This window comes from Zingiber officinale, chromosome 9B (assembly GCF_018446385.1).
Source record: "Zingiber officinale cultivar Zhangliang chromosome 9B, Zo_v1.1, whole genome shotgun sequence".
NCBI classification, from domain to species: domain Eukaryota; kingdom Viridiplantae; phylum Streptophyta; class Magnoliopsida; order Zingiberales; family Zingiberaceae; genus Zingiber; species Zingiber officinale.
In genome coordinates this window covers 2,483,356-2,609,010 of record NC_056003.1, presented here as the reverse complement: position 1 = coordinate 2,609,010, position 125,655 = coordinate 2,483,356, and the positions used below count along the sequence as shown (strand labels likewise).

Below are 125,655 nucleotides of genomic sequence, written 5' to 3'. Positions count from 1 at the left end.
GGTGTCGACTAGCGGCAGACCACGACTCGCCAATTCCTCGATAGCAGTCGCCTCAATCGCGCTATCCGAGAGCTTCTCCTTACCGGCCATCCGCGCATGCATCATGATTTCGGTTGCAAGATAAAAGGAAAAATCAATTAGCATCAAAGGAGTATGTAAATGAGTATCTTACCTAGGCTGGTCGGCAGCCGTGTGCGGATCGGACTCAGGCCGAAGATGTAGAGGACATCCTCAAGAAGCAACTTGTCGATGTTGTACTTCTGACCAGCTAGCATGACCGCAGCGTCCAGATAGTCCGATCGGCTTTTGTAACTCTTCAGCGGGGGTTTAGGTGCCACTTTAAGCTACCAATGGGTCGAGAATTCCGACCGCTCGGGGAAGACGTAAGAAAAAGTACTCCGTCCAATGTTTATTGGAGGTTGACATTTTATCAAAAAAACACTAAGCCGACCCTAGACTAGAAAAGGATGGTCCCCGGCTTAGACAACTTTGGGTAATAGAAATAGTGGAAGATTCGAGGGACAAGGGGGATGCCGTGCAGCCGGAATAAGACGACTACACCGCACAGAAGACGAAAGAAGTTCGACACAAGTTGAAGGAGGGAGATATGAAAGTATTTGCAGACAGCTATAATGAAGGGATGAATGGGGAACCGCATACCAGCGGTGAAATGATCCCCGAATAGACAAATGCATCCGTTCGGCGGGTTGTTTAGCCGATCGGACGAGGAAGGCAAAACAATCTCGTGGTCGGACGAAATTTCGAAGACATTCCTAAGGCCCTTCGCGTCGCCCTCGTCGAACCGAGACTCCATGGTGGTATACCAGAGTCCCGGGACAGAGGCCGACGGCTGGGAAGAGCTGGCCATCGCTAAAAACATACGCAAAAGAAAGACGATCGAAAAAGATGCGAAATGTTTCACCGGAAGGATGTCAGAACAACAGACAGAGAAGGCCCGAAGGAAAAAGGGACGGGGAGAGAGCTTACTAGAAAGGAGTGGAGGTCGCCGGAGAGAGGGAACGAAGGATCGACGGAGGGCAGGACGCAAGGAGTCGCCGGAGGACACCACAGAAGCACGAGGTCAGGACTAGACTTGAAGGAGAGGCTTGTGTGATGCGGTGATAAGGAGGGGCCCCGCTCCACTGCCACGATGGAGGTCAACGAAAGTCAGAGTCAAGATAGTCGACGGACAGAGGGTCTTTGCCAGTCGGGTGGGACATAGCCCGACCGGGAGTTAAGCGTGTTGGGTTTGTAGGGTTGCAAACATAGTCCCACATTGTAAAACACATGGGAAAGATCATGGGTTTTAAAGAGAAAATATATCTCCATTAGCATGAGGCCTTTTGGGGAGAACCCAAGAGCAAAACCATGAGGGCTTAAGCCCAAAGTGGACAATATCATGCAAATGTGGAGATATCCAAATTCTTTTCGATCCTACAAGTGGTATCAGAGCCCGGATTGCCAGAAGGTTTAACCACCAACTGTGCACAACAATCATGGTCTGATTAAGTCATGTGGTTACAATATTACCTCGAACAAAGAAAATGGGGGCTCCTATGTTCGAATTAAGAGGACCAGACACCAGATAAGGAAATCCTAGTAGGTCGGGTGGACCGAAGGGAATCCTAGTAGGTTGGGTGGACCGAAGGGCAGGAAGACCTGGTGGGTCGAAGGATCAGACTTGGAAAGCATGTGGTCCTTTGTTTGAGGGGGGGGGGGGTTGTTGGGTTTATAGAGTTGCAAACATAGTCCCACATTGAAAACACATGGGAAATATCATGGGTTTATAAAGAGAAAATATATCTCCATTAGTATGAGGTCTTTTGGGGAGAGCCCAAGAGCAAAACCATGAGGGTTTAAGCCCAAGTGGACAATACAAACGTAGAGATATCTAAATTATTTTCGATCCTACAAAGCGTTGACCCGCCATCCTTGGCATGGAGGAAAACCGACGCTCAAGGGACACATAGAAGCCGAGCCGAGCGGCTCTTCTGCTCAGCACAACGACGGACGACATGGATCAAGGCCAATTAGCAGAGCGGCTCTCCCGCTCGGTGCGACAGAGGGCTTCCTGCCAAGCGACCATCTCGCTCGACCCGTAATGAACGACACCACGAGGGACTCTTAGCCGAGCGACCATTGCATTCAGCCAAGCAACATATGCAACGGGATATCCTTCGACATCCTTTTGGGAGTTAGTGTCGCCGATAGACGGCATTGTCAGACAAAAGATTGTACGACGGAAGCTTCGACTGTCACTTCAGATATATGCTCGGCTCGTTAAAGTACTGTATCAGGGACACTTTACTAATATGCCCCCTCAGGGAAAGCTCGGGACAACGTGTCCGCTTTAAGAAGCGTGTACATACGCTACAGGAGCCCTATATAAAGGGAGGTCCAGGCATCGGCAGAGGTATACTTTTCTCACGATCTTTACAGTTGCGTTACAGTTACCTTTGCTCTTGCTTCGTCGGAGACTAACTTGAGCGTCAGAGGGCCATCGCCGGGGACCCATTCCCTAGCTCGGCATTGACGCTGCTTGTGTTACAGGCAGAAACGAAGTCTCTCGGAGGTCAACAAGAGCACCATGTTCTTAATATCCGCCTACTCGACTTTCGGATAGGATCATGTAATATAATATTGTAGGGGTGGAAATAGGGCCACTTGACAAGTCCAAAACTCGGTCAATGCATATGAAATATTTTTGGAGCAAACACTCATGTAACTTGTGGTGGCTAAATTAACACATCATTAATCATAAGATCATTAATTTGTACTCTTATTTGACCATGTGGCTAACTAGCTAGCTCCACAGGGCGATTACATATAGATATAGATTATATAAATGTATCAAGCATCAGACCAGGTGATGGCAGTGTATCCAACGGAATCCGGGATCCCCAACGCCTTCCACACCGCCGGCGAGGCGTCGACGATGTTGTTAGGACACGGAGGCTGGAAGTCATGCTCCTGGTCGCACCCGTTCATCGAGTCGCACTCGTCCACCACCTTCGCCTTCACCGACCTCCCGTTGGCCCTCACCACGATCTTCTTCCCGCAGCGGCTCCCGCCCGCGTACCACCCAGTGGACAGGGCCACCACCTTCTCGTGGTCGGGGTGGAACTTACCGTCGCATTCCGACGGGCCGCCGCCGTCGCCGCCCTTGGCGAAGCTGTTCACCGTCAGGTGAGCTCGCGTGCCGCCGGCGACGACGGGGGGCGAGCACTTGAACCGACGGTAGCTCTTGCCGGGGACGCAGCACTCGGAGTCGTGCTCCCGGTTGCACTTGCCGGCCTTGCCTCGCAGGCGGCCGCTCGGGAGGCAGGCGCCGTGCAGCTTCCGGGGGGTGTCCTGCGCGCTCGCCGGCTCGATCGCCAGCGCCAGAATTGCCAAGACAATGAGCAAACAGAGTGAGATGGAACTGCCCATTTCTTCTTCTTCTTCTTCCTCTTCTTCTCTCTCAATTGGATATGGATTCTTTGCTCAGTGGTTTGGTACTTAAATAGGAAGAGGATGTGCTTGGAATTCATCGCGCAATGATTTATAAAATGGAAGAAGATTACTCTTCACTAAGATTAGAATTTTAGACTATAGTCTATGGAATCTGAATCTCAATTCTCAACAATATCAAATAACAGAATGGTGACAAGATTAACTATGCCAACATTTACCTGTGATCCAAACAATGTGCCCATTGGTTAAGTTGTTTATTCTTCTTTTTTTAACTGTTGTTATCTTTTAGCACCGATGTGATTTATGAATCTTTGAAAATTCCGCATCGAGTTTGCAAGAGCTTAATTATTGAATTGTCCTTTCATTCCATGGATGGATGGGCCCGATAGAATCTGCCAAGGGATATAATATTATGATAGAATACTTTTTGTCATTTCCGTATTTGTTTTTTAATGAAAAAAAAAAATCTACACAGCAGTATGGAATGGTAGATTAATGACTACTCGTTGGTTCAATGCAGATGGTGCAGATTTTTCATAGATTCATCGAAAATGAAATGGATAAATGCAATTCTAATCATTTCCCTGAAATACATTGTCCATTTTAGACAGGAACAGAGTCGTTGTTTGTACAGATTAATAGATTGCAATTTGCAATCTACTAATCAAACTTTATTGCTCTTCTGATCGTTGTACTCATCCACCATCTTCTCCAGCGTCAGATGACAACCCATGCAATCGATATATTTCAAGGATGCAGGTAGTCCCTTCTCCGGCAACGACTGGATTTGTGGACAATAATATATTGCTAAGTCCTCTATGGAGCGAATGGAATGCAACTCTGTGGGTAAAGATTGCAGCTTGTCACAATGGTAGAATCTTAGAGAATCTAGAGCCACCAAGCCTAGCAGCAACTCGTCTTCATCTCCCTCAAACATTGAGGTCTGAGAAGAGTATGAGATTACCAGAGATTTGACGGTCAGTAGTGTATTCCTCAAGGGCAATAGCTTGAGCAGTGCAGTGCTATTGATCTCCAATTCACATAATGACAAGAAGTTCTCCCCTTTAAGGACAAGCTTGGGAGGGCCTGGGAATGCAACTTGAGCAAGGGAATTCCGAACTCCCAACTCATTTTGCTTCAACTCACCACAGAAAGTGATAATCAGGTTTCCCAATTCTGTCATCTGAGCTGCCTCACTTGGAAGATCATATAATAAGCTCGGACAATAGCCTACCGTTAAATCAGTGAGTGAGATGAGATTGTCTATCCGACCTGCCAACAAATTTTCAAGATCCCCGCAATTCGACAGCCATAATTCCTTGATTGAGGATGGTAGACGGAGGTTTCTATCCTCATCTTGCATCAGGCGGAGTTTGGGACAATTCCATACTGACATCTTCTCTAGCAAGGTGAACTCTTTAAATGCCTCGAGAGGCAATTGCATCAGTTCCCGGCATCTGTGTATCTTGACGAAAGTAAGACTAGGTAGCCTGTGTGAGAATAGCAGCTGTAGATCTTTTAGATATGGGCATTCTCCGATCTCCAAGAGTTCTAGTGATGCAATCATACTACTGCTGACATTTTGATCGTATAGTCCTTGCCAAAATGCTAGAGGCTCTACCAACCCAACTCGCCATAAGTCTAGTTTTACTAATGAAGTAGCAAGTGGTGGCAACCTCATAAGCTTGGGACAATTGTAGAGAGTAAGCTCACGCAAGAAGGGAAAGAATTCCTTTCCATCGGCCCAAGAGAACTCTTCCACAGCTAGCATATCTTCTAACTTGAGCTTCTTCAAATTGGAAAGAATTTCTATCTTCATCCAACTGGGTGATCTGATACCACCGTGCCCTTTGATTGTTATGTTCTTCAGTGAGTCGTGGGGTTGGAGATCATCGAGTTATTGGGTGCTACTCAGAATTTCATTTTATTTCTCCTGTACAAAAATTTGTACAAACATAGAACTTTTCCTAGCAACTCATGTGCTTTTCAAGAATTAAACTTGGATTACAAACGAAACTTAACATTATTAATCCAAGTTCAAGCCATGTGTCTTTCAAGAATTAAACTTGGATTGCAAACGAAATTTAACATTATTAATCCAAGTTCAACCCATATGTCATCAGAAGTTAAACCATATTACAGAAGTTAATTAAATATCTATTTCAAGGATTGACTTCTAAGTTGTTGGCGAGACACTCGACCTTCTTGGGTATAGAATCATCTACCACTTCCTAGACAAAGCGTTTCAAAGAAATTGAATATTTAAACTCCTTACAGTAACCTTAGGTTTAACTAAAGAGACCTCAATCGAAGCATAAGATCGAAATACAAAATCGAAATACAAAATCGAAACACAAAATCGCTAACCTCTTGTGTTGGTATTTCAGGATCCATATAAAGAAAAACTAAACTAGTTCGCAGGGAATAAAGAACTAGTTGTACCTATCCTTGTAGCTAAAGACCTCTTGATCTTCTGCTGTATTCCTCTCCTCTTCTTGGACGTCGTGTGGGCGACGATCTACCAAGACAAAGACACCCGACCTTCTCCTTCTCTTCCAAGCTTTCGGCCACCAAAGAATACAAAGTGAAGAGGCCTCCTTCTACTTTTTCTACTCCTCCAAGCAACCAGCCACTAAGGTAGAGTCTTCTCCAAAGGGGCGCTGGCCCTAAGAAGAAGAAAGGATGGATGCCGCCGACCTTTAGGGAAAGAAGACAATAGAAGAAGATAGAAGAAGGGGGCGGCCACACAAGAGAATAAAAGAGGAGTCTTAGGTTGTGTTAATTTATGGGCACCACCCTCTCCTCTTTTATAATCTTTGCTAGCAGCTAATAAGGAAAGTTTTTAATAAAATTTTCTTTTATTTGCTATTATAGATGGTTACAAAAAAAGAAAGATTTTAACAAAATTAAAATCCCTCTTTTAAACCATTGTAAATAGCTATAAAAGAAAAGATTATAATAAAATTTTATTTTAAACAAAATCTTCCTTTTATTCCTATAATGGTTTGTTACAAAAAAAGGAAAGATTTTAACAAAATTAAAATCACTTTTAATCATGGTAGATAACTACAAAAAATGAAAGATTTTAACAAAATTAAAATATCTCTTTTAACCATTGTAGATAACTACAAAAAAGGAAAAAATTTAACAAAATTTTATTTTCAACAAAACTTCCTTTTCTCTTCTTGTATGGCCGACCCCATGCTTGGGCACCAAGCATGGCTTGGCAGACCCACATCTGGGGCACCAAGAGGGCTTGGCTGGCCCCTTGCTTGGGCACCAAGCAAGGATGTGACCGACCCCTCATTTAGGTAAGAAGCAAAATCAAAACGGGTAAACGCGAGGCTTTACAGAGGCTACAACAGGGACCGAGAGAAGGAATTGGTTTTAGCCTCCTGATGAGCTTGAGCTTCCTGTGTTCGACCCGAACACCCAACTCAAGTTCATCAATAATAACTCATACCACTAAAAAGTTATTATTGAACTACCACATCAATCCCATATTACATTATGAGCTTCTTCTTATCATAAGTACGTTAATCTCCCTGTGTTTAAGATATCGAATGCCCATTAATTAAATGAGTTACTGACAACTCACTTAATTAATATCTAGCTTCAAGAGTAGTACTACTTAATTTCATTGTCATGTCGGACTAAGTCCACCTGTAGAGTTTACATGACAATCCTTATGAGCTTCTCAAGGGGGCATCATCAACCTAGATAACTAGGACACAGTTTCCTTCTATAATCAACAACAAACTATATAAATAATATTATTTCTCAACTTATCGGGTCTATTGATTTAACGAAATAAAGCTCACTCATTGATAAATTAAAGAAATAAATACTAAGTATATTTGCTTGTTATTATATCGAAATTAAGAGTACGCACATCCATAATAACAGAAGTTATGTTCTTTTATGCAGTCAGTATAAAAGGAACAAACTCAAATGGTCCTGCTCAATACACACATAGTGTACTAGTGTAATTTTATAGTCAAAATAAACTAGTACCAAATTACACTACAACCATTTTAATGGTTTATCCCAATCCATCTTGGTTGTGAGTTACTATTTATAATTTATAAGGAACTGATAACATGATCTTCTGTGTGACACCACACACCATGTTATCTACAATATAAATTAAATGAACAACTGCATTTTACTAAATGCAGACATTTGACCAATGTGATTCTCATTTCAAAATAAATGTTCATACAAAAAACTAGACTTTTAGTATATATCCTAACACGAGTACCTCCATGGCAAGTGCCTTCTCTAAGCTACAATCTTGATTGTTTGCCCATTCTAACTCTAAGGCATCGAGGTACCTTTTGTTGTTGAGTTAGGCTTTTTTGGCTTCTTCATTGGCCTTAACATTCTCAAGATTTGTAATTCGGAGCATGCCGTGGAGCTGTCTTAAGCCATTTAGCTCTCCAACCTTGAACCCATCAACCGTTAACACTTCAAATAAAGGCAATTGTTGAAGAGAAGTTAGCTTCCCTATCTTCGCTATTCCTGCAATAAGGTCATCTTTTGCATCAATTTTTCGCAGGTTGATCAGCCTGCTCATGCCTTGTGGGAGGATCTCTATCTTATAGCACCAAGTGAGTATCAGCGTTTGCAGATTGTACAGGCCGCACAACGACTCAGGCAACCTCTGAATATCTGAATTGTCAGAAATGTCAAGGTAGCGGAGGTGTATCAAGTTACCAACACTCTCAGGCAGCTCTTGTAAGCCACATCCCTCCAAATTCAACACGCGAATGCTTTTCAGTCTCTGAAACAACTCGTTGGGCTTCAAGCAAGTCAAGAAACTAGATCTCCTAGGCAAAATTAGGGTTCGCAGCTTGTTAAAACCTTGGAACTTCACTAGATTTCCTGTTACGACATCTTCCTTGAACATGGACAAATGGCGCACTGTGCTAGAGATCGTTTCTACCTTGTCCTCCACCCTGTAAGTGTGCCCAGTGGAAACCAACTGTGCTAGATCATGTATGAGATCATGCATCACATAATAATTTTCATCGTCTAGTTTTTGGAAGAGCAATCTGTGGACTAACTCGCAGAAATAGCTACTTCAATCTGCTTATTTCCTCGGGCTACCACAAAGCCCTCGGCCATCCACAGTTGGATTAAGGTAAGGTCACAAAACTCGTAACCTTTGGGAAACATAGACAGAAAGCAAAACACTGCTTGAGACTTCCAGAAAGACATTGATAGCTCAACCGTAGAATTGGCAGAATGCCATTTTCATCTTGCTCTAATTCCCACACTCCACTTTGCATTATGGTTCTCCAATGTTGTTCTGTTGCATCTGATCACAACAAGCTTCCTACTGTTTTTGCAGCTAGCGGCGACCCTCTCAACTTGCTGGCAATCTCTTTGCCCATGAGAGCGAGTTGTGAGTTCTCTTGCGGATTTAAAGAACCAAATGCGCATTTCTTGAACAATTTCCACTAAGCAGCCTCCTCTAGACCATCAACAAAAGCTGTTTTCACCGTGTCAACTGAGGCTGCAACGTTCATGCTTCGAGTTGTCACGATAACCTTGCTTTCAGGCGCTCCAAACTTCAGTGGTCCGAAGAGTTTTCCCCATTCCTCCGTATTATCATCCCACACATCATCGAGAACAAGCAGGAACCTCTTTGATGCGATCTTCTCCTTAAGGATCTTTTGAAGACTGTCCAATTTCATCTGATCTGATTGCTCCCGCTTGGTCACCGACTCTATTATCTCTTTTGTCAGTGTTTTTGCATTGAAATTGCCAGAGACACAGACACAGATCTTGAGCTGAAAATAGTGTTGGAGTCTGTCATCGTTGTACACAAACTGAGCCAGAGTAGTTTTACCAATTCCTCCAATTCCAACAAGAGGAATGACAGAGAAGCCATTGTTGTCGCGGATGGAGGATGATGATTGCTCCGCCGAGCCCAGCAACATTTGGATTATTTTCTCCCTGTCTTCATCGCGGCCAAACACTAGTTCCGGCAAGAAAGAGCTTGTCTCTCTTGACCTCAACCGCGTGCCGGTAGCTTTCCCACTGTCGTCTAGCTTCATGATTTTGTCCATATCATCAGCAAGATCTTGCAACTTGCCCTGAACAAGCCTGAGTCTTGCGCCTGCATCGTTGAACAGATGGGTGGTTGTATTAATAGCTCTTGAAAGGAAGTAACTTCCCTGATCTCCTCCTTCGCCCTCGATCTTTTCCTTCAGGTCTTGGTAGGCAAATTCATCGAGCAAATCTTCGGCGTCATAAGCTGCGTCTTTGAGCTCTTTCATCATTTCCGCTACGATCGGATCCTCGTCGGGCCTCATGTCAGCCTTGTTGAGGATGGCATGGGTGCGCAGCAGAGATCCCCGCAGTTTCTTCAGATCCGCCCCAAGACCACGGCGACTTGTCACTTTCCAGATTGAGCTGTCGCTGGCCTTCTGCAGCAGCGCCTGAATGAACCCCTTCACGAACCATCCTCCGACTGTTAACGCCGTCGACATTGGGTTCAAGAGAAGAAGAGCAGCAGGAACTGCTGTCGGAGAATGCAGTAAGGAGGCTCAATGAAGGCCAATCATTGTCCAATTTCTCTAATTCACCGGGACACTAACTCGATAAAGATAAACACGAACGCACCTGATCACGATCAGAGAAGGAAAGTTCAGATCTCGCTTCCACACCGTGTCTCCGGAGGCTTTAGGCAGAAGGCATCCGAAAGATGCTCGTGTTCAAGCGCAGGCTTTCATTCTCTCGGACTAGAGGCGCGCTGCTCGCCGGAGAAGATGACGTTCACACTCCGAAAGGTAGAAGAAAGGACCGAAGCGAAGCGTCGTCCGCTGACGCAATCGAGGAGCGACCGAGAAACGTCTCTCGGCGCTGCTCGCGGCAATTGCAGATTAAGCCGGAGCTTGCCGGCCTCCGCATCCAGAGAAACTGCGACGTCGAGCACTGGGAGGAGAGCCCGAGGTGGGGCTAAGGGAAACCCTCGCTTTGAATCGGTTCGGTTCGGTTCGGTGCACATTTGATTCGCTCAAGAATCTAGATTCGGTTCGCATCCAGTTTAAGCCCGATGTGAAAAATCGAGCCGACTCGAATTGAGCAAAATTCGTAACCGGTTCAACCATAAATCTACCAATTTAGCTCCAATCAACCATGAAGATAAACAATTACTACTTATTTAACTTAATTTAGCTCAATTGAGGGATAATTTTTAGTGAAGAATATAATATCTGGAGTGATGTCATGGCTTATTGTAGCAACACGACGTCAGCTAATTGTACCGTACGTTTGTGGCTCTCCCTTGAGTTGACTAACGAATTCAAGTTCAAAGTTTAATTTCTTAATTGATATATAATATATAGCATTCACATATATTTTTTTCTCATTTTAGTGAATATCTCTATATTACAACTTACAAGCATCCTCCCGCCAGTAACACATAAAAGAGGTATTTGTTTCCATTATATTGAAATTTAAACCTCATATTTCATAATAATAATATCTCATATCCTAACCACTCGATCATCTTCAAGAGAATGCATGCTTTAGATTCATACACCGGCCGGCACAATGGAAAGAGAAGATCCAGTAACAGCAAAAGCTAGCTACGTGCGAATGAATTTACAGGACACTGAATTAAGATGCCTGCAAAATGGAGAGAGTGGTTAAATCGTCAACTATTTGCATATAATTAAACATGAAAGATTTGAAGAAGAAGAAACAAATTAATGGAAGATTTGAATTGATTATTACTAGGAATTAAGATGGCTGCTGCAGCAGGCGGTCGAAGAACCGGCGTTTCTCCGACTCCTGCCGCTGAACCCTCAGGTAGTCGTAGTGCTTCTTGATCAGCATCTCGGACTGGTCGTAGAGCACGTCTCGACGTCGCACCTCCCCTTTCTCAGGTCTCTGCGGGGCCGGCGCCAGCGCCGGCGGCGCCTTCTTCTTCGACGACGCAAAGTCCTTCTCGACGGCCACGGCTAACTTCCTCAACTCCCTCGAGTCGGCCACCGGCGCCCTCTCGATCTGCTTCCTGGGCCTCCGGTTCATCTCCACGATCGACTTCCACGTGTCGTCCATGGAGCTCCCGGTTTCCGGCGGCGGCGGCGAGGGGCGTTCCGGTTCCGGAGCCGGGTGGTGATGTTGGGAGGCGGAGGGCGAGTAGAGAGACTCGCACCAGCTGTCTACGGGATTCTGGACGGCGACGGCGCGCTTGGTGAGGTTGTAGAAGACGCAAATGGTGAGGAGGATGAGCTGGGAGATGAGCCAGAGGTGGAAGTAGGAGAGGCGGTGCAAGTCGAGGGAGAGGACGAGGGCGGCGCAGACGAGGAAGAAGGTGACGTAGGCGGCGATGGAGGCTTCCTCTGTTCCCGTTTCCTTAGAGTCCGGCATGCTGATCGATGGACCAAAACAGAGTAGAGCAGTGGCGATCTGTGGAAAGAAACAAGGGCATGGCTTTTTGTAGGCACCACACCATGACCATGTGAGATACTTATCATATTAAATTAATAATTTTAGATTAAAATTTCCATTTTTAATAACTAAAATCAATTATCATAATTGTTTTTTAATGTGGTGTTACTGCTAAGACATCACTTTACCTTTGTCGAGAAGTTAGTTGAAACGGTCAAACCTATCAGTGCCACAATAAATTTCTCATTTTTATGGATATAAACTAATTATAAAAAAATGAAAACACTGAGTGAATGATGGAGAGGAGGGTTAGGTTTGGTTGCTAGGTAAGCAGTATGGCATCATGCCCACTGCTCATACTCTTGGTCTGGCCAATCAAATTGTAGCAGTTGCACACAATTGTTATTTATTTAGAATCAAGTCAAAGTCTCTATAAACAAAACAAATGGCAGCAAGCAACTTAATCAATCAACACTGATGGAATCAACTTCATTTGGTATCTAGATTGAGCTGCAAGCTGCCCCCACGGGCGGGATCAACCGGTTATGACATGGATTCTTGCAACATAGGTCGAGAGGTCGAGGGTCTGCGGCAGCAAATGCGATAACATCAATATCTGTCCGTGCTAAACACCTGAGACCACCATGTCATAGCCGGGCCCGTATTCACCGTGATTTACTCCCTCTCATACTTGTGGGGCCGGGGTGAGGGGGCCGCTGGGTTGGCGGTTCCAACCTTTGCAACATAGATTGAGCTGCAAGCTAAGAATGAATATGGACTCATTTTATGCAGTTGTCTGCACGTGGAAGATCTTGGCAATCAAGCTAATCAGAAGTGTTTATTTAAACCTTATCTGATGAGGTTGGCATGGAACAACTAATCAAGTATGAGCCAGTGAACTATTAGTCATTGTCAAGCCACACAAGTCTTCTCTAAGTTGTAGCACTAACTATGCTTATCCATTTTTTTTATTCAACAATCATCTTCTAATCCAAATCACTACCAAGACACAATATTTAGAGGGAGTGAATCATTTATGCATTGATTAACCCTGTCATTTTTAGTCTGCACCATTTGTTTTGTTTGTTTATTTGGTTTAACAAGACAGAAGATAAATGGACATCTAAATTATGCCCTTGTTGCTATCCATTCTTCAACAGACCACAGGACAGTCACCATTTGTCTACTTTCTCAAAAGGTGCTGTAAGATATTCATGCTTTAGGGGCTTGCAACTTTCCCTTTACTAAATAAAACTCTGGAGAAAATAAAGACAACTGATGAGCTGAACGCCACTGCCCTATCCTATCCTTGAATTGTGAGAGGCTCATAGTCCTCCACATCCATCAGAATTTGAGCTTGTGGAAAGGAGAGATACATGGAAGCACCATCCTCCCAGGTGATGGCCAGCAAAGACGATCCGCAGGATCAAATCATCAACGCAGGGCAAGAATACTGCACGCTTAATTGCTAAGACTTTTGTAGGTAAATCAATCTCAAGTTGTCTCTTTTTGATGCAGATGTTCCTGCTGCTTTGAGTGTATCAGCGACTGCTTCGATTACATCTGCTGTTACTGCCTCTGGGACTGATAGGCATTTTTTGGTCTTTAACTCTTGATCAAGAACGAGGAGAAGCTGCCAAGTAGCAGAAACGCAAAGGAAGGCCTGCGATAACTTGAAGCACACAGATTCAAGGAGGTTGAAGTGATCATCTTGTTAAAAGAGCCTTCGGTTCCTGTATTTGCGTTTCTCCTTTTTAGATTATATATTTCTCAGCTGCAAATGTTAAGAAGCCTGTTAAAAGGATTGGAATGAGTGTTTTCATGTTCATGGATGAACTTGATTTTTTTTTTTTTTAGTTTGGTTGGCTAAGAACAGGTTTGATGAAGAGAGAATCTACCAAAAGAATCTTGTACTGAATTTTAACCGGCATACACAAACCTCACACTTCAGGGCATCGCCAATGCAACCTTTTTGTTTGTTAAGGTTTGTGAAACCAAAAGGCTGGAATCATGGCCATGAGATTTGAGATTTTTAATCTAAAAGCAATAGTAAAAATTCAAAATTGCTTTTTTCTTTCAAAATTAACTATGTGAATGAACTCAGTAATTAATTAACAATAAGATTTAAGATTCACGGGAGAGATTTTTTAATGGTGGAGAAAATAGTAAACTTTTTTACAGAGACTAAATCAAGTTCAAGCCTGAGATCTAAAGCAGTCTTTACGCGGTTTCAAGGAGCTCCTCGAATAACTCAAGCTGGAAATGTCATGATAACCCGAATACTTACTAATGAATGGACGAAGATCCAAGGGAGCGATAAAAGTATTAGAGATTTAAATAGATTAGAAATGATTTTCAATATTTAATAGGATGCTCGTGAGCAGAATTTGATTACTTCACACCTGAATTAAGGCATTACATGGAGCATATTTTCACAGTTATTAAACTGCATTTAATAATGAAGTGTCAATATATTGCCAAAAAACATTTATCTCTCAAACCAAATAATTGATTTAATATGTAGCAAGTTGAATGATCATGCCACCTATATGAACTTGGCATATTAATGGTCGATTGAAATGTAAAATAATTAATGCATGAAAACAGTACAAGAAGCTTTGGAAAGCTTTTACAAAGTAAAACAACTACAAAGAGAATGCGGCTGAGCTGAATTACGTGGTGCTAAGATCATAAATATTTAACTGATAAAATCATTGGTGATTTTTACCAGCTGCAAGCTCAAGTGAAAGGACACAGCAATTGGTGAGCCGCAAAATTGAAGCAGCCGCCATTATGTGTTTGAATAGTTTCCTTGTCAATACCGCAGTCTTATGATGTTGATCAGTTTTGTAGATACTTGGGCCATAGATGCAGGGTAGCGAGATATGAAACTCCTGTGATGTGATTTTCTGCATCATCAGTAATTACACATCGGTCTTCAGTCAAAATTACAAACATTGCATTCTCAGCATCTGATAAGAAATAAATCAACAGAAACTAACAAAACCTTTTTCGTTTTAGATAAACAGAAATTGCAGCAGAAAGAGAGAGTTTGGTGAAGAATATAAAGATTGTATGGCAGTCTTTTACAAAATAAAAGACTTTGCCCACTGGATTTTACAGGTTCCATAGAACCAGCATCTGATTGGGACCAAGAACCATAAATAAATTTCTAAAAGATGATTAGGTCATGACTTGGAATAAAAATCAAATCTGGAAACAACTGGATACAGGTTCCATGGAACCAGCATCTGATTGAGACCTAAAACCATAAAAAACAAAAAAATTAAAAATGTTTACTTCCATGAGACACCATGGTTCAGCAGATTACTAGTCAAATATGAGACAATATAGCGCAACTTAAAAGAAAAAAAAAATGTTCACTTAGGTGCATTTAATGCTTTTAGAAAGTGTGGTAGTCATGCTTTTAGAAAGTGTGGTAGTTATGTAATAAGGTACCAAATAATATACATAGCACTAATTATAATGATAAAAGATTAATAATTGCAACCATCTCGAACCAAATGATATAAATCAAGATGACTCTCAACCGATTCACTTTCTAAAACCATTAAATTTATGTCGCCCTAGTTTCTTCAAGTAAAATGGGTATTTAATCTACTGCATCCTAGCATAAGAATAAAATTCTGTTAGCTTGCACAAGTCCAACTTATAATGTACAATACATTATAGTAGTTCTCCAATCATATTCACCTAAAATATATGCTAGAAGTAAACATAAAAGAACTGTCTCAAATCAATTTACCACTGGTATTAATAGAGAGTCTTAGTCACTTCTGAAAGGAACAAGATAGCCATGACCAAATTTTGTAATTAGAAAACCAATCTTTGATAGAGAGAGAGAGAGAGAGAGAGAGAGCATGATATAAGTTACCATTGTATCTACATTGATCAACATGAACAGACTTCGTATGACACCATCCTAAGCTGGTAGGCTTAACCGATTGAAGAATAAGAAGTGAGATTGTGGCGCCAAGTATACAAAACCAATAACAGGGCCTCCTCTAATGTACTGCACAAGACAATATATATCATTATGAAATAATTTTCAATGTTTTAAGTTGAACATTAAATCAATATCATGATAAACAAACCTACCTTTCCATCAAAAATCACAAGTTCACCATCAACCCATCGAGGATTTTGGAAACCTGGATTAGCTAGCCTCCCTTGTCCTTTATACCTAGCAATCTGATACGGAATAATCTATAAGAATGATTACACCAAGAAACATTAGAATTTATCTGATAATTACCACTCCAAATTCTTCAGGGATTATTCCCTTATGAGGAAGTTGATTTTGCTTGCCAAGTTTTGCACGAAAAGCTACCTGTTGATAGCATGGATGCTTTACATCATATTAGAAATTGTATTTTAACCAGATCAGCACGAGAACAAAATGACCGTGCAATTTGGAGTTATGGCATAATGCATATTTAAGTAAAGTTTTAAAACCCAGACAGGAGGGTAAACATGTCAGCCTCCCAGCATGTAATTTTCTGGTTGAACCAATCAAAAATCCACATGTAGTCCAATCTTCCATCATCTCCTTGGTTTATTGATCATCTAAATAATGTTTTAAAAGTTTTTGTTGGAGTAACAAAGGACAAACTAGATTATGCTGGAATGCTCATCAAAGTTATTAAACAGTATAATTTAAATCATTAAGCATGCAATGCTTCCATATGACAACTTAATCTAAATCAGTAAGCATGTGCCACATGACTCAACAGTGTTATCCCTATGCAATAAAGTGCTTGCCAGTACCACCTAGGTGACCACGCTTCGACAGCTCCTCTAAGGTGCTCTGTGGCAGGAAAGCACTCCGTCCCAGCAACATTTCAATATACATAAAAAAAGAAACAGTTGATGGTTTAAGTTCATTATAAAGTTGCTGACTCTAAATTCACATAATCTATGAGTATCTTCTGTTTGACATCATGGGCATTCTCCCTCACTACACATGTTATAATGCTATGCAACCTCAGTATAGTATTTTTCTGATTATCTTGTACATGAAGGATGGTATTTTTCACGACAATAACTACATTTTGTTCCAAATATTTTTATATAAAATTGTCATCCTTGATGCTTTGCTAGCTTGATGGCTACACCTTGGACAAATAGGACACTTCTTGGAGTGTATAGCACCTATAATAACACTGTAACTAAGAATATCAGGAAGTCTTTACAAAGAATCTTTACAGAAATAAATCTCTTGTAAGTTTCAACATTCACTATCAACTGCAGAAAAGTGATAAGGAATACCTGACCCGCAGGCACAGAAGGATCACCAGTCAGTTTAATAGCTTCAACATATTCAAAAAATTCAAGATCCACATATTTCTCAGATGTACTATCCTCCTGCCACTGTCCATATTTGCGCTTAAGATGGAGGACATTGGAGGTGTACATGCCATGGGAACCAATGTATAGTCCTGAAACAAGATTATACAACCCAATATAAATGACAGAAGATGACAATATCTGAACTATTAACCAGAGCGGGAATAAGAAAAGAATCTTAGCATATTAAGTAATACCACTAAGTGTATCTGAGGTCGATGGTATCTCAATTTGGCTGAATAAAGTTTTTTCAAATAAAGAATGATAGTTCTGTCTGCTGTTGACACTATACTTGATTAGCTCCTGAAGATCTTTCAATACCTGCATCATACACTAGGCCATAAGATGCAACAATAGCAATCAAGTAGAAAACGAAGCTTGGTGATTAAATAAGAGATCTTAATTGTAGACAAAGGTTATAGAGTTTTAAAGAGAGAGTTTTAGAGAGAGAGAGATAATGGTATATTGAGGAACTTAATATAAAAGAGACAATAACATATGATCAAATTATTTCTGTTAAAAAAGACCATCTTGAAATACACATGTATGACAAATCTAACCAATGTAAACTGGATAGAAACAACTAAAACATACCATCTTACCTATGTGTAAACCAGGTAGAAACTACTAAAACATACTATCTTAGCAAAGTTTCATCATAAAATTATAGGTCTAAGGATCTAATATCTCAAATGAGAATTCAGAAGATTCTACAACTTTCAGGCAAAATGACCTTACTCCTTTACAATTTTTGTTCCTTGAAAAACACGTAACAAAATAACAAATGTATACACAGAGATTAGAAGGAAAGGTATATGTTTACCTTCAAACGTATCCCATTTTTATCAGGAATGATTTTAGCAAGCTCAGATGAAAGAAGGTCAGCATTTTTTGTAGCAAAAGCTTTTCTCTTTGAAGCCTGTTTTTTCCTCTCAGTTTTATTCTGGATAGCATCTTGCCCTAAAGTAATTGAAAATGATGAGTTATCTCTTTTCTCTAGCTTTGCTGGAACACGGACTAGATTGGTGGGGAGCACATCAGCAGATGATTTGGGGGTCAAATCACCAATAATGACTTTAAACGATAATTCACTTTTCTCTTCTTGTGCACTTGTAGAATCTCCAGCGCCCATTTCTATCTCTTCAATGTCAGGATTAAGGTCATCTGATTCTGCACTTTCCAACTCTTCGTCACTACTATCTTCGTCACCACCATCCTCCTCCTCCTCCTCCTCCATTATCTGTTCAACAACTTTGGCAATTATGCCCCTGTCCACTTTCCCAGGTGACACCAGTTTTAAAACCCTGACCTTGGAGCCAGGAATTAAATCTCGTAAAACATTCTGGATAATAGAAATGCCATCCATCATATTTAAATCATCATCCCTTCCTTCAACTGTCTTTATATCTTGTGCTTGTAGGCTGTTTTCTCCTTTCAAACCCTCATACGAGTTTAAGCTGTTGAAACCAGGTTTTTCCTCACAGTTACTTGTTAAATCTTCAGAACCTTCAGCTTTTTGAAAATATACCACCTAACAAAAGCATGCCAAATAGCTCAATTTAATCTAAGCAATTGAGGATCCAACTCAGCAGAAGTGCCATTTATTGTCATGTCAGCCTCACTTTAATAAAATAAATAAGGGGTAAACATTCCCCTTCAGCTCCTTCAGAGCCTCATCCCCCTCGGGAGGAGTTATGTCATTTAGAAAGGACATTCGAATCGTATGTGGCTCCTCAGCCCCCAGTCGCCACTCATTCAAAAAGCCTGAATGCCTCCCTCCAGGGTGCCAGGGGCGAGTCAACGAAAAGCAGCTAAACAAGGAATATGACTGAATGAAAATAAATTGAGTGCCTAGATTTTGACAGCCTTACATCGTGGTCATAAGAATATAATAATATCACTTGAGTTCCAAAAAAGATTTCATGTGTTACAAATCCCAGTAGACATTCTTAGTATTAACTTGGATGAGGAGGAAGAAGTGAGAAAGAGAATGAAATCATAATGCATATTTACATAAAAAGAGGAATATGTGTTTTTTTTTTCTCAATCGCCGCTCATTATCATATTGTATGTTTAGAATAAATTGCATCAGTTATTAAACACTGCTAATTAAGTTACAAATTGTAATCTACTTGTAATGTACCTGTTGTCTGTAATCTCCATCTGTGTTGATGAAGAAAATCTCAAAGAGAGGAAAACCCACCTTGCCACTGGCTAGCTGTCTGAAAATATACAAGAGCCCTTGAGCAATACAGCAAACAAACAAATCCAATGCAGAAACCTATAACGAAGTATCTAAAAGGGAAAACATAAATATGTAGCCCCTACACAAAATTTAGCATGTAAACGTACATACTAAATATTATATACAATGCATAAAACCTTGGAACCAAATAAAAAAAAAATAAAAGCACCAAATATGCCTATCATCACATTAATACGAAAACTTGGTCCAAAACACAAGCATGCTACTCAAGAACAATATTAAAATAATATAAAAGCACCAAATATGCCTATCATCACTTCAATAGGAAAGATTGGTCCAAAACACAAGCATACTACTGAAGAACAATCTCAAGATTCATTGGCTTAGAAACGGCCGCATTTTCTCAATGAATTACTCTAAAAAAACCAAACTAACAAGTTTTATTAGTGCAATTATAACCAGTTCTTCATGAAACTCAGGTAGCTTAATGAGAAATAAGGTATTTGTAGAAAATTTCAGACAGCATTGTTGAAGTGATGCCTGAATGAAGCACAAATCAGTACAATTTGTAGATACATACAGTAGTAAATAATTTTGCCTACACTAACCTGAACCACTTTTGTAGCCTGACCAGTTTGCTTGTGGTTCTCGACTCCATGCTTTATAAAGGAGTGTAACCACCTTATGCATTACTTGTAACAATTCTGATAAGAATTATTCACTCCTACTTGCTGTGAACTAAGCTACACCCTTGCTAAACCATGCAAAATCTATGTTCAAGATTTTAGATTACGTTTTTCAGTGTTTCTTTTTTTTTCACTTACATCCTGCTGTGGATCAACCCTAAGAAAACTTAATACTGACAGATTTAAATGGGGAGCAATTGGATCGACAGTTTAACTTCTCAACTTAAAGATGGAAACAACATTATGAAACATCATTTAAAAAATCATGCAAAATGTGTGGAATCAATGCCTAAGCCTCAAAATTTATTTTCCAGAAGTAACAGAAGGAAGAAACTTGTCTTGTAGAAACCCATTATCCAGTCATCAAATCACTAATAGAAATCACAATTCTGTAGATTGTCATATTTAAAGTAAGAAGTATTTCTTTAGCCTTGTCACTATTGAGGAATAAGTGAATTTAGAGTTTTTCCTTATTTGAGAGACTACACTAGTTCCCACAGGTCAACTAAATCCCGCATCAAGCTTGATCGCGGCATAGTTATTTTTGTGTGTGATCAAATAACTAGTCATTCCTTTGCATTTGTTTGGTCTTCTGTATCCAAAAAAAACCCTGTCATTTTGATGATAATTTAAACTGTAAATTGATGAGGGTGTAAAATAAATCATTTTTCTTTCTCAAATGCAATCTGTTTCTTAGTATGGCATGCATGTTAGACCTAGTAATTGAGAAAGGTTATGAATTATGATCCATGTGGGTGATCTACAATGCAAATCCATATATCTACATGGTGGATGACTACATATGCACTAGGTTGTCTAACTATGACTGCATATAAAGAAACTGTAGCCAGGCTGTATAATCACAAGACAACTACGTATGATGCATATGAACTGCATTTTAAAATGATGACAAGATTTATCTATTACCGAATTTCAGCTAGTCTTGTCAGCCAACTCGTAAATCGGGTCACTAATTTAAGTGAAATTATATTTGCACTAAAACTCCGCCCATGATGACCGGTCATGGCCGGTCCCAAGCCCGGATAAAGGAGGAGGGTTGCGTTAGATTGCCAGCCAGCGTCAAACTATGGCAAATATTTCATGAATGAATCCATTAAACTATTGTGCTAATACTAGGTTGTTCCCCGGAAGGAACGCGTTGCAGGGTCCGACTGTAACGTCTCGGCAAGGACCGCTACATCTCCAGAACTCGGGTGTAGTGATAAATATGCAAGAGTTCACGTTACAGGGTCCGACTGTAACGTCTCAGCAAGGACCGCTACATCTCCATGAGAACTTGGGTGTAGTGTTAAATAGGCAAAAGTTCTCACACCATAGATTAGATAAGAACAAATATGATAGGAAAACTAATAATCTAAGGTTTGGAACATGGAACATAGGAACTCTCACTGGTAAATCAATGGAGGTAGTAGATATGATGATTAGGAGAAAAATTAACATTTTATGTGTACAAGAGACAAAATGGACAGGTGAGAAGGTAAAGATGATAGAGAACTCGGGTTTTAAGTTATGGTACACGGGAAAGAGTAAAACAAGAAATGGAGTGGGTATTATTGTAGATAGTTTGTTAAAGGATGAAGTTGTAGGAATAGTTAGAAAAGGGGATAGAATGATAACCCTTAAGATAATAGTGGCGAAAGAAACTATGAACATAATTAGCGTATATGCACCACAAGTAGGATTAGATGAAGCTACCAAATTAAGGTTTTGGGAGGACTTAGATGAAATATTACAAAATATTCCACCAAATGAAAGGATTTTAATAGGAGGTAATCTAAATGGGCATGTCGGAGTAAAAAATGAGGAATATGAGAGAGTACATGGGAGTTATGGGTTTGGAACGAGGAATGAGGAAGGGAAAACTATATTAGATTTTGCGATAGCATATGACCTTATATTAGCTAATACGTTTTTTAAGAAAAGAGAAGAACACTTAGTCACATTCAAAAGCGGGAATAATAGATCGCAAATTGACTTTCTTATGGTTAGGAAGAAGGATAGAATTTGTAAAGATTGCAAAATCATCCCTGGAGAAAGCTTAACTACCCAACATAGGGTAGTAGTATTGGATATACGCCTCAAACATAGTATCAATAGAAAGAAAATATATACAATTCCTAGAATTAAGTGGTGGAAGTTAAAGGATGGGAAACAACATATATTTAAAGAGAAGGTAGAAGTACAAACATTAGGTGAAATATACGATGACTCTAATACAACATGGGATAAGATGGTATCAAAGTTGAAAATAGTAGCTAAGAGTGTCCTCGGTGAGTCAAAGGGGCATGCACCGCTAAGTAAAGAATCTTGGTGGTGGAATGAGAAAGTACAAGAGAAAGTGAAGGAAAAACGAATAGCTTATAAGGAATTATATATTTGTAAGAACGAGGAAAACTTAAAAAAAATACAATAGCCAAAAAAGAAGCTAAAAAAGTAGTGAGTGAAGCAAAAAATGAAACTTTTGAACGGTTATATCAAAAATTGGATACAAAAGAAGGGAAAGAAACATTATTGAATAGCTAAAGTGAGAGAAAGAAAAACAAGAGATCTTAGCCAAATAAAATGTATTAAAGATAAATGTAATAGGGTATTAGTAAATGATGGGGAAATAAAAAAGTGGTGGAAGAGGTATTTTCATCAACTTTTTAATGAAGGTTTAGGTGACCAACTTAACTTAGGTAATTTAATTAGGTCAAATGAGCATAGGAATTTTAATTTTTATCGTAGAATTCAAACTTCAGAAATAAAACAAACTTTAAATGAGATGCACAATGGAAAAACCGTTGGACCAGATGATATTCCGATAGAGGTATGGAAGTGCTTAGGGAAACAAGGTATTGAATGCTTACAAAATTATTTAACATGATATTGAAAACAAAAAAAATGCATGAGTAATGATGGGTAAGTACTCTAGTTCCCTTATATAAGAACAAACGAGACGTAGAAAATTGTACAAACTATAGGGGTATTAAACTAATAAGTCATACCATGAAATTCTGAGAAAAAATAATAGAAAAAAGATTAAGGAAGGAGATCGAAAATCAATTTGAGTTAATGCCTGGAAGAGCAACAATTGAAGCTATGCATCTTCTCAAGCAATTAATTGAAAAGTATCAGGAGTAAAAACAAGATCTACATATGGTATTTATTGACTTAGAAATATCTTATGCTAAAGTCTCAAGAGAAATTATACAGAGAATTTTAGAAAAGAGAGGTATTAGCGTAACATATATTGAACTAATTAAGGATATGTATGAGAATTTAACGACTAGAGTGAAGACTCCGAGCAAATTAACTGAAGCATTTCCAATAAAGATAGGGTTACAGCAAGGATCAGCTCTAAGTCCCTATCTTTTTACATTAATTATGGATGAACTCACTGCACACATTCAAGACACAGTACCGTGGTGCATGTTGTTTGCAAATGATATTATTTTGGTAGATAAGACACGTGAAAGAGTAAATGCTAAGCTAGAATCTTGGAGGGAAACATTAGAAGGGAAAGGTTTTAAGCTTAGTAGATTAAAGACGGAATATATGGAATTTAAGTTTAGCAATATTAGAAGTAATGAAACAATTGTTAAGATAGGAGCGGACGAGTTGTCTGGAACCGAGAGATTTAAATATTTAGGATCATTTTTACAAAATGATGGATGGATTGAGAGAGATGTCTTACATAGAATACAAGTAGGATGGGTGAAATGGAGGGGAGCGTCAAGTGTTTTATGTGACCGTAAAGTACCTCTTAAACTTAAAGGTAAGTTTTATAAAACCGCAGTTAGACCTGCTATGTTATATGGAGCTGAATGTTGGGCTATGACTCGAGCACATGAGCAGAAGATGAGAGTTGCAGAGATGAGGATGTTAAGGTGGATGTGTGGACATACGAGGATGGACAAAATAAGAAATGAGAGCATTAGAGAGAAAGTAGGAGTTGCATCTATTGAGGAAAAACTCAGAGAGACACGTTTAAGATGGTATGGACATGTACTTAGACGACCAATAAATGCTCCAGTTAGGCGATGTGAAACTATGATAAACATGCATATAAAACGAGGAAGAGGAAGACCAAAAAAAACTTGGTTAACAATAATAAAACAAGATAAAATTTATTTAAATATAGATGATGATATAATAGGAGATAGAGCTCAATAGCGTAAAAGGATTCATACAGCCGACCCCACCTAGTGGGAAAAGGCTTGGTTGTTGTTGTTGTTGTGTATATTTGCACTAATAGCAATCCTCCAATATTTTCTTAACTAGCCAATTCCAATGTGAGAGAACCAAACAAAACTATAAAGTATGAACAGAAATATCTGTTACTAGACTTGACATACATATAATCTGAAATAAAACAATTTTCAAAATTTTAGATGCATTATTTGGTTTTACAAAAAATTGGCTGTAGATAATACACCTGGGACTGTAGCTTCTTGCTACATATCTTCCATACTCCGGGGTTATGCATATAATCCGACCATATGGATCAGTACCATCTTCGGAAATGCCAGCCCACCAACCAACCTGCATGTCTTTTAATGTTAGACATCAATTTCCAGCATTACTCTTAACTTGAATGAGAAGATCTCTCAGTGTAAAATAGAAACAATTCCAGAAATTTCCAAAATAAAGACAAACATAAAGTATATTTGAATTAAATCATTCAATATCACAAAAAATGTAGAGTAAATGGTAATAAGAAGTTCAAATGTAATACATTTTTATAATATATAAGTTAAAAATGTAGACAGTTAATGATTTTCTTCTGTGTTTCATAATTAGTTTAACCAAACACTTTTTTCTTCTGCATCACTTCAATGTCAAATGGCATGAACAAAGCTCAAAAATCAATTTTCTAAAAATGAATTATTTATTTTTGCTTACTCAACCAATATTATAGGACAGATATTGAAATATGAAAGATCTCCCTACACACCATATATGCAACTTAATTGAATATGACTTTCCTACAAAATCAAATATGTAATTTAGTTTTAATTACTATAAATTGAGCATCTGATTCTCTTTATTTCCAGTTAAGACAGGATAGCCTGAATTTTAAATATCCATACAATTGAGACCTTTGGTACATTTACCACATGAAAATGCTCCTTTCAATGAGTGTTTGGGTTCAGTCATCTACAAAATTTCCTATCGGCTTCTATGTACAGTATTCCTATGAATTGAGTGGGAAATAGGCTTACTCACATACGTATTATGTAAGGAGATTGAAGCTCAAGTCGAACATTGGCAGTGTAATCCAATTCCAGCCAGTATGCAGGTCCAGCTTCGTTAAGTTGAGTAAGATTTATGGCGTTTGGTTCTCTCCTAGGAATCAGAATGGGAATGGATATGGGTATCATAGTATTATGGAATGAGAATGGGTATGAGCTTGGGTATCATTCTTAAAAATAATGTTTAGTTAGTTGAATATTTTCAATCGAAATGAACCTAAATTTTCTTTTTTACCCCTAGAGGAAAATAAGAGAAAAAATTATATGGGAGGAAAAGTTGAATGTGAGAGAAACATATAATGAGAGACAAAGTGTGATGGGAGAGAAAGTGTGATGGAAAAAATAAAGAGAGAGAAAGTATGATGAGAGAAATTGAGGAGAGAGTGCATGATAGGAGAGATTGAGAAAAGAAAAAGTATGATGAGAGAGAAAGTGTGTTGAGAGAGAAAGAGTAATGGGAAAAAATGAAGAGAGAGAAATTATGATGAGAGAAAATGAAAGATTGAGGAGAGTGAAGTATGATGAGAGAGAAAGTGGGTTGAGAGAGAAAGAGAGATGGGAAAAATGAAGAGAGAGAGTATGATGAGAGAAAATGAGAGATTGAGGAGAGAGATAGTGTGCTAAGAAAGAAAGTGTGATTAGAGAAAATGAGGAGACAAAATGTGATGGGAGAGAATAAAGAGAGAGAAAGTGTGATGAGAGAAAATGAGGAGAGAATGGTAAGAGAGATTGAGGAGAGAGAAAGTATGATGAAAAAAATGAGGAGAGAGTGTGTAATGGGAGAGAAAATGTGATGAGAGAGAATGAAGAGAGAGAAAATGAGGAGAGAGTGTGTGTGATGGGAGAGAATATAGAGAGAAAATGGTAGAGAATGTGTGATGAGAGAGAATGAGAAGAGAGAAAGTATGTTGAGAGAGAAAATGTGATGATAGAATGAGTGAGAACAAGGAGAGAGAGTGTGAAAAGAAAGAAAAATTGAACAAATATACTAAGGGTATTTTTGTCCAAAACTTAATTCACATTCGTATTCCATCAAAATCCAAGGGAGGGGGTGGGTTTTATCCATACCTAAATTTTTGGGTTTCATTTCAAAATCTTAATTCCATTCCCATCAACCAAATACAAGGTTTGAGAATGAATCCATTCCCTGATTCCTAAACCCCTAAACTAAACGCCACCTAAATATATATTCTGCAGATGATGAGGTGAGCACAAATTAGTGAATCAATTTACTATCTCCAACATTTTTGCTTTATATTAACTGACCAATTCTGATGTTTATCTTGTGACACCATAATTTAAAGTCCTCAACCCCCACTTGCAATATGACATGCTCCCAAATTCAAATTAAACATAAACTATAAGGTAGATCTAATATACAACAAAAGCACAATTTAACACCAATCCGTGTGAGCTAATCCTTTCCAAGCTCAGTTGGATCTGATCATCTGAATGCTAGGTTAAGTTGACAAAGTCCTAAAGTCTACAATAGCAATGTAACAGAAAGAAACTTTCAAAACGTTTACTAAGTTTATTAAATCAACATCACCATAAAAGTGCAACTACCAGCTATTTTGCATGGGAACCCTCGGAAAATTTATATAGATCGTCAATATTTCAATCAGTATATAAGAATTGGCAGCCACTGTTATAGCCTTGCATATAGCACAATGAATAAAGCTCAATGGAGTGAATAGCTTCATGTAGCTGAAACCAAAAAATTGGGACAAGCATAGCTTAATGAAGATGATGTAAGAATTGTCAATAAGTTAATTCCAATAAACTGACCAGTCCTGCCCCAACATGATCACGAATGAAAGCTGCATCGTTGTATCGCTCTTCCTCTATAGCTCTCTGTAGCAACAAGAGTGCTTAGAATATAAATTAAATACAATAAGTGCATAAGACAAGTTTCATACATTCATAATAGTCAATGCTGCTCCAACAATATCTTTTTTTGTAGCACCAGTTATGGCCAACTTCAGCTTTGCAGCTCCTCCATAATCCTCTCTTGAAATAGCCTCATTCAATTGTGACTGAAATAAGGCCATCACATAGCATGAAACTATCAGCAAAACTAAAGCCACAGTGGTATGAACAAAATTGTACACTAGAACATAATAAACTTGACTCTAACAAGAGGAAATCAAGTTTGGTATATTCAGTTAAGCTTCAACTTCTAATTTAGTGGTGTTGTTTGTGCTACTCCCTTTGGGCATAACAAGCCAGTGTGACCATGGTCCAAAACTTCGACCAAGACTGATTTTACCTGCCAGTTGATGGCCTATACCATGTGAATCATTTTCAAATAACCTTTACAAACCTATAATAAGATCTGAACTGACATAGACATAAACCAAATTGTGCCGACTATACCAACTTTATGGATCAATATACCTGTTAGTACAGGCTGATATCATTTCAACTCGTCCCAAGGAGGGGGGTTACACAGTATAAGTTATTTTATACTTATTAACCCAAACATTTCTTATCTGATTCCCTCGCTCTTTACAATATTCCACTCAAATGGCTGATTCTCTTAATTGATTAATCACAAGCGGATGCACAAGACGACTGACAATGAAATAACCATGTAATTGAACATAAAAGTAAAACAGTTTTCTTTATAAATAAATATTAACCCACCCAACTCCACCACCAATCTGAAAACATCAATCGAAGACTAGAAGATTTTACCTTTAAGACGGAAGCAAGTTTCTCGTGTTCTTCAATCTCCATAAAATGCAGCTTCCACCTCTCCCAATCCCAATCCTCCCCATTTTCCTCGACCGCAGTCACCTTCTTCTCCTCCTCCACAATATCCTCCTTTCCCGCCTCCGATGCAACCACCCGCAATCCATTCTTGGACGAATAATTGCGGTACGCAGCCACCACCTCGTCCCACCTCTTAGCCGCGCCACGAACGACCCCCTCGATGAGCGAGTCCCAGCTCATAGAGGAAGATCCATCTTTTGAGGAGGAACCTTCCTCGCTCTCACCCGACGAGGTGCTGTTGTGGCAGAAGCAGAGGAAGGGGCTTGGCGGAGACCTAGAAGGGCCGACGTGCTTGAGCCTGGGGAGTAGGAAGAACTGCGGCTGGGGGAGGTACGCCGGTACTTTTCTGAGGAATTTGGAGGATTCACGGTCGATGTAAGCGGCCGACGACGGCGGTCGGAAGCGCGCGGAAGGAATCGAAGCCATTCTGCTTCAGTCAGCCCTTCGATGACGGAGAGAGTGAGAGAAAGCAAGCGAGTGGATTAGATTAGACAGCGTGTGGAAGACCGCACGTCGCCACGAACTCTTCTGTTTTTTGGGCTCGTTATAGGGAAGTAAGTGCAGCGCATTTATCGATTATGAAAATGGCCCATTTGTATCCTCAGCCCAAATTCTTCGATACGTTTTGTGGCCTGTTTACTACAAAGGACGTCACAGTGACAAAATGGAAAAGTAAAAAGAAAAAAAAAATCAATTGATGTAAAATAAACATAGATTTTCATTGGTAGAAAATTAAGAAAGTGTTCCCTATTATTAATATCGTCAAAAGAGTCCACTTTAAAAATAAAATGAAAATGAAAACAACGTCTCTCATCTATAGTTTTTTTTTATCTAAAATACTTTTTACTCCACCTTAGAATTGTTTCGATCAAAATTGCATCACTTTAAAACTGATTTGATCAAAAATATATATATTTTAAAAATATTTTTGGTCAAAATAACTCTAATATTGAAGCTGTTCTGACTAAAACAACTCCGCTTTGGAATTGTTGGAGTCAAAATAGCATCAATTTTGAGTTTTTTTAATATTCAGTAATTTTATAAAACAAAATTAGTCTTTAATTGGTCCTTCAATATTGATTAATCTCCTTTTAGCTTCTTAACTTCTTTCACTTCAAGCATGTCATCAGCATGGACAAGTGAGCTCCACGGATTATTAGGGCGAGTACTTGGCATAGGCAAAATATATTGCCCTCTTTGAAGGAGTAACTTAATATGATCCTTTGAATTTTAAAGAGATATAATTGTTAACTTAAAATTTAGAATCAAGGTTTGTCAAGTCATATATATGTAGAATTTAAAGAATTATATTTATTATTGGGAGTCCATAACTACTAAGTTTCTGGCCAAAATCTATCCTTTAGATCCTCATCCTAGCCTCTGAATATATTTTCAATATTGTTTAATAATTTTTATTTTTATGGTACTGAGAGTAATTTTTGTATTTCTAATATATATGGGTGGTTTGTTCTGTTTTGGTAATTTCAATTATCTATTAAGAATTTTTTTTCAAGAAGGATCTATTTTTTTCTATAATAAATTGAGATATATATATATATATATATATATATATATTAAAAAAATTTAATTTAAAGTAGTTAACTATAGGAAAATCCATCCTTTATTATTAACAAAGTTTTATTTTTTAACAAACAGTCAATTAATTTATTGTACAAGGTTACCATTCGTATTTTCTCCTTAATTTAGTTTTTCTTATCAGCCGCATGATGATTATTATCCAGATCAAATATATCTTAAGATTATCATGATCATCCGATAGATATAGAGACGCGGGAGATTATTTTATACAAAGGATCCGAACCAAATTTACTATCCTATCGCAACGTGGGCCGGAGCGACGGGCCATTCGGATGAACATCATCATCTTTATTTAATTTTATATTATTTTTTTTGCCACATCACCGTGGACAAGTGATTGAATATGACTTCGTTGACTGACTGACTGACTGAATCTCGAGGATATCTTTATAAGGCTTGCTACTTTTTCTTTCTTTCCTGATTCAAACAGATATCATGACTAGTATGCCTTTTAAACTCACGGGGACGTTGGCAACTCGCGAGAGGAAGTCCAAATGCTCGATCTAAATCTCGAATCTTTCCCTCTGCCAAATCTCATTTTAGACGCACGTGGCAAAAGTGGCTCTTTCCTAAAAGTTACCGCAAGTCAATTCTTAACCGGAAAGATATTGACACGCCAAGGAATCTTGTTGATCAGTAATCTGATGGTTAGATGGTCAATCAAGCTAACTGTACTTTTGCAAAGTGGATAATCTACTTAATACAATCTTTTAACTCTTATTATTTTAATCTAGCTATCACGAAATATTAATTCATAACTCTTATTATTCTAGCTCATTCATTGAATTATTCTTCGGGGTGTAGAATAATTGCGAATCAGTCATCATTCAGAGCAAGAAAAGCTTAATTTTACAGAGTTTTGTTTCGAGCTCGATCGCAAGTGTCGATCGTCCATGCATGCGTGGCTTTATCCTGGAACCATGTTCGGGGAGGACCCAGAGAAGGAAGTGCTCTGAGATACTAAAAATCTTGTTCTGACAATGACTGAAATTAATCAAAAATTCCTGCAGAGTTAGCTTTGAGTACACTACTGCTCTACTGTGATGACTTCTGCCTCTCTTCAATGATGATTCCTTAGATCAGCCAGCCAGCCAGCCTTTCAGAAAGGGAGTATATGCTGAATTCAATTTGGCCAGAGAGGGAGAGAGACAGTCTACCGCAAGCAACAAATGTGGCAGACATATTTCCAGTTGGCTGGTGCAAATCTACTGCAAATCATTTTGCCCCATCAATCAGACGTAGACTCCCACTGCATAAGCCACCAAAAGAATGGTCTCCGGTGAGGAACTGAAGTGACCACTTTGAATTCAGTCGGCATCAGATGCCACAATCGCACAAAAATGGGTGGTGGAAGAAGCCAAGCAGGCAGCACTGACATTGAGCCAGCAACTGAGTCAGCCAGTGTGTATATGAATGCAGGCCCCGTTAGATTTCAGGTCACTGCTTGAATTGTATATAATCTTGCCTTCCATAAATGTAAAACCCTCATTGGATTGAGGTGAGATCTGAGCTTTTGCCCTTTCCATAATCAGAAGAATTCTGCTTTTGAACATATAAAGTGAGGCCTTGCTGCTGCTTCCTATCTTTGCCCTTCCTTCTGTGTCTTCTCTTGGTGGGTACAAGCTTCAACTTGTTTGTAAGAGTACAAGTTGCTTGAATGGAGATGACTCTGTTTTGTGCCAGAATCAACATCCTAATTCTGCTTCTCGCTCTCTGTTCTCCGTGCAAGTTCATCCAGAGTCCCATCGACTTGGGCCCCTTGAATTTCCTCCAGAACGCAAACACAGCATCCATGGACTTCGGAAGAATTCACTTCAACTCCCCCTCGGCGGTTCTCAGACCCAAGTCCCCCGAAGACATCTCCCTCCTTCTCCGCTTCGTCTCCGGCTCTTCCTTCAGTAAGGTTACAGTTGCAGCAAGAGGAGCTGCGCACTCCATCTATGGCCAAGCCCAAGCACTCGATGGCATAGTCATTGAGATGGACGCCCTACCTTCCAGTATACGAGTTCACAGAAAGGGAGAAGCGGAAGCTGATGGCGTCTCTTATGCTGATGCCAGTGGCGGAGCACTGTGGGTTGAGCTTCTGGAGGAGAGCCTGAAGCATGGGCTGGCTCCAAGGTCATGGACTGATTACCTCTATCTCAGTATTGGTGGCACTCTCTCCATTGGTGGCATCAGTGGACAAACTTTCAAGTACGGCCCTCAGATCAGCAATGTCCTCCAACTGGACGTGGTGACAGGTAAAGGAGAGGCTATAACTTGCTCCCCCACCAAAAGTTCAGAGCTTTTCTATTCAGTTCTGGGTGGTCTAGGCCAATTTGGCATCATAACAAGAGCAAGAATCCTTCTCCAAGAAGCTCCAGAGAAGGTGAGGTCGAGAAACTCATCGGCTGTGTTCTCTGTCTGTGTGCGATTTAATCTTTATTTTGGTGATTAGGTGAAGTGGGTGAGAGCATTCTATGACGATTTCCAGACCTTCGCCGAGGACCAAGACCTCCTGATCTCGACACCAGACTTGGTGGACTACGTCGAAGGCTTCATAGTTATCAATGAGCAATCCCTCAAAAGCTTCTCCACTGCCTTCCCTGCTCACCTGCACTTCGCGCCAAAGTTCCACAGTGAAGGCAGCTCCAAGGTCTACTACTGCATTGAGTACGCTGTCCACGATCACAGTTCCAAGGACATCGACACAGAACAGGTCACTATTAGTGCACTGCTAATTAACTAAGGTGCTTAATGGACTAAAGGACAATCAGTGGTGTTTTTTCAGGTGGTACTGGAGGAGCTCTCGAGGCAGATGAGGCACTTGCCGTCGCAGGTGTACACTGTGGAGGTCTCCTACTATGACTTCCTCAACAGGGTTAGGATGGAGGAGCTGAGCCTGAGGAGTGTGGGGCTCTGGGAAGTGCCCCATCCTTGGCTCAACATGTTCGTGCCCAAGTCCGGAATCAATGAGTTCGTTGACTTGCTCTTGGAGAACATTGCAACAGAGGAATTCGAGGGCCCTGTCCTCATATACCCACTTTTACGGGACAAGTAAGAGTAAAAACTACTTCTTTAACTCTTCAATTCTCATCCTATCGATTAAAAGTGAAGAAATTTTTTCATTTTTGACGCTTGTTCAGGTGGGATGCAAACACATCAGTCGTGCTGCCGGACGCCGACGACGACCAGGTGATATACATCGTCGGCATGCTCCGGTCGGCCAACCCGGCCAGCTGCCCGGCTGCCTGCCTGCAGAGCCTCCTCCAAACCAATCGCCGCATCGCCGGCGCGGCATCCAGAGTCGGAGCCAAACAGTACATACCGCACCACTCCTCGCCCGCGGGTTGGTCGGAGCACTTCGGCCGGCAGTGGGACCGGTTCGCCGCGCGCAAAGCCCGGTTCGACCCGCTCGGCATCTTGGCGCCTGGGCAAGGAATATTCTCCAGAAGGTCTATCTCTATCTCTTCCTTGTAGCGAGCAGGAAGAAGATAGCAAAGGAAGAACAGAACAAGTCAGGAGCCTGTTTTTATATCAGCAAGACAGCAACAGAACCTACAGGCTCAAGATAGGAGATGGTCCTCACTCCTAGGAGAAATGATCCTGAGTGGTCAGGATGGTCGATCGGATCACTGTAGGGCATGAATATGCCATAGTGGATTTGTATATATTTCTGAACTAATGGAGGATCATTAAGATTTTTATTTTAACTGCGACTTGTTTATTATAGTATGATTTTGGTTGAGACTTTAGTGGGTGTGCATGGCTTTCTAGGTAGATTCAGGATCACAAAAGCAAATCTGTTGGTCGAGTGCATGGATTCAGTTACTGCAGGTGGTGCATGATCGACATGAACGGCACCTTGCATTGTACACAGACGCACTGTTTACACAGTCTCTGGAGTTGATTTCTCTTGGGCAAGGTCATACTCTTGCCAGATAGGGCACACATGACACTGCACTGCATGTGGAGATGCATGGCCACGTACCCCACTGGCTATATATAGCCCTGTGTGCTTCATCGCCATGTGCAGCTGTAATTTCAGTCACGTATCCGTCTTCTCATGGTCATGGAGCCAACCACTGTTGCATGGCAGCTTCAAAACGTGAATCGATTGTTGGAGCAAATCTCAAACGATAAAGATGAAAGATTGCATGATCATTTCATGAGCAGTTCTTCTACCCGATATTATGAAAGCACTGAAGCAACAGAGAAGATTTTTTTTTTCCTTCTGAAACATGAGGGCTGTTCAGGCAGTACTCGAGCTGAATGCAATCTGCAGTAGTTAGTATGTCGATCCACTTTTAGGTAGAAGTGACTTAGATTTTAACGCTAAGTTACAGCTGACAGAAACTCTGCATGCGCGGGGAAGAAGTGTAAGCTCATGTTAAACCTGTCACATAAAAAAGAGAGATGGATATATTCGTTGTCTGTTCTGGTATTGTCTATATCATACTAGCAAAAGGAGAATACGTTTGTCTTCATCGTCTTTGTCAATCCGTTCCAAGACCAATACGGAAAAAATAAATCATGGATAACTACTAATCTTTGGAATAATGATTAACACATATAGGAGATATTTACTTCGATTTTGTCAAAATTTGAACTCCAAATCTTATGATGACAAATCTCATATGCTAATCACTAGATTGTCTCGAAAGGAGTATATTATCTATATCATGACATATGCAGATGACAACAACTACAATTAATCATCAATTATCTCCTTACTGATTTTGATCAGGGTACACAACAACGCAACTATATACCTAGATGAGGGGTTGGCAACGTTGACATAAAAAACACATGAGAAAACAAAAAAATGGTGATGAAACACACGTCTCGACAAGATCATGACAAAGAGCAGAAAATGGACTGCTATGAATGTGGATACGTGGGTTATTATTTTTAATTGGTGGATTTAATGGTAATTGTGCCTATAAGCCTCAATCGAATGTATTAAAATAATCTAATTTTAAATTGATTAGATTTTCTACTATTGAATGTGAATTTAATATATAGGATATTTTAGTCCGATTTGTTATTATCATAGTAAATCAGAATATCTATTAAAGATATATGTCTCCAAGGGGTTAGAGTATCTAATTCCTTCATTCCCTATTAATGAAGGTTTACAGTGTCATCATCCTTGTTGGGATTCAATTAAGACTAGTAGTCATCTGTGATTTACCTCCTCTGTGTTAACCCTGGGACGGATTGGCGGAGACGCTGAGGGCGAGCGTATTCGCCTTTTGTCACAATTATTGGGATTCAATTAAAATCCCACATTGAAAAGATTTAGAAAATATCATGGAGTTAAAAAGATGTAGAATATCTCCATTAGTATGAGGTCTTTTTGGTATAACCCAAGAACAAAGTCATAAAAATCTAGGTCCAAAGTAAATAATATCATGTCATTGTGGAGATATATATACATCTTTTAGGCATAACAAATGGTATTAAAGATATGTGGACATCCTTTGGACATGCACAACAACCCTAATTCTTTTGGAAGACATTCCTCTCGCTTTCTTGTTGTTATGTCATGTTCTATGTTGAAACAAAGATCCATACTTACTGTTGTGTTTTTTATATCGAGTTCTTATTCAATTTCTAGAGATCATATGACTTAGGTTTTATAACTTCCATTAATTGGTATTAGAGCTAAGACTCTATTTCTTCGATTTCATGGTAATAAAGTTTGGTTTTTCGACGATAAATTAATGTTTGCGCTAGATAAAGTTTTCCAAGTATAAACCATGATTGATTGTCAAAAATTTTTGTTAAGAAAAACTAGGAAAGACTAAGATCTTCTAGTTTTTCATGATTTTCAAGAAGAACACAAAGAACAACAGTGAATCGTTGCCATCTTTGAGAAGAATCATCATGTTCGATCTAATTTTATATCAAATTACGATGGTATAATCTATTGTCTTGGTCGGGCAATCGATTGCCAAATCTTAAATTACGAACATAACCATTAGGAATTAATTGACTTAATCGATCAGTTGGTATTGAGATTTAATCAAAGTCTCATATTGGAAAGATTTGGGAAAGATCATGAGTTTAAAATGATGTATGATATTTCCATTGGTATGAGGCCTCTTGGTTAGAGCCCAAGACCAAAGTCATGAGGGCCTAGGTCCAAAGTGGACAATATCGTATCATTGTAGAGATATGTGAATATCCTTTAGACATAATAAAAGGTATCAGAGTTATAGTCTAGACCAGATGTCATGTGGGATAATCTTGAACGAAGTTGAGGGTAGGTTCGGAGAAGGTTAGGATGACCGAATGGTTGTTAGGAGGTCCGGAGCAGGTCAGGGTGATCATATGATTGTAGGGAGGCCCGGAGCAAGTTAAGAGTGATCAGATGCGGATGCTTATGGGGAGGCTCGGAGTAGATAAGGGTGACCAAATACTCGCGAGGAGGCCCGTGTAACGACCCGACCCTTTAGCCTCTTGGGCGACCCTTGCGGCGACCCACTAGCGACCCTTATATCGTCGGCCCATTTGGCGACCTCTCATGTCGTCGACCGACGACCCTTTGGCCGTGTCATTACTCACTAGGACTTTCCACCCCTAGTAGTGGATTTTTGCCTTCCCCAGAATTCGAACTCTAGACCTCCAGGCTAAGTAGTAGAGTTTATGAATCTTGATAGCCAAGTGAGAGTCTACCGGGATTCATAAACTCTACTACTTATCCTGGAGGTCTAGAGTTTGAATCCTGGGGAATGCAAAAATCTACTGTCAGGAGTGGAAAGTCCTAGTGAGTAACGGCACGGCCAAAGGGTTGTCGGTCGACGACATGAGAGGTCGCCAAATGGGCCGACGACATAAGGGTCGCCAGTGGGCCGCCACAAAGGCCGGCCAAGAGACCAAAGGGTCGGGTCGTTACAGCCCGGAACAGGTCAAAAGTGATCTGATGCTTGCAGGAAAGCCCAGACCATAAGAGTAATGATGGTTTTTCATTTGAAGAGAGAATTATTGGGATTTAATCAAAATTCCACAGTTAGCACTAATCGATTGTGTTGGTTTGAGAATCGATCGACTCAACGAAGAATGAATATGTGATTGATTTTAATCGATTACAGGTTCAATCATGACTACCTAATCGATTGATGATTTTCATCAATCAATTGAACGCTTTAAAATCGAATACGAAAATTATTGAAATCGATCGGTCAATCGATTAAAATTATCATGATCAATTAAAAAATATTTTTGATCGATTAACAACCTTAAGTTATGATAGAATCAATTATTAATCGATTAGAATTATTTTCAATTGATTATTATTATTTTTAATTGATTAGAATTATTACAAATAGATTAGAATTGTTTCTATGTGAAATGGTGCATGAAAAATAAAAAAATAAAATAAAAAACTATTAAAGGGCATTAAATAATTTTTCAATGTGGGTTGAAGAATGATATTAAATAACATTAAATTATGATTCAATTAAAAAATTTCAAGGAAGTTTTGACTTCTTAAATGCAGGTTGTTGATTTTATCTGGAATCTGAGTCAAACGAGGGACGAGTGAGCTATTGCGGACATTGACGGAGGGGCGACTGAGATGCCTTTCTCATATGTGTTTCCAAAAATAGACTCTCACGTGGTGCTGACGGATGACGACGATTGCGCAAGCGGTACTTGAGCTCTACGCACACTCAGACAGGCACACGGGCATTAGAGGCCAAAAACTAGGGAAAAAGTCCCCGAAACAGGCCCTCCGACGTTTAAGTCATGTATTTTTCCCCAGAAGAACAGTGTACAAAGAAGAAGGAAAGTAGAAGACAAGTGTGAATGTGCGAGAGAGCGTACTTGCATGAGGGAGAGGACCTCCCTTTTTATATGACAGTGCGTACCTTTTGAAGCCTGACTGATGTCAGAAAATGTCGGGTGTCAGGCCTTGTCGAGTGATGGTGGACACGTGGCATCCTCTTGTAGCTCGAAGGAAGGTTCCATTCGTAGTGACTGCAGACCATTGGAATATTTCCTGACACTTGACAGTTATTCTCTGACAAGTGGTTATGATTCTCTAACCTCATTGTCCTGTAGCGCTCTTCGTCCCAACAGGGAAGGAGTAGGACAACCCGGGATGACCAGTCGGGTATAACACCTGGTCTAGACCTTGGGAGGTCGAGGCTGTCGAGAGATAGTCTAGGCCCTGGCCGGGAGTTGGCTGACCAAGAGCTTTAGCTTACTGGGAGCATCGGGTTTATGTACCGGTGGTTGCTCAACATATACCTCTTCTTTTATAACAATATTCAAAAATGCTGATTTTACATCCATTTGGTACAATTTGAACCCCTTGTGGGCGGCAAATGCCAACATCATCCTAATTGACTCTAATCTTGCTACGGGTGCATAAGTTTCATCATAGTCTAACCCTTCTACTTGATTAAAGCCCCTAGCAACCAATCTAGCTTTGTTTCTCACAACTATCCCCTTATCATCAAGTTTGTTTCTAAAAACCCATTTTGTATCAATAATCGATTTGTTTGTAGGCCTAGGAACTAAATCCCAAACTTGACTTCTCTCAAATTGAGATAGCTCATCTTACATTGCTAAAATCCAATCGAGATCAAACAAGGCATCATCAATGGTTTTTGGTTCTATTGAAGATATCAAGGCGACTTGGCTTCCTTCATTTCTAAAGTAAGATCGAGTTCTCACTCCTTGAGTGATGTCTCCTACTACTTGATCTAAGGGATGATTTACATGAATCATAGTAGGTCTTAATTCTTGATTTATTATAGTTTCAGGTTCAAGTGGCAAAGATTCATTCTTCTCACCATTGTTAGAGTGTATACTGAAAGCCTAAGCTTTTGTAAACATTTATTTTGAAAAAAGAATCACATTTGGTCAAATTGTCTACATTTAGTTGTAGTTGTTCAATTAATTTGTATTGTAGATAGCATAGTATGTGGTGCCACATACAGAAGATGATGTTATCAATATCTTATAAATTATAAACAGTAGCTTACGACCAAAATGGAAAGGAACAAACCATTGGAAGGTCGTAGTGTAATTAGGAATTAGTTTATCTTGACTCTATAATTACACTAGTACACTTAGAGTGTATTGAGTAGGACCATTTGAGGTCGTTTCTTTTATACTGACTTTATAAAGGAACAAATACCCAGTTATTATAGAAGTGTGTGCTCTTAATCCTAATATAATAACAAGCATATATATTTGATATTTATTTCTTTAATTTATCAATGGGTGAGATTTAGTTCGATGAATCAATAAGCTCGATAAGTTGGGAAATGAAATCACTTATAGTGTGTGTTGTTGATTATAGAAGGAAACTGTGTCCTAGTAATCTAGGTTGATAATGTCCCCAAGATGAGCTCATAAAGATTGTCAGGTTAAACCCTGCAGGTGGACTTAGTCCAGTTGGACCGAAAAGTAGCTAGAGGGGGGGTGAATAGCTCTTCGCGTGCTCGTCGTCGGTGTTGCTCGTTTCTTCAGAGATATGCAGCGGAAATACAAGAAACAAAAGCATACAACGCTAACAAATGGATTTTACTTGGTATCCACCTCACAAGAGGTGACTAGTCCAAGGATCCACACACGCACGCACCCTCCACTATGAATAACCCTCCTTTATGGTAACTACCAAAGGCGGAGAAGCCCTACAATCTCTCTATACAAGAAGAAAGCAAGGGAAAACATATACAAGAAATATCTTACAAGATAAGCAATGAAAACCCTAACCCTAGCTTTTCTTCTTGTTGTGTTCTCGCCTCTTGACTTGGATGTCTCTCCAAGATCCTTCAAGAACTGGCGATCTGAACCTCAAAGAGTTGCTGTGGAGATGCTGTAAGGATCGGAGATGAATCGGTGAAGTTCTGCCGAAGGAAACGCTCGCCTGCAGCTAAATACGACGCCAACGGTCGAATCTCCCAATCGATCGGGGAGGCTTTGGATCGATCAACCGATCGATCCAGAGTGCCTCTGTGCTCTCTGGAATAGCCTGGATCGATCGGCTGATCGATCCAGGGCTTATCGCGCACAAACAGCAGCTCCCAATCGATCCACTGATCGATTGGGACCTCTGGATCGATCCACGGATCGATCCAAAGGGGTTCTGTTCGTGGGGACTCACCCGATCGATCAGCTGATAGATTGGGCATGATCCAATCGATCGGCTGATCGATCCAGATCTACTGGATCGATCGGTTGATCGATCCAGATCTACTGGATCAATCCGCTGATCAATCTAGATCTGCTGAATCAATCCGCTGATCAATCCAGATCTTGGTTTTTTGCCCAAAAGCATGTCCAAAGCCCCCTAAACCAACATCCAGTCAACCATGACTTGTTGGTACTAAAAACCTAGCATCCGGTCACCCTTGACCAGCTAGGACTCTCTCACCAAGTGTCTGGTCAATCCCTTTGACTCACTTGGACTTTTCTCCATCGTGCCAAGTATCTGGTCACTCCCTTGACCTACTTGGACTTTTCCTCATCGTGCCAAGTATCCGGTCAATCCCTTGACCTACTTGGACTTTTCCTCATCGTGCCAAGTATCCGGTCAATTCCTTTGACCTACTTGGACTTTCACCAGATGTCTGGTCAACCTTGACCCATCTGGATTTCCCCGTGCCTGGCTTCACTCACCAGGATTTTCCTTCTACCTAGCTTCACTCACCAGGACTTCTATTTTGCCTGGCTTCACTCACCAGGTCTTTCACCTAGCTTCACTCACTAGGATTTTCACTTCTGTCTGGCTTCACTCACCAGGTCTTTCACCTAGCTTCACTCACTAGGATTTTCTATCTGCCTAGCTTCACTCACTAGGTCTTTCACCTGGCTTCACTCACCAAGATTTTCCTTCTGCCTAACATCCCAGTTAGGACTTCTCAGTCAAGTATCTGGTCAACCTTGACCTACTTGACTCTTCTTCAATCAACATGATCAGACCCTGATCAGAGGAAAATTGCACCAAACAATCTCCCCAAGTGAACAATTGCACCTGCACTTGTCCATATCATCGAAGTCTTGTATTGTCAAACATTAAAACCCAAACCAAGACTCAAGCTTGGTCAACCAGGTCAACCAGGTCAACCTTGACCTGAGGGATATTGCACCAACAAGTCCGACATGACGATAAGGTTGAGTGGTACTATTCTTGGATTAAGATATTAATTAAATGGGTTGTCAGTAACTCACTTAATTAGTGGGCATTCGACATCTTAAACACAGGGAGACTAACACACTCATAATAAGAAGAAGCCCAAAAATGTAATTTGGGATTGGTGCGGTAGTTCAATAATAATTCTCTGGTGGAATGAATTATTATTGATAAAATTAAGTTGTGTGTTCGGGGTGAACACGGGATGCTTAATTTTATCGGGAGACCAAAACCAATTCCTTCTCTCGGTCCCTATCGTAGCCTCTTATTTATAGAGTACTATACCCACCTATACCCACCTTCGTACCCATGATGTAGGGGCCGACCAAGCTAGCTTGTGGTTCAAGCTAGGGCCGGCCAAGCCTTGGTTCATGGGTGGCCGGCCCTAGCTTGAACCTAAGCTTAGGTGGCCGGCCCCCATTAAATTTTAAAGAATTTTAATTTTAAAATTTTCTTATGTGGGATATATAATTTATTGGAGAGAATAAAATTAAAATATCTCTTCTACAAAAGATTAATAAAAGAGATTAGATCTCTTTCCTTATTTGTAGAGAGAAAAGATATTTTATTTTTTTCTCTTTGTAAATTATTCACATGTTGAAAAATTAAAATTATAGAAATTTTTTTTTATCAACCATGAAGGGATTTTAAGGAAAATTTTATTTTTTAAAATTTCCGAAGACAAATAAGAAATTTTTAATTGTTGATTAAAAATTGTCTTGTTTGCTCTCCATGAGGTGACCGACCATATACAATTGATTAGGAAATTTTATTTAATTTTTCTTAATTAATTGTTATCAAAGAAAGTTAAGGAAATTTTATTAAATTTCCTTATTTACCAAAGCTAAGGAATATAAAAGAGGGGGTTGGGGTGCCTTCAAGAGATACAACCTCTATTATTCTCTCCCTCTTTTCCTTGGTGTTGTGGCCGGCCATCCTCTCTCCCTCTCTTCCTCTTTGTGGTGGCCGAAACTCTACCTTGCTTGGAGCTTTTGTGGTGGCCGGATACTACTTGGAGAAGAAGAAGAAGAAGGAGAGAAAGCTTGCATCCCTTGGAGCTTAGTTGGTGGAAAAAGTTTTTCATCCTTGGATTTTGGTGCTTGGCCGAAACTTGAAGGAAGAAGAAGAAGGTGCTAGGTGGTCCTCATCTTGGAAGATCGTTGCCCACACAACGTCCGAGGTTAGAAGAGGAATACGGTAGAAGATCAAGAGGTCTTTCTAAAATGTATAACTAGTATTTTTCCTTTCCGCATCATACTAGTTATTTTTAGAAATAATACCAAATACAAGAGGCATACGATTCTAGTATTTCGAATTTATTTTCGATGTTGTGTTCTTTTGTTTTTTCTTTTCCTTGTGATTTGATTGTTCTTTTCGGTTGACCTAAAGTTATTTAAGGAAATTAAATATTAACTTTCCTTAAAAGGCTTTGTCTAGTCGGTGGTGGTTGTTCCCATATCCAAGAAGGTCATGTGTCTCGCCACGTCAGTACTGGGAGCCAATTTTGGAAACTAATATTTAATGAAATTAATAACCTAGGTGATTTGGATCGAACGTGTTAAGTTTTGCAGGAGATCCGAGTCTAAACCTAAAAGAACAAATATATTAAACCTTGGATCAAACGTGTTAAGTTCCGCAGGCGATCCAAGTCTAATTTAAAAGAACACATAGTAGCTAGGTAAAGGTTCAGACCTTTGTATAAAATTTTGTACAGTGGAACCATTAGATTTACCGAGTAGCAACCAACAGTTTGTTCCCATCCCATCAAACCTGTCTAGTTTGGCAAAGTCTTAATTTATAACCTTGATGGCATACTCTTGAGCAGAATCCATGGTTATGAATAAGTAACTCTTTAAGATTGTTGAAAAAACTTGGGTTGGTGAGGGAATGATACAGATATTGAACATGAACAATGAATAAGAATTGAATCTAAGGCATGTAAACACTTTCCTTAAAGAGTTTATTATTAGTTCTTGGACAACCTAAGCCGCATAAATTCTAAAACACGAAGGCTCACATATAGGAAATACAAGAATATGAAAGTTTCATCAATTAAACATGGCATAAGAAAGTAATACATAAATATAAAGATAAGGAATATATTTGAAGAGTCATTCTTATCTTTAGCGCTGTCCAAAAATAATCCTTGAGGGAGAAGAAGAAACAGAAGAAAAATGAAGAAATCTTCTAAGGGGCATAGGGGATGATGGCGTTGAAAATCTCTAGGTCAATGGGGAACCAAAAACTCTATCAAGATTATTCTTAAATCCTTGGAAACCACCTGTTATATAGGCAGTCAATATGTTATTATCCCAGAGATAATAACGGATCAGGCTAAAAGGTTCTACACATTCAACCCAAATCTGATAACCCGAAACCAAATAAGCTTAAGTTTGATTACTTTAATGGATTCTCATATACACAATTTATAATTAAACCCATAAATTAGAGATAATAACCAACAATCTTCCAATTGAGCTATTTGTGAGTTGTATATGAAATATAAGTAAAACTTTAGTTGATATCAAACTTTATGGGTACAAGATACCCTTATAATAATCTGGTCCATTACTTCATTGGTATAAGATTAAATAGGTCATAACTACTGTATATGATCATAATAAGTTTCAACATTAATCATAATATCAATGTCATTAATGACATAAATCAAGATGCGGATGTGTAGAGTGAAAATTATATGAAATGTGATCAGTACATGTCAATTCAACTGATCCTAAGATGATCTCAAAAGAGATCAAATCATATCTGTAAATACTTTATATTAAACTACAAGAGAAAATCATGATTCAAACTTTATGATTCTAAAAAGAATCTATATCACATTTACAAACACTAAATGTTAAAACAACAACAGTAAATCATGATATTGTAATTTAGAATGTTCAACAAACAAATAAAATCTATTAATGTTTTGAACTTTAAATACGTAAAATAATCAAAATAAAAAATATTTACCTTTTTTTTTTTATCAAATATAGAGTAATAAAATAAATACAAACTCCCACTCGATGAGTTTTTCTTCCATAAAAATGACTCTCATATCTACAACATGCGCATAAAATACCTTAGGCACCAAGTCTTTAGTCAGTGGATCCACCAACATGGAGTCTGTGCTAATGTATTCTATCATGACTTGACGACTCTGAATTCTTTCTTTAATTACTAGAAACTTGATGTCAATGTACTTAGATTTCGATGAACTGCAATTGTTCTTGGCATAAAGTTCTGTGGTTTTACAATTATAGTAGATCCTCAATGACCTATCAATGCTATCAATGATCTGCAATATTGTGATGAAGTTCTACAGTCAAATCCCATGATTAGATGCTTCGTAGCATACTACCAACTTTGCTTCTATAGTATAAGTGGTTACTAGTATCTACTTAACACTCTTCCAAGATATAACCTCTTCAATAAGTATAAAAATATAGTCTGAAGTGAATCTCCTGTTATCCAAGTATCTAGCAAAATTGCAGTTTGAATATCCAATCACCTCTAGGTAATCTAACCTTCAATATATGAATATATGTCCTTTAGTTCTTTACAAATATCACATCACTCTCTTAACCGTTTTCTAGTGCCATGGTCTTGGGTTACTAACATATCTACCTAACATCGCTACTATAAATGATATATCTGGTTGAGTATAAACTTGTGCATACATAAGACTTCCCACTGCTGACACATATAGGAATTATTTCATTTTCTTTATTTTAAGTTCAAACCATAAACACTACTGTAAGCTAAACTTGTCACCTTTTAACACAAATGTGTCACCAGGTGTATAGTTCTACATGTAATACTTTATAAGTACTTTTTCAATATAGGTCTATTGTAAAAGTCCAAGAATGTCTCTTGAACGATCACGACAGATCTGTATGTGTAAAATAAAAAAAATATTTCACCAAGATCTTTCATTTCAAATTTACCAGATAGAAATGGCTTGGTTTCATGCAACAGATATTGTTGCTCGCAAGTAATTTATCATCCATGTACAAAACAAGTATAACAAACTTGCTCCCACTAAACTTGACATATATGCATTGATCAATGGGGTTCTCTTTAAAATTATATGAGGTAACCACTTGATTAAATTTTCGATACCATTGATGAGACACATATTTTAAATCATAATAAGCTCCTTTAATCTACATATTGGTGCTTTAAGTCATTAAACTCAAAGTTCTTTGGTTGCACCATATCTATAAATTCCTCTATGTCTCCATTGAGGAATGAAATGTTTACGTCCATTTGATATAACTCCAAGTTATAATGAGCTACAAGTGTCATGATTACCCTAAGAGAGTCTATCATCGACACAGTGAGAAAGTTTTCTTGCAATCAATGTCTTCCTTCTGAGTGAATCCCTTGACAACAAGATGAGCCTTATACTTTTCGATATTGCCCCTTAAATCCCTCTTGGTTTTAAATATCCATTTACAACCAACGGGCTTCTTACCTTCAGGTAATTAGATAAGTTCTCAAATATCATTGTCTGTCATAGGCTTTAACTCTTCTTGCATGACTTTAATCCACCTTTCAGGGATTAGAGCATTGTTTGACCTTTTGAAAAGATGTAGGATCACTTTTCAACCCTATGTCAAAATCATACTATTGAAGATAAACATAATCATGAAAATTTCTAATTCTCTGTTCCCTTGTGGATCACCTTAATGATACTTGTGTTTAAGGTGATTGAGCTACTTGTTCATCAATATGAGGCAATAGCTCAATTTTAGTATAGGATCCTTCAATTGCATTAGAGATATCATGGAAATATCTTAATTCATTATTCTTACTGGATGTGCAATATCCATAATGTACGGTGTAGTAATCATACCATTACTGATCACACTAGTAATGATCATGGGAGGATCACCAACGCTTTTCTCAAAAGATACTTCCCTAATTTTATCACTCCCACTATCCTCTATGAATTTGGTATTTCTCATTTCGATGAAGGATCTCTTAGAGGGATTATAAAATCTATACTCCCTTATTTCTTAGAATAACATATAAAATTATAGTTAACTATTCTTGACTTCAGTTTCCTTTTGTTAGGCTTGTCAGGTCTAGCCTCAATTGGACAACTTCAGACATGTAAATGTCTAATGCTAGGTTGTCTATCCATCCACATCTTGAACGAGGTTTTAGTTACTGCCTTACTAGGTACTCTATTGAGTAGGTAAACCGCAGTATTGAGTGTCTCACCCCATAAAAACTCTAGTAGAGAAGTGAAGGCTAGCATACTTCTCACCATATCTTTTAGGGTATGATTGCATCTCTCAACTACACCATTCTGACTGGGTATCCAGGCATAGTATACTAAGACATAATCCTACACTTAGTAAGGTAGTTCGCCAATAGTCCTGGACATTATTCACCTAATCCATCATATCGACTATAATATTCATCTCCACGGTCGGATAGAATGACTTTACTTTTCTTACCTAGTTAAAATTCAATTTCGGCTTTGAAAATTTTGAACATATCCAAATATTACGACTTCTCATGAATAAGATACATATAGTCAAATCTGGAATAGTCGTCTATGAAGCTAATAAAATATATGTGTTCATTCCAAGATGTCTTAGGGAATGGTCCATAAATATTCATATATATTAGCTCCAAAACATCACTACAATAGCTAGCTCACTTGTTTCTTTTGTTATTGGTCTTCCCCTTAACACACTTTTTGCATATATCAATGTTTGACATGTCAAGAGAATCGAGAATTTTATGTAACATTAACCTTTTTAGGCGTTGTTTGGATATATGTCCTAAACGTCTGAACGGGTTATAGCGAATGGATCTCGAGGATGACATGGTGGTCAAAGTCAAGGTAAGGTGGGGGTCAAGGATGGAATAAGGGAGCTATCCGCATTTGATTCCATTGATCACCCAATTCTTAGGTCTTGCTCGAAGAGGCTTCGACACAGGACACTCGGATAAAGTCGACAGGGAAATAATATACCTAGTTAGTCAAATAGCTGGCCAAGTTTAAAGGGGCTTCACCGAAGGAAAGGACAACCAAGCTCCAAACACACTTAACCTCATATAACTCTTAATATACAGTTGGTCGGGTGAAGGAAGAACGAAGATAAGGTTCTCTGCAAACACCCAGTCGGGTAAAGACCGGGCGGACCCAGAGATACTTAACTTTATATATAACTTTTAATATACGATCGGCCGGATAAAGGCCGAACGAATATAAGATTATCTGCAAGCACCCGGCTGGGTAAAGATCGGGTGGGTCGAGAGATACTTAACCTTATATATAAATTTTAATATATAGTCGGCCGAGTGAAGGTCGAACGAACATAAGGTTCTCTGTGAACACCCGACCGGATAAAGCCCGGGCGGGCACAAAGATACTTAACCTTATATATAACTTTTAACATGTGGTCGCCCGGGTAAAGCCCGGGCAAACTTAGAGACACGTGGTCTTATAAAATTCTTATATAAAAACGGTTGGACAAAGACCAATCGAACACAAGGTTTCCCTTGTATGCCCGGCTGAGTAAAAATCGGGCATGCTTGAAGGCACTTGTCCTTAAGAAATTCTACATGTACACTTGATCGGGCATAGGTCGACTGGGTTTTAACTACCTAATGTCACAATGTCCCTAAAATAAAGCTCCAATATATATAATTTATCATATGACTTCTTGAATGAAGTTTGGACATATTGGGAGCACTATATTAGTTTCTACATAGATCTTTGCAGTACTTAACATATGACAGGGTAAATTGATAAAATGACAAGTAATACAGTCAACCTTATAGACTGGCCAATATACTATGACAGAATACAATGACAAGTAATACGACTGACCTTGTGGACTGGTCGAGATATATTCAGCAGACAAACAACCGATAACATTTTAACAGCATGAGTCGGGGAATATTCCTTTGGAAACTTCTCTAGAATCTATCTGGTTTCTCATTGATGATTCATCTATAACGACATCTCCCTCCAATGACTTCGGAAAAGGTTTAAGTTATAAATGACAAAAAAGGTACATTTGTGGGTAAAACAAAGATTCCTCGAAAATTCTTCGGGGAACTACCTAACAAACTCTGACGCATGATGCCACCTCATGGTCACGGAGATCGTGAGAGGTGGTATAAAAAAGGGGGTCTTCTTCGTTGGCAAGGTAGTAATTTTGGCATCTTATACTTTCATTCGCACATTCACTACTATTCTTCTTCCATTTGCAAAGAAACTATACTGACTTGAGTGTCGAAGGGCCTTGCCAGGGACCCCTTCCCTAGTTTTTTGTCACTAACGCTTCGTTGGATCGTCTGGTGGTGTGCATGATCGTTAAGGAGCTCTATCCCAGATCGGAGAGTCAACCATTTATCAACAAACCATCCACTTGAGCCAGCGCGCCATCTCTTTAGCCTTCAGACAGGATCAACGCCTATGCAACAATATAGAAGAATTTTCATTGGTCAATTTGTGTTTCGTACCTATACTATGCATTATTGCGTTGTCAACCATAAGAGTAAAGGTGTTCAATTTATAAAGCTTATCAACCAAGGAATCATTAGCAACCAATACTAAATTAAAAAAATTAGAAAATTTTATTTCTAAATGAATAAGAATAACTTAATTTATCCAAACAATAAATTGAAATTAAATTCCATCGAAAAGATAATATAATAAATGTATTATCTAAATCTAGAAAGATATTTGATCCTAAATAAAGCCTAACAACATCAATCGACTCAACTTTAGCCTTCTTTCCATTCCCCATATAGATATATCTTTCAACATTAAGCAGAAGTTGGCTCTTGAGATAATCATGCATAGTGACATTTATGTGAGTAGTAGCACCAGTATTTATCTACCAAGTGACAGTGTATACAAAAGCTAAATTGACTTCCGAACTAACAAAGTTGAGAAATTTATTCTTCTTTACACTCTAGTTGATATACTTGAAGCTGTTTTTCTTCGTATGGTCTTTCTTTATGCAAAAGAAACAAGTGAATTCCTTATCCTACTTCTTGTGCTCCTTATGACCATTGCGTCAAGAATTTACAGTTTATTTTCCTTTTCCTTTGTTATTAATCGTCTTTCACTTCTTGCTCGTACTTTGAGAACCAAACGCTAAATGAGCACTCTCAGATGTCTGAATCTTCAGTCTCCCCTCCTCTTACATGCATTGAGCAATGAACTCATTCAATGTCCATTTTTTTTTAGTATTATATGATATCTTAAAAAGAGTAAACTGTGCAGGCATAGACATCAAGATAAACGCACTAACATACTCTAAGATGTATCAAGTTATAGTGCTTTCAGACTTGTTACTATATTGGGCATTTCCATAATCTACTCCCTTATGTTTCCTTTACCATTGTACCGCTTGGTTACCAACTTTGTAAGAAGTGTGGTAGTCTCAACCCTTTCATTTAAAGTAAATTGGTTTTCCAGTTGGTTAAGGAAACTCCTAGCATCTCCTCTCTTTGTTATTAAACCCTTTATTGATGTCGGTATGGAAAGCTTAATGATACTCAGACACATGTGATTTGATTTCTCTCATAGCTAAAATTCAACCCTCTGCTCTATAGTGCTAGCACTGGTCAGAGGTGCAGGGCAATTGTTTGTTAATGCATAATTTAAGTCCATGGAGCCTAAGACTACAATCATGTTTTCTTTCCATTCAACAAAATTCAAACCAGTTAATATTGGAATACTATTAATACTAGCAGTTATAAATTGTACTGAAATTAAAAAGATAAATTTATTTAAACTCACGATTAACTAAAGTCAAGAACATGTATAATATCAAATTATATAAATAAAATAAAATTTTAAATATATATAAATGAGCTCTTTATGAGATACCAAATACAACATTGCATTTTGCTCTATAGACTAAAATATAATTTGTTAGCGGTATTTTATGATATAACTCAAACTTTAATTGATCACACAATGTGTCTTTCTTTAGATCAAACTATTGTACGCATAATATAATATTTTATATGAGTTATATATTGGTTCATAGCTCACAATAACTTTAATCAGCCACATAATATGTCTTCCTTTGGACCGACATATTTTGTACATAATCTGAATAAAATAATATTTTATTCTATAGTTGTAAACTATACTAAGCATATTTCTGATATAAAAATAGTCTTCCTTTAAGTTGATTACTCTTAGCATAAATATACGTCTATTAATAAAAAAAATACTAAATATACTTAAGGTATCTTCCTTTGAGTCTACACAAAAGTTCAACTTAGTAATATATTATGCAGATAGACCTAAAAAAATACTAGATATTTTAATCGAACTGATAAGTATTTAATCAATCTTAATAGTATAAAATTAGGTTTATAAATTGATTAATACTATATGATAATTAATTAGTTTAAGTCGAATCAAAACCCTACACAATTTCAGAATGATGAATCGAATAGACTTCGTCATAAACTGATAATCGATGGATGCAATTGCCTATCCTTTGAATTCTTAAAACAAATGTGAGTGGGACCACCCTTGAAGAAATTCTTGCATGAATCGCACGTAGAAGAAGAATTTTTCGATTAGAATTATTTTAATCGCGCGATTGCAAGACTTTTAATCTATTAGAAAACTCTTAATCGATTATAACCAATAGAATCAATTGATGAAGTTTTTAATCGATTAGAAACCAATAAGTCCGATTGATAAAGCTTTTAATTGATTACTAAATATTTTTAATCGATTTTAATCGATTGGAAATATTGTGTCGTGAATTTAAGACGGTTAAGATCTATTGGAAAATAATTTCAATCCATCAAGCCATTAACCAATCAAATCAAATCATTTCTATTATGATTTTAAATTGTTAATAATTGACAAAAATAATTATCAATTATTGATAGTATCAAATTGATTGATCTGATCGATTAAAATTAATCCCGTATTCGATTCAGTCTTGTTAATTGATTAGCGAAATTCACCAATAGATTGATGTTAACTGAATCAATTGGGTAATCGATTCAGCTCGGTTCTGTTTGTAATTTTAGACTTGGTATTCGATTGGCCGATTAGGTCAATTGATTGAGTCATCAAGATTTGACCTAAAAATTAGGTTAAGCGTGACAGTTCTTCCAATGTTCTTCGTGTCTGCAAAGAACTACGAAAAACATGAGAAAGCAAGCATTTCCTAGATTTTCATATCAAGAGTTTTCAACAATCAAACATGGTATATACTAGTAAATCCTAATCTAGCATCAACACAACCAATCGAAGAAAACACTCTAACTTTATTGCCATGAAAATAATGAAACAGAGTCTTTGCTCTGATACCATATGTTAGTTCTTGGAAAACATAAGTTGTATGAATTCTAGAACATGAAGACTCATATATAAGAAATACAAGAACAAGAAGATCTAATTTCATTAATTAAACATGACATAAGAAAGTAATATAGACAAAAAACCTGATTGAAAGGTCATCATTCTCTTTAGTGTCGTCCGGAAATAATTCATGAGGAAGAATATAAAGTTGAAACAAAATGAAGAGATCTTCTAAGGGGATTAGAGGAGGACTGACGTCGAAAAATTTTAAATCAATGGAGAACCAAAAGCTCTGTCAAAATTATTCCTAAACCTTTCTCCCCTTATACAGACAATCAATCCGTTATCAATCCATAGACGATAATGGATCGGGCTAAAGGATTCTACACATTCAACCCACATTCGAAAACCCAAAATCCAATAAAATTAAGTTAGATCATTTTAATAGATTTGATTGATACTCATATGCATAACTTATAATTAAGTCCGTCAATTAAAAATAATAAGCAATATTTATTGCCCTCACTATTTTGCTAGACCAGATTATAAGGACAATTTTATTTTAGGATACAATAGATTTTCAAATAACAAAGTAATAAAAATTTTGGTTATATGTATAATAATATAGAATAATTTTAGCTAGTTTAATCTGACCAGAACACTTCACTTTATTTATAGGGTTTTTAGTTATTCCAACATTAAGACGTCACATTGGTTAAAAAAACAACTGTTTGCTCGAAATTGGAATTTATAATTTTTTCAGAAAATAGTGCAACGTTGTATGTTGGCTTTAATGTTGCAATATTTTATATCCATGGGGCCGGTATTAAGGGATCGTTAAGATAGTAGATCTACCTTTTAACATTGTAACGTTAACGTAGTACAGACGGTGGACGCATGACATCTCTAATGTTGCAGCGTTGTCTTAGAGCGTAGTGCAGACGGTGGACGCATGACATTTCTAACATAATGATCAGGGATCTATTTTCAAATATATATATCTCTATATTCATGACTCATGAGACCAATACTTAAAAAAAAAAAAAAAAAAAAATATTATTGTAACAAATCTATATTTTTAACATTGCAGTATTGTATTGAAAATATTGCACTTGTTCTATGAACATTACAACATTTCAAAGCTGATTCCAATTTAACTGTTGCTTGTCAGCCTTTATAAGGTTGTATCTAAACCGGCTACTCTTCAGTAACGCTGCAACGTGACTTCCAATGCTACAACATTACACTGTGACTTTTAAATTTATTTTGATGTCTTTAATTCTTACAATGCAAGCTAAACTTCAACGTAATCCGCAGTCTTACGTAAATCTCTCCATGACCCATATGAACCATATCATTGAATTATCCGCCGAATTTCCTGCATCACAAACGGCGACTGGAGTTTTTATTGATTAATCTACTCATTTGAATAATATAATTCGATATAAAATTAAAATAATTATGTGTTGTTTATCCTCCTAAAGGGGCACTAATTAAAATAATTGTCAGCGTTGAATTCTCGTCCCATGGCGTCCATCCATCCAGCCACCCGTCGACGAACGTTACACCATGGCGCTGACACAGACAAGAGTCGAACATTTTGTCACTAGTTTGTTCCGATTTCCTCGTCGTTTTCTCTCTTTTCCTGCTTCCAAGAAATAAGAAACCAGCTCTGGAAAAACCTTCTTGCCCTGTTTTTTTGTTGTCGTTGTTGTTTACCAAAAGCGAAGAAAACTCCTTGCTTTCTCTTCTGGAAGAAGCAGGGGACGTCAGAGATGGCAGCGGAAGCACCCGCGGACCCAAGGAGGCTCGACCAGACGCCGACGTGGGCCGTGGCGGCTGTCTGTGCGGCCATCATCATCATCTCCCTATTGCTCGAGAAGGGACTTCATCATGTCGGGGAGGTGAGTCAGAGCTTCACTTTGTCTGATATGTGTTTGGGTATTTTTCTTGACAGGAAAGTTGCTCAGGAATTTAATTTTTTTACTATAATTTTTAAAGGAAAATTATGAGGCGTTTGTCTCAATCTTGATCTATGCATGTATGTATTGGGAAAAAAAAATCTAAACTATCTTGATCAGGATGAACTTGGTTTGCGAATACAAAAAGTTGTTTTGCTTTGTTGTTTCTTTGGGAGTCATCAGTAACATCAAGAAATTAAATGAAGCGAAAGCGGTTTCTTTACGAGTTATCAGTCATGTTTCACGAGGAAGCATGGTTTTATAAATGTTTTTTTCTTTCAGTTTATATCTTAAAGATTCATCATCTTTCAGTTTCTGGAATGTCGGGCTGCAAGTGAGAAATTGTCCTGATAAGTTGATACTTCAGATCCTTGAATGGCTTATCTTTTTCCTAGCTTGGAATTATGCTACTCTATCTTGTCCTGCATCAGCATCATTTTCTCATATGGCTGACAGTTACATCTGCTTTGACTTCGTTGTCAGTGGTTTATCAAGAGGCAAAAGAGAACTCTTTTTGAAGTTCTTGAGAAGGTGAAAGCCGGTAAAACCAGAAAGTTCATACCAAAATTGGAGCACTTTTTCGACGTGCATGCTATCCGGAATAGATGAATTACTGTAACTCTGTGATCCGTTGTGGTTTTCGCAGAGTTGATGATCCTCGGCTTCATCTCCTTGCTGTTGACGTTTAGTCAGGACCAGATCGCGAAAATCTGTGTGCCAAGAGCAGTTGCAGATTCTATGCTGCCATGTCGCCCTGATGCAGAGTCAACTGGCGGAAATAAAAGGCGACTGCTCGCGCTGGTGCTGACGGAGTCACACCTGAAGCGCAGGATTTTAGCTGCTGGTGGTTCAGTGGTTGAATGCCCCCCAGTGAGTAGTGCACAGCAACTTCCAAGTCTCTTTTTGTTTGGTTGAAAACAATCTATTTGTAAACAAACTCTAAGAAGCTTACACTAAAATGTTCAGTTGCGATCACTTGTAGGAAAAGGAGCAACTGATTACTGCCACAGGCTTGCACCAGTTGCACATTCTGATCTTCTTTTTGGCTGTGTTTCATGTGGTAAATAGTGCTCTTATAATGGTCCTTGGAAGAGCAAAGGTGAATCTGCAGTGACGAAGTAGTAGATTACATTATGTATCATTCTGAATAATTCCATAGCATTGCCTAAGGATGATTTAGTTTAGTTGTTGCAGTATCCACTTTGCATTGATAATCTTCTCTTGTGCAGATACACAGATGGAAGGACTGGGAAAAGGATACGACATCGGCTGAGTATGCCTTCACGACTGGTATATATATGTTCACTATTCTTTGTTGTATTGTTGCAAGTCCATAAGTCATCATTCCATCAGACTTTGCCATCAACGATAACAATTTCCATTTTACATGCATGAGTTTGCTGTTGTTCAATGCAGAATATGTTTTTCTCACTGAGTGATGTGCTTAATTCATATTATGATTTTAGATCACAAAACTAGATAATTATTTTCACTTTGCTGGCTCTGAATCATATTTTCATTGGCCTTTGTGAAACCATAATGTGTGGTCTATGCAGATCCATCCAGATTCAGATTTACTGATGAAGTATCCTTCGTAATGTCTCACACGAGCTTCTGGAACAGAAACGTGATCTTGTTCTATATTGTAAGTGTAGAGTTTGATATTGTGACTTAGTTCTCCTCCTTAGTGTTGGAAATTAGTTTCTGTAACCAATTGATTGAGTTGGTTATACAAAGAGTCAGTGAAAGCATTCCCTCTGCTGGAGAGAACAAATGCTGAAAAGCCTACTAGCAGAGACTAGGATTCAACCAACGATTGGCACTGAGATGAAGCCCCTATAGCCCTTGGGCTAGGAACCAAAGAACAAGGAGCTTCAACCTTTGAATACAAATTTGACTATGGACATGGAAATGATCAATCTCCGAAGGAACTCTTCAAGCAAATCTTTCCTTTGAAGCTTCAGTTAATTCCAAAGCCAAAGGAGCTCAATATATAGGTAGCCTTGAGAAACAAACTCAAGAAAAAACCCAGAAGCTTACTAATACTTCTTTGTTTAACAAAACATGTCTGAGTATTTACCTGAACGTGCTGTCAAACATCACTGTTTAGCAAGAAGAGCAATCTGTAGCCGAGGCAATCAGGAAATATATAGCTTACTAATGCTATAACTTACTAAAATTTTTAATCTGAATGAAGTCACTGGTAAATTGTTCTTTTTCTATTGGTTTTGGTAACTTACTGTTTTATCCCCTCCAGAAATGCTTCTTTAATCAATTCATCAAGTCTGTTACTAAAGCTGATTACTTGACCTTGCGCCATGGTTTTATAAGTGTAAGTGCCTTCTCATAATAAATTTTTGCTTAAATGTTTAGTGTGTATAAATTAGTGCACGCAGAATACAATACTGTTGTTTATGGAGTAACCATTATATGTATATATAAGATTCTAGACATAATCCTAATCCTAAAGTATTAAGACAGAACCAAAAGTCACTACACCAGTAATCAAATTAATACGAATACCTCTAACATAGTCTATTGATCAATTGATGTTTATAGGCTCACTTGGCTCCAGGAACTAATTTTAACTTCAAAAGATATATCAAAAGGGCTTTAGAGGATGACTTCAAGCAAGTTGTTGGAATCAGGTGCTTTGATTGCTAAATCTTCTTTTTTGTTCCAATCAAATTTCGAAAGATGGATTAGACTAGACGGAGAAGGTTTGGAATATACATGTCTCTGCATATTTGCTCACAACTGTTTGCTTTGGTTGTTTTTTGTTTGAGCAGTTCTATTTTGTGGGCTTCTGCTGTGATTATTTTACTTCTAAATGTTCATGGTAGGTACACTTGTTATGTTGTTTGGTTTTTCTAGCTGGTAAACTAAGAAAATTGAAGTATATGACACTTGATGATACTTACTATCTTATCAGGATGGCAAGAACTTTTTTGGGCATCGATAATTCCTCTAGTCGTAAGCCTGAAATGCTCAACCAAAACCCGGTCACATGAACCATCATGTTGTTAGTGAGAAAAAAAACTCATCTTTGTTTTCACAATGCAGATCATTTTGGCAGTGGGAATGAAGCTACAGGCGATTATGGCAGGAATGGCCATGGAGATTAAAGATAGGCAAACTGTGGTCCAGGGTATGCCTCTGGTGCATCTCACCGACCGGCATTTTTGGTTCGGGCGGCCGCAATTCGTTCTATTTCTGATCCACTTGGCACTCTTTCTCGTAACCATGCTTTTCCCTGATGTTCTTGCAGATGTTTAACTTACGATCCGAATGCAGCAAAATTTATTTTTTTCTTTCTACTTGTTTTGCAGAATGGATTTCAGATTACATACTTCTTTTGGATATGGGTAAACCACAGTTCTCTCTCTCTATTTCATTCTTTCAATCAAGTAATTAACCTTGATCTTTGCATTGTGCAGTATTCGTTTGGCTTGAATTCCTGTTTCCATGATACATTTCAATTCATCATTGCCAGAATTGTGATCGGGTAAGCATATATTAGTCTTCTCTTTTACAATTTCCTTGTGAATTCTTTCCTCCCTCGACATGAGATCAAGACTGCATTTCATTCTTAAAATGAGCTACTGGAGTCTCCATGTTCATTCTTATGGATTTTTCTTTTTCAATGTGCATGTGCAGGGTTATAGGCCAAGTTTTGTGCAGCTACATTACTCTCCCTCTATATGCACTTGTTTCTCAGGTGGTTTTTTTCCCTTGTAAGATTTCACTTAACTTGGGAGAGAATCTAACAGATGAACTTTGAAATTTCTTCAGATGGGATCACACATGAAGAGATCCATATTCGACGATCAGACATCCAGGGCACTTAAGAGATGGCACCAGAATGTGAAGAGAAAACTCAAAGGAACCCCTCCGAAATCCGTGGCACCGAGCCCGCGGTCGAGTGTGAATTCGTCCCCAGTTCACCCAGTTCAGTTCAAATCGATGAGGCATGCAGGTGAGACGCACTACCGTTCCCCAAGAAGACACTTCCCTGAGCCTGGCAATTCAGAGATGCATTTATCGGAACAAGACAACACTGATCAAGAAGATGAGGTATCAATCTTACCGACCAACCAAGTTACCAGCGAGAATGACTTCGAGCCGCTGGAGTTGCGAATGGAGGCAGGAGAACAACACAAACGAGAAGATCATTCATTCTCATTTGTGAGCATGCGTGGATCAAGTGTAAAGCAACCATAGCAGCCTGGTGATCTATCATCCACCAGGAGTATGATGTGTGTGTCACTCGACTCTCAAGAATGATTGCCTAGATAAGGAGAGATGCTTTGAAAATCCTATTTATGATGAACAACTTCTACATCATAAGATCATCAATTTAGTATACTTCTCATCTTTTGTGATATTCTATGCCTTTTCAGGCATCAATTCAACTTTTTCTGTGAATTAGGTTATCGAAACCATGCCGATATCACACCCACGACATGACATGAATATAAAATTAGAAACCTTATAGTCCTAGATATATGGTTGAACTTGATCAAACTCCAAATCTTCATTATAAAAAAATTAAGGAAAAGATTCATGATTACATGACAAGATGCAAAAAAAACATAGTGGAAAGAAGATCTTTGTAGATTGATCATGCTTCTAGATAATCTCACATGGAATTCAAAGACTCACAAGAAATCATGAGGATGCTCCGATCAATTTCGTGTGGCAGCTCGTTTTGTGCGAACATTAAAGAACTCTGTGATGACTTCAAGAGGCATGCTCTTCGTTTCAGGAACCTTTAAGAACACAAACATAAAAGCTATGGTGCAAACTAATGCATAAATCCCAAAGAGACCGGCAAGGCCAATGGTGGCAAGCATCACAGGTAATGTGTAAGTCACAATAATGTTGCCAATCCAGAATGCGAGTGAACAGATAGCTACACACAGACCACGAACCCGGGTCGGGAATATCTCAGCACAAAGGATATTCGGAACGGGTCCAAATCCCATCACGAAGAAACAGAAGTATATGATAACACTGCCGGTAGAGAACACCGCATGAACCACTGTTCCAAGTTTGATAAGGTTGGCAAGGACTAAGACAACCAGCGAAGCTATTAAGATAGGAATTGTGGATAGTAAAAGGAACCTGCATAATGAGATAAGATATATGAAGACTGATCATAAATAATAATACTAATTGCATACAGGAGGTAGATTAACCGAAAAGAGAAGGAATTACCTTCTCCCTGAGATATCCATGAGCCTCATGGCAATGCCGATACTAGGGAGCATTAACAATGTTGTCAGAGCACTAAAAAGTATAGACGATGAGTCTGAACTGATGCCGATGTTTGAAAGGATGACTTCAACACCAGCTTGCTCGAGTATCTGGGGAGTGTAATACAGAATCCCATTTATGCCAGCAAACTGCAAGTAGACAAGTGTTATCAGATTTAAAAAGACCTGTAGAAAATATCAAATTGGATAGTTTCTCAAAAGTAAAATCTACTACAATGAAGATGAAGTAAATCATGAAAGAATAAAAGATAGCAATTAGCATGAAAGGATGTGAAAATAACAGGATGGAACAAGTAGAAACAATAATATGAATGCCAACTTTATTGCTTGTGCACAGTGCATTTTCAAATAAGATAAACTCACTCTTTTTTTTCTTATAAGAAACATATAGAACAGATTTATCTTTTTATCGGTTTTGCAAAATAAGAAGCTATGAACAGAATAACATGAGAATCAAGTTGATGATATTAAAAGATAAAACGAACCTTTACTGTCTAATTTAGAACAATCAAACACGGATTCAATAAAGATTACTGAGAAATCACAAGTTACAAAAGCCAAGAGCTGCCTGCAAACTTAAATACCTGCTGAAGGATTTGGATCCCAATTCCAAGAAACAAAGCGTGTCGTACTCCAGATTCATAAGGATCTGACCAGAATGGGCCTCTAGCAGCAATTTCCGATGGATGAATCATGGCTGGTCCAATAGGGTTCTGGTTCATTAGCTCGTTTGAATAAAGAGCCGGCTGACTCACCAAAGCAGCAGCTTGGAAAAATGTGCTGCCTTCTGAGGCTTCACCTCCTGGAATCGAAAAAAAGGAACTTCTTTGTGACCCAGGAACACCCTTCTTGTGTAGATAAATTCTCTTGAATCCTCCTCTCGTCTCATCGTCACCTTCTCTTTCAATCCACTTCCAAGCGACTTGCCATCCCCCGCCAATACCCATGCTACTAACTGCCACACCAGAATTATCCTGCACAAGACTAGCTTGCCACATATTGCCAACACTCTCATGAGGCGGGGCGATTTCTCCACCTTCCACAGTTGTCGTTTGACGTGTGATTAGTGGATTTTCTAAACTGTCATCCAAATCACCTCCTCCTGCATCAGATGCATAGTCTTCACCCTCAGGCTGAAGACTCTCTTCATCCCAAGCCTCGTTTTTAGGTTGCTGCTCCGTCACACTAAACATGCTTCCAAAATTAGGAAACAGTGCGCTTCGGACACTACCAAAAAACATGCTGCCTGTCTCAGGTAGCTTCTCATGGACAGTTCCAAATAGAATCACCAGAGGATCCATTAGTGGTATTTTAATACGTGTTTCCAAACTACCATGATGAGACAGAACACTTAATGCACTACCAAGGATGCTTCCCTTAACAGGCCGAGCCACCCAAGAAAGACCCTCTTCTGCTCCATACAATTTGATTTGTTCCTGATCGGCAATTACTCTCTCATCATCAGTGGGCTCATTTGCAGGGCCAATTACGTACTCCTCGATGGATGTCTCACTACTTATATCCAAACCCTCAACAAGAAGGGCCATTTCTCCTGTTCACAAGAAAATTTTGCAGTTATCCAATTGAAAGAACAGTCTAACTTGAAATAAAAAATAAGATGATCGTTTAGGTGATTTTACAGAAGAATATTTAAATTTCTCATGACATCTATAGGCTTCAAATGTAATTGTGCTCTGGAATACCTCAAAACATGATTTTGACATAGAATGTACTTAAGCAAAAGTAGGTCAATAACTTCTAGTATAAATGAATTAGTGAAACATCAAAGAGAATGACTTGAGCAAAGATGTGGATCTGTAGAGTATACTGACAATTCACAACTGTGGGTGACATAACATAGATTGTTAAAGAAACATATCCAGTCCCGATGCTGTGGTATTAAATGGTTCCATCATGAGCACTATACAAAATATAAAGAACAATGCAATAAGAATTCACAATTTCTTGATGCTATCTTTAGGACCAATAGATGTAGGATATGAAACATCACACTCTGGTTTAATAACAAACTTTTCCTAAGTTTTCTTGCAATATTTTTCTGAAAGATACTACTATTATACACAAAAAAAGTGCAAGAAAACTCACTCTACTATTTTGTACCTGCACAAGTAAAGAAATAGCATATTCATGACTTCATGTGGCTTACAAACATTCGTGAAATCACCATTGGCTTATTCTTTTCTTTCATTTCATAATTTTCATTTTCATTTCATAATTTTCATGATCAAGGAAAGGAAAAAAAAAACCTAAAACTACAAATGAGTGTGTACAAACAATGGTGGTGTGAACACAAGGGAAACAAGGGGGTCCTCGTTCAAATCATATGAATTATAGTATACTAGCAATTCAATTTAGAGGCAATTCATGCTACACAGACCTGAAACATCTTCTATCCCACGTAATCTCTGCAAAACCAGTTTTGCCTGCAACATTCGTCCTTTGCTTACGAGCCACCTTGGGGATTCCGGCAAATAAGAAAAGGCAAGAGAGAAATACAGAAGGGAAGGAATGGAAAGAACACCGAGCATCAATCTCCAGTCTGGATTTGGCTTTAATGACAGTCCAAATACCATACAATAGGAAAGAAACATAGCAAGGGAACCACTGAACTGCGGAAGTGTATTCAATAATCCCCTCATATCTGCTGGAGCAATCTCTGAAATATATACTGGAACAAGTGTAACAGCAAGACCTATTCCAAATCCATCGATGAGTCTTGCCAGGAGCAAAACATAGACGTTGGGGGAGAAGCACATGACCAAACTACTGAGAAAATAGAGAACAGCAGAGATAATTAGCATGGGTCGCCGACCAACCCAGTCTGATACTGCTCCGGATATTGTCGTAATAATCATAGCACCAATAAGTGATACTGCTACTATTAGCCCTTCAACAGCAGGGTGATTCTCCAATTTAAATTCCTTTTTAATGAAAATAATAGAACCTGAAGCATAGAAGAAAAAAAAACTCTGGTACTTTGGAAAAAATTCAAATGAAACATTGACTAGTAGAATACCTATATGCATTATGGAACTATACGAAGAAATTGGCATGACATAAGTAGTGGTATCAAAATATTTATTTATCAGGAGAAAAAAAAGATAGAACATGAAATTTACAAGGAAGAAAGACATGAGCTATCATTAGGATCGTAAACCTATTTTGATTAGATTTGAATCAAGCAAGTCTGTATGTTTTTTCACACACCTGCAATGGAAGCATTGTCCCACCCCTGCAACAAGTTTCCAAATGAGGCAGCTATTGCAACAAGAACTGCTCGTTGCATCCTTGCAAGAAAGATAACACCTTATGCTAAAAAATGGCCTACAATATATAAATATATTTATAGATATTATAAAAAAAATAGATGAAATCCCAAGTATAATTATGCTATTAGAACAAGTAGCATTCGATTTGATCCTAAATTGTTACAAGGAAAAAAAAAACTTTTAGTTATTATTACTTGTTTCTAACAATGATTTGAGAGATGTAAACAGCAAGATACAGTGTTGTTAAGAGAATTCTTATACCTCCAAGGAAAACCAAAACTGACTAATCAATACTCCTCCAGCAATCAAACCGCCTGTTTCTGAGAAACATAAAGACTCCCAAAGCTTGATGGGTCGAGCATGGAATACAAAGACTTAGCTTACATAAAGGAAGATAAAGAGCCATAACTTGGGCGACCTAATAAAAAAAGGACAAAAAAAAGGGAGCCAAACAACACACCACAATCGGGATCCTTCCCCCTTTTTTCGGCTTGTTTGGTCCTTTCACTTTCTCTTCCTTATTCTCGTTGGCCTCCAGGAGATTATCACCATAAATGACTGAATCTCTGCTTAGCCGCTCCAGTTCGCAGAAAAGACTGAAAAATACCAAAACTTTTTAGAGTTCTCAGCACCAAAACCCTCTGACCTCGCAAGCTCCAGCAAACCCTTTTTAAAGGGAAAAAAATGCAACCTTTTGACGGTCGTTTGCTGAGATAACAAGTTGCGTAGATGTGCTACGAAGACATCTGCAGCTCGTTCCTGGATTCAATAACCTTTTTCAGAGCTGTAAAGGAGGCAAAAGTAAATCCAACGCTGCTTTTTAATCTGTACTACGAAGCCACCAACAAACCACCGGACTTACTTTCGGCGGCCGATAAGGTCGCGAAACCAGTTCAAGATCCCATCTTTTCAGCTTCACGCGATGAATCCGAGCATGCAAGCTAGCAGTCGCTCGATGAAGGAGAGAAATCCCGATTTGGCAGCGTAAGACACTCGGAAGAGCGCATCTTTAATAATAAAAAACCCAGCTTTGGGCGACGGCAGCAGCTAATGCCGGAATATTCTTCACAATCCCAAGCTGAGCGAGTGGAGCATTTGAGAATTCTTTGGATCGTTTAAAACTAGTTCGATTTGTTAAAGAGAAAAATGAATAAATCAGTCGATCGATTAAATATTTCATTATTATTTCTTCTTTTTTAAAGTGAACGGTCCACAACATTCCATTTCATGGACCTTTACAAAAAGAGATGACCCATCATTCAATATTTCCCTTTAAATTTATAATTATATATATTTCAAATATATTTAGGCTCTTTACAATAAAGAAAATTAGTAATATATATATATATATATATATATATATATATTGATCCGGCGGTTAGAATAGGGGACCCCCATTTTGAAGGGTCAACGCCACGTGGAGGTCAAAAGGTCAGGTGGTCCGTCGAAGAAGGGTGAGCCGACCGGACTCATGAGAAAAGGGCAAGCCGATCGGTCTGCCAGTAAACATCTGATAGTAAAAGGCACCCTGACAGGGATCGGGGTTCCGACGCTCAATGGAACAGTAGCAAAGAGCCGAGCGGAAGGCCTAAGAGAAGGTGATGTACTGCTAACAGTTCTTACATAGCACCCTACCAAAGTTCTCCCCAGCATATCACTGCAAACGGCAGTCCGAACGTGAGGAGAGTGCCGCCCGGACTGCGCATGAGATGAGATCCGTCCGGACGGCGCGTGAACTCCCCGTTCAGCCGGGCGAACAGACGTCCCGACCGGCGGTGGGTAAAGGAGAACAGGAACATCTTCTGACAGCCGTCAAGTCCTATGGCTAGGCCATACTCCAAGTCTGACAACGAGGTGTTCTGCTGTCCCATCGAAGACGTGATTGGACTGTAGCAGTATGGCGTCAGGTAAGCGTTCTGACAGACATATACCGAAGTATGGGCTACGGACATGTATGTGCCTCGGTGGACGCACAGGAACCTTTTCACCATCCTATATAACGAGCTCCATACTTCGCCAGAGGTACGCGTTCAAGGCCTTGGGAGCTACTTTTTCCACCATCTGCTTGCCTGACTTGAGCGTCGGAGGGTCGCCGCCGGGAACCCCTTCCCGGCCCGACTTCTTTGCAGGTTCGCCGGAGCGTCGTCCGACCGGCCGGAGATCCACGTCAGCGACTCGGAGAGCGCCCCGTCCCCAGCGTCCGTCGATTCAGCGTTCGGACAGTATCAATTTGGCGCCGTCTGTGGGACCACGCCTGCATCCGAGCGGAAGAGATGGACGAAGCTGGACGACCACACACCGTGGCACTCTCTCAAGAGGGATTGGACGCTCTAATCAAGGCAAGAGCAGCTAAGCCCGTGGAGCAGCAGAAACGAGAAGCGCAAGTCGAACGCCTCGAGCAACAGGCGACGGCAGCATCATTAGGCCGAGCGGAAGTACATCTCCGACCGGAAAATATCTCAACATGTGGCCGAGATAAAGGTCCGGTCGGCAGTCAAGGGGAAGCACCACTTGCCCAAGGGCATTACAGGTCGACAACCTAGTATGGAAAAAGGCAAAGCCGGTTGGAAGAGATGGGCAAGTTGAAGACTCCTTGAGCGGGCCCCTCCAAAGTCATCGAGAAGCTCCGCTCGGGTTCCCATTATTTGGAACGCAAAGACGGGCGACCCGGAAAATTCTGCCATCCTCATGGCCTTGATGGGTTTCGATGAATACGTCGTATCCTCACTCCACGGGTATTCGGGAGTCGAGAAACTGAATCAGATCCTCTGCTGGTCGGCAGGTTAGTTTTCCAGCTGTATATTATTTCGGTCATAGAATTTCAGTTCCTCGATGACGAAGGCCCCGAGCCGTTCGGCCGGAGGTTAATTAGCCGAGCCATAGGCTCGATAACGAAGGCCCCGAGCCATTCGGCTGGAGGTTAATTAGCCGAGCCAAGCGCTCGATGACGAAGGCCCCGAGCCGTTCGGCCGGAGGATAATTAGCCGAGCCAAGCGCTCGATGACGAAGGCCCCGAGCCGTTCGGCCGGAGGTTAATTAGCCGAGCCAAGCGCTCGATGACGAAGGCCCCGAGCCGTTCGGCCGGAGGTTAATTAGCCGAGCCAAGCGCTCGATGACGAAGGCCCCGAGCCATTCGGCCGGAGGTTAATTAGCCGAGCCAAGCGCTCGATGACGAAGGCCCCGAGCCGTTCGACCGGAGGTATAATAACCGAGCCAAGCGCTCGACGAACGAAGGCCCCGAGTCATTCGGCCGACGATATAGTATCCGAGCCAGGGGCTCGATGGTGAAGACCCCCGAGCCGTTCGGCCGGGAGGATTATATACGAGCTAAGGGCTCGATGGTGAAGACCCCCGAGCCGTTCGGTCGGGAGGATTATATACGAGCCAGGGGTTCGATGGTGAAGACCCCCGAGCCGTTCGGCCGGGAGGATTATATACGAGCCACGGGCTCGATGGTGAAGACCCCCGAGCCGTTCGGCCGGGAGGATTATATACGAGCCAGGGGCTCGATGGTGAAGACCCCCGAGCCTATCGGCCGGGTTTTGAATTAGCCCTCAGGGCCGTCTAGCCCAGACGTTAAACCGTAGAGTCGAACCGGCGACTATAAAAACCCCAGCTTGAAGACCGTCGAGCTCCGACGTTAAATATCGAGAGACGAGGCGGCGTCTATAAACTCCCGAGCGGAAGACCGTCGAGCTCCGACGTTAAATATCGAGAGACGAGCCGGCGTCTATAAACTCCCGAGCGGAAGACCGTCGAGCTCCGACGTTAAATATCGAGAGACGAGCCGGCGTCTATAAACATCCGAGCGGAAGACCGTCGAGCTCCGACGTTAAATATCGAGAGACGAGCCGGCGTCTATAAACCCGCCGAGCGAAAGTCCGTCGAGCCCCGGCGGTAAAAATCGACGTTAAAAGACGGGCAACCGGAGCCTATAAAGCCGCATGACGAGTAGCTCTCTGCGTGGTCCTACTCGATTGTAAAGGCCGACCTCAGATCGGGCGTGCTGATGAGGCAAGAATAAAGAGAGCGTGGGGCCGAGCGGCTCATTTATCAAAAGTACTTGGAAGGGAATACAAGGCACGGGCAAGACACCGCCGAACGGATGTGCATCCCTAAGCCTGCCGAGCGGACTAATGCAGCAGTCGTTACTCAGTCTGACCGGCAGTCCAGTCAGTCGGACTTTGCCTCCTTCGACTAGACTTGAAGGGGAGGCAAGTGATGCGGCGGTTAGAACAGGGGACCCCCATTTTTAAGGGTCAACGCCACGTGGAGGTCAAAAGGCCAGGTGGTCCGTCGAAGAAGGGTGAGCCGACCAGACTCATGAGAAAAGGGCAAGCCGATCGATCTACCAGTAAACATCTGATAGTAAAAGGCGCTCTGACAGGGATCGGGGTTCCGACGCTCAATGGAACAGTAGCAAAGAGCCGAGCGGAAGGCCTAAGAGAAGGTGATGTACTGCTAACAGTTCTTACATAGCACCCTACCGAAGTCCTCCCCAGCATATCGCTGCAAACGGCAGTCCGGACGTGAGGAGAGTGCCGCCCGGACTGCGCATGAGATGAGATCCGTCCGGATGGCGCGTGAACTCCCCGTTCAGCCGGACGGACAGACGTCCCGACCGGCGGTGGGTAAAGGAGAACAGGAACATCTTCTAACAGCCGTCAAGTCCTATGGCTAGGCCATACTCCAAGTCTGACAACGAGGTGTTCTGCTGTCCCATCGAAGACGTGATTGGACTGTAGCAGTATGGCGTCATGTAAGCGTTCTGACAGACATATACCGAAGTATGGGCTACGGACATGTATGTGTCTCGGTGGACGCACAGGAACCTTTTTACCATCCTATATAACGAGCCCCATACTTCGCCGGAGGTACGCGTTCAAGGCCTTGGGAGCTACTTTTTCCACCATCTGCTTGCCTGACTTGAGCGTCGGAGGGTCGCCGCCGGGAACCCCTTCCCGGCCCGACTTCTTTGCAGGTTCGTTGAGCGTCGTCCGACCGGCCGGAGATCCACGTCAGCGACTCGGAAAGCGCCCCGTCCCCAGCGTCCGTCGATTCAGCATTCGGACAGAATCATATATTATAAATATATCACATTTTATTGTTCATCCAAAAATATTTTTATTTCATTAATAACAATTTTAATTTAAATCATTTCAACAATATTAAAACTGTTTAACTTAAATTATAATAATTTTAATCAAAAAATAAAAAAATATTTTAATATTATAATAATTTTGACAGAATTAAAGCTTTATAATAGTTTTGGTTAAAAAAATATGAAATATCCTTTTATTAAAAGTTTTTATTTTTAGCCAAAGCAATGTAGAATATGGGCAGGATTGTAAATAAATTGAGCGCCTTTTTTTTTATTTATCTATCTTATTAAATTTATCAAATACTAAAACTTTTTCTAAAAAAATAATTTTAGAAAATATTATTTTCTTCTTTGCAAATATTAAAATATTCTCTATAAAAAAATCTTCTTTATAAATAAAATAAAAAAGGTGTCATTTATCAAGTTGATAAAGTCATTTGATGATTGGAAGGTAGTGATAGATTTAAAAATCATTTCCCCAACCAATCACTTGACAATAAGCCCAAAAAAAATAATTAAATGTATATATAATATTTTAGAAGGAATAATAAAAAAAAGAGAACTCCAACTTATCATACATCATTTGTTCCATTATATTGAGGACTAATTTTCCATTTCCATTAGCATACAAAATGATCAATTGAAGAAGGCTTGGAAGGAAGAAAATGAAGACAAAAAGGACAAAAACAAAAGAGTAATTAATTTTCAAGTTAAAAATCAATCTAGCAACCCAAAAGAAACCTCAATTTCGTAGACTAAACTTTGGCCTTCATTTTCATGTTTATTCAATCGACAAACATTTTAAGATACAACCAGAACACTCTAGTAAAGAGTCTAAGTAATCCAAACTTATTCTTATTCCTCCTAATTCAAGAACTATTAAGCAAATGGTTAGATCTTGCTTTAAATCCTTGTTGAAGACTAAATGTCATTATCATAGATCAAGACAGGAGAATCTTAAAATAAACTCTTGATGTAATGATAGTTGTGTGAGATGTTGCCCCTCCATCAATTAGTAGTTCCTTAAATGAAAGATCAGGGTCCACTGCCTCTTCTTATGGAACCCAATGGTCTACAAATCAGACCCAAAAAAAGATCCGGTTCGATACGATCAGTGTTGTGAAGGATTTTTCAAAGCATACAAACAACACAAGCTACCTTTCCAAGAGATCCTTAACTCAGCAGAGAAGTTGCAGGTTATGCTGATAAAATAGATGGGAACATTACATGTGCATGACCAACCAAAAGGTACAAACACAAAGGATAAGAAAGGCAATAGTTTACTGTTAGAGTTTGAACTAAGAAAGCAAAGATAGCTAACCTTTTCTCATTGTTTGTTCTCAATTCTTGGTTGAACTAGTTTACTTTTCTTTTCTTTTTTCTCAGCATGATGATGTATATTGTTCTTAACTTTCAGATGCACAAGTCTTAATCGAGACGTATTTTGTGATTTTTAAAAAAAATAACATGACAATCTCATATTTTCGGTTGTTTCATATTCGTTTCGCAGAAACATGAATGCCAAGAAGAAAACAGAATCCAACCAGTGAGAAGTGTGCTCAGAAAGGTCCTGGAGAATCCCTCATGCTTATGTTTAAACTGTTCCTCATTGTCCGCCGACCGAGTCCCAATCCCATGGTACCCTTTTGCATCATAGCAACAAACTCACCGTAATCAATGCGGCCATCCTGAAACACCAAGTCACTTTCTGTTAGTTTTTGTGTTGAGACCCAGATTTGGAAGCATATGTTCACTATAAGCTTGTTGCCAGGGCCATGAAAAATTAGCAACTAAAATTTATCAAGTAGGAGCATTCAAGGTCTGATGAACAAAGGAATACTTAATTTTGGTTTTTGTTAATTTATAAGGAATGAGATTTCTATAGAATTGTATGTAGATCATGTAATATAGTACTCACATTATCCTGATCCACTTCTTTAATGATGTCTTCGAGAAAAGCATCAGTCATATTATGCTCTTTGCAAGCTTGCTGAAGCTCGTCAACTGTGATATAACCACTTCCATCCTTGTCGAAGTATGAAAAAGCCGCCGCCAAGTGTTCCTCGCGCTCTAGCTTGTTGAGATGTACTGTCGCAGCAATGAATTCACCATAGTCGATGGTTCCGCTGTTGTCCACATCTGCCTAAAAGTATTTTAACATGTCAAAGGAAGCACAAAACTTGATTCTCTTTAATCTACAAGCGATAGTCTTCGTATATCAAAAGGTATCTTTAAATAGAATGTACCGAGCATTATAAAGTTCAACATGTTCTCTCCATAATTTCAGATGAACTCCAAAAGAGGATTAAAGTGAGGGCACAAGTTTAGATCTTCAAAAGTAAATTCGATTCGAATGGAACAATTGCACTGAAGAAGTTCAAAGAGAAAAAGAATGGTCAAGAAACATTATTTGAACAAAAATATCAAATGAAGCAGAAAGGTTTGGTGAAGAAGAAATACTGAATCTGAGGGAAGAAAATTGGCAAATATTTTACTACTAATACAAGGGCTATGGAAACGGTAAACTGAGAAGCCTGTGCACAGAATGAGAGCCATATGAAACCTGTAAACATGGATTCGAGACTCGAAACATGAGAAAATGTGTGATCCATTTAACCTAAAGCACATTCAAGATAACTGACTAGTCTATGGATGGAACAATCAATCAATGTACTTAAGTAATTATCAAATTGTGCTATTCCTTTCAAGGTAGCATTGTCTTACTGCTTCCATTAGATCACGAATCTCTGTATCCTTTAAAGTCGAACCATATCTTCTGAAACCTGCTTTAAGCTCATCAAAGGTAATCGACCCACTGTTGTCTGTGTCCATTGCCTTGAACATTTCTCTTAATCCCGCAATCTCTTCCTCCGAAAGGCTTTCCGCTATAACCTGATAGAAAATAGAGAAATTATTTCACAATCTAAAATTATTAGGCTTGTACATAGCATCCATGGAAATATTTATAATAAAAATAGAAGCCCTTGTGAATAATCTAATTCCTTTTTCTTCAAATTTTGGAATATCTATCCATCCAGTGTACTTAATCATAAAAGAGGGGGTGTGGCAGTGTTAAATCAATTAATTAGTAAATGTGAAAGTAAAGTTTGAATAATCTAGCAATGCAAAATAGAGCAAACTTTTATGGGAATCAACAAGAAACTTCATCCCAATAATAAAGGTCACGAAAATTTTAGGTTGTGAACTCACTCGCAAAGCCATCTTCTTTAACTTATTCATTGCAGAGAATTGTTTGAGGCGAGAAAGAACAGCCGGATCAAGTGCTCGATCAGGAGCAACTCCATGATCACAAATCCAAGGATGACCTAACCATAGAAAAACAGTAACCAAGATAACACTCATTTTACTTAAATTTGAATGTATAATATAATTGAATTTAATAGATAACATCCATAGACTAATCAACTAGGTCTTGATTCTTGCAAGCATAAGCCTTTAACACTTTTACTCCAAAACTAAAACTTTCCTACTCAAACCAAGACAAGAAATTAAGATCTGCACTCTGTAAATGTAAATGTAAAACTCCAATCAGAATATCAGATGACAATAGTTACCAATCTTTTGATGCCTAATTGTCACAAGAAACAGGTACCGTAGCCCTTTTGTCAAGTGAAAACTACACAAAGCTGACTAAACACAAGAAGAAAAAAAGAAAGTCTAGTTTATGCATGCTGAAGAAGTTTAAGATGCCCAAATTTACTAATATATGATGACTGGATTATATTCAATTTAAAAATTAATAATGCATTCACATGAGCCATACTATTGCTGTTGCTTAGTGAAAGGTTAGCAGCAATTGGCATATGACAATTAAGTCTTTTAATCTAGAGCAGATCCACTAATGCTTTAATACGAAAAGTTGCCAACAAAATCACTGTATAAAGAATGAAAACTAAGGCCATGCTGTGTATTCATAACACTCCACAATCCACAAAAAATTATTCATAATAGAACTAAGGTATCGATAAGAAACACTAGTTAATTTGTGATTGGCAAATAGCATACATAGTACTTGATGGGCTGTCAAGCGTTCTGAAGGTTTAGAACATAGCATGTTCCTTATGAGATCTTTGGCACTTTCTGAGATCAATGGCCATGGATCTGATTCAAAATCAATGACTCCCTTCAAAATTGCATCAAAAATTCCTTGCTGTGTTTCTGGAACAAAAAATAGAAGCTTTAGTAAGTTTCCATGGAAAAAAATACAAAGATATTGACAGCTTACCTGCCCAAAAGGGAGGGACACCACTCAACAGAATATATAATATAACACCAGCAGTCCAAACATCAGCTTCTGGTCCGTAATGCTTGCAAAGTACTTCAGGAGCAACATAGTATGGGCTTCCAACCACATCAGTAAAAATTTGACCTGAAAGAATTGAGGAAACCAAGTTATATCTCTCCAAAATTAATCATTTTAGAAACAATAGTGCATATAAACCAGAGGAAAAACAAAATAACAGAACAATACCACAATTATGAAGCACATTACAGTAAGACATTAGAGTGTAAGGCTGAGAGTAGTTTTCAAGTTCCACATATGTTTTAACCTCTATGGATTTGTCAGCTTACTTGATGACATGAAGAGTTACAACAATTGTCTCATACCAAAATGTTTGTGTAAGATTTAATGCTTGTGTTCTACTTGTATTTAATTTAAATTAGAGAATGGAAAATTAAACCAGCTTCTTCATCAACCATGTGCAATGCAAATGATTAGTAAATGATTAAGTAAAGCAGGCAAATTTTCCAATGGGCACACTTCCAAGCTACGCAAGTTTCACTTTTTCTCAAATTAAGCAACCCAATTTGCTTTTTCCAAAATCAAAGAACCACCTCCTTTTACAAACACAACTACCCCTAGTGCATGATTTGATGAGTATTTTAACTCAAAATATGTTACTTCTAACTAAACTAATATTCTTCTTCAGATTTCCAAAGAGTATTTGGTATGATTTTGGTCAAATTGATTTATTTTGGGTCGTCAACATATTTTGAAAAAAAAAAAACTAATCAGTCTTCCACTTGTTCAAAACATAAAAGAAGATTGCATCTTTGCTTTTTGACCTCCCACAAATTCATATAGACTTTCATAACTATCTAACTCCTAGAAACTCATATATGCTTTCATTTCTATCATATGATGGTCATACCCTTGTCAAGAAATAACAAGAAACCATAAATCTGTTCCTTAGACTCTTAGGAAGCCATTTATGCTATCGTTTGTGCCATTTAAGCAGTGTACTGCATCAATGTATCTTTGTCAAAAACACTTTAACAACTCTAAACTTGTGAAACACATAAAACAAAACCACATTTGTAGCTCCTAAGAAATTTTATGGCCACACACTTGGCAAAAATCATAAAATGAGATATAGTTTCTACTTTCTACTCCCAAGAACTTTTATCTAGCTACTTTTCGTATATTTTTTTCATATTAACAGTGTTGGGTTATTAAAGATTTTTTTTTTTTTTTGCCAAGAACACCTTGGATTTTTTTTAAAAGGGTAGACAAATAATAATTCTGAGATAAGAAAATTGCGGATCAACACCAAAATGGAAGAATCATCGAGCATTCAGAAAATGTGCATAGGAAGCTTACTGTGATCTTACCTGGCTTGAAGAACACAGAGAGGCCGAAATCAATGGCCTTGAGGGAGGAATCGTCGTCCTTGTTAACCAACAAGAAATTTTCTGGCTTCAGGTCTCGGTGCATAACACCGAGCGAGTGGCAAGCTTCCACGACGCCCACGATGATCCGGATAAGCTCAGCCGCCTTTCGCTCGCTGTAATGCCCCCTCTCGATGATCCGATCGAAGAGCTCCCCGCCGGAGCACAGCTCCATTACGATGTGCACATACAGCTGGTCCTCGTAGGCGCCCTTGATGGTGACGACGTTCTTGTGCCCTGCCAGGTGGTGCATGATCTGGATCTCCCGCCGCACGTCCCCCACGTCCTCCTTCGAGATCAGCTTCCGCTTGGCGATGGTCTTACAGGCGTACTGGACCCCGGTGGTGATCTCGGTGCAAAGGTACGTGGTGCCGAACTGCCCCTGCCCGAGCTTCCGTCCCAGCACGTAGAGCTCCCGGAGGTTAGGGGTCCTGTGGCCGAGCACAGAGTTGGAGCCGGGGTCGGAGCTCCGCCTCATGGCAACGGTGGGGGTAGCGGCGATGGAGGCGGCGTCGCGCTGCTTCAGCTGGGCCTTCTTGGACGTGTCGTCGGTCTCGGAGCCCTGGTGGCGCTTCGACGCCGGCCGCTCCCCGGTCATGAAAAAACTATTCTGGCGGTGCTTGTCTCTGAAGGATCCCCGGCAAGAATTGCCCATCAAAATCTACCAACAAGATCGCATCGATCGCCGGCGATTCAGGCGAAAGCAAGCAGCTTTCGACGACCTCAAGTACTACGATTTCTAACACAATTAACTGCAAAAAAAGGCTCCAAAGAATAAAAAAACGATTTTTTTTTTAGTGATTCAAATGAACTGTTCGTGAAAGATTGAGCAGAGGAAGGAGCGGCGGAAGGTGCGAGGCGAGATTTGCGGATTAAATAAATGCGATCAAATTTCAAGTTCGTAAGCGGCGGCGGATTCAACTATAAATTTAGGAAATAATTACAAATCAGACAGACCATAATCTTGTAGTTGCAATCAATGTTGGCCTTGGTTTAATAAAATTAATTAATCAAAGATTTTTTTTTTCCAGGTGCGAATTTTCAACGTTTTGAGATTTTGTAAAATGGTTTCGCAAAAGACAAAAATCTCCAGAGAAGAAAAACGGACGACAACTTTACTCCAACTAAGAGGATCGCAGACGCTTGCGGCCGTCAAAATCCAACGCGTTTCGCTGCGCTCACAGGATTCTTTGCGATCACTGCAAAATTTGGAAAAGAAAAAAAGTAAAGAGAAATCACAGTCGACGCAACGCGAGGCTGGAAATCATTCGAAGAACATTCCGACAAGGCGACAAGCTGCTGACAGCGCACACGAGACCCACCTAACAACGCTTTCATTTGTCCAGGCCAGCTGACAAAAAAAAAACTATATTTCTCTCATCAAAGGTTACAGCCAGAGTAATGGTGGAGTTGATCGACGAAAAGGATGTCAGAGATTCAAGTGTTTCTTCTTTATAACACAAGGAATTGAAATAGCTATCTAATGTACAAAGATACATCAACCGTCCTGTTGCATAAAGATGCATCAATAGACCTCCACATTCCACTGCTCTGCCTTCTTCAATTCCTTTTTGTAAGTCAACCAGTCGATGCCTGTCGAGTGTCACAGTAGTTATTTAGGTCCATAATGTAGATTGCGTTAGGATTTAAGTATCAGTATCTTACCGTCTTCGGCAGCCAAGGAGACCATTATGTCATCGATTCCCTTCTCCATTCCCTTCAACCCACACATGTATACGTAGGTGTTATCCTTCTTGAGAAGTTCCCACAGCTCCTTTGCGTACTGTGCCATGCGAGTCTGAATGTACATCTTTTCCCCCTTCTCGTTGGTTTGTTCTCTGCTGACGGCGAAATCGACCCTGAAATTATCTGGTGCCAACTCTTTCATCTTCTCAAATTCCTGGAGAATCCAAATATGGGAATTAAAAAGACTTTGTAGATGTAAAGCATTGAGAAGATTCCAGTAAGGTGTTCAAAAATATCCACCTCTTTGTACAGCAGTGAGCTACCTGTAGGAACTCCCAAGAAGAGCCATGCAAGGCCATTGAACTGCATAGCATGAATCAAACATGGAAAAATGAAAGTGGTGCATCATTTTTGCAGTATAACATTATTTCTCACCTTGTGAGGAAAAATGGAAAGAACATCTGCAGTGGTGCTGAGTATGTCAAGAATCAAGTGATACAGTTCATGTAATACTATAGATTAATCTCATCTTGAATCTGATATGATCTTGAGCTTTTGAACATAATGATCACAGCTTAACTAAGTTACATCCAAGGCTCTAGCAGTCAATTCTAATGTTATCAGTGCAGAAGATCTAGAATTTGAATCCTACCTGTCTCTAAATCATAACGAGAATGATGGGAGTGTGCAAAAGTTAGGAGTCTTCATGCTCATTGATCCCACCATAGACAAATGTGATAGTCCATTATAAATATGAATTGGTCTCTTTCTCACCAGCTCAATATCTTAACATGTTAGAATTCAAGCAATACAAGTGATAGTGGTCACAGTATACATGCCAGCATTTCATTTATTACTGCTCTGAACTTGAAGATATTAATCATTTCACTTGTTAATTAGAATAAATCTAGCAGTCAAGATTGTTTGTTTCCATTTTGGTTCACAATGACTAAAGCATTAAAACTACATTGAGAATGACTATAGAAATGCTGAGGTCCGAGACTGAACCTCTAACCTGCAACACCACATTGCATTATTATCCAAACCAGTGGGCATGTGCACAATAACATTTCTTAAATACCTGTTTTTAACAGGTGGAGTATCACAGTTGCCTAATATTAAGCATTACCTTGTAGTCTTCATGCTTCTCAAAGAACATTTTCCACAAAAATGCCCTGAAAGGAGCAATACCAGTTCCTGTTGCAAGCTGACATGTAGAAATCTTGGTAAGGATATATAAAATTACAACAGAATCCATAGAAAAATTCTAAACTAAGCATTGTCAAATACAAGGTATTAGGTAGTTACCATTATGATTGTTGCATTTTGGTCTTTGGGCATAAGCATTTCTTTCCCGACTGGTCCTGTAATCTTCACTGGAGCGCCAGGCTTGAGGTCACCTGGTATATATTAGCAGAACAATGCTGAAATGAAAATTATCACAAGAAAATGTAGAATATCTTGGATAATATGTCAACTTAGGATATTTTTTTTTAAAACAAAAAAACACAAATGTGCAATTCATCCTCCTTGAGAGTAAGATAGCTCATAGGCAAAAGTAGTTGCTTTATGAAATTTCCAAACAATAACCCAACTTTCAGAGGACGGCAGTAACTTTTTCTTAAGAGATGTCTACTTCACCTCTAAGTTTTAATGAACATTGACTCAGATGTAATCTACCATAAGATGAGTGAAATACTTATTAGCTTCTAATTTAAAACAATTGACCATTTATTAAACTCAATGGTATAAGTGATAGTTGTGAAAATAAGCTCCAACGATGGTTTTGAGAGATGATCTTGGGTTTGAAATTTTCAGAATGGATTCTGATACATAGATCTTACACAAAAAGTTGGAGCATACTCCTTTCACTATCTCTCCTTGATCATTTGTATAAACAAGTCGCTTTACACAGAGAGAAACCTGTGGAAGCACAGCAATAAGAAATTCAGTTCAGAAGAAACAAAGGTACGCACTTGAGTTCAACAAATAAAAAAACTTGAATAGCATCCATTTATCTAAACAATACATCGCATTCATGTCTTCATATCCATTCCTTTGAATTTGGAAATTAATGTACTACGTGCATGCAATTGCGTTGACAGAGGCAAATTGGCAGTGAGCAGATGAAAAAATATTGGAGACTGATGTTGTTGTCAGACTTACAGTCTTGGAATCTCCAAAATCCCCAATAGCACTACTGGCAATGGAGTACAATCTCAACTTGTGGGGTTTCCCATTCTTGTCGACTCCATCAGCGATCACTCCTATCGATTGGCCCTCTCTATAGGGAACCTCCCCTGCATATAACCATTTACAAACGATCCTCATTATACCACTATTACAAATACTGGAAACGCCTTCCTTAAGGGTTTAACCCAACAGACTAAGACTCTGTAACTTAATTGGCCAATGAATTTATTTAACCCTCAGTGCTGAAGACTATGTGGTTGGTCTCTCCGGGTGCATCATCGCCCGTGATCTTAGTGTTGATGAGGCACAGCCCGACGTAGGGATCCTTGGGTTTGTACTTATTGACGACGACGCCCTCGTCATCCTTCTTCGATACCTTGGCAACTTTGGCCGGGGCCTCTGTGGTGACCTGAGCCCTGACGGTGACCAAGTTGCCAGCTTTATGCGAATGCACGCCTCTCGAGGACAACCATATCTGCTGCGGACTCTGCCACCATCGATCGAGTGTCCGTGAGCAAAATCGGTGACTACGATGAGGAAATCAGGGGAAAGGTCTCACCTTTGAAAAGCTGATGGCGGCGGGAGAAAGGGACGGCGTGGAGGAAGGGAGGGAGACGGCCGCGGCGAGTGCAGCGGAAGCCATGGTCGAGGAAGCGAGGCGAGAGAGTGGAGAGGGCGGAGAGGGAGGGAGGGGGGAGTTAAAAGAAGGATTGGGTTATTTAAACGGGTGGAGGAGAGCGGAGGTGGCGATGAAGTGGTGCTTGTGCATTTGCAGTGGGTGGTGGCATCGAGATATATTGGAAATATATCAAAAAGTAATAAAATTAAATACTAATATAAATTCAACAATTCCTAATAAATTCATTAAATAATATAAATATAATATTTGCAATGACAATATATTCAATGAGATAATGGAATAAATGACCATTTAAAATTATGAAATTCTTTAAAAAAAAATAGATTTATTAAAAAACATATTAATTTTATATTTTATCTCTTCCACCGACCCTCCAACACCATTTATTTTTAAAATCAGAACAATTGTAATGCTAATTTTTTAAAAATAAAATTACATTTATCTAATTTCTCTGTCTTACAAAATATGGTGAGATTGTAATGATGTTGATTTTAGGGTTTATATAGTTAAGGGCGGAGCCACATTTTATCCTACTCAAGCTTTAGGCTCCGTTTACTTGGGAGGACGGATTTAAAAACTGGGGAAAATTTTTCGTGAAGACATTTTTCTACTATTTACTTCATAAGGAAGGATGGATTAATCATTTTTTTCTATTGTTTATTTCTTATTAAATAATGGACGGATGGATTCTTAATCCATCAATGGATCATGTTTTGATGTTTTTTTCATCCTCCCAAAATCGGACAGAAAGCCCATGTTCGTCCTTTGCTCGCGCGTGTTGGCATCATCTAGGCCACAACAGGTGAGCAGCAAGCAGGGAGCCTCAGCAGGTGAGCAGGGGAGGGGCCTCGCACTCGCCTGCGAACAACAGGACAACCTCATGCTAGCCTCCCTACTCGGTCTTCGTACAGGGGTGACCGGCGGTAAAAACCTAGAGCATATCCCTTTTCCATTCCATTATTGTTAGCCTCTCATTCTCTGATGCTCTATCACGTTGAAGAAGATGAAGGTTACATGGACTGATGCTCCTTCGTTCGATTCATCGTCAGCAATCTGGCGTTGAAGGTTCTTGTGTCGTCGACACCCCCTACCTCTCCTTGCTTCGAACAGGCAATTTCCCTCACCAGATTGTCAGCATCCCTATCCTCGCTTCTGGTGAAACCTCCATCGTAGACATCTCAATTCCTGTCACCACCTCGTTTCACCTCTCCAAGGATGATCTTGATCGAATCACTAGAAAGTATTCGCTTTTCGCCTACTCCACTAGTCGCGCGAAACTCAAGGTTTTCCATCTACACCAATGCATTAGGGGGTTCCTTCTAGTGGAGCCATAGGAATCTCATCGGCAAGTTCAGGATGCGGTTGGATTTGAAGGGTTTTGTAAAGGACGGTAGGGCGATGGAGCTCCACAGCAAGTGGGTTGCCATCGGCAAGAAGAGGGGCATGGATCAACAACATCTAATGATGAAGGCCGAACCTGATGCTCGATTTGTGTTCGAGTTTGACGGTGTGATAGAATGTAACCTGCAGGTTTTGATGGCAACATGAAGCAACATGTATTCACCTACAAATTTAGTTGTCACAATGTCGCCGTCTTTTTTATCCTCTATTCTGTCTTCCTTTCTATAGGGACTTGTTATTCATCCTTGATTTTGTTTTCCTTTCTCTTCCTTGGCTTTGAAGAATAGAGATTCTTTTCCTTTTTCTATCCACGTCTGAGAGTTAACATAGCATTAATCGAGAGGCTGATGACGTTGAAGAGGAGGTATAGCTTGGATATGCGGAAAGAAAGAACGTGTGAGAGAGAGAAAAATAGCTTAAGAGCTTTTATTCTATGATTCTATCAATCCACTAAGATCAATCCTGGGGCTATAAAATTTCGCTCCGCTATTATATGCGACATTAAAGTAGTATTTATTTTTAATATAAATATTACCATGGTGTTGATTATTAAAATACAACACTATAATGCTATTGGGATCTAGCGCGCCAAAGACGTGGAAATGCAGTGGAAAAATTACTAAATCCTCTTATCCAGCGAATCCATGCGAAGGGAAGAAATCATTTCTTAAAACAATCTATGCTAAACTAGATGATAGGATTATACCTTTGTTGTGTGCCCTTCGCAATCCCGACAGCAACCTTTCTTTAGATGCAGATCTCAGCGCGTTCAAGCATCCGCGCCTCTATGGTATCCACATGAACAAGCCTTGTCTTTGCTTGTCTCACAAACAAAGCAAGATGGAGAAGAAAACACACAACGTTGTGCTAGCAACCTCAATGGTGTGTTCGACCAAGATAGGAAAGGAGGAAGAAGGAGAATGCCAAGGGTTTCTTCACATTCACATCTAATGAAAATCACTTCCAAAATGATTTATATAACCATCCCATGGTATACCAAGAGTCTCCACCATTTCATATTCTAATCCAATGGCTCAAAATCAATCATTCAATCCAATGGTTGAATTTTGACCATTCAACTTCCTTTGTGAACTCAAGTTCACCCAATGAGTCTAACCCATTAATTTCCATGCAATTGAACTCAATCCAACAATTCGATCCCTTTGAGTTTAACTCAATAAGTCAAATTCGAATTATACTTAATCCAATGATTCATCACATGAACCTATCTCCATATCAACTTGTTCTTTGTGTGTGATCCTATAGGCTCTCGTAACGTTGGCAATGTGCTCAGATCAACATTTGCGATACATAAACAATGAGTGACATCTAGCAAGGCATCATTGCTACCCAAGTGACGAGAAAATCGAGATCCGACCTAACCTATCCGTGACTATCATCATGTATGACTTGGTCCCTCTATCCTTGATATCTAGATTAATCAATGAGGCATATACCGTGTTATCCTCTTATCAAGTTTTGTGTTTCTTGATCTCCAAGTAGACACACTTATCAAATAAGCTCAATATCTCATATTGACTCATTTACGCATGGTCATGCTTTCTTGTGTCCTACTAATCAAGGGGCCCACAGATATCATTTCCGTCATATGGAAAGGATAGATTTCATCTACATCACTCACATTCCTCCACATAATTTATTGCATACCCAGTGATCAACTTTATAGTCCACCCTGTTACGGGTGACGCTTGACGATACCAAAGTATACAACTCTTTATGTAGGAAACCGTAATGACTTCAGGTCTAAGGACTATTCATACCAATAGTCACATGAGAATGTTTATGACACTCATACGACGATCCATGAAACATTCTCATGACGGGTCATTCAGTATATATTCTCTAATATATACCCATATATCAACCTGATATCTCATATCCATGACTTGTGAAATCAAGTTATCCGTTGACTTACATGCTAGTCTCAATGCATTAATATTGTCCTTGTATATTAATACTCGACTAGGAATAGTTAAGAGTAGTGTTCTCTACAATATCTCACTAGTAATTCAACCAATTGATATACTGTAGATAAGAACCTACTACCCAAGGATATTATCATATTTATTCAATTGGTACTAAACTTAAATGAATATAATAACCACCTTTTGTCTTTTATTAATAATGATATATGATACAATATGAGCCTTTTACAATCATCTCATAATTGGTACTAGGGCTAATACTAACAAATACATCCTTTCAAAAATCTAAAAGTTAAGTATATCTTAAAAATTTTATAATTTTAAATGCACCCTTTGTTTAATTTCCCATTCAACTAGGAAAGTCAATAATCATTACAAAGATAGTTTTTTATTTGGAATTATTCCTACAAACATCATTTTTCATGTATAGATTTTAATTATAGAAAAATATTATCCTTCATACTTTATAATATGCATCATGATCCTGTCCGAACGCTAAGTCGATGGACGCTGTGCACGTGGCGCTCTTCCAACTGATGATGTGGATCTCTGACAGGTCGTATGGAGCTCTGGCGAACCTGCAAGGAAGTCGAGCCAGGAAGGGGTTCCCGGCGACGACCCTCCGAGGCTCAAATCAGGCAAGAGGAAAATGATGAAGTGGCTCCAAAGATGAGAGATCGCGTACCTCCGGCGAAGTCTGAGGGCTCTTATATAGAGCTGTGGGGAGGCTTATGCACACCTACCGAGGCGTACACGTGTCCTTTACCATACCTTAGTATGGGCTTACCAGAGGAGCATGCCTGACACCATACTGCTACAGTCCGAGCACCTTTCTGATGGGACAGCAGAACCTTCCGTCGTAAGATTCTACGTATGGCTTGGTCGTCGAACATACCTGTTGTCAGAGGATGTTCCCCAATGTCCCCTTGTCCTTGTCCTTGTCTCCTTTTTCCTCGAGCCGAGCGTCCATCCGCTCGGCAGGCATCGGTCCGACCGGGCGTAGGTATCGGTCCGACCGGGTGCTCGGCTGAGACTGTTCCTTCACAGCATTGATGCTTTACGCCTCGGTCGAGCGGGCTACCCGCTCGGCCCGATGACCCTGTTCACCATGAGCGTCAGAAACCCGACTCCCCGTCGGGTTGTCTTTGATTTCGCCCGGACCCGTTCGGCCGGTTGACCCGACCCTTCTCTGATCGGATGGGCCTCATGCTGTCCCTTTTGACTTCTGACCTTCACGTGTCATTGGCTCCCCACAAAGGGGGTCCCTCGTCCTTACTGCCAGATCACATCATATATATTTTTTTTACACCTAAATATTAATCCTAAATTCTAAATCCTAAATCCTAAACATTATGTGACATTTGATTCTCTCTTAGAAATCAGAATAAGAATGAAAATCATAGTTTGTAGAATGATAATGGATATGAGTATTAATATCACTCTTAAAAATAATATTTAGTTAGTTGAATATTTTCTATCGAAATAAACCTAAATTTCTATTTTTACCCTTAGAGAAAAATAAGAGAAAAAATTAGATGTAAAAGAAAGTTGAATGTGAGAGAAAAAATTGATGAGAGAGAATGATGAGAGAGAAAGTATGATGAAAGAAAAAATGTGATGGGAAAGATAAAGAGAAAAAAATGTAATGAGAGAAAATGAAAAGCGAGAGTCTGATGAGAGAAAATGAGGAGAGAGTGTGTAATGAGAGAAATTGAGGAGAGAGTGTATGGTGAGAGAAAAAGTGTGATGAGAGATAATGAATATGAACATGGATATCACTCTTAAAAATAATATTTGGTTAGTTGAATATTTTCTATCAGAATAAACCTAAATTTCTATTTTTATTTAGAGGAAAATTAGGAAAAAAATAGATGTGAGAGAAAAATATGACGAGAGTGAATGATGAGAAAGAAAGTGTGATGAGAGAAAATAATAAAAGAGAGTGTGATGAGAGAGAGTGAAGAGAGGGAAAATGTTATGAGAGATTGAGGAGAGAGAGTGTCACGAGAGAAATTGAGGAGAGAGTGTGTTATTGGAGAGAATACGTGTGATGACGAGAGAAAAAATGATAGAGGGAGTGTGATAAGAGAGAAAGTTTAATGAGAGAGAAAGTGTAATGAAAGAATGAGGAGAGAAAAAGTATAACGAGAGATAATAAGAAAAAAAAATAATATGAAAAAAATTGAATAAATATATTAATGATATTTTCGTCAAAAACTTAATTTTCATTTTCATTCCCATCAAAAGTCAAGGAAAGATGTAAGTTTCATCAATACCCATATTTTTAGATTTCATTACAAAATCTTAATTTCATTTCTATCAACCAATATAAGATTTGGAAATGAATCCAATATGCCACCGAAACATAAATACTAAACTCTAAACTTAAAAAAAAAACATATAAGTAGGCTATCATTCTCATATAAACATATATAATAGCAACAATATAAATAATTAAACATTTAAGATTTATAAATGGATAATAAGTAAATTAACGACTCCGACGCTGGAACCTAAACTCGCAAGTAAAACATTAACCGGGCGGTAAACAATTGCCGCCCTTAAATTCAGGGTTTTGTTAGATGTTCCGCAGCTCTGTCGCCGCCGCCGCCTCGGCGTTGCGTTGCTCGCCCCATCCTCCGCTCTCCGACCTATCTCACAGCTTCGTCCATGGCCGGCGAATTGCGGAAGTCGGCTGTTCTCTACCACTACCCGTGTCCCGACGGTGCTTTTGCCGCCCTCGCTGCCCATCTCTACTTCTCCGCTGCTTCCTTGCCGGTTCTCTTCTTCCCTAACACCGTCTACAACCCGATCAGGTCAAAGCTCTCGGATTTCTTCAATATTTTTTGGGATACCTGATTTAACTTAGTCCTCCAAGTTTCCTGCTTGTGGTAGAAGGCAAAATTTGTGACAATTCCACACTAAGCCATTTGATTAATTATGTACTGATCAAACATCACATGTTTCTATAATTAATTTAAATAAACAGAATCCAGTTAAAATGTAAGGTTTACATCTTGCTCTTTGAACTATCAACAGATCACTAAATCACACAGACATACTTAGATAGTAGAGTCGAATGATAGTGTAATCTATCCAACACCATACTGTCATGAATTATTGTGCAGTTCTAGAGAAAGAGCTTACTGTCCTTGACTGTATTGCTTGCGGAAACCAATTGGTCAGCATATGCCATGTTTGCTTTTCTTTCAAAAGTGTTTAACATTGCTCATTGGGGACCTTTACGAAGTGAATATCAATAGTTGAGCGTTTGCTCCATCCTTAATCAATTGTAAATGGTTTTAATTGTATTCAAGGTTTTCAATTACAACTTCCTGAAGGCTTGAGGAGACCATATACAAAAACACTAGTAGGAAGCATTTAAATTGGGGATCGGCAATCTAATAAACAGAATTGTGATGTTTGAAGTCTTAATATTGCTGTAGGGGCACAACCATTTGATCAAACAAAGAATGTAAGCTAAAGCTTCTTCTGCTCTTGGATAATTTGCACTTGATCAGTGTTAGTGTGATACTTTGTTGTTCACTTCTAAGTAATCTTTAGGGATTAACTTCGGCAATTGTTCTTAGTGTAGAGGCCTAATGTATTTATCTGTTCAAAAGATACAATTGTCCAGGAGTCCCTCTTCCTAAAAGATGCAATTGTTGCTAAAAGTATTCATTAGTTTACGATTGATGATAATGATTGTGGCTACTATATCTGTATTCTGCTGGTGCAATTGGAATTGATCTCCAAAGAATTACTTTATGCACATGATCTGTTAATGAAATGTAAGGCCTCTGACTCATTGGGTATTATTTTAAAGAATGGCCTAGATGATGTATTAAAAAGATTTCCTGCAACAATGATAACATCTATATTCTACCTTGACCTGATCACTGGTTAAAATTACTGATCCTGGTTTTCTTACAGAGTTTATGATCTTCCTCTAGGTGAAATAAATGAAGTCTATCTCTTGGATTTCATTGGATCCTCTGGTTTTATCGGGGAACTATATCCAAAAGTCGAGAGGTACCACTTTCAACTTTTTAGGTTCATGTCCTGCATAGTTTTCTTTTCCTTTTTTTTTTGCTGTGATGTTATTTAATGTATATTAGTTTGTCTTTCATCTTGTTCATAGAGTAATAGTGCTAAGAATCCTTATCTTCTCAATTACATGTGAGGTTCTTAATCCTGGCATGTGATTTCCTTTTGTTTGCTTTTCCTTTCAGTGTGATAATATTAGACCATCATAAGACTGCAGTTGAAGCTCTCTGTGGCAATGCTTCATTTGGCAAGAATGTGATAAAGGTTATTGATATGAATAAGAGTGGTGCTACAATTGCATTTGACTTCTTTAAAGAAAAGCTTTTAAAAAGAAGTGATACTTTGAGAGGTCTTGGAATCCACAACCATCAGGAGGCAGGTCAAAAAAATTTGTCTGGTTGCAAATTTGAAAGAGTACAGAAGCTCTTTGAATACATTGAAGATGGTGACATATGGAGGTGGAAGCTCCCGCACAGCAAAGCTTTTAGTAGTGGCTTGAAAGATATGAATATAGAATACAATGTGAATGTGAATTCAGCTTTGTTTGACCAGGTAAATTTTTTTGTTAGTCATTTTACCAGGTAACTGTTATTAGTTTTAGTTACATTTGAATTGTTTTGCCCAGTCCATTTCAAATCTATACAATTATATAAACTTCAAATTGTGACTATTCTCTTTGTGATTATACTCATTATTTTCTTCTACTTTCAGGATCTGCTATCTGTTTACCCTTTTGTTATCTCAGTTGTAAATTTTTTAATTTACTAATGGATATTGAAATGACTAATTATTTTACAAAAACATTTTAGTTCTAGAGAAAGTGAGAGGCAAAACATTAGTAACTCTATCATCCCATTCTCTGATTCTTACCTTTTTATACATCCAGTCTATTTCTTTGGTCAATGTTCAGGTAGCCTAAACTACCAGCATGATTAGTAGCAGTAGCTGAAATTCCAGAAGATCCATAGGTGCTCTCTCAGATTTCAGGATTCAGGTCTAGTTGTATATGGATTTGTATATAGGTCAACTACTTTATTAGCTGTAACTGACAATGTTTGGTTATGTGGGTTGATCCGCATGATCTGGTTACAATGTGCTTAGCTATAATTTTTTTTTAATAGATATCAAAAGTTGGAATGATAAAACCCTAAATAGAATATTCTCTATTACATTGTTACACATATGATATATATTTCTCTGTGATATTTTTGGTGAATTATTATTTAGATGATTTTTTAATTCATTTGTTAATTGGGACTAACATCTTGGTCACATGATGTATTAAACAATTTAGAAGTTACAATAAATGTGTCAGGTCTGGGTAAATAATTTTGACATGATTTGTTAAATGGATCATCTTCAGATTGAACTAATTGTGTTGTGGGTGATAACGCTTCCAATTATCACATTCTTGAACTCTAATAGGAATATTGGTCAATTGAAGTCTTGGTGTGTAGCCTTCTTTCATCTTGATAACCAAATCTGCATATATGAATGCATTAGAGATTATCTCTCACTGCCAATTTTATGTTATAATTTCTAGTGAATATTCAAGAATCCAATTGATTTTTTTTTTTTAAAAAAAAACTTAGAATTAGATTCAAGTTGACTGAAGAATTCCTTATTGTATCCAATGTATAAACGGATTGGAAACATTTCTATCTATGATGTTGTGGAACAATATCAGCTCTCTGTATTTTTAAATTTACTTGGACTCTACCCATGTTAGGTTTTGATAAGTTTGATTTTATATCTGAACATTTGATTTTTACTGAGATGTCAGTGCTGTGAAAATTCTTTAGCAGTAGCTGGCCATTTAGGCTATTCTGAAAATTGTTATCATTATTAAAATGACAACAAGCTGTGCGTTCCGATTATTTGGGTCTTCTACATTGATCTTTTCCTGCAATTGAAGAAAAAGTTATTTTAGCGTTATACCTTCAAACAATTACTATTTCTTAAACCTTTTATTGTTATAAACATAGTAATCTTCTATTATGTGGAATATTACAGTTGCTTGCCTTGGACCCTGAGGATATCATCGCTATTGGTCAAAAGACACTGTCACATAAGCAGGAATTAATCGATCAAGTTCTTCAGCAGTCATATATAATTGGAATAGGAGAGGGATTATTTGGACAGTGCTTGGTAAGTGTCTCAACTGTTTCCTCTTTTGGCATGTTCTACTTGGAGCACTCTACATTCAAAATTTCATTGTGATTCTGAATGAAGATGAAAGACCTTTGACTCTGGCATAAATATTCAATTATCAATCATATAATGCTGCTTATTTTAAAATATTTTTTTTCCCCTTTGGTGGGACTGCACAGGCTGTTAATGCTGACTCAATTTCGGACCTAAGGAGTGAGCTAGGAAACCAGTTGGCTATAAAAAGCCGAGATACAGGACTCAGGTTGCCCCATCTATTACTCAATCGATTACAAGTCCTTTTTGCTTAAGTTTGATGGCTTGATTCTTTGGTGTTAAGGGGAATCGGAGCCATAGTTTACAAAGTGCCTCAACTCAACAACGACCATTTGCTGAAAATAAGCCTCAGAAGTGTCGACTCGGAGGACACCACACCCATCTCAAAGGCAGGTTTCATGGCTTCATTTTTCGATACTACTCGCCCTTCTCCATGCATTTTGTAATTGTTCGGATAGCTCATCTTGGTTATCATTCTTTGCAGCGATATGGGGGAGGCGGACATCAGAAAGCTAGTTCATTTATGCTAAAGTGTGCTGAATTTGAGGAGTGGAAAGCACAAACCTATTCTTCAACTACACCTTCCTTGGGGAAACAAAGCTGAGGCACATTCCATACGCGAAGAAAGAAATCTTTCCTATTTATGCTATCAAATTCTATACACTTGGTAGTTTGCTTGTTAGATAATTATAATCTCATTTGTTTAAGGGTAGCGACATCATTTAAATAATGAGTTTGCCGCATTTTATCATAAGATGATTATTAAGTTCTCTCATGAAGCGACTTGTTGAATTGAAATTTTGTTATTTCACCCTATTGTTCATCAAAGTAAAATAGTTTGATAAATCAGAGGAAAAAATTTAAAAATTTTCATATTAAGAAAATTATGATCAACTAGAACTTTGTTGTAGTTAATAAAGAACGTACATAAATTTTCAGAAACAACGTTTTATAAACAAATCAAACTATTTCAAAAGATTCGAGTTACCTCATGCATTCAGTATTTAATTTTTTGATTTATCCCCATGTGCCAAATAAAAACAAAGCAATGATACATTGAATAATCATCTCAATTAAGACAAAATGAGCACAGGAAACAATATTTTTCACGCATTCACTAAAAAAGGGCTACAGATTGCTTATGCGTCCAAATGTCGTGGCGTCAAAGTCTTCCATTATTAAATAAATATGACGCATTTGTCTCCTAGTATCTTAGGGTGTTTAGAATAGAATGATAATTTTTGGATTATGAATTTGAAAATGTTAAGTTAGGAATAATTTTTAGATTTATAGAATTAACCAAACTCATATATCATTTTCATCATTTAACCAAAAGTCATTTTGAGTTTTTAATAATATAATCTTAATTTTAATAAATTAATAGATAAAGTTTTATTAATAGATAATTTATATAAGAATACTAGGCGGGTTAATTCCTAATTTAGTCCCTGATTATTTAACGTAGTCCTGATTTCGTCCCTAATTTTTCAATTGATCAAATTTAGTCCTTCAATTTGCGAACGTTTTCTCAAATCAATCCTTCCGTCCAAATGCCTGTTAAAATAGACGAGAAGACTTGTTTAACCGGTAGACGGATAGACAACCCTCTTCGGCGTCGCCTCAGTCGAGTTCTGCACCATTGTCATCGTTATTCATCGCCAAAATCTAATTTTGCGGTCGAAATTCGATTTTTATCGGAGCTCTCTATTAGTTTACTTGGGAAACAAGGTCAACGACATTGGAGGAAGACTTGGTGATGTCGGCGTCGTAGGTGGGCGTGAGGTTGAGGCGGAAGAGACTGAAGGAACGCTCGGAGGTTGAGTCGGGCTTCAGATCCTCGTCGTAGAGCGCGAAGATGTAGGTGTCCACCAACTTACCCGGCACCATCGACATTCCGGCGAGGGAGTGCAAGTGCGCCACCAGCCCGCCGTTGTACGCTTGGGCGTTCTCCACCGTCGCTCCCTCCTCCCCCGCGTCCCCCTTGTATGGCCACCCGGTCTCCGCCACAACAATATGCACCTCCGGGAACCCCGCCGCCGTGATGGCCGCCCTCACCGCGTCCACCTGCGTGTCGAACATGTTCATGTAGGTCGACCCCGACCCGACGTTGTGCCACCCGACGTTAGGCTGGAAGAGGCAGAAGGCCAGTGTCTTCGGACTCGGATCACTCTGGTACGCGAAGAAAGGGTAGGGATTGATCATGAAGGGCTTCCGGTGTCCTTTAGGAAGGCGAGGACGCCCTTGAGCGCGGGGAGCACGTCGGCGTGGAAGGCGCCGAAGGAAGGCGGGTCAGAACTAACGAGCACCGACTTGATCAATAGGTCACTTCCACCGGTTAAATAAGTCTTCCTGTCTATTTTAATAGGAATTTGGTCGGAAGGATCAATTTGGAAAAATATTTAAAAATTAGAGGATTTAATTTGATCAATTAAAAAATGAGGGACGAAATCAACATCATGTCAAATAATGAGGGACTAAATTGAGAATTAGCCCAATACTAGACTCGTAAAATATTTATGAGTATTTTTCAATTTACTCAAACTTTCGTAGAATTAAGTTCATCATTTTCAAAATTAATCGGTAAAAATTGAATATCTCATATCAATTAAATAACCACCTTTCACAATTATGGGCATCACTAATCCAAAATTTTGTAAGAGGGTTGTAAAATTAAAAAATTGAATAAAAAATTAGAGTATGAGATTTGTGTTTTTTTAGTTTAAGAGCATTAGAAAAAATTTAAATCTATTTTTTTTTTCAAAATTAACTAGGCTAGAGATGTGTAATTAATTAATAATCAGATTTGATATTTATGGGGAGATTATTTTTTCTATTATAGAAAAAGTAATAGCTGTTGGAAGAAATAATTTATTATCAAAGATTTTAGAGATTTAGTTGAATTTAAATATAATAAATTCAATTCAATTTATCTGTTGTGATGATTTGAGCGGATTATCTCATGCTGCAATTAGGAGTTGGTGTCTGTCAAGTGTTGAACCTAAACTTCTTTCGAGGCTTTCTCGAGTCGACTATTTCCCAGGATGCTGTTTTCTATTTGCGTAAATCATGTTCGCAAACGAGTTAACATGATTCAGTGCAAATTTAGACATTGGATTTACACCCCTCGGCACACCTATGTGTGAGAGAATCTCTCTCCATGTATTTATTTACACCATTAAAACATATGAATCAATATAAACTAACCTATTTACCTTAAAACTCCTAATGTGAGATTAAAATACTATTCACAATAAAATTTAATGTCTCTTCCATTTTTCTCCATTCACTCATATTCAACAATAACGTATTAAAATTTTGTTTTGAAAAAGAAAAAACCTTGATTTAAAACTGGAGGATGCATCCCCCCAACAAAATGGGCACAGGAAAAAAATACTTTTCGTGCCTCCACTAAAAACAAGTGCTACATCTTGTTAATACGTTCAAATGTCGTGGCGTCAATGCGTCAAAGTCTTCCATTATGAAATTAAATAAATTTTAAAACAGCACAAATTCATCTTATAATGGTGCTTACTGTTGACTACTATGCCTTTTTTCATGCTTGAATTACGTTTATGATGCGCTTAATTTAAAATTACGACTCAGGTTGTGGGCCACACGCTTTCTAACGATAATGACACAATTATAATAATTATTATTATTATAAAAGCATTTCATTAAAAAGAACCTTTTATTAAATTATATTAGATATATACAAAGGACGGCTAGTATGTATTTTAGTTTATTTTTCAGTGCTTAAAAGTTTATATTTTTCATGGTGTAAATTAATTTATATTAAGTTTCTCTCCAACTCGCTGTCTTAGTCAAGATAATCTAAAGTAATAATACTTACTATAAGAAAAGATAAATCACGAGAACTTATTTCACTTTAATCAAATAATCTGAATTTATTCCATTTTAGAGGGTGTTTGGCTGAACTTATAAGCTCTCTAAAACATCTTATAAGTTGTTTTAGAATTTATAAGTTCTTCAAATTTATTTGGTAAATTTTTTTTCAAATAGTTTATAAATTATGAAAATAAGCTATTTTGGAGCTTATAAGTTGTTTTAAAAAAAATATGAAAGATCCTACTTTTTTTAAAAAAGATCTTATTTTAATAATTTTTTTCTCTAAAATATCCTTATATAATTTCATAAATTCTCATTTTATCCTCCATAAATTTTTATAAGCCTAATATCTTTTTATCTCCGCCGACTTTTTTTCCAACGCTGTGTCATCTTCTCTGCCAAAGCCTTTTTCCAATTTTCTCTCTCCGGTGCAAAAATTCACCCAAAACCCTCTATTAATAAAAATCTCAAAATCTTCTATTAATATTATTATATCATTTTTAGTAATTTTATTAATAAAAAGATCTTATAATACCAAACACGTAATAAGTTCATCCAAACACTTTAACAACTTATTTTTAAAATAAGATCTAACAACTTATAAGCTCCTAAAATAATAAATTATACGAGCTTATAAACTATTTTTAATAAATTTAGTCAATTACCCTCTTAGTCGAGTAATCTTACAAGAGCACGAGATAATCAAAATCAATATTTACATATGTAGAAAATTGAATCATGCCTATAATTTTCTTATTATTGGTTTTATATATACAGAGAGATAATTTATCGTTGACTTTTTTGTTGTTCAACATGGTCAAACTGGATCGAGAACGTCGGATTCAAGCCAAGAAGGCGGCGATTCTCTTGAGCAGCATAGCAGCGCCGTGGCCGTCGGGACGATGCAGATAGAACCCGTGGTCCTCCGCCGCCGTCTCGTACATCTCGGCCTCCCCGCGCCACCCGCTCTTCCTCAGCGCCTCGTAGTACATCCACGCTCTGTCCCTCATCGCGTCCTTCTCCGCCGTGCACACCAGCACGCGCCCGCACCCGATCCCGGCCAAGCTCGGCGCCCCCTCCGCCAGGGGATTCACCCGCGAGTCGTCGTTTCCGGCCTCGGCCGACGGGCACACCAGCCTCCACAGATGGTTCAGCAGCTTCAGCTTCGCCGGGTCCGCCGCCCCCTCCGACGCCGTCGGCAGAGTGCCCCAGAAGTAAGGGTCCACTAGCACGACCGCCGCCAGCTTCACGCCTCCCGGGAGCGGCCGCGTGGCCGCGCGTAACGCCAGGTTGTGCGCAATGTTTCCGCCGGCGCTGTCGCCGGCGAGGCACACTCTGTCGAAGTCGGCGTGTTCGACCAGCCACGGTTCAGCAGAGGACTCTGCGAAAGAATAAATTAAGGGTTATTTTCAAATATCCCCACAAGTTTTAACAATGTTTGTACGATGCTCTTGAACCTTCAATAATATCAAAAACACCCTCACAACTTGTCAGAGAATAAGAAGCAACAGGGGTCGTTTTGACATCAAAAAAAATGTCGGAAGTGTCTTTAAAATTACTATAAATTTTGTAGGTAATTTTAGGATTGCACTAAAACTCCTCGATCTACCAAATCCGGCGCGGTGGGAGGCGGCCCACTCGAGGGCGGCCCAGGAGTCGTCGTAGGGAACGGGGATGCTGTGCTCCGGCGCGCGGCGGTAGTCGACGGATATAATGAGAGCAGAGGCGGCGGCGGCGAGGGCGTTGAGGTAAGCGTGGAGGACGGGCGAGGCGGAAGAGAGCATGCAGAAGGCGCCACCGCGGAAGTACAAGACTAGTGGGAGCTTACGGTCTCCGCCTCCGCTGGCGGCCGCCGCCGCCGCTGGGGGAAGGTAGATGCGGGCGGAGACGTCGGCGGAGATGCGGACGTCCTTGGAGTCGACGCCGGTGCGGAGGTCCAGGGAGGCAGGGGTTTGCTCCTCCGCCATGAGACGCTCGACGGAACCGTCCTTGTAGACGCGGAAGTAAGGGGAGAAGTCGTCGACTACGTGGTTGCCGCCGTCGAGGGGGGCCATTGCGGCAATTCAGCGAACAGGTCGCGGACTCGATCGACGGCGGTGATCGGAAAGAAGGAGATTAATTAGCTTAATTCGCAATTAAACTTGAGAGGGATTTTATTTATAGAGCAGGGAAAAGGGGAAAGAGTTTGTCGTTTTGTGTCTATTATTGGAGGTATAAATGTTAAATCGATATATTTATTTTTGCCTTTTCGAACCATTAAATAAAAAATAATAATTATTTGGGCGTTTCATTAGCTAAAAATGGGAGGAAAATAATTTTGGGTATTTATTCGATAGGTATTTAAATGGAAAATCTTTTATTTTTTATCTACGTGTTTCTTGGACGCTTGTGGAGTAGCTACTTGATCTTATTCATTCTTCCTAAATTAGCAAAGAATAAGAATATATTGGGTTTTATGGCCAACTTACAATTGTAGTTAAATTGGGTTGAGGCGAAGCACGAATCTCAAAGCAGAGGGTTGCAATCAAGAATCAATGTAGCCCTAGGGTACACTGCATAGGAAGAGGAATAAATATAGAGTATATATTCTTGAACAATCCCCGTAGGTCCGAATGTTCGGATATCCATTTGGGCAAATATTCGGGGGCATGGACGTGTGAGGAGCATCCAAAAATGTACAGAATAAGGATGCGTAAGATATCATCTCTATCTATATATATTTATTTCTCTTATTCTTATTTATATAGTCAATTCAATGAATTTTGTTTAGCAATATGCATCTCTAATCCTCACTTACATAGACTTTAAAGTTCCGGCCCCCTTTTGTTATTCTCTAGCGTGCGTCCTTTGATCGTCCTTCACATCTCTAGGGTTCTTAGCACTAATGATTTGTCCTTTGGCACAACTTGCCATAATGGTGGTACATTTTAGCTTTCCTCTATTCCACCAGCAACAAACTTCTTTGCCTCGCATTAGGACATTATATAGCTATCTCAATGCTTAATTTAGAACTATATATATGATAATAATCTTGATTATTAGATCTAATGAATATTTCTTAAAGGTAAGTATTTCTTTATTCCTATTCTAATATTTTTCATCTCTTACTAATTAAAGTCAATATCTACCTATTTGCATCACTAAACTCAATATTTATGCTTTTGATTGGATATTGCATGATCAAAGATTCAATTATTTAATAGATATCAAGGCAAATACTAAAGTTTTAGCGGTCGCTTTTAGTTTAGTGATACATTTGCACTACTTGTCTTTATCATTATCTTCCTAAACCACTCATTAATTGATTAATTAACCACATGATAATCTTGAGTAGATCCCCACTCCGTGTTTAATGGAGATATAATTATAAAACACCATGTAGTTTATGATTTGAACTTTCTAAGTGGCATGCATGGAATCAACATTCTTTCTTCAAGGTTTAAACTAGTTGGACCAAGGGCGACAATAAGAGCGATAATTAGGGCAAGGGAGAGATTAATTAGTGAGATTTATAAAGCATCTAAAATGTATATTTTATTATTAAATCCACTAACACTAAGCTCAATCTTTTTAACAAACTCTAAGTCAAACTTAAGCTAAATAGAGTTGCTATATATGATGATCTAGAACCTTTATCCAATTGGAAATCCCTTTGAGTTCATCCTCATCCTAAGCAATGTGGATAAAGATGAGTAGCAAGAAAAATTTGGTTGATAAGTTTCATCCTCAAAAGTGGATTAGGATTAATTTGACTCCACCCAAAGATCTCAATCCTCTAATCATCTAGAAGTGTGACTTTGACCCACTCATGTCACTACCAACAACCTACCATGGATTGGATTGAGGATTCAATTCATTGCACCATTGTATTCTTGCGCTATTATAGATTGACCCCTCCATTTTTTGTTAATTGATGAATTGGTGTTGTTGATGATTGCATAATATGTGGGATGGCAAGAATTGAAAGTTTTAAAAACCTAAGGGGGCTAAATGATTTTTTTTTCGTTTTATTAAACCTAGTTTGCACGTGGCAACTTGTTTGTAGGGACGATTGGATGGTGCCTTGTTTTATTATGAGCAATGACTTTTTGCCCGCTTCTTTTGCATGTGTGCAAATCTTGGATGTATCCCATTTTAATTATTTTGTTTTAACTTTTATAAGTTTTCTAATATTTTAAACAATTATTATCAATTTCTTAATTTGTAATATAGTTTTTGTTTTTAGTGTTGGTCTTATACAATATACTTAAGTAACTAGTAATCACATGGGTGATTCTAGTGATTATCCCATAATTAAATTAAATCTGATTTGATCGTAAAATTATTTTCATTATTAATCCATGAATTAAACTCTTTGTCTATATTTTATTAAAAGGGTCACTCTCCTCGAAAAGTTTCCATTCATGTAATTATTGAATTTTGAAATCTATCCATCCATGAAAATCTTTTAGTAATTATCCACTTAAATATTTTAAAGTGCCTTCTAATATATTTTATTAGATTTTACAATAAAGTACTTCCTATATAAAGCCAAAAAGACCTATTCCACCTAATTGTAATAATTATAATTTTGAATTATAAAACTATTTTTTTTAAAAAATATCACTTAAATATTTCATCCACAATTTATTAGAAGGGGGTTCCTTTCCCTGTAAAGGGCACTTTGTCTCAAGTTGATTGGATAAATACTAAACATCTGAACATCAAAGTGGAAAATGCCACGTCTACAAAACGACAAATCATTATTTAATTTCTATATTTCACCTTTTTATTTGTATTATTAAAAGGGGGGAAAAATGCATGTTCCAACCTTATGAGCATTATTTTTTATTTTTTATAGTTTTGGATAGACAACAAAAAGATTCTCTCTTGTTCGATTCCACAAATATTCAATGACCGATTAAGTTTAGTTATAAAATTTTGCAATTATCCCCACAATAATCATGCATTATAGAGTGTAAATCAATTTTAATTGGATTAAACTAAATTTAAATAAAATAAAAATAAAGTCGTCCAACGAAACTTGTAAAAAAATTGAGGTCGGCAATGAATTTTGCAATGAAATCCTTTCTGTGAAATTTTAAAATTGTTGGGGATGATATTGTAAAGAGATTAATTTTGGGGGTGTGAATGAAAAGATCTAGTCGGTTCGCTATAAATAGAGTGTTAGTGAAGGTTAATTAGAGTTAAGCTAATTAATCCCTGAAATTCGTATTAATCTCTAGCGGGTGGTCTGCTGTCCGGGACGTGTTCGCTAAATTGCCGCAATGGGATCCCTCTCCGCCGTCGCGGCCGACGCCAACCCCGTCGTCGACGACTTCTCGCCTTACTTCCGCGTCTACAAGGACGGCTCTGTCGAGCGCCTTAGGGCGGAGGAGCACACTCCGGCCTCCCTCGACCCCCGCACCGGCGTCGACTCCAAGGACATCGCCATCTCCGCCGTCGTCTCTGCCCGCATCTATCTTCCGTCCGCCGCTGCCTCCGGCGGCGGCGATAGAGGCCGAAAGCTCCCCCTCGTCCTCTACTTCCGCGGGGGCGGCTTCTGCGTCCTCTCCGCCGCCTCCCCCGTCCTCCACGCCCACCTCAACGCCCTCGCCGCCGCCTCCTCTGTTCTCGTCCTCTCCGTCGACTACCGCCGCGCGCCGGAGCACAGCATCCCCGTCCCCTACGACGACTCCTGGGCCGCTCTCCACTGGGCCGCCTCCCACCGCGCCGGATTGGCCGACATAGATTTCGGTAACAATGAATTTATTCTCACTCAATTCTGAATCTAGACAAGATGACGTTTTGAAATTCTTATTTTATTTTACTTTTACCTTTTCATTTGTTTATTCTCACATGCTTCAAAAAAATATTATAGAAAAACGTTGGAATTTCCTTTTGTTTTATAGATTTCTCCCCGGAATCGTGGTTGGTGGAGCACGCCGACTTCGACAGAGTGTACCTCGCCGGCGATAGCGCGGGCGGGAACATCGCTCACAACCTCGCGATGAGAGCGGCGACCCTGCCTCTGCCCGGCGGCGTGAAGCTCGCCGGGATCGTTCTGCTGGAGCCTTACTTCTGGGGGACGCGGCCGACGGCGTCGGCCGCGGCGGCGGACCCGGTGAAGCGAGCGCGGTTGGACCGGCTATGGCGGGTGGTGTGCCCGGCGTCGGAGGCCGGGAACGACGACCCGCTGGTGAATCCGTTGGCGGCGCGCGCCCCGAGCTTGGCGGCGCTCGGGTGCGGCCGCGTGCTGATCTGCACGGCGGAAAGGGACGCGATGAGGGACTGGGCGTGGATGTACTACGAGGCTCTGCGGGAGAGCGGGTGGCGCGGCGAGGCCGAGATACACGAGGCGGCGGCCGAGGACCACGGATTCTATCTGCATCGCCCCGATGGCGACCGCGTCGCTCTGCTCCTCAAGAGAATCGCCGCCTTCCTCACCTGAATCCGTTCCGCAACACGGTTCGACGTACGCCGAACGAAGTCAACTTTCCTCAACGTAATTACGTTGACTTTTTTTTTTAGTTTTTAAACGCAATTCCCTTATTAGGTTTCGATCATTTCGACGAGCGGTAAGATCTGGGAACGAATTTGAAATCTCTGCATGAAATCGTCCTCGGAGAATTCCCGAGGCGTAGTTTTGAAAATAAATAAAAATTTGGGGGTGTCCTGAAAGTGTCTCCAAAGTTTAATAATCAGTTGTGAAGCGTCACTGTCGCTGTAAAGTTGCATTCAAGGGCCTGACCAGTTAGCAGCCATTCCTTCACATCTACGACCAATCATGGCCTATGAAAATGACACCGTCATACACGCCTTTTGTGTGTTTGTCCGTTTCAATCCTATCGGAAATCCATCCAAATAAAATCAATCCCGGACAACTTAAAAATCCTAATAATAATATTAAAATTATTATTAAAATCATCCATATTTTTATTTAAAATTTGACGGCCCAAACTGGGGAGATTGAAGGATCCACTATTGGAAGCCTGTTAGTAGCCCGGCCCATCAGTTGGGGTCCAACAAAGAAACGTATCCAAGTTGTGGGGGTGTTCTTTCTCTTCATCAAAATTATTATTATTATTATTATTATTCGACTGTAAGAATCAGCACGTGGTTGGCCATTATGAATGCGGTCGGCTGGAGAATTAAGGTCCGCTTTGGAGTTCGGTCCGCACACGTTTCAAATCCGGTCCAATCAATTTAGCTAGTTGGTTTGGTTTTTTTTCTTCTAGGACTAAGACATAATTAATTATATATTATAAATTTTTTAATGAAACCAAATTTGTTAATTCTAATTTAATTTATTTAATTAACACATAACTAGTTTTCGTTTTTCAAGATAAATAGCTGATAAATAAATTTTCTTTTATAAAAATACTACACGAATCATTTTTATATAATTTTTTTATTAGTTAATCAAAATTATTTAAACTTAATAAAATTATTTTAAAACTATTGTAGTTAGGTAACTATAATAATATAACATTTATTAATCGATAGTTAATACAGTATTATAATAATTTAAAGATAATTTTTAAATAAATTAAAGTATTTTTTAATCAAATTTAATTAATTTTATAAGGATACAATTGAACAAGTTTATTTTAATATATTATAGCAACGATTCTAAGAATATTTGTATATTCTTTTAATTCTTACTTTTTTTTTTCCTTATGGCAAAATAATAAAAAAAAAACATTTTTTTTGTCTATATAATTAATTCCATGGACCTGCTTGACGCAGGCCGTCTGTTTTCGTACCCTTTCTCCATCCTCATTTCTCTTTCCCAATTTCTTCCTTTGGCTCTTTCATTCGATGGGGTTCAGCGACGAAGCGAGCTCCTCCGGCTACGGCCTCGACGCATCGGGGCCGCTCCTCCCGCCGGTGGGCGGCGGACACCCCGGCTCGCTCTCGTCGCAGACGAAGACGTTCGCCAACGTCTTCATCGCCATCGTCGGCGCCGGCGTCCTCGGACTCCCCTACGCCTTCCGTCGCACCGGCTGGGCCGCAGGCGTCATCCTTCTCCTATCCGTCGCCGTCCTCACCTTCCACTGCATGATGCTTCTCGTCCGCATCCGCCGCCGCATCGACCCAGATCGATCCGCGAAGATCGCCTCTTTTGGCGACCTCGGATTCGCCGTCTCCGGATCCGTCGGCCGCATCGCGGTCGATGTCATGATCGTGCTCAGCCAGGCCGGGTTTTGCGTCGGCTACCTCATATTCATCTCCAGCTCCCTCTCCCACCTTCTTCCCCTCTCCTTCGCCTTCCTCTCCTCGAAAGCGGTGTATGTCTTCGCCATGTTGCCGTTCCAACTAGGCCTCAACTCGATCAAAACCCTAACCCTCCTCGCCCCGCTCAGCATCTTCGCGGACGTCGTCGACCTTGGGGCCATGGGCGTCGTCATCGTTGAAGATTTTTCCATCTTGTTCTCCAACCCCCCACCCCTCCACGCGTTCTCCGGGCCCTCCGTCCTCCTATACGGAGTCGGCGTCGCCGTCTATGCCTTCGAGGGCATCGGAATGGTCCTCCCCCTCGAGGCTGAGGCCGCCGAGAAGTCCAAGTTCGGCCGCACTCTTGCCGTCTCCATGGGCTTTATCGCCCTAATCTACGGCCTCTTCGGCGCGCTCGGCTACGCTGCCTTCGGGGATGAGACCAGGGACATCATCACCACTAACCTCGGCGCCGGAGTTCTCACGGTGGTCGTCCAGATTGGCCTCTGCATCAACCTCTTCTTCACCTTCCCGGTGATGATGAACCCAGTGTTTGAGGTTGCGGAACGGTGGGTCTGCGGGAAGAGGTACTGCTGGTGGCTCCGGTGGCTAGTGGTTCTGGTGGTAAGCCTTGTGGCCACTCTTGTGCCCAACTTTGCGGACTTCCTGTCTCTAGTCGGGAGCAGCGTGTGTGTGATACTAGGATTCGTGCTGCCTGCGGCCTTCCATCTGAAGACTTTCAACTTCGACCTGGGCTGGGCTGAAGCTGCTTCTGACATTGCTATAGTTGCTATCGGGATGGGACTATCCATTTCCGGCACCTGGTCTTCTTTCATGGCCATCTTCAGCTCTGTGGAAGTCTGAACTCTGTGAGTTCGTGCCTAGCAACACAGTTATTGAAGATTTAAGTCCAAATTCTCATTATTTACGAGATGAAGAAGAAGAAGCAGAATGGAACACTGGAAAGAATCTCAGATTCTCACGTATTAATTGAGGAGAAGAGAATTCAAGAAAAATATCGCTTCGAATTCTTTTTATGAACTAGATATCTGTTGAAAATCGAATAAGCTTGTAATCTGACTTTATGTTGTATGGAAAATCTTGTGATTGATGCATGATTGATTCAAGCTATGAACTATTTACCCTCAATGTTTTAGTGTAAGACTGGAGAATCTGTTTTATCAGTATTAATTACTATCTGATCTATTAGTAGCTGCTGCTGTATTTATTCTCATTCTTTTAAATGTTCGCTAATGACTCAATGCCATAGTTGTTTGGCAAAATCTTGTTTGTATCTAAAAGCTTGTTTACTTTTTGGTTCAATTACTGCATGACTAGCTAGATGTTATATGAATGATCAACATTTGTTGATCATCTTGAAGATTGGAAATGAGAATGTCTATCCATTGGAATTGCCATCTGAATCAGTTGTATGTTAAACCGAGATTTAGTGTTCTCTAAGCTACTTCCGTTGCTTTTTATTTTATTATTATTATTTTTTTATAAATATGGATCGATAAGTTCATGGAATGGTTTGCTTGTCATGTTTTTGTACTTTGAGTAAAAAATGAACTTATTTAGAAAATCGACATGTTCATTTATTCCGATAAAATGTAAAATCTGACGCGTCAGTCCAGTTCTTCGAAAACGACCGAACCGGAGTCGGACCTATGTTCATCTTCCCCCATCCTATGAAGAACATCATCGATTCACGCATCTTGACGCAATCTGAGCCATCGATTATCTCCCTGGGCTAAAGTTGGCAAGGCGACTGACATCTATTACGAGTAATATTCCATATCCGACATGCCAGTAAAAAGACATGCAACCTGAAATTGATTCCGGGATTAACGGAATTTATTTACCCAGAATATCCTCGAATAAGAGAAAAATATGATAAAAAAGAAAAATATAAAGAAAAAAATAAAAAATAAAAAAATAAAAACTTACAGATTTATGAATCAACCAAACCCATATAACTTGGTGGGTTTCATTTCCATTACTATTCCCATTCCACCCTACTATCAAACTCATACCCATAGTTATTCCCATCATTTAACCAAACGCCCCCTTAAAAAAAAAATAAAAAAAATGTAAAAAACATTAAAAAAATTTAAAAATTTCAAAATAGAAAAAATGTAAAATAAAATTAAAAAATAATTTTAAAATGGGGGGAAAATAAAAAAACATAAAAAATAGAAAAAAAAAGTAAAAAAAATTAAAAAATATATATATATAATAGAAAAAATATAAAAAAATAAATAAAAAATAAAAAACGTAAAAAATAAAAAAATAAAATAAAAACATTAAAAAAAAAGAAAAAAACACTTTAAATTAAAAAAAAAGAAAAAATAAAAAATATATAAAAATAAAGAAAAATATGAAAAATAAAAAATAAAAAATAAAAAATAAAAAAAATTATAGAATTTAAAAGATATATATGGTTGATTTTATAACTAAGGGTAATATAGTAAAATATTAAATTAAGTTATTTATTAAAATTTTCAAATAAATATATTTTTATTATATTATTTACATAAAACTAAATAATATTTAATTATATTTTATTTCCGATAATTTTAATTATATGATTATATAATCAAAATTATACATAATAACGTGAACAAAATACATTACACGTCACATCTAATAAATCGGTTCATCTTCCCCATTCACATATGATCGACATAATCGCGCATCTTGATGCAATCCGAGCCGTCGATTGTCTCCATTGGCTCACGATTCGTGCTGCGAGGACCTTCCTTCCCTCGCACTGGTCTAGTCTCCGTCCGAAGCCTTTATTGGTAAAGAGGTCATCGGTCACCCATTCCTCCGCATTCGGTCGGCCAGTTGTAGCCATCGCCAGCCACCTCCTCCTCAGATCCGCGTCCCTCCTCCCCCTTCTTCTCTCCTTCTCTCCCTCGTCTTCCGTCGCCTTCTTCTTAGCTCGCGAGAAATTTGGGATCCTTCGGAGATAGCCAGGCAGCGATAAAGGTGAGAGCTTCTAGGGGAGAAGAGGAATATGCCGTACTCTTCGTCGTCTGGATCGGAGGAGGACGAGGGCGTCGACGCCTACCGCAAGGGAGGATACCATGCGGTCAGGGTCGGTGATCAGTTCGCCGGAGGGCGCTATATCGCCCAGCGGAAGCTCGGGTGGGGTCATTTCTCCACCGTCTGGCTCGCCTATGACACCCGATCCGCGGTTCGCTCTCTTGACGAATCTTCTTTTGTCGTTTCTTCTTGTGATTTTCCCGTTTTTATCCCTGCGAATGATTCCGCAGGGAAAGATCTCGGCTTTCATGGCCGATCTCTGTGTGAATCGTCGTCAAAGATAGAAATTTTTGGATAAATTATTGAAGTTCTATATGCGATTACGCGCGTTTGTTGTTTATCTCTTCGCGGATTGGCTTTGAACTGGCACTTAATTACTCGATCATCTATTTGATTGATTAATTATTGGCGCTTTTCTGCAATCAATGTACGGATTAATGATTATTGTTCAATAATGGTCAAACACGGAACCTATTCCTGATCACGCTTCATTAATTTTCCGCAATTGCTTCGTTCGGTTTGATTACTTGATATTATTTATCGGACAACTTATAATTTCTTTATCATTCAAATCTGTTCTTATAATGACTTTGCCTGCATAATCGCTTGGCGTGACGACTGATCTGTGGTTCGCATCATACGTCACTATGAATTTTTCCTCATTTTTGGCTCTGGATGCTTGTACGCCCACTCTACCTCTGTTTCGGTCTCTATCCGTTTATCTTGTATTCATTTTCCTATTTTTAATTTTCTTTTCCCTGATTTGTGGTGCGCTATCACAGTATGTTAATTTGTTTTCCTTTGCCTTATTAAGTTCTTCAATTTTATCAACCTGCCTATGAGCCTATGTAATGTTCATTTTTCGATGTTCTGTAGAATTTTGTTGCTCTCAAAATTCAAAAAAGTGCACCAGAGTTTGCTCAAGCTGCTCTCCATGAGATTGAACTTCTATCTGCAGTTGCAGAAGGGGATGCCTCAAATTCTAAGTGCATAGTTCGACTAATTGATCACTTTAAGCATTCTGGCCCTAACGGGCAGCATCTCTGCCTGGTAGTTGAGTTCCTTGGCGATAGCCTACTTCGACTTGTGAAGCACAACCGCTACAAAGGCATTGGGCTAGACAGGGTGAAATACATATGCAAGTCTATCTTGTTGGGTCTTGATTATTTGCACAGGGAGTTGGGTATCATTCACACGGATTTGAAGCTGGAGAATGTTCTTCTGATCTCCACCATTGATCCTGCAAAAGACCCAGTCAGGTCTGGATTCACGCCAATCCTGGAGCGACCAGAAGGCAAGCCCAATGGGACAGCAGTGGTCAATTTGATTGAAAAGAGACTAAAGGAGAGGGCAAAGCAGGCAAGGGCACGGATCTCTGAGAGAAGAGCATCAACTACAGATCTGGCGCTGCAGGAAAGGAGCTTGGATGGGATTGATCTTCGATCCAAGATTGTGGATTTCGGGAATGCTTGTTGGTCGGACAAGAAGTTAACTGATGATATACAGACTAGACAATATCGGTCACCTGAGGTAATTCTTGGTGCTGGATATGATTGTTCTACAGACATGTGGTCCTTTGCTTGCATGGCTTATGAGCTTGCTACTGGGGATATGTTATTTACTCCAAAAGGTGGCCAAGGGTATAGTGAGGATGAGGTATGACTCTTTCCTGTATGTTAACATGGTTTTCTTTTGTTTTATAGTTTTTGAACATTAATAAGGCAAGTAAGAAGCTGTTTTGAGACAATTTAGAAATTTTATTAAAAAGGTAGCCTATATATGCTTATGTGAGAAGTCATACTTCCACATTTTATCAAAAAGTTGGTTACTAGTTAAAGCCACAGTCGACTCTATGAATGCCTCTAGGTAGAATTTTAGTAAAAATTGAATCTTTAGTGATATCTATCTTGACAACAAGGTGTTTTAGTATCATGAAACCAAGCTAATGTTAGACAAGTTTCTTGTCACTCCTATGTCTTTAGTTTTATGAATCTGATCATTTACTGTGGTAAGATCTGTTATTATAGTAGAATCCTTTTTTGTTCTAGAGAAACACTATCTTTAATTTGGCAAAAAGTTGTACCATTAATATGTTGAAGATAGCTTCCAAAAAATGTTCTAGGATGCTGGTTTCATTGTTTATCAGAAAAAATATGGGTGAATATATTCTTTTAGAGAATTAGGAGTTAACGAGGCATGGTGCAGTTCTACAAGACCTGAGTCTTTCTATTAGCCTGTATTAGCTGGCCATTTAGCTAAAGGAGAGATAAGTAATGGAAGTATTGCATCATCATTAATTACCTATTCGATCTAGTGATTAATGTGTAACAAAATAAACAATTCAGATGATGAAAAAATTAGCAACAAGTGTAATAGAGGCTAAATTATCACTGTTATCTATTTGCAGCAACAAAGCATCTCCTGTATTACTTGATATCACATCACACTGGTTAGCCATTACGTTGACTTGCAGGTGATTGCTGCATTTTAGGTACTAAGAATTGGATAGTTTCTTGTTGGCTAGTAAGGACTTCAAAGACAATCTTATGCTATTTGACCATTGCCCATGAACACGTCGAACATTTAGGGACAATTCTTATATCAAATTCTTGTTCCAAGTGATGTTTAGCATTTTTTGACTCTTTCTGAGCTTGTTGTTTGAAGAAGCAATGGATTTGAAAAGCATTGTCTAAATGAGAACTGCTTGTATAGACCAATCTGCATTTTTCTTTTTGGAAACAAGTTCCTGTTTTCTTATGACTTAATTTCCAGCAATTGACTTGAACCTCATGACAGGATCACTTGGCTTTGATGATGGAGCTCCTTGGAAAGATGCCCAAAAAGGTGAGCTTACTTATTATAACTCTGTTATTGTTTCATATCACCTAACCACTTCCATCTGCTCAGATCGCTACGACAGGGTCCCGGTCAAAGGACTACTTTGACAGGTACGGAGACCTCAAGAGGATCCGAAGACTCAAATTCTGGCCATTTGATAAACTCCTGGTTGAGAAATACAAATTCCCCCAGGATGATGCTCGTGAATTCGCTGAGTTCCTTTGCCCTCTACTTGATTTTTGTCCTGAGAAGCGGCCGACTGCCGCTCAGTGTCTGCAGCATCCATGGCTACAGGTTAAAGATGCAAAACCTGGTGTTGAAAAAAATGAAGCCAGTGTGGGGAAGCTGGAGATCGGCATGAGCAAGCTCAAAGTTCCAGTGAACTGAGGAACTTTTTGTTTCTGACGCACTTCAAGTATTCTCTTAGCTGGAAGTTGATTATTTCTACGCCACCTCTGATTTGCTTAAATCAAAATTGGATCACCATCATAACACTGGAGAAAGCAGCTTCATCACAGTGAGATGGGGCTAACAACAACATACTACCATATATGTTTTGTGCAAAATTTTTGTTTTTCTTTTTTGGTTTTGTATGTGATCATTATGCTAGTTGGGGAATGAGTGGGAATAAGTAAAGGTCATCACAAGGATTTATGCTAACCTTCTTCCTGCTGTTTCTGATATTGGAATACCCTCAACCTAAAGTTTTCTTTTATACTGGCTGAAGCTTGTTGGGGGTTCTTTTTTGTGTGAACATCATTAACTTGTGTATTATTTGAGGACTTCCATTAATTTATTTGTTGTAAAAAATTTCATTATTGGTGCGGACCTCCCTTTTTCATTCTGAAATTATTTGCCCAAAGTCATATGATGTTGTAATCCTGACATTTTTTTTTTTTGGAAGAGGTATACTTTGAAGGATAAATTATAATTGTCCATTGCATTTTACGCCCCCTAAAAGAATGCTCTTTAAAATTCTAAAATCTTTTTAACTCTTGTCCCTTTACCCTTTGTTAATGGAATAGTGATATTATTATTCAAATGCTTTGTCAAGTAGCAAAATTATAAATCTAACAAAAACAAATTGATTTCGATTACAAAACTCAAATTTTTATAATTATTTTGATAAAATCACTTTGTGTCTCACACAACTTTCAACTGAAACTAACTTTCTTTCTATACACATGTCATATGAAGTACTGATAGTAAAAAATATATATATAATTTTTATATGTAAATTTGATTTCCTCCTCAATCTTAGATAAACTAATTACTTCACCTATCTTCATCAAATCTGTATGATTCACATCACACACTATGAGAATCTTATTAACAAGGACCCTTTTCATCACAATGTTATACTTATTATTCTTATTCCACTATATAGCAAGAATACATTATCCACACTTTGTTTCAAAACAAGAACTAAAAGAAAAAACCAATAAAAATAGACAACACTGTAACTTGGTTGAGTAATGTGAGTCCCCAAGCACAAGTACCCAAGAATGGTTGGAAAATTCAAATAAATCATACTAATAACACTGAACACAGCTAAAACCCAAGTTGTCGACAAGCTCATCAGTTAAATTCTCTATAATCAGGGACTCCATGTCCGCGCAGATTATATCAAGGTCTTCATGTAACATACTGGACCAGCTAGTACTCAGATCCCTAGCCACCATGCTCAGCATAGAGCATAGCTCATCTTCAGGTGGACATATGTTCAATTGAATCTGTTGCCACAATGTCTCCAACAGTTCATTCCCATGCGGTAACCTCTTTTTGCCGATATCCCACTTCTTGAATGCCGAATCAGGCTTTGAATTCTGGACTGCCCTCATCAATGCCTCATTCAGTAGATCGAATAGGATTCTGTGACTTACCTCAGTGTTGCCACCATTTAGGAGGGATGTGCTACTTTCCATGTTGCAGCTGATTTGATATGTTTCTTCAACTTCCTCAAAAACTAGCATGGAAATGGGTTTTCTTGGAGTGCCCCATTCCCAAAGTGCTTGATCAGAGTGGCTTTTATCAAACAGGCCAGAGGTGAAGAGGATATTTCTTACATAAGCTTTGGCAGTGCACTCAAACTCCTGAAGTTCATTTTTTGTTTGTTTTGTCTCACCTTTTGCTTCTGTTGATCCATCATACTCAAGTTCTTCTGACAAATTTGACTCTGGAAAAAGATAACTAGTATCTGATGCAAGAGTGACTACAATTAGAGAATTTAAGGTAAATTGTGTCTTGATTGAATGCAATAAATCATTATAACGATACAGCAACCACTCTAAAGGTTCAATTAATCCATGCTGTGACTCTTTTTTCCAAGTTCTTCCATGTAAACAAACTAGTTTCTCTATTGATTAGGCAAAGAATCTTTTTGTTAGTATCTAAAATAAAAGTCATTGATAATAAGTGGCAGGCCTTTGATTGCTTCCATGTGTTCATGTCTATTGAAATACATTCATGACTCAACTATTTATGAAGATATAGAACAGATAGATGTGAAGGAAAAAAATCATGGAAATGCCAAGGCTATTGTAATGAATAGACAAGAAAAAGAGTCCTCACCCTGACGATCGGAATTTAGTTCTTCATAGGGAGGTAGGGATGGAAAATCTTCATCGAAAACCGCCTCCAATGGAGATACTGGACTCGGATAGTAAGGCCTACAGATCTCATCATAGGAGCTGCTGCACACTGATGCTGGGCTTGGAGGCACCTCAGTGGAGTTATCCTGAACACATCAATTCCAATCAAATAAATTTTGTATTCAAAGTATTAGTCTATAGAGGAATCATCTATTTTGATAGGATATTTGCCTGTTCAAAGGCTATGTTCATAAGAACAGATGGTGTGGTTTCGATGGCTGTCATGAAAAATATTTCGTCTTCCAGTGATTGATCCATTAGTTGTCTCCTTTTCCCAAAAATCTTACTTTTCAGCATGAGGTTCTGCCTCAAACTTGAAACTCTGTTCCTAATGTTAAAACCATCTTTCTTTGCCTTCCTTTGTTCAATTATGTTGTTATCAGATGTTTCATGCGTCCGATGGATGTGTGCCGCTGTCAATACATTCCTGTCCTCTAAAAGAAGTTTCCTGAATTCAGTTCCTGAAACAGGAGCTGAATATGACCTTGTGAGGTTCTTTGGTGACTCGCTCTCATCATCGAATGCATGTGTCTGGTCACGCCTAAAAGATTTTGACACATTAAGGGCTTTCCTTTTCTCCAAGTAACTTAAATTGGCATTTTCCTTGTTCAGAAAATGGTGCATTGTACCGAATGTTTCTTTTTCTGCTTCTTTGTTTGAAAGATATGTAATAGGCTTTTGTCGAAAAATCAAAATGCTATCTCTCTCTGTTTCGTCCTTCAAAACATTCTCCATTTTCTCTGATGATTTTGTAGCATTCATGCTAATAAACCCTGGTGAACTCTTTCCTCTGAATTGGATTTCATTTCTGTATGAACTTGTTGATTTTGCCTGCACTGTGGCAATCTTATCACCTGTAGAAACCGGTCCTCCGTTTCGTTTGAATGTTTTTGATGAAATCTGCTCAGAATCAGCCAATGCTTCGCTGACAAAAATCTCGTGTTCAGTCCACCTAGTTGTGATCTCAGCTCTAGGCTTTCCTTGCATTTCTACAATGAGTCTTTCCTTTACCTGTTCAAGAAAATCGTGCATATTCGTTTGTTTCTTTAACATCAATGGTGAACATAAGCAGGACTCCTCAATGCCATCATTCACTTCAAGATTAGGTTTGAGAATCACTATCCTTCCTGGTGAAACACACATACTTTGCCCATAATCAAACACAGTGGTGCTAGCATCGTGTTTTGTCACCCCATTATCATCGATATTACTCACAGACTCCTCATACTCCAAAAAATTCGCTTGCTCATCATGATCTATGACTGATCTAGCTGATGGAACATGATACCGAGATACTTTCTCATTGTTGAGACTGCCTTGTGAAAGAGTATTCATATATCTCCTATGTAGAGGATCATGTTTGAGTTCCTGTACCTTAGATACTTGCCATGCCTCAAATTCCTTTTTGAATTTCTGCAACAACTCCTCCTGAGGATGTTCTCGTGGCAGTGGCTTATCAATCTCATAGATCCCTGAATGTGGATTGAAATCTCGCTTGATGTCACAAGGAAACAAATTTTTTGGATGTTCAATTGGCTTGGTCATAAATGATGGTTGTCGACTTGAAGAAACAAAGTTCGCTTTCTTTCTTAGCCTTTTATGATCATTTAACTCTTTCGGATGTATAGTAGGCTTGGTGTCTGAAGGCAGTGACTCCATTCCCATTAATCGAGCCACAACACTGGGTCTATTATGCTGATCCTTTGTTCTGTGGAGCCTTTCAACAGCAATCAATTTTTTGGTGTGAGATTGTTGGCAAACGTCCTCTTTATAGTAACTTGAGCACTGAAATCATGTAAATATAAAAAGGGAATCAATTTTTGTTCTCGGTCCTTGTTAAATCCCCACAAGAAGATTCACATAAATCGACGAAGAAAAATCTCAAGTACCGAATCAGAAACATAACCAGAAGCACGTACGTTCAGATATACACAAATGATAGTAATTTTGGTTCTATTATTGCTAAATCAGCGAAATGCTTGCCTAAAGAAGCCATGAATACTCTGAAGAACAATTCTTAAGCCCAACAACTTACTTGAATGTCTTCATGAACCAGTTGAAAATTATGGCAAGTATTCATAGGAGGAACCTCTAAGCTATTTCTAGGAGGTTCAAGACCTGTGAAGGCAGAAAGATCAGGAATTATGATAGTGAAAACTTAACTCGAGCAATAAAGTTGAAGGTTTGTATATGTTTTCTTGAGTTCTAACTTAAAAGAAAGTTATAGGTCCATGTACATTTACATCTTGCAAGATGTAATCTCACCACTATTGTGTCGATTGAGTGCCAGCAACTTGCGGGAGGAGCTGGTTTGACCGAAATCGAAGAACTGCAATACTCCTACCATCTTCTACTGATGCTCCCTTCAACACATTATCAAAATTTTCTCATGATCAACTCTTACCTGCAAGATAGTCAAATGAAGGTGATACTAAAAAAAACTCTGGCAATTTGCAAATGAGTGATAGTACTGATACTATCTTTGCATTTCAGAGGTAACAGTAATGGCAAAACATGAAAGGGAGTGGTATTATTTCAGGCAAGCTTTGAGCTGTTGGCCAACCACTCGTAGCAAAATGCCAGCTTTTGAACAGCAGTTCTTCATGATTTTTCTTTTTCAAAAACAAAACAAAAAAAAGCATTATTTCCATAGTTTTCTGTTACAAATCCTTCTCTGAGGATCGAAAGCAAACACCTTGACTGCACTCGTATGGCGCGGGCGCCAAGCAAACTCCCAATCTGGAACCCTAGAAATGGCTCGAGTTGCAGAAGATTCCACTGGTGACAACAACACCTGGAAAGCAGCTGCCTACTCTCCTTTTCTTCCTCGTCATTTTTGCTGCGATAATGGCGAATAACCTCTCCCAAAAAGCAATCTTTGCCGCAATAACCTCTCCAAAATCAGGTCTTTTGTCCCCAGCATCTCTCTTAACTCTCTATTTTCTTCTCTTATACAGCTCATGAGGGCGAGGACATCGGGTGGTGGTTAAAGCTTTTGGGCACGAGGGTGGCTCCATTGGTGGCATATAATAGACAGTTTGGAGGCGATACGAAAGCTTTAGTTAGAGTGCGTTTGTTACCTATCTCCAACATGACAATGGGGAGAATCAATCAATGAAAACCCCTGACCGCCCACTTTGTTTGATTGATGACCTTGCTCTGTTCTCTGCAATCTGGAGGAAATCATTGTGCCATCTCAGTGTCGACATGAGTTTTTCATTTCTGATTCATAAAATTCAAACAAAGAACTCTAACACATTGATCCGAATAATTCAATGAATCAACAGTGGTCATCTTCTCATTTGCTTTCTTCTTTTTCTTTCACTCTGTTGAGTTCTACTTCTACTGCAGAGCAGCACTCCCCTTCTTACCTACTTTTGCTTGCAGTTTCATCAAAGCAGACTCGGGATCGTTCTCAGTGGACCACTTCTCCTTTTTCCACCAACCAATTCAACTCGATCCATCTTCAGATAATTCACATTTATCTCATGGCTAGCTAGCTAGCTCCTTGCATTTTTCAGAATGCAGTAGTGCTCATTAAGGTCAACAAGGAGCAGAGAGTAAATAAAAGGAACCCATGTTCAAAGGCCTAGGACCTTCCATTAATCTAAGCTTGCATCTCATGCACGTAAGCCTGATACAGAGGTTGAGGTATAGATTATGAGCATTCAACAGCTCACATGGTAGGGACTTGCTAAAACAAGTTACTGCCACAAGGCCTCTGACACAAATGGGGCCTGAGGTCACCAAAAGCTTGTTCAACTTTGCTTTAATTAGGACGGTAGCATGATCTCATTCTCTCCTACTCATGACTTAGCTTCTTATCTGAACACATGAGCTGCTGCAGAGGTGATAGATAGATAGGTAGATTGGTTGAGGAGTTGTCAAGGGTGCTTTGTCGCAGAGGGTCCATATGTTTAGTTTGTCCAGTTTTCTGTGGCTTTATTCATCCACCTTAACCATTATAAAGAATCTAAAGGTCCAAGGTTGATTTCTTTTGGTATAGGAATTCGATTAACAGATAAGAGCATCTCTACTGTATTATCGTTATAATATCCCCCATCTTATCGAAAAATACAAAATTTATTATTACATATTTATTATAATAATATATCTCTTTCATTCACATTCCTTCTAATATTAATACTTATTATTTATAAGTTTCATCATCTATTTAATCATATTAAAATTATATCATATTAAATAAATATATTTTAAAATATTTAAATTATTATTATTATTATTATTACTTTTTTAAAAAAATTACTATTTTTTAAAAATAACATTTAATTTCTACCGTTTAAAAAAATTAAAAAAAAGTGAGAGAGGGGCATTGCCTTTGAACTCCCATTCTCTTTTTATGTGAGTAGACATTATAATGACCACTCATAATGAAAAAAAAATATTAAATAAATATTATAATACCCATTTAATATCCCATTACAGGTGATCTAATATATCAATTCTTTAATCTCTCAAGAATTAAGAACTAAGAACTAAGAACAAAGGTAAGTTAAATTTTATTTTGTTTAAATTTATTTGATAAGGTAATTAGATCGAATTGAGCCTAGATAATTCTTTTTGGTTTTTTAATCTATTTATAAGTTTGGTAATGGTAAGAATTTTATTAATATTTATAAATTATTTATGGATATTGTCTGATAAATTATGAAAATTTTCATCCAGCAATGATTTTTGTATGAGAGTCAATGCCCCATGGCCTTGCAACAAAATCACCTTACAGGTACCAACTGTATTACATATATATATATATATATATATATATATATATATATATATATATATATATATATATATATATATAACTTGTTAAACATATTTATTTTTGAACATTTAATTTAATTGATTTATATGTAATAAATAACGTTATCTATTATTTTTGGAGAAATTATGAATTGGATATTGATTTGTTGGATCCCGGCCCATTAAGAGAGGATATTCTATCAAATCTTCGTTTTTCTTGTGTAATGATAAAGATTATGTTTTCTTGAGTATTAGTTGCTACGAGAATGCTAGCCTGCGGTAACCGTACCAAAACCGTAAGAAATGTACTGCAGGAGAACATTTCTCTTAGTTGCTATTTGCATCTCTTAAAAAAAAATGACGTGGGATTTAATTTATTTGAGTGTGATTTAATTTTTAAAAAAGGCAAAATAAACAAAGAAAATAAATAAATTCCAAAAAAAAAAGGAGCGCGTGATTCGATGCCTTTTCGTTCTGCTGTACGTCTCGCTTCGCCGACTCTGCTCCTCCTGCGCCGGCGAGTGGAACGGCGAGGAGGAAGAAGAGGACAAAAGGAGCGGACAAATGTATAGCAGTCGTCGCCTTTGCTGTCTTGTCAGAGACTCCGCCGCTTTCCCCTCTCTCTCCCCTCCGTTCTCGGGATCCCTGCTCTGCTTTGTTGCCCTTGTCATTGGTGCGTTTTACGGTTTCCCCTTGTTTCTCGAATTGGGATTTCGCACGGATCGCAGATATCGACGTGCTGTTGCTAATTATTACTCGGTCTCTGTTTGAAGGCGTTCCTAGATAAGAAGACTCGGCATTCTGTTTGTGCTTGCTGGGGCGGGAGCGGAAGGGTGAGGCGAGGGAAGGGGGAAGCGAGATCGGTGAGGTTTCTTCTTTCCCTCGCGCTGGAGGGGAATGTAGGTGCTTTTCTGGATCGAGACTAGGGATTTAGAACTTTGGCGTAGATGGGTTGCTTCCCTTGTTTACATCATCGTCGCAAGAGGGAGTCCAACTCCCGGATAGAAGACAGAGATTCCTCAGGTCGGTATCCGGATTACAATCTGCATTGTGATTTCGTGTAGTATGAATGAATTTTCTATGAATCTCTTACTGAAATCTAAACTCCTCCGTGCGGAATCAGTGATCGGGAGCAAGGCATCTTCGCTAGGCGAGAAGAAGAGCAACTCCGCGCACAGCTTCACTTTCCGGCATCTCGCGATCGCCACGCAGAATTTCAAGGAAGCTAATTTGATCGGAGAAGGGGGTTTCGGAAAAGTTTACAAAGGACTGCTGGATTCCACCAGCCAGGCAACCCTCTTCCTTCCTACTTTTTTCGCTTTCCTTCTGCATCTGTCGAAGCAGAAGCCATTGTTGACGGGAAAAAGATCTTTTGCACCAGCAGAAGGTGGCTATCAAGCAGCTGAAGCGCGATGGGCTTCAAGGGAACAAAGAATTCCTGGTCGAGGTTCTCATGCTGGTTGTTCTTCGGCATCCCAACCTCGTCAGCTTGATCGGGTACTGCGCTGATGGCGATGAAAGGCTCTTGGTTTACGAGTACATGCCGAAAGGCAGCTTGGCAGATCACCTGTTCGGTAAGCAGTCCCGTACCTTGTTCTGTGCTTCCTTTCCTCTACGTGCGTCAACTCTGTACCTACCTTAGAAGTTATTACTTTATTTCGAGTTCCAACTGCTTTCTTGCTTGGCAATTGGCATACCAAGAACATTACTGCAATATTTAATCAGATGATCAGAAATGGCAACTCTGTACCTACCTTAGAAACCGATCAACTATCAGAGAATAGGCTCCAAGTGTATTGAATCACAATGCAAGTTTCACAGCAGAAAGATAGCTGTGATCCTTGTACAATAATCATTAATCTGCTCCAGTAGATAGTTGGTCTTCCATAAGAATAACTTGTAGGCATACATACAGTGGTTCATGTGTTTTCTGATTTGCTTTGTTAAATCTCAGATCCTCTCCCTGATAAGCTACCCCTTGATTGGAACACAAGAATAAAGATCGCCGTAGGAGTTGCCAAAGGGTTGACATATTTACACGAAGTCGCAAATCCACCTGTTATTTACCGAGATATGAAGGCTGCAAATGTGCTATTAGATATCGACTTTAACCCAAAGCTTTCTGATTTTGGACTGGCAAGAGTTGGACCTGTTGGTGACAATACTCACGTTTCCACAAGGGTGATGGGAACTTATGGTTACTGTGCTCCTGATTATGCAATGAGTGGTAAACTGAGTCTCAAGTCTGATGTGTATAGCTTTGGTGTGCTTCTCTTGGAGCTGATTACTGGACGAAGAGTTTATGATGCTTTGAAACCTGTTGCAGAACAAAAACTCTTGGTTTGGGTAAGTGCTTCTAGTTAATCTCTCATGTCAGATGTTCTTTAGATATTAAAAGTACAGCATGTGTAAATGACATTTTATTGATTTATAATTTTTTGTTTCTTTCAGTCGAGGCATTTTCTCACCGATAAAAGGAAGTACCACCAATTGGCTGATCCCTTGCTTCAAGGTCGCTACCCGCTAAGGCCCTTTCAGCAGTTGATCGCCGTCATCTTAACGTGTCTTCAAGAGCAGCCCCGTGTTCGACCCGTTATGGCTGATGTGGTCGTTGCTCTTGATTATGTGGCATCTCAGCCATATGTCTCTGAGCCTGACACCGAGAAGATCTCCCCTCCACCATCATCACCTTCAGTCACACCATCGAGGGATTGCATCGCCAGAAGAGGCTTAAGTTTCGGGCGTATGTGATTAGTAATCCATCACCGATATAGACTTCGAGTAGATAGTGGAAAGATCTCACACAAACTGTATGCCTTTCGTAGTCTCAGTCACACTGGTGATAATAATAGTTACCAGCGTATGTACTAGTCAAGTAGTTTACGATGGTGAATCAGGATATGGTATAATTGAGCATAAGCAAGAGAGGTTTTAGATAAACATGCTGTGAGAAATCAGCATATTTTACACCAAAAGAAGCTGTGAGCAGCTACCAATGTGTTGGTTTGTGTTTTTTTTTGTTGATTCTATGTGATTTCTTGATGACAATTGAAGTCGAGCTCCACTTAAAAATAAGATTTCCTTCAATTCCATAGAGAGGAGCCACGACCACAATTTTAATAGTCTCCCCAAGGAATCCCATCCTCTATCAATTTTCCCTGAAAATTGGAATCTGTCAAACGTCTTAAGGTGAGGATCCAGACTAGAGTAGCTGTAATAATATATGAAAGACAAATTGAAAGAACAATGCATGCTCAAATGATTGCAGAGTATATCTATCTATTGATAAGATCCTTCATATTCCTCACTTGGTCATTTGCATAAGTTCTTCGTGTTTTTCATTAATGCACAAATTGCAAGGCAATTTGCACGTAGGCAGCATTTGGATCATAAATATTCATTGCTCATGCAACATTTTCTATCTTGAACCTACTTATCAGGCAAAATTTGGAGTATTTGTTTCATTGAAATAACAATGACAGGATCAAAGAAAAGAATCAAGCAAATGCAAACGCATACAATAATAATTAATGAAATAATGGACAGATGAATGAGACCTCATAAACCCACCCGCATAATCCTTCAGCTAAAAGAGTGCTGACAAAAACCTAGTCACTGTCACCGGTTTCATCTGGAGGAGTATCTTCCTCTGATGCATCAAATTCGACATTAGGATGTACACTTGGGTGCTTCTGACGAGGTTGAATTGATAACAATTGGGTAGAATCACCAACAACTTCTGCCCATCCATAATGAGGCATGGCCCTAGTAAAAGAGAGAAAAGAATGACGAAATGAAAAATAGTAGAGAAATTAGTTTATTTTCTCTCCCTTCATATCTCTCTAAAAAGAGGAGCAAGAATATAAATGCAACAAGTCACTATCTCACTCGTAATAGGTTTCTTCATCCACAATGATGTCCCAGCTTTCTCCTGCAGTGCTTTTTCCATACTTGTGTACTTTCCTGAATCACAATAATGTAATAAAAAAAAACATTTGAGTTGCTTGAGAAAGCAAAGTCTAAGACTGAAAGAAAGTAGCTAAATGTAAGGGGAAATGGAACATGACCATTTTAGGAAGTTTTTAGAATGAATAGCAATCACACTTGATTGAAAAGGTCAATCAGAGGGTTGGTGATTCAAAATCTTTAGAACAAAGAAACTTATTAAAATTATGAATGCTAGTAGTCTAATGCAGGCATATTCGATGAAGATATTTTATGAACTAAACCAAAACAACAATCTAGTCACAAAACTATAGGCCATCTAGTAAAGCCTAGGCTGGTTAACTCAAGATCGGAACTGCATGGTTTTTTATTGAGAAAATTTTATTGGCATTTAGGCATTAGTTATTATTTTCTAACACAAAAAGATCCACGTCTTTATAAAAAAATTGAAAGGAATTAGATTGCAATCATTACCCATTCCCAAAATGTTCTTCCCCCCAGGTTCTTGACCAACCTACAGAATGAAACAAATGATTATGCAGGTTTTAAATGGTATCAGGCATATGAGAAAAAGAATACATGAAAACAAAAGGACAGAGTTAGGAATAGGATCTCTACTAATTAATCCTACAGAACTATTATCTTCTTCAATTAAAAGTGAGGTGAGGCTAGGCATATGCATGGGAAAGATATATTGCATAAAAAAAATCCAATTGTTTTGCAGATATTTCACATGATAAATTATATTAGTGCAAAAATAGTACTTGCAGATGCAGACTTATCTGAATTTTGTAGTGCAAATGAAACATAAAAGAGATGACAAAAGGATCGGCAAAAAATTATTCTTGAGAGCTACCTTAGTACCTTTGATGTTATTAAAAACACCTTGTAACAAATCATGTCTACTGAATAACTCTTTTTCTTTTTACCATTGCATTTATACATTTTAATCATTCTTATGTTGAATATCACATGAGATATGACGATAAAAGACTTTTTAAACTTATGCTTGATCATATGCATTGCATATAAGAGCTTATCCAAGTCCAAGTTACTATCATCTCAAATGCAATTGCTCAGCTGAACCAACATTCATCGAGAACAAACACCTCATCTATAAAATAATACCCAAATGAATAACAAAATTACAACTTACGTTCACCAGCAGGAGACACATGCCATGTTTCACCTTGCCGAGAACCTATCCCTTCAAAAAATTTGTCTCCCCACTTATCGCCCCATCTGGTACCCATCTGTGTCTCTGCCCATTTGTCGGTCCTATAAATGACTAAGCATATAGTAAGCAGTGTTAAGAATACAGACTATTAGAAGCAAGACCAGTTCAGAAACCAATAGGCGTTGAGAAAGATAAAACATAAAGTATCTTAATATCGAACACTCACAGATCAATCTAGTGTGTGGTATGTATCATTTTTTATCAAGAGAAGAGCAGATAATAAATGAGAAGATTTTGCATGCCTGATCTAACAAAATATAAACGGATAAATTGATTATATTAATACCTACAGTTGAAGTTATCTTGAGTATAATTCATTTGAGAAGATACCATTTGCATCAAATGTAACCAATTTGTGAGATGGTAACATAAACATAATAACTAATAATTTCATATCATATTAGCCAGTGTAATATGAGAAATTGTTATTGCAATAAGCAGAAATTACTTATAAAAAAGAAAACATGCCAAATATTGGTAAATTATCAAAGACAATAATTTAATGCAGATGTGACTAGTCAAACCATTTAAGCACAAATCCTCTCCCATCATAATGTTCTCCCCACTTCTCCCACCAGGATTGCTCATTTAACCTTCCATATTTATGAGCTCCTTTTTCTGTCCAACCTTTTGCATCATACTTTTCCCACCTAGAAAAATAATGTAATATCCAGCGGGTTAACTACATAAAATAACAGAAAAGGCTAATTAGGAAAAAGTAAACATCATAGGCAATCATGCACTTCTCACCATTTCTCATACCATCCAGCATCATCTATGCCTGATTTTGCTTGCTTTTGTGCGCTCCTTTCTATCCTTGCTAGATTACTAAAAACCAAAATAAGTTCCATCATTAGTTTATATTCAAGATAACAGAAAAAAAAAGATGCAAATAAAAATTACAATTTTTTGTAAAAAATAGGCAGAAAATCTTTCTCGAACATTCTACACAATACAACAAAGTTTTTCCAAAAACAATAATTCAAGTAATTCTGCATATTCTAAATAAAAGGATTTGGAGAACAATTGCATTGACCGAATTGTGTTAGCAAACTAAGTGTTATTCACATCCTATTCATGTTTAAAGCCGCATTAAGTAGTTATTGTTTTATTAATTATTAAAAAATAGAAAATCTAGTTAATAAATTAAATGAAAACGTATATGCAGAGGCCTCACAGAATGCTATATGCTTAAAGATAGTAGCATTGTACATTTTATGCATAATAGGTATTTACTGCAGTAAAATCCTTTTTTCTCCTAATCAATTGTTATTCTACAATGATATCATCTATTGTCCTCACAAAAGATTAATATTTTCCAATATGTTCTACATGATTTACTTTTTTTTGGTCCAATAAGTTTGATGGTCACATCTTCACACTTGTCCTTGCTCAACTATTAAAATTGTGCCACTTTGCCACCTTAATGCCCCTTCATCATTTTACTATTTTTATTACCCAATCATGAAACCTCACTTGCAAATCATGTTCATCCACAAATGACTTATCTTTAGCCAAAGCAACCGTGCATGGGGTTGACAATGAGATTGATTTATCTTTTTTATTCTATATATATAAATATATATTATATGTATATACATATGTGCTTGAGCCTGATCCAACCTTAACCAATTTTTAAGAATTTGTGCTCAAGTAATATGTTAGAAAACTTATGTGCTAGAACCATGTCTGCAAATTTACCTAGCTACAACATTGTCCTTGCAATTAAACTAAAACTTAAGAATGAAATATTTCTTTATTGTTGAAACTGTGTTATGGACAAAGACCTGATTACCTCCACTCATCTTGATAAAGAATTTCTTTCCATGTTTCCCACCAAGAATCTCCTTTGTCATTTTCTCCAGATTTTTCTGCACCTTTAGAATGTGATAGCAAAAATAAAACAAACATTTGAACAAGGGCATGAAATGACCAAACATAAATTAGGTTAAATAATTCAATAATTAAGATTAAGCACATCATATTTTTAAACCCATGACTTCATGTGCAAACAGCAATGATCAGCCGAGTTAAAGTTTACAAAAACTAGAAGCATGGGAATATATTCAAGAAATATATCTATAAATCCCCTCAAGTGATAATTTAATAGCATAAAATTTTAAACAATATGCAAGAACCTAAAAAAATGTTAAACTCAGTAATATGCTAATTAAACATATGAATTTGAACTATTTATATGAATTAAATATCACCTTAAATGGATTGTTGTGTATGAACCTATACAGTAGAAAATAAATATTTAACAAAAGATAAAGGCACAGTATATTATCATTTCAAAATGTCACATCATAATATGTAGTCTGAAATACTTTATGTCCCATTGACAAATTTGAAAGCATTGCACACAAATGCAAAATTCTCTCAACAGACATTCTCAACAAGTATCCAATACATATGCATAAATTTATTTTGAAGTTCCTGTGCTGCATAATTACCAATCAATAAAGTTCTGATACAATCCGAATTTTTCTCAACAAGCATTGAATGTCTTTTCTTGTGTCTAAGTGGATTATTAGGAAGTTATACAATAGTATAATAATCTTCTAAGTAGTAAGACACAGATACCACATCAGATAATTTGACATTTCCAAGTAGCAAAAACTCATCTACCCCAAACATAACCAGACTAACAACCTAAAGTAAGGGAACGACATTGGTGTTCTTTTTGTTCATTCAAGGACATTTTCTCACAGTTTTGAACCAAAACATAACCAGACTAACAACCTAAAGTAAGGGAATGGCATTGGTGTTTTTTGTTCATTTCAAGGACATTTTCCGACAGTTTCCAATTAAACAAGGATCCTACATGTTAAAGGAACTGAAGCTAGCATTGATATTTGTTGGACCCCGTGATTGTTTTGATGTGATCAACCAAGTTAGGTTAGATCCTGTTTGTTATTTGATCCCTGTGTCAAAGTGTGCAGGAGCTTAGGAGCAACGTGCGCGAAGTTCAAGGGACGTAAAGCCGGGATGGAAGGTTGCTCGAGGAGAAGGTCGAAAATTGGGTTCGGGTGAGCCCTATTTCGATTGGCCGGAATCACCCAAACGCGTGAAGCTTCGGAAGTCAAAACAAAGGAGAAAGTAAGCTGGAAATGAAGCTCAAGGCGCTTTCATTGAGTATTGGAGGCGCCTCCACCTTAGAGGCGCCTTGATCAAGTATTGGAGGCGCCTCCACCTTGGAGGCACCTTCATGCTTGTTTGAGGCGCCTCAGCCCTGGTCAAAACGGCTGTTGTCGACCGGATAGAGTTCTATCCACTCACCCGAGCTGAGGGGCCTTGGACCTCAGTTGGAGGCGCCTTCGACCTACGGGATAGACTTTCCAGGGGCTTTAAAAGAACCCCTAGACCTAGGAATGAGATATCAATCAAGTATTCAACTCTGTATTCATTTCTAGCAATAGTTCTGAGCTTCTAGTGTGTAAAAGGCTTCTCCGCCTTCAGAGAAGGAGATCTTTCAGAGCTTTTTATACTGCCTTGGATTAACAACCTTCTTGGTTATAACCAAGTAAATTGCTGAGTCTTTTTCTTTTTACTTTATTACTGTTGCATTTTTTCTTTTGAGTTAAAAGTCTTGAGGAGGGTATACTCTTTTATTTTTCAGGCAATTCACCCCCTCTTGCCAACCCCGCTGCACCAATAATATTTACTTCAGTATTTAGCAATTGCTTTACTGATGACGTTTTCCATTTTTCAACTTAAAGTCATAATATTTTTCTGCCATAAAAAAGAAACTGATTCTGTAGCCATGCTAAAGGGAGGAATTCTATTCCAGAGAATAGCAAAAAACTACAAAGATTAGTCTGTCCATAAAACCAAGCCATAGAGAAGATACAGCAGGCTTTGATTAATGTTACAAAATAGCAGCAACTCACTTTCAGATTCATCAACAACTTCCACTAGCCAAAGTCAACTTTTGCTTACCAGAAAAAGTATTTTGCATTTGAATCAAGAAGAAAGTAGCTAGGGATAGAAAAAAATCAAAGCAGAAAAGAAACATTTAATATACGCATCAGTAAGAGTTGGCATTTTCCAGTAAGATATAAATATTTCAGCTAGGTAAAAGAGTTAAGTATACTAATTACTTATGGATTACAATAAAGGCAACTACTGTACAAATAGAACTTAAATTAGAAAAATATTTTTTTTACCTAGCTCTTTATATCCAGTCCAATCACTCTTCTCCCACCACTGCCAAAGACACCAAGAAAACAAGTAGATCCATTTGTCAAAGCTGAAAGACATGGATATAGGCTTTAAAGACATTTACACAAAACAAATACTAAAAAAATGCGTCATGGAAAGTGCTAGATTTTGTATGCAAATATGTTCTTGATTGTAAAAGGAAATATTTTAAGTTGAACATAAGAATTTTACAAAAGACAAAACAAGGACAGATTAAAAAAAATCTTGTCAAATCAAACTATTACCAAACTGATTGAGAAAATTGTGTACCACAAAAAAATATTCAGCCTTCATGATTAAGTTTGTAGCACCATTTTGCTAAATTGTCTCTGAGATTCATATGAAAAACACTCTGCAGTATTCTAATAGCAAGCATCAAGAAAGTGTAGTAGGAATATTTATCTTTCCAATGAGCAATGGGCCAAACTTTTGAAACAAACACTAATTCAACTTTGGAAGAGAATACTACTGAACTAGCTTATGATGAAGTTTCAGTTAGATAATAGCCATAAAAAACAATATTCAAGCCATAATACTAGCCTTGGAAAAGAACAATAGCCATAAAAGAAACAAGTAACCCAGTTCACAGTTAGATAATAGCATCTTCTAGCTGGGACTATCTGACATTCTAATATTTCAGTTCACCCATAATCCCAAGAATGAAAATAAAGTACATGTAAGTATTTGAAACTAGAAATATTTTTTATGAGAGGAGCATTCGAGCAGAGTAAAATATTTGACTAAAAACTGGTCCCAAATATGGTAACCAAACACGTCTGGAAACAAAACTTGATTATTAACAGTGAAGACTGAAATGGTTAAATGATTCTTGTTTTCTTTTTTCTTAAGGTGCACACTTTATTATTTTGAAAATGAAAAACTAAGAGAGCGTTTGGTTTGCTCGCTTTCTATTTTCATTTTTTGGAAAACACACATTTTCCCTTTTCTTAGAAAATGACTTTTAGACATTCTCTACTTTTCCATAAAATGCTAGAAAATAGATGTAAAAAATGCAAACCAAACACTATTTTCCAGAAAACGCGTGTTTTCCAGAAAATAAAAATGGAAAACATGCAAACCAAACACTCTCTAATTGTTCCTGAAAAAATACATCATCACACTAACACTCAATTATCAATAACTGAATCCAAGCAAAAAAAAATGACCACGCAACAAAAGAAAACTATTAGTTAATTATTTTCAATTTATGGAAAAGTACACAGTATATAACACACATAAAACTAAAAAAAACTTACCATTTCTTGCCATACTGATTTTCCATCTGGTGATTTACCTCCCATCTTAGCCCAATGACACCTGAATCCATTTTCTCCTAGCTCTTCACCACTATCCCGATACCATGTACTCCCATATTCATTTTGGCCAGACTCACTAACCTTTTCATCTAGTAAGTTGATGCCCCATTCCTTCTCACTAGCAATACCAGTATCTACACGGAAGATGTCAAAGAAATAAATCAATTTACTCTTATCACTATAGGTCCCAATAGTAAATTCATCTATAATACACATAATTCATTGAAACAATGACAATGTTGCGAATTTATGCAAAAATGCCCATTGTTGCAAACATTTAACAAAGTTGAGTTATTTAATATCACTAAACTGTAACTGTTAGTGCTAGAACAAACCTCTTTGTGGTGGAGTATCACGTGATTCAGGAGGAGAATTCTTAGGGCAGCAATGAGAAGAGAAATCTTGTTTAGAGAGCTTTTTGAAGCTGCAATAAGAGATTCAATAGATCCAACAAAAATTTAGTGAAAAGTATAACTTGTAATTAACAAATATAAAATTTCACACTTAAATAACAGCTTCACATAGTATAAAAACTCTGCACAACAATGTATAACAGCTTCACACTTGATTTTAGGAATTAAAGCAAGAAAACCTTGAGAGAAAAATCACTATATAACAACTCAAGTAATGAAGAAGAAGGTTCACTTGGGATGATGACAATGAATTCCAAATTTGGGTATTTACTAACGATATAAGTGCTACATATAAGTTCAAAATGTACATTAAAAGCAGTAACGTATATTTTTCTTCCCAATTTAACATTGTTTCATTAGATAGCACCAACATATTTTAGGTACTTCTTAAACTATTTTAAAGATTTTATTCAGATCTTTATCCATTATAAGTGGAATTTTAGTAGAGAGACAGATACCAAAGGCAGTACAATACACACGGCTGGCACGCTATGCTTCAAACTATGAATCATAGAAGATAAAATTTTAAACCCAACATTTATATTTATTTTATTTTATTTACTTTGGAATACACAACATTTTTTATTTAGTATAATAATCAAATATGGAAGACAAACATGAGATGTTAAATAATTATGTAGTATCAAACTCATTTTCCAGAGAGAACATAGTTTCCATTAAGATGATAGATTGATAAGACTTTTAACTATTATTACCGAGTTAGTTTCATACACTCCGGACCAAATGGACTTATTCAAAACCTGCCAAATTGAGTCCACTTGCCACTAATTTTCACTTAACAAATCTTTTCTCTTTGCTCGTCTTTCATAGATTACTTGAATAAACCTAAATGCAGCCCATAATCTCTGTAGAATAGCCATGAGTACCAGTCTTGATCTGGCTAACAAAGAACGTACTACTCAAGATAGACTATCTAAATCAATCGGGGATATGAGAGTACCATTTCATGTACACCCCATAGAGATGCTATTAAAGACCATAGCGCACAAGTAAATCTAGCTAAATCGAGAAATGCCTGAGTTCCTTAGGAATGTGCATTACTCTTCTAGTAAGAAAGTGAAACTAACCGGAACAATAAGAACGAGCAATTCGACCCTTTTTTCAATCCATACTGAGACACTACACACGATCACCACCGAATCTCGCGCATTTTGTAGATATAGATCCGAATTTAAAAAGAAAAAACAGAAATCACAAGTTATTAAATAAAAAGGATGTTGATAAGCATTGAGAAGATACTCCTTAAGACCCTCGAGAAAGCAACGGTGTGTTCCCTGAGAGTGCATCGAGGACCTAGTTTTGGACCAAAGTCAACCGAATGGAACACACCAGAGCGATCCCAATTTTGGGAGAAAAGATGTACCGGGAGGGGGAGAAAAAGAGAGAAGGAAATGCCTCCGTTCGAGATCTCCGAGCGCCACCTACAGCATTTCTCTTCGGATCGAACCGCCACTCCGCTTTCTCCGGCTGGAAGCAGCAGCGACGCAACCTTCCTGCTGCTCCTCTTCCGGTCTGATAGCGAGAAGGCGGCGACGGAAGCCGCGGCGGGGGCCAGGGGCAAACCGTACAAATACGGAGATGGAAGGATGGGACTGCGAAACTAGTCGTGCTCGCGGCCATTTCTCTCTCTCTCACACACACTTAACAAACAACAACAATAGTTCGCCTTTTTAACCGTTTCTTTAAAGGTACAGAAAATGAAAATAAAATTTAAAACGGCGTTTTACTCCGCTACTTAAACTTTTATTAATATTCAAATCAAACATTAACCATTTTATATTTATCGAATCATATATCTCTTTTCTAAAGCATTCCTCTCTCATTGTCCAGTACATCCGAACCATTAAAATGTGTCCGATTTATACGGGTGTGTTGTAAGTTTAGGGTCGTTTTTTAATAGGTGTGGAATACCCTATTGCTTTATTGCTTATCTCACTCATGTATGTATTATTGACGTTGGACAAAAATTGTTTTTTTTTAAAAAACCTACGAACTAAATATAGAATGAAATTAAGATTATAAGGTATAATTATACTCACAAGAATATCAAGAATATAATGATTTTGATTTTAATTGAATTTGATAAATCTAAGACATTAATTAGTTTTAACTAAAATTTATTGATAAATTCATATCAATCCAGACCAAAATTAATACACTCTTATGAGTCTTTTGAGTCTCACTCATACACTCAAACTTTAATTTTATAGTCTAAATAATATGTTGTCGGATAATAAAATTTAAATAATTTTGTATAATTTTGGATAATAAAATTTAAATAATTTAGTATAATTTTGACATAAGTCACTATTACACTTAAGTTTATCATATGACTTAACAACAATATCAATGTATTACTAGAACTATCCTGACTTTAATCGTGTTTAAAATTTAAAAATCTAAATACTATACCACCACGATGAGTTTCGGCAAAAACTCACTATGGGCTTAGCTACATCAAAAATTAATTTAAATCATGTTTGATGTACTCCTACAAGTCTCCTAAGTCTCACAATGTCCAAAATTATAGATTTTGAAATT

General features: G+C 38.5%; 16 protein-coding genes and 1 pseudogene across 38 annotated transcripts; 7 read left to right on the top strand and 10 right to left on the bottom strand.

Moving 5' to 3' along the window:
- Window positions 1-2,664: 2,664 nt before the first annotated feature.
- Window positions 2,665-3,604, bottom strand: LOC122024946 (putative ripening-related protein 4). Its single transcript, XM_042583688.1, has one exon. The coding sequence runs from the start codon at window positions 3,427-3,429 to the stop codon at window positions 2,851-2,853; it is 579 nt and encodes a 192-aa protein (XP_042439622.1). The 5' UTR covers window positions 3,430-3,604; the 3' UTR covers window positions 2,665-2,850.
- A 7,280-nt stretch (window positions 3,605-10,884) lies between these two features.
- LOC122023966 lies at window positions 10,885-11,903 on the bottom strand. The gene is made up of 2 exons (XM_042582421.1): window positions 11,200-11,903; window positions 10,885-11,091 (listed from the first exon to the last, which is right to left on the bottom strand). Exon 1 carries the CDS (start codon window positions 11,836-11,838, stop codon window positions 11,206-11,208), a length of 633 nt encoding a protein of 210 aa, XP_042438355.1. The 5' UTR covers window positions 11,839-11,903; the 3' UTR covers window positions 10,885-11,091; window positions 11,200-11,205.
- Window positions 11,904-14,422: 2,519 nt separating this feature from the next.
- Window positions 14,423-28,670, bottom strand: LOC122022306 (protein EXECUTER 1, chloroplastic-like). 2 transcript variants are annotated; one of them, XM_042580266.1, is made up of 12 exons: window positions 28,071-28,670; window positions 27,293-27,409; window positions 27,162-27,227; window positions 24,557-24,663; window positions 19,370-19,448; window positions 18,050-18,757; window positions 17,424-17,547; window positions 17,149-17,318; window positions 16,136-16,210; window positions 15,979-16,071; window positions 15,755-15,892; window positions 14,423-14,768 (listed from the first exon to the last, which is right to left on the bottom strand). In XM_042580266.1, exons 1-11 carry the CDS (start codon window positions 28,572-28,574, stop codon window positions 15,803-15,805), a joined length of 2,133 nt encoding a protein of 710 aa, XP_042436200.1. In that variant the 5' UTR covers window positions 28,575-28,670; the 3' UTR covers window positions 14,423-14,768; window positions 15,755-15,802. The 2 variants fall into 2 exon arrangements, with proteins under 2 accessions (XP_042436200.1, XP_042436202.1); XM_042580268.1 differs by having other exon boundaries at window positions 14,423-14,753.
- A 2,187-nt stretch (window positions 28,671-30,857) lies between these two features.
- On the top strand, window positions 30,858-33,439 carry LOC122025725 (cytokinin dehydrogenase 3-like). Its single transcript, XM_042584584.1, has 4 exons — window positions 30,858-32,115; window positions 32,185-32,445; window positions 32,518-32,783; window positions 32,873-33,439. The coding sequence occupies exons 1-4, from the start codon at window positions 31,405-31,407 to the stop codon at window positions 33,204-33,206; spliced, it is 1,572 nt and encodes a 523-aa protein (XP_042440518.1). The 5' UTR covers window positions 30,858-31,404; the 3' UTR covers window positions 33,207-33,439.
- A 19,360-nt stretch (window positions 33,440-52,799) lies between these two features.
- On the top strand, window positions 52,800-57,522 carry LOC122023588 (MLO-like protein 9). 2 transcript variants are annotated; one of them, XM_042581776.1, is made up of 15 exons: window positions 52,800-53,100; window positions 53,641-53,698; window positions 53,804-54,027; window positions 54,140-54,256; window positions 54,387-54,447; window positions 54,714-54,802; window positions 55,415-55,489; window positions 55,717-55,805; window positions 55,947-55,996; window positions 56,090-56,130; window positions 56,221-56,394; window positions 56,487-56,522; window positions 56,595-56,662; window positions 56,815-56,875; window positions 56,950-57,522. In XM_042581776.1, exons 1-15 carry the CDS (start codon window positions 52,972-52,974, stop codon window positions 57,376-57,378), a joined length of 1,701 nt encoding a protein of 566 aa, XP_042437710.1. In that variant the 5' UTR covers window positions 52,800-52,971; the 3' UTR covers window positions 57,379-57,522. The 2 variants fall into 2 exon arrangements, with proteins under 2 accessions (XP_042437710.1, XP_042437711.1); XM_042581777.1 differs by having other exon boundaries at window positions 53,016-53,100; window positions 53,641-53,688.
- A 150-nt stretch (window positions 57,523-57,672) lies between these two features.
- On the bottom strand, window positions 57,673-62,881 carry LOC122023587 (monosaccharide-sensing protein 2-like). 9 transcript variants are annotated; one of them, XM_042581768.1, is made up of 9 exons: window positions 62,586-62,881; window positions 62,415-62,507; window positions 62,184-62,319; window positions 61,985-62,097; window positions 61,662-61,778; window positions 60,832-61,398; window positions 59,018-59,985; window positions 58,375-58,562; window positions 57,673-58,281 (listed from the first exon to the last, which is right to left on the bottom strand). In XM_042581768.1, exons 5-9 carry the CDS (start codon window positions 61,738-61,740, stop codon window positions 57,843-57,845), a joined length of 2,241 nt encoding a protein of 746 aa, XP_042437702.1. In that variant the 5' UTR covers window positions 61,741-61,778; window positions 61,985-62,097; window positions 62,184-62,319; window positions 62,415-62,507; window positions 62,586-62,881; the 3' UTR covers window positions 57,673-57,842. The 9 variants fall into 9 exon arrangements, with proteins under 9 accessions (XP_042437702.1, XP_042437706.1, XP_042437700.1 ...); XM_042581772.1 differs by having other exon boundaries at window positions 61,662-61,741; XM_042581766.1 differs by having other exon boundaries at window positions 61,985-62,068.
- Window positions 62,882-68,252: 5,371 nt separating this feature from the next.
- LOC122025640 (calcium-dependent protein kinase 26-like) lies at window positions 68,253-73,556 on the bottom strand. Of its 4 annotated transcripts, none has more exons than XM_042584474.1 (7): window positions 72,459-73,546; window positions 71,071-71,214; window positions 70,851-71,003; window positions 70,035-70,150; window positions 69,549-69,716; window positions 68,743-68,967; window positions 68,253-68,512 (listed from the first exon to the last, which is right to left on the bottom strand). In XM_042584474.1, the coding sequence occupies exons 1-7, from the start codon at window positions 73,168-73,170 to the stop codon at window positions 68,384-68,386; spliced, it is 1,647 nt and encodes a 548-aa protein (XP_042440408.1). In that variant the 5' UTR covers window positions 73,171-73,546; the 3' UTR covers window positions 68,253-68,383. The 4 variants fall into 4 exon arrangements, with proteins under 4 accessions (XP_042440408.1, XP_042440411.1, XP_042440410.1 ...); XM_042584476.1 differs by lacking the exon at window positions 68,253-68,512 and adding an exon at window positions 69,071-69,191 and having other exon boundaries at window positions 68,823-68,963; window positions 72,459-73,556; XM_042584475.1 differs by lacking the exon at window positions 68,253-68,512 and adding an exon at window positions 69,071-69,191 and having other exon boundaries at window positions 68,829-68,967; window positions 72,459-73,556.
- Window positions 73,557-73,867: 311 nt separating this feature from the next.
- Window positions 73,868-77,133, bottom strand: LOC122025641 (ferredoxin--NADP reductase, leaf isozyme, chloroplastic-like). Its single transcript, XM_042584478.1, has 9 exons — window positions 76,954-77,133; window positions 76,629-76,881; window positions 76,368-76,501; window positions 76,046-76,124; window positions 75,510-75,601; window positions 75,331-75,408; window positions 74,502-74,564; window positions 74,181-74,415; window positions 73,868-74,108 (listed from the first exon to the last, which is right to left on the bottom strand). The coding sequence occupies exons 1-9, from the start codon at window positions 77,035-77,037 to the stop codon at window positions 74,041-74,043; spliced, it is 1,086 nt and encodes a 361-aa protein (XP_042440412.1). The 5' UTR covers window positions 77,038-77,133; the 3' UTR covers window positions 73,868-74,040.
- Window positions 77,134-82,902: 5,769 nt separating this feature from the next.
- Window positions 82,903-87,408, top strand: LOC122024524. 3 transcript variants are annotated; one of them, XM_042583175.1, is made up of 7 exons: window positions 82,903-83,197; window positions 84,315-84,413; window positions 84,614-84,980; window positions 86,442-86,576; window positions 86,759-86,841; window positions 86,917-87,022; window positions 87,118-87,408. In XM_042583175.1, the coding sequence occupies exons 1-7, from the start codon at window positions 83,052-83,054 to the stop codon at window positions 87,235-87,237; spliced, it is 1,056 nt and encodes a 351-aa protein (XP_042439109.1). In that variant the 5' UTR covers window positions 82,903-83,051; the 3' UTR covers window positions 87,238-87,408. The 3 variants fall into 3 exon arrangements, with proteins under 3 accessions (XP_042439109.1, XP_042439111.1, XP_042439110.1); XM_042583177.1 differs by having other exon boundaries at window positions 83,071-83,197; window positions 84,335-84,413; XM_042583176.1 differs by lacking the exon at window positions 82,903-83,197 and adding an exon at window positions 84,151-84,172 and having other exon boundaries at window positions 84,335-84,413.
- A 932-nt stretch (window positions 87,409-88,340) lies between these two features.
- LOC122025134 lies at window positions 88,341-89,269 on the bottom strand (annotated as a pseudogene).
- A 1,880-nt stretch (window positions 89,270-91,149) lies between these two features.
- On the bottom strand, window positions 91,150-92,613 carry LOC122024424 (2-hydroxyisoflavanone dehydratase-like). Its single transcript, XM_042583049.1, has 2 exons — window positions 92,089-92,613; window positions 91,150-91,860 (listed from the first exon to the last, which is right to left on the bottom strand). Exons 1-2 carry the CDS (start codon window positions 92,531-92,533, stop codon window positions 91,322-91,324), a joined length of 984 nt encoding a protein of 327 aa, XP_042438983.1. The 5' UTR covers window positions 92,534-92,613; the 3' UTR covers window positions 91,150-91,321.
- A 3,054-nt stretch (window positions 92,614-95,667) lies between these two features.
- On the top strand, window positions 95,668-97,139 carry LOC122024464 (probable carboxylesterase 12). The gene is made up of 2 exons (XM_042583100.1): window positions 95,668-96,215; window positions 96,371-97,139. Exons 1-2 carry the CDS (start codon window positions 95,747-95,749, stop codon window positions 96,907-96,909), a joined length of 1,008 nt encoding a protein of 335 aa, XP_042439034.1. The 5' UTR covers window positions 95,668-95,746; the 3' UTR covers window positions 96,910-97,139.
- A 1,069-nt stretch (window positions 97,140-98,208) lies between these two features.
- Window positions 98,209-99,884, top strand: LOC122024520 (amino acid transporter AVT3C-like). The gene has a single exon (XM_042583170.1). The coding sequence runs from the start codon at window positions 98,280-98,282 to the stop codon at window positions 99,537-99,539; it is 1,260 nt and encodes a 419-aa protein (XP_042439104.1). The 5' UTR covers window positions 98,209-98,279; the 3' UTR covers window positions 99,540-99,884.
- Window positions 99,885-101,463: 1,579 nt separating this feature from the next.
- On the top strand, window positions 101,464-105,382 carry LOC122023815 (SRSF protein kinase 3-like). Its single transcript, XM_042582180.1, has 4 exons — window positions 101,464-101,877; window positions 102,603-103,382; window positions 104,523-104,570; window positions 104,634-105,382. Exons 1-4 carry the CDS (start codon window positions 101,698-101,700, stop codon window positions 104,949-104,951), a joined length of 1,326 nt encoding a protein of 441 aa, XP_042438114.1. The 5' UTR covers window positions 101,464-101,697; the 3' UTR covers window positions 104,952-105,382.
- A 524-nt stretch (window positions 105,383-105,906) lies between these two features.
- Window positions 105,907-110,851, bottom strand: LOC122024810. Of its 4 annotated transcripts, XM_042583523.1 has the most exons (7): window positions 110,587-110,851; window positions 110,296-110,388; window positions 109,481-109,619; window positions 109,251-109,333; window positions 107,387-109,000; window positions 107,136-107,301; window positions 105,907-106,761 (listed from the first exon to the last, which is right to left on the bottom strand). In XM_042583523.1, the coding sequence occupies exons 3-7, from the start codon at window positions 109,560-109,562 to the stop codon at window positions 106,097-106,099; spliced, it is 2,610 nt and encodes an 869-aa protein (XP_042439457.1). In that variant the 5' UTR covers window positions 109,563-109,619; window positions 110,296-110,388; window positions 110,587-110,851; the 3' UTR covers window positions 105,907-106,096. The 4 variants fall into 4 exon arrangements, with proteins under 4 accessions (XP_042439457.1, XP_042439455.1, XP_042439454.1 ...); XM_042583521.1 differs by having other exon boundaries at window positions 109,481-109,827; window positions 109,911-110,851; XM_042583520.1 differs by having other exon boundaries at window positions 109,911-110,851.
- A 1,610-nt stretch (window positions 110,852-112,461) lies between these two features.
- LOC122024884 (probable serine/threonine-protein kinase PBL7) lies at window positions 112,462-114,730 on the top strand. Of its 2 annotated transcripts, XM_042583607.1 has the most exons (6): window positions 112,462-112,652; window positions 112,753-113,002; window positions 113,103-113,269; window positions 113,364-113,553; window positions 113,934-114,325; window positions 114,431-114,730. In XM_042583607.1, exons 2-6 carry the CDS (start codon window positions 112,927-112,929, stop codon window positions 114,728-114,730), a joined length of 1,125 nt encoding a protein of 374 aa, XP_042439541.1. In that variant the 5' UTR covers window positions 112,462-112,652; window positions 112,753-112,926. The 2 variants fall into 2 exon arrangements, with proteins under 2 accessions (XP_042439541.1, XP_042439542.1); XM_042583608.1 differs by having other exon boundaries at window positions 112,462-113,002.
- Window positions 114,731-114,765: 35 nt separating this feature from the next.
- On the bottom strand, window positions 114,766-124,764 carry LOC122024883 (protein RNA-directed DNA methylation 3-like). 4 transcript variants are annotated; one of them, XM_042583604.1, is made up of 12 exons: window positions 124,478-124,764; window positions 123,016-123,104; window positions 122,621-122,814; window positions 121,331-121,370; window positions 118,957-119,038; window positions 117,912-117,989; window positions 117,686-117,811; window positions 117,081-117,202; window positions 116,399-116,438; window positions 115,868-115,942; window positions 115,550-115,744; window positions 114,766-115,151 (listed from the first exon to the last, which is right to left on the bottom strand). In XM_042583604.1, exons 1-11 carry the CDS (start codon window positions 124,732-124,734, stop codon window positions 115,588-115,590), a joined length of 1,260 nt encoding a protein of 419 aa, XP_042439538.1. In that variant the 5' UTR covers window positions 124,735-124,764; the 3' UTR covers window positions 114,766-115,151; window positions 115,550-115,587. The 4 variants fall into 4 exon arrangements, with proteins under 4 accessions (XP_042439538.1, XP_042439537.1, XP_042439540.1 ...); XM_042583603.1 differs by having other exon boundaries at window positions 114,766-115,137; XM_042583606.1 differs by lacking the exon at window positions 116,399-116,438.
- Between the last annotated feature and the right edge of the window lie 891 nt (window positions 124,765-125,655).

What these genes read in the sequence shown, in the direction of transcription:
- LOC122024884 (XM_042583607.1), top strand. Translation starts at nt 112,927, where the DNA reads ATGGGTTGCTTCCCTTGTTTACATCATCGTCGCAAGAGGGAGTCCAAC. An exon ending in AGAAGACAGAGATTCCTCAG is followed by an intron (nt 113,003 to 113,102) that starts GTCGGTATCCGG and finishes GTGCGGAATCAG; the next exon opens with TGATCGGGAGCAAGGCATCT. An exon ending in CTTGGCAGATCACCTGTTCG is followed by an intron (nt 113,554 to 113,933) that starts GTAAGCAGTCCC and finishes GTTAAATCTCAG; the next exon opens with ATCCTCTCCCTGATAAGCTA.
- LOC122024810 (XM_042583521.1), bottom strand. Translation starts at nt 109,562, where the DNA reads ATGGTAGGAGTATTGCAGTTCTTCGATTTCGGTCAAACCAGCTCCTCC. An exon ending in TGAACATAGCCTTTGAACAG is followed by an intron (nt 107,302 to 107,386) that starts GCAAATATCCTA and finishes TGATGTGTTCAG; the next exon opens with GATAACTCCACTGAGGTGCC. An exon ending in ACTAAATTCCGATCGTCAGG is followed by an intron (nt 106,762 to 107,135) that starts GTGAGGACTCTT and finishes CTCTTGCATCAG; the next exon opens with ATACTAGTTATCTTTTTCCA.
- LOC122024464 (XM_042583100.1), top strand. Translation starts at nt 95,747, where the DNA reads ATGGGATCCCTCTCCGCCGTCGCGGCCGACGCCAACCCCGTCGTCGAC. An exon ending in ATTGGCCGACATAGATTTCG is followed by an intron (nt 96,216 to 96,370) that starts GTAACAATGAAT and finishes TTTGTTTTATAG; the next exon opens with ATTTCTCCCCGGAATCGTGG.
- LOC122023588 (XM_042581776.1), top strand. Translation starts at nt 52,972, where the DNA reads ATGGCAGCGGAAGCACCCGCGGACCCAAGGAGGCTCGACCAGACGCCG. An exon ending in CATCGATAATTCCTCTAGTC is followed by an intron (nt 56,131 to 56,220) that starts GTAAGCCTGAAA and finishes TTCACAATGCAG; the next exon opens with ATCATTTTGGCAGTGGGAAT. An exon ending in ATTGCCAGAATTGTGATCGG is followed by an intron (nt 56,663 to 56,814) that starts GTAAGCATATAT and finishes GTGCATGTGCAG; the next exon opens with GGTTATAGGCCAAGTTTTGT.
- LOC122025641 (XM_042584478.1), bottom strand. Translation starts at nt 77,037, where the DNA reads ATGGCTTCCGCTGCACTCGCCGCGGCCGTCTCCCTCCCTTCCTCCACG. An exon ending in CCGCCATCAGCTTTTCAAAG is followed by an intron (nt 76,882 to 76,953) that starts GTGAGACCTTTC and finishes CGATGGTGGCAG; the next exon opens with AGTCCGCAGCAGATATGGTT. An exon ending in AGAAGCATGAAGACTACAAG is followed by an intron (nt 74,565 to 75,330) that starts GTAATGCTTAAT and finishes CATGCTATGCAG; the next exon opens with TTCAATGGCCTTGCATGGCT.
- LOC122025640 (XM_042584474.1), bottom strand. Translation starts at nt 73,170, where the DNA reads ATGGGCAATTCTTGCCGGGGATCCTTCAGAGACAAGCACCGCCAGAAT. An exon ending in TGTCCCTCCCTTTTGGGCAG is followed by an intron (nt 71,004 to 71,070) that starts GTAAGCTGTCAA and finishes TTTTTGTTCCAG; the next exon opens with AAACACAGCAAGGAATTTTT. An exon ending in AAGAAGTGGATCAGGATAAT is followed by an intron (nt 68,513 to 68,742) that starts GTGAGTACTATA and finishes TTGGTGTTTCAG; the next exon opens with GATGGCCGCATTGATTACGG.
- LOC122024524 (XM_042583175.1), top strand. Translation starts at nt 83,052, where the DNA reads ATGGCCGGCGAATTGCGGAAGTCGGCTGTTCTCTACCACTACCCGTGT. An exon ending in ATTCAGCTTTGTTTGACCAG is followed by an intron (nt 84,981 to 86,441) that starts GTAAATTTTTTT and finishes GGAATATTACAG; the next exon opens with TTGCTTGCCTTGGACCCTGA. An exon ending in GATTATTTGGACAGTGCTTG is followed by an intron (nt 86,577 to 86,758) that starts GTAAGTGTCTCA and finishes GGGACTGCACAG; the next exon opens with GCTGTTAATGCTGACTCAAT.
- LOC122024883 (XM_042583604.1), bottom strand. Translation starts at nt 124,734, where the DNA reads ATGGCCGCGAGCACGACTAGTTTCGCAGTCCCATCCTTCCATCTCCGT. An exon ending in GCTGGATGGTATGAGAAATG is followed by an intron (nt 117,812 to 117,911) that starts GTGAGAAGTGCA and finishes TTATTTTTCTAG; the next exon opens with GTGGGAAAAGTATGATGCAA. An exon ending in GATGAAGAAACCTATTACGA is followed by an intron (nt 115,745 to 115,867) that starts GTGAGATAGTGA and finishes CTCTTTTACTAG; the next exon opens with GGCCATGCCTCATTATGGAT.
- LOC122023587 (XM_042581768.1), bottom strand. Translation starts at nt 61,740, where the DNA reads ATGCAACGAGCAGTTCTTGTTGCAATAGCTGCCTCATTTGGAAACTTG. An exon ending in TGGGATAGAAGATGTTTCAG is followed by an intron (nt 59,986 to 60,831) that starts GTCTGTGTAGCA and finishes TCTTGTGAACAG; the next exon opens with GAGAAATGGCCCTTCTTGTT. An exon ending in GGATCCAAATCCTTCAGCAG is followed by an intron (nt 58,563 to 59,017) that starts GTATTTAAGTTT and finishes GTCTACTTGCAG; the next exon opens with TTTGCTGGCATAAATGGGAT.
- LOC122025725 (XM_042584584.1), top strand. Translation starts at nt 31,405, where the DNA reads ATGGAGATGACTCTGTTTTGTGCCAGAATCAACATCCTAATTCTGCTT. An exon ending in AGGACATCGACACAGAACAG is followed by an intron (nt 32,446 to 32,517) that starts GTCACTATTAGT and finishes GTGTTTTTTCAG; the next exon opens with GTGGTACTGGAGGAGCTCTC. An exon ending in TACCCACTTTTACGGGACAA is followed by an intron (nt 32,784 to 32,872) that starts GTAAGAGTAAAA and finishes ACGCTTGTTCAG; the next exon opens with GTGGGATGCAAACACATCAG.
- LOC122022306 (XM_042580266.1), bottom strand. Translation starts at nt 28,574, where the DNA reads ATGGCTTCGATTCCTTCCGCGCGCTTCCGACCGCCGTCGTCGGCCGCT. An exon ending in GCAAGAAGCTACAGTCCCAG is followed by an intron (nt 19,449 to 24,556) that starts GTGTATTATCTA and finishes GTATATTTTCAG; the next exon opens with ACAGCTAGCCAGTGGCAAGG. An exon ending in GACCTCAGATACACTTAGTG is followed by an intron (nt 17,319 to 17,423) that starts GTATTACTTAAT and finishes ATCTTGTTTCAG; the next exon opens with GACTATACATTGGTTCCCAT.
- LOC122024424 (XM_042583049.1), bottom strand. Translation starts at nt 92,533, where the DNA reads ATGGCCCCCCTCGACGGCGGCAACCACGTAGTCGACGACTTCTCCCCT. An exon ending in CTCCCACCGCGCCGGATTTG is followed by an intron (nt 91,861 to 92,088) that starts GTAGATCGAGGA and finishes ATTCTTTCGCAG; the next exon opens with AGTCCTCTGCTGAACCGTGG.
- LOC122023815 (XM_042582180.1), top strand. Translation starts at nt 101,698, where the DNA reads ATGCCGTACTCTTCGTCGTCTGGATCGGAGGAGGACGAGGGCGTCGAC. An exon ending in CCTATGACACCCGATCCGCG is followed by an intron (nt 101,878 to 102,602) that starts GTTCGCTCTCTT and finishes GATGTTCTGTAG; the next exon opens with AATTTTGTTGCTCTCAAAAT. An exon ending in AAGGGTATAGTGAGGATGAG is followed by an intron (nt 103,383 to 104,522) that starts GTATGACTCTTT and finishes ACCTCATGACAG; the next exon opens with GATCACTTGGCTTTGATGAT.
- LOC122024520 (XM_042583170.1), top strand. Translation starts at nt 98,280, where the DNA reads ATGGGGTTCAGCGACGAAGCGAGCTCCTCCGGCTACGGCCTCGACGCA.
- LOC122023966 (XM_042582421.1), bottom strand. Translation starts at nt 11,838, where the DNA reads ATGCCGGACTCTAAGGAAACGGGAACAGAGGAAGCCTCCATCGCCGCC.
- LOC122024946 (XM_042583688.1), bottom strand. Translation starts at nt 3,429, where the DNA reads ATGGGCAGTTCCATCTCACTCTGTTTGCTCATTGTCTTGGCAATTCTG.